General features: G+C 67.1%; 5 protein-coding genes across 5 annotated transcripts; 2 read left to right on the top strand and 3 right to left on the bottom strand.

The window, feature by feature from the left end:
• Positions 1-358: 358 nt before the first annotated feature.
• Positions 359-25,525, bottom strand: AMOTL1 (angiomotin like 1; the record flags this gene model as incomplete). Its single annotated transcript, XM_084248511.1, has 16 exons — positions 359-465; positions 902-1,249; positions 1,501-1,724; positions 2,106-2,228; positions 2,540-2,733; positions 3,120-3,269; positions 5,069-5,214; positions 5,801-5,875; positions 6,290-6,434; positions 6,634-6,937; positions 7,865-8,747; positions 9,347-9,484; positions 10,393-10,542; positions 10,653-10,990; positions 20,399-20,534; positions 25,441-25,525. The coding sequence occupies 16 exons, from the start codon at positions 25,523-25,525 to the stop codon at positions 359-361; spliced, it is 3,546 nt and encodes a 1,181-aa protein (XP_084104637.1).
• Positions 25,526-36,313: 10,788 nt separating this feature from the next.
• PIWIL4 (piwi like RNA-mediated gene silencing 4) lies at positions 36,314-71,764 on the bottom strand (the record flags this gene model as incomplete). Its single annotated transcript, XM_084248512.1, has 23 exons — positions 36,314-36,430; positions 36,612-36,759; positions 36,840-36,965; positions 38,161-38,314; positions 38,800-38,870; positions 39,991-40,202; positions 40,932-41,132; positions 41,826-41,898; positions 42,651-42,835; positions 43,997-44,108; positions 45,583-45,700; positions 46,444-46,567; positions 47,766-47,877; positions 48,628-48,825; positions 49,648-49,728; positions 50,168-50,289; positions 51,732-51,946; positions 53,122-53,250; positions 53,471-53,612; positions 55,223-55,389; positions 65,864-65,986; positions 70,795-70,899; positions 71,635-71,764. The coding sequence occupies 23 exons, from the start codon at positions 71,762-71,764 to the stop codon at positions 36,314-36,316; spliced, it is 3,165 nt and encodes a 1,054-aa protein (XP_084104638.1).
• A 9,831-nt stretch (positions 71,765-81,595) lies between these two features.
• Positions 81,596-83,416, bottom strand: ANKRD49 (ankyrin repeat domain 49; the record flags this gene model as incomplete). Its single annotated transcript, XM_084248513.1, has 2 exons — positions 81,596-82,085; positions 83,159-83,416. The coding sequence occupies 2 exons, from the start codon at positions 83,414-83,416 to the stop codon at positions 81,624-81,626; spliced, it is 720 nt and encodes a 239-aa protein (XP_084104639.1). The 3' UTR covers positions 81,596-81,623.
• Positions 83,417-85,428: 2,012 nt separating this feature from the next.
• On the top strand, positions 85,429-118,414 carry MRE11 (MRE11 homolog, double strand break repair nuclease; the record flags this gene model as incomplete). Its single annotated transcript, XM_084250287.1, has 19 exons — positions 85,429-85,448; positions 87,130-87,262; positions 90,084-90,244; positions 95,494-95,581; positions 96,257-96,398; positions 97,812-97,926; positions 99,659-99,844; positions 100,643-100,814; positions 103,179-103,259; positions 105,636-105,762; positions 108,970-109,067; positions 109,805-109,978; positions 112,870-112,932; positions 113,646-113,853; positions 114,648-114,728; positions 115,814-115,872; positions 116,281-116,348; positions 117,015-117,093; positions 117,826-118,414. 19 exons carry the CDS (start codon positions 85,429-85,431, stop codon positions 117,877-117,879), a joined length of 2,109 nt encoding a protein of 702 aa, XP_084106413.1. The 3' UTR covers positions 117,880-118,414.
• A 7,864-nt stretch (positions 118,415-126,278) lies between these two features.
• GPR83 (G protein-coupled receptor 83) lies at positions 126,279-132,812 on the top strand (the record flags this gene model as incomplete). Its single annotated transcript, XM_084248514.1, has 4 exons — positions 126,279-126,678; positions 128,811-128,936; positions 130,937-131,070; positions 132,188-132,812. The coding sequence occupies exons 1-4, from the start codon at positions 126,313-126,315 to the stop codon at positions 132,810-132,812; spliced, it is 1,251 nt and encodes a 416-aa protein (XP_084104640.1). The 5' UTR covers positions 126,279-126,312.
• Positions 132,813-135,102: the final 2,290 nt, after the last annotated feature.

Below are 135,102 nucleotides of genomic sequence, written 5' to 3' on the forward strand. Positions count from 1 at the left end.
AGGAGCCAGAGGGGGCCCAGAGGGGGCCCGCACGGGCTCCCGCCCTCCCGGAAGACGCCTCTGGGCAGAGGTGAAAGCCCAGGCCTGGGGGGGCAGTGAAGGCCCCCATGGCTACTACCCCCGCCCCCCGGCAGGCCCAGGCGGCGCAGGCGGCTCCCGGTCGAGAGGCCACGCAGGAGGCCACGCTCCGGGACCGGGTCTGCCTGGTGTGAGCGGCGCGGGGCCGGCAGACCCGTCGAGCACCGAATCCTGCCCTCCGCCCCGCCGCGAGGCCTTCCTTTGGTTTCCTTCTAACATCTGTGAAAAGCGTCCTCGGGCCTCCGGCGCCGTCCGTCCGCGACCTGCGGGTCTCCGGCCGCTAGATGAGCACCTCCACCATCTCGCTGTCGGGGAACTCGGCCCGGTGCGGCTGGCTGCCCGCGCGGCCCCGGAGCTCCGGCGGCTTCCCGTGGCCCGGCCCGCTCTCTGCCAACAGAAGGGGGGTCAGCCGGCCCCGGGCGCCCCAGCGGGAGAGCCACACGCCCCCGGCGCCGGACACGACGCAGCAGGAGGGGGGAGAGGACCGGGGCCCACTCCCCGCTCCCACGGGTCCCCGCTTTTCTAGGAAAAGCGCACCCCAAGAGCTACACCCCAACGCGGCACCGCCGCCACACTCGTCTGCTCCGGATGAAGCAGAATCCCCGGGACCCGCTGCCTCTGGCCCGAGCCGCGGCCACCTGCCCCACGGGGACGCCCACGGTGCAGCCGCCCCAGCCCCGACCCCTCCCGCAGGCTTCCCCGCGGCCCCTCTGCCTTCACTCAGCACGGGGCCCGGCGGCCAGCCGCCCCCACCCCCCCACCCCCAGCCAGGCTGGGCATGCTGGGTGCCGGGGCCCCAGCCTCCGCCGGGGTCAGTCCCCACCCCTGGGGCCGTCACACGCAGGCAGGTCAGCAGCGTCCACGTGCTGGAGAACGTGGGTGACCCGGCTGGGGTGACCATGACAGACCCCCCCAGGTCCCTCTCCAGCCAGAGCGCCCGCGGGGGCGGTACCTTTGGTGGGGGGGTGCTTCAGCCCTGGGCTGCTGGCCGGAGGCCCGCTCAGCCGTCCGCGGCCGGGCAGCGAGGCCACGTGGGGCCAGAAGAGCTCGGAGCCCTTGTCAGTCTGCGTGCTGCTGTCCCTGCTGCCCGTCTTGGTGTGGGCGCTGCCGGTGGGCGCGGTGGCGGCGGGCGGGGCGGGCAGTGGGGGGTGCTCCCGCCCCAGCAGCAGCCCTGGGGGCAGAGGAGCAGGTTGGTCTTCCTCGAGCGCAGAAGCGGGGCGCGGGCGGAGGGCTCGCGGGCCCAGGGGCTGGCGCCGGGGGGCTCCGCACCGAGGGCTCTGCTCTCGGTCACCTCCACTTTCCACAGCATCGATGGCGGGGCCCAGGCGGCAGGAGCAGCCGCCGCCGCGGGGACGGGGCGCCCGGAGCCCGTGTCTCACAACGGGCAAGCCCAGCCCCGGGGACACGCCGAGCCGGCCTCACCTGCGCTGCCCTTCCACGGCCGCTCCTCCCGCCGCTCGTCCAGCTGGCCGCCGCTCAGCGAGGCCTGGCGGGAGTGCGTGCCGGCGGCCGCGGCGATGGACGGGACGGAGCGGGCGGGCCGGAGGCTGGCGGCGTCCGCCCGGGCCGCGTCCTTGCGGGACCGCTGCTGGAGGACCTTGATCATGGCGTCCTTCTCGATGATCTTGGCGTGGAGGTTCTTAATTCTGGGCAGCAAGACAGAAGGAACCGCTGGGGGCTCACGAGCCACCCGGGGCGGGTGCCGGGGCGTCCCCGACAGGGCGGGGCGGGGGGGTGCCCAGAAGCCCCACGCAGAAGGCGTCTGCTGAGTCAGGCCCCCCGTTTTCCGAGACTAGTCTTTACAAGATGGACGAGGGCGGAGGACCCCGGGAGGGCAGTGGCCGGCAGGGCGTGGGGCCCACGGGGCCCCGGGCAGTGCTGCCGCGGCCGCCCCCGCTGGCTGGAGCAGACCCCACCGAGCACCGGGCCTCAGGTCCGGACACCTGACGTCTCTGCCCCCCGCGGCCTGCGCCTGGCCTGAAGTGGCCCTGGGGACCCCGGGCAGCCTGGCGAGGGCCAGTGCTCACGTGAACTCCATGTCCTGGCACCGCCGGGCGGCCTGCGCCGCCTCCTCCTCCGGCCAGGCGTGGGCCTCCAGCGAGCTGTCGCCGTCGCTGCCGCTGCGGGAGTGGGCGGCCGGGGCGGTGTCTCTGCGGCGGGACACGGGGTGGCGCCGTGAGCGTCTCGCGCGAGGGCGGAGGGAAAGCAGCGGGGTGGCCCCACGTCCAGAGCTGTCCCCGGCCACGGCCCCCGCAGAGCCCGGGCCGCGCAGCGTCACGGAGGTCCTGGCGCGGGGCAGACGTGCCAGACCGTGGCCGGGCCGGGAGCGCGTCCTCGGAGACGAAGCCCCGGCGCCCGCGAGTCTGTCGTGGGAGGCGCCCCTCGCCCTGCGGCCCGGGACGGAGGGCGGCCCTCGCGCCACCCGCCGGCTCCCGCCCGCTGCCCGGCCTGGGGGACGCACCTCTCGGCGGTGGCGGCGGCCGCGGCGCTCATGGCAAAGTGGCGGATGGCGCTCTCCTCCAGGCACTTCTGCTCCCACCGGGTGGTGTCGGCCTCCAGGGCCAGGATCCGCTCCTCCTTCTCCCTCACCAGCTCCATGAGGGCCGGCGCGCTGCACTCCGCGGGCACGCTGGCCGGCCGGCCGTTCCCGTGCTTCTGGAGACGGGGAGGGCAGGCTGCACCGCGGGGCCGACAGAGCAGCGGGCGCTGGTCACAGCAGACGCCCAGCCCAGCAGGCAGAAGCGACTGACCTCGGCACAGGCCCTGGGTGCAGCCCCGAGGCACGGCGCAGAGGGGCTGCCCCGGGCGAGGGCCCCCAGGGGCGCAGAGACCCCGGGGTCTGAAACAAAGCCCCCCACGCTCGGGGAGCTGCCCGGACTCCCCGACCTTCAGCCAGGCCCACGTCCCCCCCACCCCCTCCCCAACCAGCGTTCATGCCCCGTCCTGTCTGCCGACCCGCAGACCCCGCCCCGGGGAGCCGGTGCCACGGCAGCCGCCGTCCAGGCTCACCGCGAGCCCCGGCCCCGTGGCCGCCGCCTCACCTGCTGGGCCCTGAGCGCCTCCAGCTCCCGCTCCAGCCAGGCGCGCAGCCGCCGCTCCATCTGCTCCCGCTTCTCGCAGGCGGCCTGCAGCTGGGTCAGGGCCTGCTGCAGCTTCTCCACCTTCTCCACGTAGGCCTGCTTCTCCCGGAGCTGCGGGGACGCGGGCGTGGGCTCAGGGCCGAGGGGGCAGAGGCCGCGGCCGACGCGAAGCCCACGGGCAGCCCCGGCCCGGCCAGGAGAGCTGGGCCGGGAGGCTCGGGCAGAGGCAGCCCCTGGCACCAGGTCGGGCACGAGACCCGGCTGCGGGCCCCACCCTCAGCCGGACACCCGCAGGGCCTGAGTCCGCGCCTGGCCTCACGACGCTTAGCAGCTGCGGGCGCGAGAACTCGGAGGGGTGGGACTTGGGGGCACTACGGGCAATGCTTGTTCTACGCCGTTGACTGAAAAAGCCAGAATCGGGTGCGGACAGCAGACCCGGCCGAGGGTCCTGCGCCGCGGGGGCGGGCGGAGCATAGAGCCCGAGGCATGGGGGGGGGGAGCAGGGGGCGACGAGCCTCTGTGCTGCCCTCGCTTCCGTGTTTGCAGCGTCTGCCGCCGTCGCCCCTGCAGAACCCGCGCCCCAGGCGTGAGCGGAGCCGCCCACCTTCCCCTGCAGGCTGCCAGCGTCGCCGGCGGCCGGGGAGCAGGCGGGGAGGGCGGCGGGACTACCGTCCGCCGGGTGCCGGGTCTGCTCGACAGGCCACGACTCCACCGGGGTCCGGCCACATCCGTGACCCCAGGCGCATTCCCCACCTCTGGGCGCCGCCGAGGCGCTCCCTCCCTGGTCTGGGGAGGAGACACTGAGGGCCCAGGGAGCGCGGCCTCGAGGGCGGCCCGCCGTCCCGGCCGGGCTGCGGGACACGCAGGCGGGACCCGCTGACGACTCCCGGCCCCAGCCTGGAAAATGGAGGCGCTTCTGTCCTCTGGGGGCGGCCACGGCACAGCCCCTCGGCGTGCGGCGCGAAGTTGAGCCGCAGCCCCGGCCGCTGGACAGGCCGCCGGTGGGCCCGGGGTCCCGAGCAGGGACAAGAGCCACCACGGCGGCCGGAAACTCGCTCTCGCGGGGCCCCTCGGGCGGCAGGTCTGGTGAGACCCGCAGCCGCCGCTGGCCGGGAGCAGACGGCAGGCGCGGCCCCGGGAACCACCGTCTTTGCTCTTTCCAGGCAGCCGAGGGCCTCACGCCGCAGCTGCCCCGAGGCCGAGGAGACGAGGCCGGGAGCGGGGGACGGAGCGCGCGGTGTCCCTGCGGCGGGCGGCGCCGGAGCCGACGTTGCCCCGTGTCCGAGCGGATCAAACGAGGTGGGGAAACCCTTGGAAAGCGCAAGAGCCGCCACGTGAGAATTTCTCTTCGTGCCACACGCGGGGCGGAAGCGCGCGGGACGCATGCCGGGTGGGGTCCCGGCCTCTCCCTCCAGGGGCTGCGGGCGCAGCGGTGCCCGCGGCGAGTCCTGCCCCCGGCTTCTGGGCCTCGTCTCCCCAGAGCGGCGCCGACTCGAGCTTGAGGCCACCGCAGCCGGGTCGCGGCAGCTGCAGGCGAGCGGGCCCGGCCTGCCCGCGGGCCCCGCGCACACGGGGCTGGGGGCGTCTGCCCCACAGAACCCCACAGGAAGGGCCGATTCACCAGAAACCGCGGACGCAAACGCGAAGGGGCACCTGGCGCGGCCTCCCAGCCTCACTCACTGCAGCCGGGCACCGGCCAGGCGGCGGCGGGCGGGCGGGCGGGCGGGCGGGCGGGCGGCGGGCGGGCTCACGGTGCCCTCAGTCGGCCCGGCTCCGGGTCACACGCCCTCCCTGCCCTGACTTGTCCGTCTGGGAGGCCCCCGCGCCCGGCCCGGCCCGAGTCCTGGGGCTTGGCTCCGGCTGGGGCGTCGGGTTGGGGGGACACGCGCCCGGGGGCCGCCCCGCCTCACCTCCTCCTCCAGCTTGATGACCCGCGCCTGGGCGTTGCTCAGAGCCTGGTCCAGGACCTCGATGTGCCTGCGGTGCTCCTCCCTCGCCGTCCGCACGGCCGCGAGCTCCAGCTCCAGCTTCTCCTTCTCCTTCAGGAATTCTCTGTCTGGAAGGGAGGCCAAGCAGACCCTCTGGGCGGGCCCCGCGGCCCCCGGCCCGTCGGCAGCCGGGAGAAAGGACGAGCAGGCGGGAGGGTGAGGTCGCAGCGGCCGTGGGGGGCTTCTCGGGAGCACAGGGCCCTGCGCTCGGCCTGCTCCTGCCGCAGGTCCCTTCCTCCGGGCCCGGGGAGCCCCAGCCCCCTGCAGCCGTCCTCAGCGGCCTGAGCATCGGGCCCTCGGCGCGGGGCGGGAGGCTCGTGGAAGAGGCCGCCGCTGGGGAGGCGGGTGGGTCCTGAGCTGAAGGAGCCCAGCTCGGCGGCCCAGCTTTGAGGGGGAACTAGGAGCATCCCCCGATTCAGGGCCTGGCAGCCAGGCCACGACACCCCTCAGCGCCTTTAAGCCTGACCCCCAGAACAGCTCCCGCAGGGGCCCCGCTGAGCCGGCCACCGTCCCCGTGCGTCCCGGGTGTCAGCACGGGCTGGAGCCTCGCACAGCAGGTGACCCCGGCTCCTCTGGGGGCCCAGGGCGTGATGGGGAGACAGGGGAGGGCAGGGCCAGCACCACCCACTGCCATGTGCGCGCCCGGGGACTCACTCTGGCACGCGTGCAGCCCCTCCACGGCTCTGTCTTCCTGGCCCGACAGCTGCCTGCTGGCCGTCTCCAGCCGGTCTGCAGGAGAGGACGGTCAGGGACAGTGCGGGAGCCCCACGGGGGGTGGGGGGGTGGGGTACATAGTAGCAGCAGCAGCTCAGCTGGGGCCACGCGCCCCCCCAACTGCGAGGACCCGCAGACCCTGCCCTGCTCCGCCCACCCTTGCGATCGGCTCCCCGCGCCTCCTGCAAACCCGGCCGCGCCTCCCTGCGTTTTAGCCCGACTGGTGTCCCCATTTGGAACCAAAAAAAACCCCACAGCCCCCCACGCCCCAGGAAAATGACGCGCTGACAAGGCGGGCGCTGTCAGTCCACCCGCCCCTCGCCCGCATCCGCCCTCCTACGGCTCTGCGCTGGGCTCTGGCACCCTGTGGGGGGCTGCGGGCACGGGGCAGGGGGGCCTCGTGGGTGGGGCTGGGGCGGCCGCACGTGCCTCGCAGGTCCCTGTTGAAATCGTGGAGCCTCCGGATCTCGCCCTCCAGCCTGTTCCTCATGGCCTTGTCCAGGGACTCCCGCTTGCTGGTGGACTCGACCAGGCTCTCGTAGGCGTCGGAGATGCGCTGCAGCTCCTTCTCAAACTGCGGGCGGCGGCGGCGCGAGTGAGCACCGACAGCGCACTGACCAGCAGGGGCGTGTCCACCACCCAGCCCCCGTAGGGCCCCAGCGCCGGGCAGCGGGCAGGCCGCGGCGTGAGGGCCCGCGGTGGGAGCAGCGTCCGCCCTTCAGCCTGCACGGAAGGGCCCCCCCGGCGCCCCGCCCCTTGTGCAGGGCGCGCACCTTGTGCAGCTTGTCGGCGCTGTCGTAGTGGCCCTGCAGCTCCTGGTGCAGCGCCCGGTTCTCCTCCGTCAGGATCTCCACCATCTGCTGGGCTCGCTCCACGATGGCGAAGGCGTCGGGGCCGAGCTGCGGGCTGGGGGAGGTGGCGGGCGGGGCCGGCGGGGCGCCCAGGGCCACGGGCAGGGGCAGCGGCAGCGGCAGGGAGACGGAATGCAGCGGCCCGCTGACACTGACCGAGGACGCCTGCGAGGACCCGGAGCTGTGCGGCTGCGCCGTGGACGGGAAGGGGAGCTGGCACGGGCGGCTGCAGGGAAGGGGCGCGGTCGGAGCCAGGGAGCCATGCGGCGGGCACCCCAACCTGGGCCGGGGGTCAACCGCGCCAGGCCCCGCCTCACCCCCAGACATCTAGACGAGGAGACGCCCGGATGTGTTCCCTCAGGGGGACAAGCCCATGGCCGCCGGGCCTCCCCCACTGCCCCCATCCTCTCTAGGGGGGAGTCCCCCGAACCGCTGCCTTTTCTACGACCCTGTGTCGGGTGTGTGGGGAGGGGGCCGGCCAGCCTGAGACCCGGGGGCAGCCTGCCCGGGGGGGGGCCTGGGCAGAGCATGGGCCCACCTGCCAGGCCAGGCGCTGGGGCAACCCTCCGGCCTTGACCCCATGCCCGCGGCCTGTCCGCTGGGCCCCTGGGCAAGATGCACCAACCCTCGGGGAGACTTGCATCTCGGGGCCCCGAGGTCAAAGGCCATGCTGCACGGACGACCCTTGCTGCCCCACGGCGGGAGCTGCCGGGTTCCTCAGAAGGCAGCCCAGAGGGATTTCTTGGGGTCGCTGAGTTTTGCTCAACCGGTCGTGGAAACCCGAGTTCTGAAGCTCCGGGCCTGCTGCTGGCTCCAGCCCCTCCAGGCCAGGCCCGGAAAGGGGTTCGGACCCTGCACCGTCCTCCTGCGTCCTGACGTGGGACCCCTGAACGCTCTCCAGGTTGAGGGTGGAGCCCCCTGCCCCTCCCTGACCACTCCCGGGCCAGCCAGTGCCGCCCGAGCACGAGCAGCCTAGGATGCGGCCGGCGAGGCGCCTCGCACACGCACAACCCCCAGCGCCTCCGCCAACCGCTGGGACGCCCCCTCGGCTCTGGCTGCACAACCTGCCCAGCGTGGCTGAGAGCACACGCTCGAGAGCCGTCCCAGGGACGTGGCCCGGGGTGTAGCCCGGCGAGCCGCGGGGCGCACTCACCTGGTCACCCCGTACTCGGGCGGCGGCTGGTAGTGCAGGACGGCCACCTCTGTCCTGGCGGGCTGCGGGCCGGGGTAGGGCTTGCCCATGTCATGCAGCACCCCGGGGTGCTGGTCGGCGAAGAGCAGGCCGTGCTCCTGGGGCTTGTTGACCGGGGACATCAGAGGTTTGGCCTTGAAGGGGTACTCAGGCGGGGGGCCTCGGGGGTCCAGCGCTTTCCCCGCCGGCGGGCCAGGCGTGGGACCAGCTGGGAAGACCTTGCCGCCGGCCGGGAGGAGCTGCTTGGGGCCGCTGCGCTCCAGGGACAGCTGCATGAGCCGCTCGCTCAGGGAGCGCACGTGGCCCTGCTTCAGCTCCTTCAGCGCCTCGTCCTGGTGCGCGTGGCCACTGGGTGCCCGGGCCGCCGCGGGCCTGCCCTCCGTGCGGGCCTTCTGGCCGCCGCCGCCTGCCAGGTAGTAGCCGTGGCCCACGGCGCCAGGCGGTGGCGGCCCCCGGAAAAACTGGGACTGGGCCTTGGCCTCCTCGTAGGTGGGCAGCTCCTCGCCGCTCTGCGGGGGCTGGGTGGCCCGGGCCTGCTTCTCCATGGCCGTGCCGTCCACCTGGTGCTCCTCACCCTGCGGCTCCTGGCGCGCCGACTGCTGGACCATCTGTGGGCCTTCTGGCGGGAGGCTTTCCGTGGAGGGAAGGCCGGAGGCCGGCCGGGCCGGCCCTGCGCTCCCCGAGGCCTGGTGCTGGATGGCCAGCAGGCTCATGTTCTCGGCCGGGGCGCCATAGCGCAGCTGCTCCTGGATCAGGCGCTGCAACACTGTCCCGGCGGCCGCCTCCTCGGGCCCTCTCATCTCCACCTCCGGGGTGCCCGGGAACTCGCACAGCGGGGCCGCCACTGCAAGAGGGACCGAGGGGGCGTGAGGCGGCCGGCCGAGAGCTGGGGCCACGCCGTCCGCCAGGACCCGCCGCCCACCAGGACCCGCCAGGGCGGGTGGTGCTGCGTTCTGGGGGCCACTCGCACGCCCGCCCCCGCTCCGTCACCCGCACATGCCGAGTCTTCCGCATCTCAGCAAAATGCAAGCAGAAACCGAAATCACAGAAAAAGCGGCGGCCGCCCTGCCCTCCCCTGCCGCCCTTCTCGCGCTCCGGCCCCGCCCGCCTCATCCCTGCCCGCCCTCGCTGGGCTGCTGACGGGCTTCCTGCGGCCCCGCCCGGCCACCTCCTGGCCCCGCAGCCTCCCGAGTTCCTTCCTCCGACACCGTCTCCCCGTCACGGGCGCGGGGCGTCGCTGCAGCCAGCGTGGCCCTCTCCGCCCCCCACATCAGGAAGCCACCGCCCAGCAGCTGTGTGTGTGCCAGTGGGAGAGGGGCCCGGAGGCGCCGGGCCCAGGGCGGGAGGGACACGCCACGGCGTCTGTCTGGGGCCGCAGAGACGACCACCCTGTGCTCCTGGGGGTGTTGGTGTCCTGGCCCCTGGTCAAGGGCCAGCGCCCACGCGGCACCCTGGGGGGCTTGTGCATGCTGGCGGCCTCCTCAGAGCACTCTTTGTCCCTTCGGCAACACGCAAGGGCCCTCCGCTTCCCCCGGGGCGTGGAGATGGTCACTCGTGCACCGGGGCCTCCGGGCGTCACTCCTGGGGGCGCGAAGGGCTTTACAGACCCAAGGGCTGGGTCCTAGGCTGCTGCAAATCACCCCGGGGCCCGGGCTTCCTGGGCTCCGGCCGTGCTGCTCTGCTCTGCGAGCCTTCGGCTTCACACCGGCTCAGGGCACGGCCGAAGCGTAATCCCCGGGGTTCCGACCTCCCAAGAACCGCCCGAAGGTCAGCACGAAACACTCCAGGCCGCAGGAGCACAGTCTGCACCCAAGGAGCCGCCAAGTGGCTGTCGCCTGCGGGGAGGCCCAGGGAAGGCCAGGCGGGTGGCCGGCCCCCCACGTCTCTCTGCAAAGACCCCCGGCCGCCCTCGGAGCCCAGCGCCCCAGGCTGCGGGCAGGAGCCCCAGGACACGTCTCACCCCAGGGAACGAGTCTGAGCTGGATGAGCAAATTCAAATAAAAAGCAACCTTCGGGAGAACACTTGAGCACAACCTGAAATAAGGTATTTCCAAATGGAGATTTTGTTCTGGATGAGTAACTGTAACTGCAGGACTGGCCGCCCAGCCACGGCCTCTGCCCGGCCTCTGCCCAGAACGTCCCTAATTGGCTTTAAATGTGCCCTCATGGTTTCAAAAGCCCTCAGAGGAGGCAGGAAGTCTCCACAAAGGAGACAGTTCCCTCCCTCGATGGTTCTGAGCTCCTCATTTATTTGCAAAAAAAGATAAAAAGGAAAGCAGAGAAAGAAAAAAAGGAGGTCAAACAAAGGACTCCAGATCAGAGCCCCACGTGGGCTGGGGGCCCCCAGGGCCTCCGCCGGGAAGAGCCGGCACCGGCCTGGCCACGGCCTGCAGCAGGTAAGACCCGCCGCCAGGCAGGCGCAGGGCAGAGACGCGCGGGCTGTGCAGAAGGGCCTCGGCCCGGCCTCCCCACGCCGCTGCGGGGCTCACCGACTCTGTCCCTGAGGCCGCCGCCCGCCTCCACCGTCAGGGCCGCTGCGTCCTGCCGTCCGGGGTAGAGCTGGAAGCCTGGGAGGCAGCAGCCGGGGTCTTCTAGAACCGGGATGGGCGCCCCGGGGCCGTGGACAGCTGAAGGGGGGCCTGCGGGAAAGCAAAGCGCCCATCAGTGCCGCAAACCCCCACACCCTGTGAGTCAGGGGCCCACGCGCTGCTCCCCGCCACCCGCGGAGGGGGCTCCTGACTCGCCAGACCCGCTTGTGCGCCCAGGGGCAGTGGCCCAGCCGCCCGCCACACGGCCCGGAGGGCCACTGGACCACGGTCAAGACCGGGCGCGAGGGCACAGCCGCTCTGCACGGCCAGTTCTCGACCAGCAGCCAGGCCGGGGCGCCGGCCCAGCCGGGGGTGCTGACGGGCAGGAGCAGGTGCTGCCACTGCGAGGCCCGGCAGTCGGCCCCGGCCCGGCTGGACGGAGCCCCGGGGAGTGGGGCGGGGCGGGGCTGCCGGCCCCTGCTGCCCAAACACTGGCCCGGCCCGGGGGCTCAGCCGCAGGGCAGCCGCACGGGTTCTTGGCGTGGCCCCGCGCTCGGCTCTGTCGGGCAAAAGCAACACCGCTGCCTCCGGAGAGTCACGTCACCTCATTTTACTTTTTCAGCTGACAACTGGCCCGAGAGCTGACTCATCAGAGGGGAAGGTCTTCCAGCGCTGGCCTCGCACTGGCCACCGAGTGTCTGGCTGGGTGTGTCACCGACCCTTCCCCACAAGGCCAGCGCCCGCGGCCGCAGGGGTGTCTGGGGCAGAGGGGAGCCCCCCTCCCCCTCTCTCTCCAGCGCCCGGCTGGTGTGGCTGAGGGGACGAGGGTGCACAAGGTGGAGGCCGCTAACGTGGCCGTGGCTCTCAGCTCAGCCTTCCGTGGCGTGGGCCGGCGGGGTTCCCCGAGAGGGCTGAGAGGACGGTCCAGCCCGTGGCCTGCCGCAGCCTCCTCTGGCCGCCCTGGGGACCCGGCTCCCTCTGGGCCTCGCCCACGACGCTGAGTCTGGCCAGAGCTGGGCACACAGCCGCTGGGGCCAAGGCAAACCTGTGCGGCCGCAGCCATGGGGGTGGACATGCTGGTGGGAAACTGGGAGGAGCAAGACGCCGCCCCGGCCGAGCGTCTGTCTCTCGGATGGAGATCCTGGCGCCTCGCCCACTCGCGGCCTCTGCCGCACGGGAAGGGCCAGGGGCCAAGTCCATCCAGGGGCCAAGTCCATCCCCATAGGTGAGGCTGGGGGCGGGGGGGGAGGGGGGCACTCACTGGGTGGGCACAAGAGCCTCCCTCCTGCAGCCCCACCCACTTGGCCCCGAGGCCCGGCGGGTGGGGCCCCGGGTTACCCAGCGAGGAGGCGGCAGCCATGAGACAAAGCAAGTCTGTCTCTGCACGACCCCAAGTGCACCTTTTCCATCTAACGGGCTCCACCTCGCTTCCGCCCGACGCCTCACACGCTACGCGCTTGAGTTCTGAGGCCCCACGTTCATGTTCCAGGCCATCCCGCCGTCCGCATGGGCCCGAGTCCTACCGCGCATGCCCACGACCCAGCCGCACGGCCCGCAGTGACCAGAGCCCAGAGCCAGGCGGGCCCCGCCCCACTCGGGCAGCCACGGCCGGGAGCACGGAGGGCCCCGTGGCCAGCGCTCGTCTCTGATGGCACCGGACTGGGGGGCGGTGGGCGTCCGCATCGACCCAGGTCCTGGGCGCCCTGAGGGGGCGGCTCTGGCCCTGAACGCACGGGCAGCCCCAGGCTCACGAGAGCCGCAACAGGAGACAGAAAACACCAGGACTGCGGGAGAAGGCTGAGGAGAAAAGCTTTGGGACGCGGGCAAGACCTTCTCTGATGTGACAGCAAACAAGCGCCCTTCCCGAAAGGAAAAAGCATCTTTTACTGAACCGAGATGTAAACGTCCACCCCGCAGGAGCAGCGGCCGAGGGATGGCAGGAACTGGCCCGACGGCGGGGGCCGGGGCGGGAGGGGGGACGGGTTCTGCCCCGAGCAGACCGCGCCGCGGCAAAGCCCCCCACGCTGCACCGAGAGCTCGTCACGCTCAGCAGCGAAAATGGAGACGGCCGGGCCGCAGCCCACGGGCGCCCACGCGGCCTGAGGAGCCGGGGACGTGGGAGCGGCGCTGGGGCCGCCGGAACGAGAAGCGGGCGTGGGCAAGGCGGCTGAGAAGCTGGGGTCCGAGCTCGGCGCTGGGCTCCACCGCTGCGGCCACGCCGGACACGCACGGCCCGGCCGCTCCTCCGATGAGGCGCCTGGGCCTCTATCCCCAGCAACGACGCCCACGTCGCCCAAAGACTGGGCGCGGGGCCCGCGGCGTCGGGAAACAGCCCGTGTCCTTCAGCAGGTGACCGGCCCCAAGCCACAGTCCATCCACCCCCAGCACGGTCACCGCTCGGCAGGAGCAGCCGCGGACGTGTTGCCGGCAGGTGCGTCTCGGGCAGACGCCGGCCTGGGAGGCCACACGCTGCCCGGCTTGTGCCAGGACCACCGGGACTCTCGACGGAGAACAGACCCAGGGCCGGGCTCGGAGAGGGGGGTGTGACTCCCAGGGAGGCACAGGGAGACTCAGAGCCAGGAGCCGCCCTCACCACGCGCCTGGCCCTGGGCTGGGCTCCAGCAAGTGCCCCGGGGCCGGGCCAGGACCTTCCCCCTGTGTGTGCGACCTCCTCTGGGGTACAAATCCCCCAAGAAAAGGCGGTTGTTTTTAAAGTGAACAAGACATAAGGCGCAGAGGAGAACGAGGCTGCCCTGCTTTGTACAAAGCCGGATCCCCCCACTTAGAAGGGGCACAGCCACCTGCTCACGCCTGAGGGCTGACGCGCCTGCTCCTGCCCGGGGGACCCCAGAGCCCGGAGCCCCGCGCCCAGGATGAGCACAGCTCAGGGCTCCGTCGGGCGGGGCGGCAGCAGGGAAGGGGCGGCCTGCGCACAGTGGCCAGCCTGCACCCCCCCCCCCCCCCCCGCCTGACCCCCTGGGGGCACGGCTGCAGGGCACCTTCTGCCAGGACAGAGCAAAGGCGCAGACAGCGCTCCGGCAGCTCGGATCACCCGGCGCGACCTCCCCGCGACGCTGCGCTTGTCCGTCTATCGCCAGGGGGGTTCCGGGACGGAGCCTCCGACCAAAGTTAATGAAAAACGGGAGGAGAACATTCACCGAGGACGCCAGGGATTCCGGGCCCCGCGCAGACAGCCCGGCCGAGGCGCCGCGGGCATCCCGGCTGCAGACGCCGCGCGCGGTTTTATGGGTCTGTTGGCGTTTTACGACTCTCAGCAGCAAATCCCTTGGTTCCCGCGCCACGGCTACAGAAAACAGCCCCCACGCGGGGCAGCTCGTTTCCAGAAAGGGGGGTGGGGGGCAGCTGGGGCCCCAGGGGCTCTGCTTCCTAACAGACCCCCCAGCAGCCCCTCCTCCAGGGACTCGGAGGCAGACGCGGGCCTGTCCAGCAGGGGGGCGGGCGGCAGGAATAGCTCTGCCCACCCAGAGCCAGGCGGCCGGCCAAGGGCGGGCAGCGGTGGGTGGCAGGGCCTCCGCCAGGAGCCCCTCACGCTTCTGCACCCACAGCCCGTGCACTGCCCTGGGACCCGGGTTACGCCCTGACCCCCCGCGTGCCCCGCTGAGCACCCGCTGCCCCGCCCTCCGCGCAGGACCTAGAGACCAACAACTTCTGAGACTTTAAAAGGGGGTGCTGGAGTGCGCCCCTCCCTGCTAAGCACGAAGGGCTTAGCCCTCTCACAAAGCAGAGGTGGCCCCCAAGGAAAGCCTGACCCCACGCCCCAGGGGTGTCGGATGCTCTGCATTCACCCCAGGCCTCTGGTCAGTGCCTGCCGCTCCCCGGGGTCCTGCGGGGCAGGTGGGCCCATGGGTCGCCCCCCCCCACCCAGAGCGTGCTGGGGATGCGGGGCCAGCACCCCCTCGCTGGGGCAAACCTCACTGGGTTCCGGGGGGCCTGCGAGCTGGAGAACCCCATCCTCCCTGGGGCCGAGGAGGGGCTCCCGGGGTGCCGGGGCGGCGGGGAGGGGGCCGGGGAATCTCCGCCCGGCGGCGGAGCCAGGACAGGCCAACGTTTCCCGTCCTGGCTTTTCACTTCCAGAAAAGGAAGGAAATTTTGGGGCAGTTGCTATTAATACCCGACCCGGCGCCCGCGCAGGGCGAGGACAAGTGGGGTGCGCGGTGGGGCCAGAAGGGAGCCCCCCTTCCCCGGCTGCTCTCGAGCGGATCCTGCCCGCGCCGCGGAGCTGTGGGGACAACGCAGCCCCCGCCCGGGCCTGAGGGGCTCGGGAGCCGCGGCCGGAGGGCCCGGACCCCAAATCTTTGGTCCACCCCAGGGGCCGCCAGCCCAGGGCCGGCTCCGGCGCCCCAGGACCCGCGGCCCCTTCCCGGGCACGTGCGGCCGGAGACGCCCCGCGGCGGGGGCAGGACCGGGAGGGCGGACGGCGGGGCCGCCCCGGCAAGGTGGGGGCGCGGGCGGGGCTCGCGGGACCCGAGGCCGCCAGGGCGGGGGGCGCGGGGGGGCGCGGCGGGGAGTGCGCGGGGGGCGCGGCGGGGGGCGCGCGGGGGGCGCGCGGGGGGCGCGCGGGGGGCGCGCGGGGGGCGCGCGGGGGGCGCGGGCTGTCGGGGCGGCCCCGCCCGTCTCCCCCCAGACGCCACGTTCCAGGAGCGCCGGCTCCGCTCGGAAAGTTTCCTCCCCGAACCCGCCTCCCGGCGCCGGCCGCCCCCCGCGGCCGCGAGAACAAAGGGCGCGGGCGCGGGCCGGCCGGGGAGGGGCGCGGGGCGCGCGGGGCGCGGGGGGCGCGGGCCGGCCGGGGAGGGGCGCGCGGGTCGGGGGGGGCGCGGGGCGCGGGGGGCGCGGGGGGTCGGGGAGCGGGGGGGGCGCGGGGGGCGCGGGGGGTCGGGGAGCGGGGGGGGCGCGGGGCGCGGGGTGCGCGGGGGTGGGGGGCCGGGGGCGCGGGGGGCGCGGTTACCTCCGGGCGCCGGCTCGGGTCCGGGGCGGCTGGGCCCGCCGCATGCGCCGGCAGCTCGGCCCGGGCGGGCGGGCGGGCGGGCGGGCGGGGCGCGGGCCGGGCCGGGGCGGGCGGGAGCGGGGCCGGCGGCAGCTCAGCCCGGACGCGGCGCCCCCGCCCCCCGCCCCCCCCCCCCCCGCGCCCCAACCCGCCCCCGCCCGCGCGGTCCGGCCCGGCTCGTAACCCAACACCCGCCCCGCCCCGGGGGTGGTCCCGCCCGCCCGCGCGCCCGCCCTGGGCCCTAGAGCCCGCTGGCGGCCCGGCCCGGCCCGGTTCTGCCGCGGAGGCCGGGTCCCCAGCCCGGGTCGGCCCCACGCCGCGCCGGCTCCGCCCCGATTGGACCCGCCCCCGCCCCGGACTTCTGGGGTCCCGGCCAGGGCAGGGCCGGGAGCGCCGCCAGGTCTGTCCGGCTCCCGGCGGCGCCCCCAGCAAGCCTGAGGGGTCCCCGCGCCCCGACCTCCCAGGTCTCCCGCCGGCCGTCAGCTCTCGCAGGGGGTGCCGCAGCCGCCCCCCTGCCCCCCCGGGGCTGCCGCTGGAGGAGGCGCGGGCAGGCGGGGCTCAGGGCGCCCTGGGGCCGCAGGAGAAGCGGGGGGGGGGGGGGGGGGGGGGCTGCTAGTGGGGCTCGGGACTGCGGGGGACCAGGGCAGAGGAGGGGGGACACTGCCTCTCCTACTGGCCCCCGCACGGATCCCTCAGGCGCGGGGAGCAGCCACGGGCTCCCCGTCAGACAGGCCGAGGGGGCCCAGCCCAGCCCCAACTGCCGGTCCCGGGTCCGACTCCTGCCGCCTCGGTTCTCCGAACCGTCCGCAAGAGGGGGGCAGGGACGGGGCGGCCCGAGGAGGGTGACCTGGGGGCGCCACCCGCCCCTCACCACGCTGAGACCGGCTCGGAGGCCAGAGGGCCTGGCGGGGAGGCAGAGGGCAGTGAGCCTGGTCTGGGGGTGCCTCTCTCCCTCCCCGCGGCTGTCCTGGGGGACAGGAGGCTCAGCCGGCCGCCGGAGCCCAGGTTCCGGGCCGAGCCGGGCCGAGCGGGAGCCTCGGGGCCCAGACCGCGGAGGGAGGCAAGGCCGGAGCACTCGGGGTGCACAGCTCCAGGGGGGACTCTGGCTGCAGGGGGCTGAGCTCCCCTCCGTGTGGGGGGCCTGCTAAGCCGCCGCCCGCCCCCAGAAGTGGGCGCTGGCCCTGAAGCGCACCCTCAGCCCGGGCGGTGAGGACCCGGGCGGCTGGTCGTGGCCGGCGGCTCCCTCCGCCACGAGGGCTTGGGTGAAGTTGCTTCCCCTGACTAGAGCCCGTGTCTCCCCTCGAGACGGCCAGCGGGCACCCAGCGCCCACCCCCAGGCCCGGGACACCCAGCGCGGGGGCTTCAGCTGGGCACACACTCGACGCCGCCCGCCGCCTGCCACGGCCCCTCGCGCCGCGCTCGAGTGTGCAGGACGCGGCTGCCCCGCGCGGCCTGCACCTGGGGTCTGCACTGGAGACCCGGGGACGTGGGGGGCACCGCGGTGAGCCCCTCCCGGTGGGACTCCAGCCCCGCGTCTGTCCAGGGACAGGCAGAGCTGAGGCTGCGTGAGAGCCAGCAGGACGCCCACACGCCCAGCCCAGGGTGCCCGGCGCAGCCCAGGTGCCCGGCCCTGCCCAGGGTGCCCGGCGTCCAGACGCGCGCGGCTCCTGCTCCAAGCTGGGGGGCGGCGGGCACCTGAGCGGCCACGGCAGAGGGACACGAAATGGCGCCCGGAGCTGAGCCCAGGGCCGGGCAGCGCCCACAGCCCGAGTGCAGGGGACGTGGCGCCGGCGCCAGCGGGGATGGCGGGAAGTGGGGGGCGAGCCGGAGCGCTCTGCGGCCACCGCGGCCGTGTCTGGGGCCGGCGGCCAGGAAACAGCCTCGCCGTGGGAGACAGGGAGGGAGGCGCCCCGGGGGGGCGTTCCAGCCCCTCCAGCCCGGAGCCTTTTCGGGTTCCTTTCTGCACGGCGCGGCCCCCACAGGCCCTCTCTGGGGAAACCGCCGGGGAGGCCGCTGCGGGCGGGGAGCTGGGAGCCGGGAACGGGCCGCCCGCCCCGCTCAGGCCAGTTCCCCTCGGGACGGGCACACAGAGGGCGCAGAGCCCGTCCCGCGCCCCTGCCCCCCCCGCCCCGACGGGGTGAGTGTCCGTGGCCCTCCCGGGGCGGCCGCGCGGGGCAGGGCCCGTCCCAGCGCACAGCCCGGCCGGCTGCTGCCCGCTGGCCCGGGGCGTCCTTTTCCTCCTCTTCTGTCGCCGACCTGCCCGCTGCTGGCGGGGGCCGGAGCCCAGCGGAGCCCAGCGGAGCCCAGCGGCCCCGCGGGAGAGGAAGGCGGGCGGAGGGGCCAGGAGAGGCGCATGGGGGGCGGGGGGCAGCGCAGAGGAAGGGAAGGCGCGACGGCACCAGCGGGGCTGTCCAGGCAGAGGGACGTGCCCTGGGCCGGCGGGCCGTGGTCTGGAAGGGGCTCCGGGAAGAGCGTGGCCCCAGCCGGCGCCCCTAGAGTGGGCGGGCGGGCAGCCCCGGCCCCGGTGCACCCCACGGGTGAGGCCGTGGGCTCCGGTCCACGCTGTGCCCAGGGGGCTGCGCTGGCCCGCCCGCTGCCCCGGCCTCCCGCCTGCTCATCCAGTCCCTGACCCCGCGCCCTCCTTCCGGCCGCCAGAGGCTGCAGCCCGGAGGAAGGGGCGGCCGGCCTTCCTGGCCCCCTGCCGGAAGCGGGACCGGCCACAGCGGACAGGACGGCCCGTTCCCTCCCTGCTGCGCCCCCCTCCCCACCGGGCGCCCTGAAATGAAACCACCTCAGGCCACGGGGGCCGGGCAGGGCCGCCTTCCCAGGGAGCCGGGGCGTCCGGCCGGGCTGGGCCGCCGCGGGGCTCAGGGTCCCCCGGGGCGGCCCAGCGGTTTCCTGCTGGCGCTCGAGCCGCGGGGCGGGGGGTGCAGGGGCCGCGGGTCCCGTGCAAGGAGCTCCTGCGGAGGGGGCGCCCACGGATGGGTCCCTGGGGGGCCTCGACGGGGGGGGGGGCTGTGGTGATGGCTATGGAGCCCTGGGGGGCCGCACCCCTGCGCAGGGCGAGGTTTCCTGCACAGGAGGGTGGACTTTCCGCGGTCGACCATCCCGGGGAAAAGTTAAACTGGGCGGGACTCGCAGCAGCCGGCGAGGGCAGGAGGGCAGGACGGAAGGGCTTCTGGGGTGGGGCCTGAGGGGGTGGCCCTGGCCTTTTGGAGACAGCCCAGAGCTAGGGGGGAGCCCCCAGATCCGGCTGTCACAGGGGCCCAGCCGCTCTGCGCGCTGAAAGGGGGGTGACGTCAGCCCTGTGTGGCGGGACTGGGGGTGGCGGCAGGGAAACCAGCCAGGCCAGGCCTGCAGGTTCTGGGGTGAGGGAGAGCCGGGGCCAGCTCAGAGCTGCTGGCCAGGAGAGGGGGCACCTCTGGTCTCTGCAGCTGAGGCCCGTCTGGGCTGAGCCTGGGCAGGCGTGCGAGGGCCCCACCCGAGCCAGGGTCCCGAGACAGCGGGATGGGCTGAGGGTGGCAACGGCCACTGCACGGGCGTCCAGCCGTCCGCCTCGGGAGCCGGACCTTGTGCAAGGGGCTCGCGGCCCCTGCTGGGGGACTGCGGCCAGCACCACAGCGGGCTCCCTGCCCCAGGCCTGAACCCCAAGGAAAGGCCAGCGTAGCCGCCCCTCCTGGCAGTCAGGAAAGAGGCCCCTCGGAGGAGGCCCACGGGAGGCCCCCCAAGCGTGATGGCGGGGCGCAGGGGAAAAAGGGCCGATGAAGACCGCCGTCCCCCCAGGAGAGGAAGCAGCAGGAGGGCGCTTGTCCGAGGCGCTGGGCAGGAGCCGCGGCCTTCAGCCAGGCCGGCGGTTCAGCTGCTCGGACCCCGGGCACAGAGCAGCAGGGCAGAGGGGCCTGGCGAGCCCAGGAAACAGCAGCCCAGGACTTTGCGGGCGAGGAAACCGGCCCCGCGCCTCGGAGCCAGGGAGGGCCGGGGGTGGGGGGGAGGTTGGGGAGCGTGGACCCGCGCCGGGCCCCGGTCTGGGCTCTCAGTCAGGAAGGCGCGGCGCTGCGGCTCGTTAACCCACTGCCAGCCCCTTTCCCCGAGCCCCCCTCCGCCGGCCCCCAGCGTCGGACTCAGGGACCCCGCCCTGCCCACCCCGGCCTCTCAGAGCCAGGTGCGGCCGTGGCTGCGAGCACCCCGATGGAGGTGGCTCCGGCGTCTGCCCCGGCTCCCCTCCCTGTGCACTGGAACGCAGGCGTGATGGCGGATCTGAGGCAGCCCCGGCAACACCAGGAGGCGCCCGGCGCACACTGGCCCGTCGCGCTCCGAGAGACAGAGAAGGGCCCTTGCGGCTCCCGTAAGTCACCGTCCTGCGTCCGGGCCAGCAGCCAGGCAGACACGCGGCCGCCAGCCCCTGAGAGGAGCTGGAGCTGCCTTTACAAGGCCGCTGGTGGGCACACTTGGGAGCCCCTGGCTGCACCCCAGATGCCCACCCTCTCCCCGCGCCTGGCACCCCTGCACCCCAATGGTCCACGGCGCAGAGCCGCAGGATGCACGCAGGGGCTGGAAGACGGCACGGACCCAGGCCGGAGACAGGCCTGAGGCCAGGGCCCGGGGAACTTGTTGGGCAGCTGTGGCTTCAGGCGGGAGGACGGCCGTGTCGCCCGGGGCAGGCAGCAAGCCCCAAGGAGAGGCCACGGCGGCCTCGGGGAGCCTGACACCCCGGTGTCTTCTCCTTCCACAAGAACCCGTGAGGGGCGGGGTCGCAGGGCAGCCTCAAATCCCCAGGTAGACGGACAGGCCGAGGAGGGTGACCGGCCTGTCCCCAGGCAGCCAGGGCTGAAGGAGGAACAGAAGCCCAGGCCGGCCCAGGCCTGAAATGGGCGGCGCTGGACTCAGCCCGCCCCCCCCAGGCCCTGCCCTCACCCGGGCGCACGCACAAGCCCCGCGCCAAGTTCTCAGCACAGCGCGCACCTGGGCGGGTCCTGCGCGGGGCGCCCGCCGGACACCCGGAGACCCCGAGGCCGGGCGGCGCCCCTGTCCAGGCCGGGCGGACCTACCCGGCTCTCCGGGCTGCACTGCGCGCAGGCGGCGTCCCCCGGCGGGCGGCCTGGAGACGCGAGAGCAGAAAGAGGAGGCGTTTGCGACCCCAGGCACGCACGGAGCGCAGGCCCCCGGGACCCCGCGACCTCAGCCACGTGGACGGCCGGACGCCGCGCCCCGAGGTAAGAGATGGCGTGAGAAACTTGGGGGGCGATTCAACCCCACGGCTGAGCGTGGGCCGGGCGCGGGCAGCGGCGCCCCAACCTCCAGGGGGCTCCCCGCGGCGCCTGCGCCCGCAGCGTTGTTGTCCTCCACCCTCAGCCCGGGGCGCGTTGCGGTGTCCCGCGGCCCAGCGCACCAGAGCCCCAAAGTTTCCCGGCAGGTTCCAGAGGTGCGAGGGCGCGGCGGCCCTGAGCTCCCCGCACGCACCGCCCCGCGCAGCCCCGCGCAGCCCCGCCGTTGCGCAGCGACCGCAGCCGTCATGCCGGGTGGCCGTCGGGGCAGGGTGTGCTCCGCCCGCCCCTCTTCAGACCATTTGTTCAACACGCGGCCACCTCCCCAGGACGACGACCCTGCGGTCCCGGCTGGCGCTGCTGGCGCGAGGGCACCTTGCGGGGCGCTTCCCGGGCAGCTGGGGGGGGGCGCTCAGCTTGCCTGGACCTTGCCCGGAGGAGGGCGCCCCCACCCCAACCCTGGTTCTTGAACCCGCAGTCTGTGGGGCCATTTCACAGTCGGGAAGCCGAGGCGGCCACGCAAGGGCTGCGCCCGGGCCTGGGCCGCTGCATCCATCCTCCCCCTCGCCCGGAATCCTGGACCTTGGCACGGGAGGGCAGAGAGAGGTTCTTGTGCTGGGGTGGGGTGCGAGGAAGGAAGCCGCGACCAAGGGCCCCTGACCCACTCAGCCCTTGTCCTCAGAGGGGGGCAGCTGGGAGTGGGCGCAGCCTCCGGCCTGCCACGGGGGCTGGGCAGGGGCTGGGCGCTGCTTGCCAAGGTGGCCGCCCCGGGGCGCTCACGGTGCAGGCACCAGCCTCGCCCCGCTTCCTGCGCTTTGGGCTGCAGGGGGCCCTGGAGGACGGGAGGGAGCCACCTTGGCCAGCTCTGCCCAGGAGAAGTCAGGAAAGGGGGGCTGCCCCCCAGGCGTCCCCCCATTCCCGCCAACCTGAGCTCCAGATCCAACAGGGAACGGGCTGAGGTGACTCGGCTGACTCTCCGGGTGCTCCCCGCTGGCGTCCTCCCTCGGCCGGGGCTCCCGGCCACCCCAGCCAGCCCCGCGTCCTCCGCCTGTCTGAGCATTTCTTTCCGCCTCCACCTCGGAGCGGCACCCGGCCCTCCTGGCGACCACAGGCCCCTTCCCCGCCTGCCCTGCCGGCCGCCCCCAGGGTCTGGGCCTAGTGGGTTCTCCGCTCGGCCACCCCCAGCACAGGACCCTGCGCGGCCCAGCCCCTCGCCGCCTCCAGCCTCCAGCGTGTTCGGGCGTCTTGGTGCATTGACCTCCGGCCCTGGGCAGCCCCGTCACTTACTGGCCCCGGGACAGTTTCTCTCCAACCACGACCGCCTCCTGCATCCGCCTGAGTCCGCCCGAGGCGCCAGCCCTCTCAGACGCACCCCCTGGAGCCCGCGTGTGTCCTTCCTCTCCCTGCGCCCTCCCCGCTCCTCGCTGCTTCTCATGGGGAACCCGCGGCCTGATGCTGTCCACTGTCCACCTTCTGCCCCAGCCCAGCCGCAGGGGAGGCGGCTGCGGAGACGCACCTGGGCCACTAGGCCCCTCCCGCCACCCTCTCTCCAGCCCCACGTGGAGACGCCCCTGGGGCGCGCCCTGGCAGACATTCTTGGAGCTTGATGTGAGTTGCCCGACTGAGCCGGACGCTCAGCAATATGGCTCCCGAGAGGGGCAGTGCCTGGCTCAGGGGCAGTGCCGGCCTTTGGTCCAAGCCCAGGCGTGAGCCCGGGCGACCGTGTCCCAGTCCACAGGCGGCGCAAGCGTAGGAGCCACGAAGGCGTCCTGTGGACTAAAGGACGGCTGGAGTGCACTAGGCGTGGGGAGGGCTCTGCTTCCTCATGCAGAGACCCCCCCCCCCCCCCGCTCGTTGCTCATCGCTACGCTGGACACGCCCTGGGCTCTGAGGTCAGAGGGACTGTCGGCCCCACTCCTGGGCAGGGCAGGGCCCCGGTGCGTCCTGGGTGCCGGAAGCAGCGTTCCTAGCGCGGCCGTCCGCGGCGGCGGGGGCCAGGCCACGGGGCGGGGGTCTGCCTGCAGGCAGGGTCAGAACCCCTGTCCGTCCCCCGATGGCCTCCGGGTCCCCCGAGGGACACAGCCTCTTGGTCAGCAGAGAAGGGGGGACTTGGTGTCCCCCCATGGGGCTCCTCCCCCCAGGGCGTGGGTGAGCGGCTGAACGCCACGTGGAAGTTTTCTCGACCCAAGCGTGTTACAGTTCCGTTTGCTCGAAGGAGCGATGAGCCACAGGGACGTCACGCCCAAGCCGGAGCAGCAGCCAGAGCCGCCCGGACCTGCACCCGCCCGCCCGCCAGCCTCCGGGAGGTCACGGATCTCGAGCGTGAAGGACAGAGCGAAGTGGGCGAGCGGGTCTGCCTCGCGCCTCCTGGCAGCGCCCGCAGCCCCGGCCCCTGGAGGCTGCAGATCTGGGCGCGGGGAGCGGGGACGCCGGCCCCTCCCCCTGCCGCCCTGGAGCCCGCGGGAGGGACGGAGCCCGCGCGACGCCGCCAGCCTGTCTCCGTCTGTCCTCCCAGGCCAGGCTGGCAGAGGACGCCGAGGACAAACGCGTGTCCACAAGGAAGGTTTCGCCAAAAGGAAACGTGCCTGGGGGGTCTCGGCGTCAGCCCGGCCTGAGCTGGCCGAGGGCCTTCGTCCCCCGCTCCTCCCAGCGCACCCCGTGTCTCCCTGCCCCCCGAGAAGGCCGCAGAGCGCAGGCGCTTGATTTCCCTTAACCGAGAACCAAGCTTGGAACAAACGCGTTGCCTGTTGTATAACTCCCGGAAGCCGGAAGTGGGCTCTCGGGGGAGCGGCCGTCGGGTCACCCCAAAACGCCGTTGCCCGCGGCAGAACAAACGCCGGGAGCCGGCACGGTGTTGCCTGACGGGGAGCCCGGCCTCGTGTCGGCTAGTGTGTTCTCTGAGAAAGCCCAGCGCTGCTCACAAAAGTGGGGTGTCCTGTGAAACTGGCTGACCGAGGCCCCGGCCGCCCCGCTACCCGGCAGGGAACAGAGGGGAGACTTGAAAGACCCCTCGCCAGGCGTCCCCCAGGGAGCCCCACCTGGCTGAGCCATGAAGCCACGAAGTGTGTGCACACGCGCGGACGAGGGCGCTTCCAGACGTCCGCAGAGAGCGCGGCCCTGCGGGGGCCCCGCTCAAGCCCAGCTGGGAGCGCTGAGGGAGGGCAGTGCGCCCGCCTGCCCTCGAGGGCCCCGCCGCTGCGGTGGAGTCTGTGTCCCGGGCCTGGCCTGCGAGGGCGCGCTCGCTCTCAGGAGCCGCAAACGGCGCATCTGGCTTCCCGGGAAGGCTGGCCGGCGGCTGGCAGGGGCCGGGCTGGGAGGAGGAGCGGCGGCAGCCCCGACCGCCCGCAGTGCAGGACGAGCGGGTGAAGGGGCCGGGCGGGGGCTGAGCTGCGCTGCCCCCACGTGGGGCCCGCAGTGCTCACAGCTGCCGCAGGCTCCTGGCGCCCTGCAGACCCCCTGCCGCTCCGGGGCTGGGCTTCCTCCTCCCGTTCTCCAGCCAGGATTTGGGTGACGTGGCACCCCACCCCTGGCAGCGCTCAGAGGAGCCGCTCCCCGCCTTCCTGCTGGATGCTAGAACCCCCTGAGCTGGAGAGCGGCTCCTTTCCATTCCACGCCCTCCTGGGCAGCACCCCCAGGTGCTCCCACAGTTGCCCGCAGCCTGCTCCCTGCCTCTCCCGAAGGGCAGTGCGGTCCGGCTGCACCCCAGGAGGAGTGGGGACCCGAGCTCCCGCTTAGCGAGCTCCTCTGCAGCGGAACAGGCGCTCGGACATCACTGCCCAGGGCACTCCCTGCCTAGGCCCGCAGCTCCCCGCAGCAGCCAGAGCCCCGCTCGGCCCCGCTGCATCTGCCGGGCACCAGGCGCCGGCACCGTGGAGGGCGTCCCTGGGAACCGCGTTCCTCATCTTTAAATCAGCCTGAAAAGCCACTGGCCCGACCCTGGAGGGTGTTCGCAGGAGGGTGGGGAGCAGGACTAGCAGAGGGACTTTCCTTCAGGGACTGTCCCCCTGGGCATGCCGGGCCCTCCCACCCGGGGGCACCCGAGCTCTCGGGGACACCCTGGGCGGTGGGGGCGGGCTCACTGGCCTCCAGGCGGCGACTCCCCACTGGGTCTAAGCTCCCTGGGACTGCGAGGCCGGGCCCCTTCACCCCGAGCGGCCGCCCACAGGGGGGTCTGGACACGCTGGCTGGCCCTGCAGCCCCACGCCCAGACACAGCGGGGGTTGGACCGTCCCCCACGTGGCCTTGCGCCTGGCTGGTGCCCTCGCCGCCAGCTGCCCGACGTGGGAGCCCCGGACTCCGCTCAGGGCTGGCTCTCGGGCGGGCGAGTCTGCAGCCTCGGCCACACAGCACAGCCGACAACCCACCGACGACTCTGCCGTCCAGCGCGGGACCCGTTGCAGGGAGGACGTGGCCAGCGGCCCCCAGCGAGGGCCGAGCAGCGCGGGGTGCTGCCTCACTCGCTCGCCAGTGCTCAGACCCAGCCAGCTCGTGGGGTCGCGCGTCCACGGGGCAGTGCGAGGGGCCCAGGTGAGGGCCCGTGGGGGGCCATGCGCCCAGGACGGGCACCGCGTGGGGTCAGCCCACGAGCTCCCGTGTCAGCACGAGGGGCCCCCATTCAGAGTTGGGGTCTATAGCCGGAGAAGACCCCAGAACAGGTGCTCCAAGGTTGAGTGGCCAGGTTGGGGCGCAGCATCTGCACACCCCAGGGGCTGAGGGCATGAGGGTCTGAGCGGGGCCTACCCGCTCTGGTGCCCGCACGGTGGCCGAGTCCGGCGTGGGCCAGCCAGGCGCCTTCGTCCAGAGGCCATTTCTCGCTGAGGTCCATGTCCCCGCGGCTCCCAGATCCAACAGGAACCCCTGAAATAAACAAGGAGCGAGGGGAGGGCGGTGAGCCACTGTCATCCACGCCCCCATTCTTCAGCAGAGTCTGTCCTCAGGCTGGGGCTGGCCTGGTGGGAGGCCCCGGGAGGCGGGCGGTCAGGGACAGCCGTCCCAGGCCAGGTGTGAGCAGGGAACGGAGCATGTCCACGACGGCACGTTCGGTGGACGCTTGAAGTGCGGGGTCGGACGCAGGAGCTGGCCGGGGGCGGCCCTACGCGCGTCACTATGCTAGGGGGCAGCCGGGACCCAACGCGGCAGACAAACGTCCATCGCCACGTCCAGTGGGCAGTGGAGACTGCGACGAGACGGCCTCACGCCCGCGTCATGAGACCTGCAGCGGCCCCAGCGGGTCGGCCGTGGCGCGGTGCGGGAGGTGACCTGGCAGCGCAGACCCTGCACGGCCCGGTGGCCCTCCCGGGCGTCGGCCAGGAAGGCGGCCCCACCGCGGTGCTGCTCAGAGGGCCGGACGCCCGCTGGACGGGCCGAGGACAGGCGGGAGACGGGCCGTCCACACCGGGCGCTGCCCAGCCAGAGGAGGATGCAGAGCACCGGGACGCGGCCCCGAGGGGCGGGAGGGCGCACGCGGGGACAGCACGCGGGGCGGCGCCGAGACGGACTTCGCTTGTCAAACGCCGACAAAATAAAGTACTCTCAGAAATGGGGGGACGTCCGGAAACGCGGGGGGTCTGAGGGGCTGCAAGTGGGGCGAGAGGGAAAAACTAAAGTGCTTCCTTCTCCAAAACGAAGACGTGGGAGCCCCGGACTCCGCTCAGGGCTGGCTCTCGGGCGGGCGAGTCTGCCGCCTCGGCCACGCAGCACAGCCGACAACCCACCGGCGACTCTGCCGTCCAGCGCGGGACCCGTTGCAGGGAGGACGTGGCCAGCGGCCCCCAGCGAGGGCCGAGCAGCGCGGGGTGCTGCCTCACTCGCTCGCCAGTGCCCAGACCCAGCCAGCTCGTGGGGTCGCGCGTCCACGGGGCGGTGCGAGGGGCCCAGGTGAGGGCCCGTGGGGTGGGCGAGACCCAGGGCTTTGGTCCCTAAGATGCGGGAGAAGTGTGGAGCCCCTGGACGGGTCACTTCCACACCAAGGGGCCAATGACGCCTGAACCCCCGAAGCGCCCGCCCCACGGTTGCCTGGCTCCGAGCGGCCGGCGGGCCGAGTGCTCAGGCCTCCCCCCGCCCCCCGCCCGCTGGGCCTCGCACAGGCCCCTGTGTCACGGGTGCCTCCTGCCCCGCGGTGCGCTCTGTGCCCCGGCGGGAGCTGCAGACCCTGAGCTGATCCTCCGGCGTCTTCGCCCCTCCTCGGTGCCGGTGCCTCCTCCGCCCACACCACGCGCAGGCGACCCCTGCACCCGCGCGCCCGGCTCGCGCTGGCCGGAGCTGACACACCTGGTGGGGACGGGGCGGGGGGCCTGGGGCTTTGCCAGCCTGTCTGTGCTGCGGACACTGCTGGCCCCGCCTCTGGCCTTACGCCCAGCCCCACCTTGGGCCACGGGGCCGGGCACCGCCGGGTCGCGTGCCCCCAGCCCCCCCATTCTCCCTGCCTCCTGCTGCGGACGCCGGTGATGCTACAGCCCAACGGGCCGCACGTGCTTCAAGCCCCACCTGCGCGAGCGGCGCTTCCGGGCCTGGGGAGGCAGGAAGTTGCCACGTCTCGTCAGGGCAGAGGCCTCTGAGCCGCCGCAGCCCCGGCGCGTGGTGGGTCTGGCCTGGGCAGCGGGATGGAGAGGCCCCGGGGGTCCTGACAAGCAGAAGCCGCCGCCTGGCGAGGGAGGGGTGGTGCGGGCGCAGCGCACGGCAGACTGGGCACGGCAGACTGGGCACGGCAGACTGGGCACGGCAGACTGGGCACGGCAGACTGGGCACGGCAGCCGGAGAGCAGCCTGGCGGGGTGGGAGCACCACGGGGCCGCGGACAGGCTCCGGCTCGCCCTGGCGGGGGAGGGGCATGAGGCGGCGCAGGCCGGGAATCCGTCCCGGACCACCCACCGCGCGGCTCCGAGCAGGCCAGGGAAGGCCGTGGGTGCCCGACAGTGTCCTGGACGGGGGTGCCCGCAGCGGGCAGCCAGGAAGCCGGGCGTAGAGCGGAACCAGCCTCCATCTCCCGTGCCTGCCTCTCAGGGGGCTCGCGAGCAGGCGTCCAGGCAGGGCAGGGGCCTCCCTCCCTCCCCGCTGCGCCCCCCCAGATGCCCCTTCTCTCCCCGGAAGCAACAGGTCACACCCGGGGGTCTTTCTGGGGCCGCCCAGCCCTCCCGGGGCTGCGTCATCCGGCCAGGGGCAGCCGGGACATGCTGCCGGGCCCCAGGGCCCCAGTTTGGCCACACGCTCGGGACAGGGGAGGCCAGTCTGGGCTCTGCCCGGGGCGGCTCAGCCTGCGAGCTCAGGGTCTCTGCGGCGGCCGGCGGGCTTGGTCCCGCTCCCCGAGCGTGGAGAGGGCTGGGGGCTGCCCTGCTGCCCGGGACGTCCGGGGGGAGCCAGGGGCCTCTCCGAGCACGCACGAGGCTGGGGCTGGGAGGCGGGGGCAGGGCCGCCCGGTCCAGACGAGACTCGGCAGCGGCCCCCTCCCGTGCAAGCTCAGCCACCCCCCCACCCCCGCCCCGCCCCGTCCCCTGCAGGGTCCCCCAGGCAGCTGCCCAGGGCGCCCTCCGCCGGCCCGCTTACCTGGAGGGCGCCCGGGGGGCGCGTGGTGCCCACTTCTGACTGCGGCGGCCGCCTCGCAGGCGCGTCGCTGGCTTCACGGGGGAGAGGCGGCCTCGCCCTGGCGGCGGCGGCGGGCGAGGGTCTGAGGCGCAGGAGGCCTGGCCCCGCGCGCCAGCGATGACTCGGTCCCAATTACAGGCGCTGCCCAGACACGCCGGGAGGCGAGGCGCTGGCATCTGGCCGGCCCTGCTGCCTGCAGAGGCCTCAGCACGCCCCGCCGCCCTGGGCGCCCCCCTGCGCGGGACCCCCGCCCCGTCCTGCCCCTGCCCCACGCCCCGGGCCCGGGAACCAGCCCCGGTCAGCACTTGAGGGCTGAGATTCCTGGGGAGGGAGGCAGGAGCTGAGGGGGCCCGGGGTGGGGGTACCCCCTGGGGGGCCTGAGAGGCAGGGACAGGGGAACGGCCGGGACCTGAGGCCGGTGGCCGCCCGCCCAGGGGAATGCGGGTCAGGCCAGGGGCAAGTCCCAGCGAGACGAGGTGCCAGAACCTTCCTGACGGAGGCAGCGACTTTGGTTTTCTTTTCGCGGCGCAGCGCCCTCTGCGTCCTGTGGCGGGGACGTGCCGGCGCGAACACGCCGTGTTGCACAAGGAGACGCTGCGGGAGGCCCCGTGGGGGCGGCTCCTGCCCGGCCCAGGGCTGGGTCTGCCACATGGTTCCGGCCCCGCTGGGGTCGCCCTGAGCCTCCCTCACGTCCAGGCCTCAGCCCGGCTCTGGTGTCATGGAGGGGCCTCCGGCCCTGAGCCTGTGTCCGGTTTCTGGCTGAGCTATTCGGTGCTTTGGGGGGGGGTCTTCTGTGTCAAGGTTCACGCCGGAGACAGAACAAGGACGAAACCCCGTCAGTCCAGAGAGCGGCACCACGTCCCGGATTAGAAAGGGTTGGGAGGCCTGGGGGCGGGTGGTCAGCGCGGCTCGGGCGGGGGTGGACAATGGCCGGGCACGGAGCAGCAGAGTCTCCTCAGTAAAGAGCCCCCACAGGGACCAGAGCCGACGGCCGTGGGGGCCTGAGACAGCCCGGCCAGGCTCCGGGGCGGCGGGAAGGTGGGGCCCCCGGGGTCACCGCTCGGGCGCGGCCCAGCGGAGGGGCGATGACACCGAGCAGGCTGCCGTCACCCGGCGTTTCTTTCTAGCTCCTTCCATCTTTTCGGATGAAATGTATGGAGAGGCCAGCGGACACCTGCGCTGTCCACACCCATCCAGGGCCCCACCCAGCCGCGCCGCCGAGGGGGTGCCCCTCCCTCCTCCCACTCCTGCCCGAGTCGCCCCGGGCCCCCGGGGCGCCCCCCCGCGTGTGCGCGGCGGCCTCCGTCCCTGCTCTGCTCGTGCTCGTGGCAGTGGCTGGTCTCCGCCCTCGCTGGTGGGGTCTGGACGTCAGGTGGAGAGCCGCCGGCCGCGGGGCCACGGGGACGCCTGGGCACCCCGGCCTCGGGGGGAGGGGCCGCTGGTCTTGGGGCGTGTGCAGCGACGCTGAAGAGGCTCCCAGATCGCGCCGCCCCCTGTCCCGGCCGGCCCCAGCGTGGCGGGCCTTGCTGCGGTCGGTCCGGCTCCCGGACGTTTGCCGCCAGACGCTTTCCGCGCACGGGGGCGCCGAGGGGTGTCTTGTTGTTACCCGCGTCTGCAGCGCTTGGCGCACCAAGGACGCCGACGTCGTCACGTGCAGCTGCCCATGGTGTGTGGCTTCGCGAGGCCCTTCCCTGCGCCACGAGGGGGTCCCCCACCCTGTCTTCCTGGGGCTCACAGCTGGCCCTGCGCCCGCCGAGCGGGGGCTGCGGAGGGCGTGACCTGGCACAATGCTCGCGTGTTCCCCGAGGGCCCGCCGTGACTTCGAGTCTGTTTGTTGAAAAGATTTTCCTCTCCCAGCTGGCTCACGTCACACCTTTGTGGAAAACACGTTACCGGGCCTGTTTCCTGTTTCATCCCGGCAGCCTCGACGTTCCTCCCCTGCTGTTTATTGAGGTTTGGCGTCGGTAAACGTGTCTTCCGCAGCTTGCCACCCCGGCTCCGTTATTTAATCAAGGTCCTCCCGTGTCAGCCCCGCGCCCCCCGGCCCCCGGGCCTGTGTGTGTGTGTGTGTGTGTGTGTGTGTGACTCCTGAGATTGCCGCAAAGGTCTCTGCACACTCCTGAGTGACCGTGGCCGGCGCTTCCCGCAGCCGGCACTCACTGGCTTCTGCTGTCGGCCCCCGGGTGCGGGCGTGTGCACCACGCTCTGTGCTGTCAGTCCCCGTGCGGCCGACTCTGGTGGCAGAGGACACGAGACAGCGGTGCCCCCGGAGACACCACGGAGAAGGCGCCCGGCACTGCACTCCCCGGGGGTGCGAGGGGTTAAGCACAGCGCTGGGAAGCTGTCCGCAGCCTCTGCAGCACGAGTTCAATCCCTGTCCAGGGAGCTACCCACAGGGCGCAGCAGACCCCTCCTGTCTCCCCGCTGCTCCCCCCAGCAGTGGATTTCAGTGGATCTGCCTGTTCTGCTCCCCACTCTGTCTCTGGGAGTCCTCTCACCCCCGCACCTCTGGCCTGTACCCCGGTTCTTGTGTGTATAAATAAATCTTTAAAAAAAAAGTGCCTGGCACTCAGCAAGCGCCTTCCCAACCAGCCCCTGGCCCCTCCCCGACCCTGCCAGTCTGGGCCTCCCAGGGGGCCTGTGGGCAGCCTGGCCCCGGCTGACCCGCTGTGACCATGGCGTCCGCCTGCACTTCAGCCCGAGATGGCATCTGCCTCTGATCCAGCTTCTCAGCCTGACCCGGCTCCTCTTTCCTGCCTTGCGGGTTCCGGGCCGGGGCCCACCACCTGCTCCTGTCGCTCAGCAGTGAGCCCGAGGGCAGCTTCTAAAGGTGACCGTCCTCCTGCTGCTTCCAGGGCAGCACGGGCGCGGCTAATTTTAGACTCATCCTAACCCAGCTTCTGGGCAGCGGCCAGGCAGGGCCAGGCCGCCCCTCCACCGGGGGAGGAGCTTAGAGAGAAAGGTGGGGGCACCCAAGGGCACGTGTCTGCCTTCTGCCGGGCGCCTTCTATGGACGTGGAAGACACGACGCCCTTGGCCGCAGCCCCACTGGATCTGAGCCGCGGGTGCTGCGCTCGGCGGGAGGGAGCGGCCAGGAGGGAGGCAGAGTCTGGAGATGCTGACGCCTGCTCCGGGCTAGGAGGGCTGCCCGCGGTCAGCGCCAGCGCGGACAGGCCCAGGCAGGTGTGGGCAGGAGAGACCCTGCGGGACGAGGCCAGGGAAGGGGACCGCAGGGCGCGGACAGAGCAGTGTGTCCCGGGAGCTGGCCCGGCGGTGCTGGGAGACTGCTGTCGCCTGAGTGTGGGGTGCGAGGCCTCGGGGGGGGGGCTCTGGGGCTGCCTGGGGGTCTCGTGCTGGAGGACGAGCAGTGCCCCAGCGTGCTGGCGCCGCGGCCGCGCCTGGGAGGGCCTCTGTGTGCGGTGGTGGTGGGGGGCCGGGCGCCAGCCCCACGGAGGGAAACAGAGAGACAAACCAGACGGGCTGAGAGGAGAGTGGGGTCTCTGAGCCTGGCACCCCCACCCCCATCGCCGGGCGCTGTGCACCCCTCAGCCAGCCCCACTCTTGGCTGAGCGCTGGGGGCATTTACTCCATCGCGCCTCCCACCCGGAGGGACAGCGTGCGCTCGGTGACGGCAGGAGGCCCGAGGGCTGCAAGGGAGGCAAACAGGGTGGCAGGAGGGAGGGTCCTCCGGACCCAAGGGAAGGCGGCTGTGGGCAGTGTCCAGGGAAGGGGAGCTGGCCCAAGGTGGGCGGGAGCCCCGCGCAGAAGCCTCTAGGCAGCAGGGGGGATCTGAGAGCAGGAGGAGGGCTGGGGGGAGAGAGCAGGGGTGCAGGAGACAGCAGGGGTGGGGGAGCAGGGGTGCGGGGCGACAAGGGAGGTGGGGAGACAGCAAGGGTGGGGGAGATAGCGGGGTGGGGGAGACAGGAGGGGTGCGGGGAGACAAGGGGTGTGGGAGACAGCAGGGATGTGGGCCACGCGGGGCTGCAGGAGTCTGGGCACGAGGCCAGGCTGAGCCGTGTGCCCCAGAGTGGGGAGCGGCGGGGCAGAGTGGGGGCCGCATCTGTGCCAGGGGGTCCTGAGGACACAGCCCAGTTGCCAGGGAGGTCAGCAGGTGGGAACCCCAGTAACAAGGTCACGGTCTCAGCGTTTAGTCTCAGTTAGCCACAATGCGGCGCCGCTCATTCTACGCCTGAGGACGGTTAGGGTGACAAGGGCGTCTCCCCCTCCTCCGGGACGCCCCTCCGCCGGCGGTGGGGGGGGGCAGGTGTGCGCCCCGGCCTCGCTGGACGCCCCTTCTGTAGGCCTGGGGCGGGGCTAGGCCTCGCCGGTGCGCTCTGTGGTGGGCAGGTGGCTCTCGGGCGTGGGCTTGGCTGCGCGGTGGCCTGCGGGGCTGCTGCCCGCGGCGCGGGGAGGACCTGCCTTGGGACGGGCGTCAGACCAGGGTCGCCGCGGCGCTGCGGGAGGGAGGCAGACACGGGCCAGGGCCCGGCTTGGCCCATCTGGCCGGTGTCCCCGGGACGGCACAGCCGCGCCGCTCACCTGCCTGCCCGAGCGCGTGCGGTTCGGGGCCGCGGGGCCGCAGCACCCGCCGGAGGCGCCTCTCCCGCCCCAGCGTCCCTCACGGCCACAGCAGTCGGGTCCCAACTTGCAAACGCGGGGCTCAGAGACCCAGCGCGGGCCCGAGAAGCTGAGGTCCTGCTGGGGTTCGAGCGAGGCTGCTTGGAGCTGGCCTTGGCGCCCTCCCCGCCTCCCCGCTGGCACAGCCGCCGCCCAGTGGCTAGTGTTGTGGGGGCGGGGCACCCCCGCCCGGACCACGGCGGGAGGACTGGCAGCCTCATGCCCCCCTGCGTCTCCCTGCCCGCGGTGGACAGGGAGAGGCTGTGTCCAGCAGTCCCCGCTCTGTCCCCGCAGGGCGGCACCAGGGCCGCAGGCCACCTCCCGACGCCCCCAGGGCCTTCCCCCGGGGCCTCTGGCCCAGACCCCGCAGCGGGTGAGGACACGGACTAGCCCTCCCCGTCACTCAGCAGGACTTCGCCAGCCGCCTGCGTGTGGACGTTGTCCCTGATCTCCGCAGCCGGCCTGTGGGTGGGTGGGTGTCACCACCCCCTTGCTACAGCCCAGGCAGCTGCCGCTGGGACGGGGGCTGGGTGCTGCCCGGGCTTCTGCCGCCTAGCCCGGCCCCTGTGCGGTCCAGTGGTGGAGGCGGAGCCAGGCCCCGGGGAGCAGGGGTGACTCCCGGGCCGCGGAGTGGAGGGGTGAGGCTGCTGGCGTGTGGGTGGAGAGGCGAGGGCTCTTTACTGGGCGCCACGGAGCCCTCCCACCGCCGGAGCCTGGTGCCACCTCCGGAGCTTCCCGGGGCGGCCGGGACCTGCCCGCACCGGTGCCGTCTCTGCAGATTAGGGACCAACAATCGCTGCAGCCGGGGACAGCTCCTGGGCCTCCCCGGGAATGGCTGGCGCCCCAGGCCTCACCGATGCCCCGAGACGGCCTCGCAGAGGACTGGGGGGTCATGCTCAGTGCCGGAGCCCCGCTGCGTGCCGGCCTCTCCTGGGCCGGGCTGTCCCGCAGTTACTTCACTGGAAATTGCTCGTCCCCGGGAAGTAGCATCAACGCTGACTCTTTAAACAAAACGTGTTCGGAGCAGGCGCCAACGTCGGCTCTGCCTGACCTAAAATGAGGTCGGCCCCCCGCCCCCTGCTGTGCTGGCGGCTCCCCGCGGGGCCGGGTCTGGGTGCGGGGCTGGTGGAGCAGGTGAGGCTGGGAGGCGCGCGCCCAGGGAGGGGGCCTCGGCGGGAAGAGCCCGGTGAGAAGCGCAGGCCCCCCACCCGCAGCCTCCACCCAGAGGCCCTCCCCGAGCATCCACCCAGAGGCCCGCGTCCCCGCTGTGAGCTGAGCTGAGGGGGGGGGGCTGAGCGCTTCCCCCTCCCGCCCCCCAAACCAGGAGGGGGTTTTAATATGGGGGCAGAGAAAGGAAGGCTGACCTTGCTTTGCAGGGTGGGCTCCCCGCTGGCCTGCCTCCCGGCCCCTCCTCGCTCCCGAAGCCCCCCTCGGAGTCACGTCCAGGGTGCCCGGGGAGCTGGGCCAGGCTCCTGGAGCCGCGCCGGGTGTCGGGTGGGCCGCGGAGCCCCGGCTGCCGCCGCCTCCGACACCTCAGGGCCCAGCGCCAGGGCGGCCCCGGCCCCAGCAGCCCCGCTTTGCCTTTACTTCAGACTCTCCGACCCCACTCGCCGCCCCCTCGCGGGGCCTCGGGCCTCCTCCAAGGGGTGCAGGTGCCGGCGTCCTGGGGGCCGGGTCAGCAGGGAGCCCCGAGCTGGCCGCGTCAGGTGGACACAGCTGTCTGAGCCCGGGAGTCGTGTGAGAGACCAGGATCGTGCTTGTTCATTCAGGAAACTCGTCCTCGGCAAAGGGTCGGCCCGGGCCCAGCGCCGCGTTGGTGTCCCGGCCGCAGGAGGTCGACCTGTGAGCCCGGGAGGCGGCCGCCCGGCCAGGCGGCATCCGGGCTGGGGAGCCGGGGGGTGGGGGGCAGCGTCAGAGCTGGTCTCTGTCCCAGGTGCCGTCTAAGTGGAGGCCGGCCGCCCTGCCCCCCGCGCCCGCCCCGGCCCCCCAGCTGGCAGGTCACGACCCAGAGGCCCAGCCCGGCGGGGGGCAGGTTGGGGACACACAGCCGCTGCCCCTGCTCTGGCAGCTCGACCCCCACGCCCCTCCGGGGCGCGCCCACCTGGCCAGGGGAGCCTGTGAGCTTCCCCGTCCCCGAGCAGGGCTTTCTGGGTCCGAGGGGCCGAGGAGGGAGGGAGGCTACAGGGACGCGCCGCGGGAACCGCTAACTCAGCGCGGGACGCGGGCGAGTGGATCTCAGACGGGCTCTCGAGACTGCAGGAGCCCTGGAGGGCAGCACGGGTGGCAGAGGGGCTCCGCGCAGGCTGGGGGTGTTCCGGGCCCCGCGTGTCCAAAGTGGCCTGGTCCTGCCTGGGGGGCTGTCAGCGCTGAAGGTCGCCTTCCAGGGCCCGGGGCCCTGCCCACGTGCCTCGCTGCCCAACAGCAAACCCGAGTCCTGCCCCCCGGGCACCCGCAGGGGTGGGCTGCGAGCCTGGGGGAGCACAGAGCTCCCACGGGGGTCCTCGCCCAGCGCCTGTGCCAAGACCGAGCCCCTCAGGGCCGCTGTCTACAAACCCTGCAGCCCCACGCTGCGGGCGGCCCCGGGTCCTCCCAGATGGACGGGGCGGCCCGGAGCGTCCAGTGCCCAGGGTCACCCCAGAGTGGCTCCAAGCGCAGACTCAGGCCATTACCATCCCCCCAGCATTCACCCTCCAGGGCCCGCCCGTCTGTGCATCGCGTGCGAAGGCAGAAGCGCAAACACTGTGGGGCGCCCCGGTGCTCCCGGACCCCCCTCATCTTCCAGAGGCCGACTGGGTGTCGGGAGGGAGGTGGCCGCGTCCCACGTCCTGTGCTCTGCTGTGGGGCCAGGCTCCGGGCTCCCCGCCCCTCCCGCCGCGCCCGGGCCCCCCCCCCCCCCAGCTGGGGACAGCAGCGGCCGCCCCGCGGTCTCGCGCGCCCCCTGGTGGGGAGCGAGCAGGGCTCCTCCGCGCAGCGCCCGTCGCGCCCACAGCTGTTCTGGGGGTGCCCCGCAGGGTGTCCCCGCAGGGATGCCTCCCGGTGCGATGTCGTCAGGTGACCAGGTCTGGGGAAACGCGAGAACCGTCCTGCGCCGCTGCCAGGATCCAGGCCTCAGAGAGCCGCGATGCTCCGCTTGTCTTTATTTCCGAGACCCGTTCCCGCCGCCCCGCACGCGCTGCAACCCCGCAAGGACCCCGGCCGCCCGCCGCCACGTCACACACACACTGATTCCTCAGAGGACGCTGAGTGCTGTGGACTTTCTCACAGACGAGCTCCGTGCCCACCCCACCCGGCGAGACGGCACGCGCTCTCCCCGCCGCCCCCGGTGCCGCCGCCGCGGCTCTTCCCGGAGGACCCGGAGGACGCGCAGGGCGATGCCCTCCCCAGGCGGGCGCCGAGCCGGACCCGCGGCTCCGCCCTCACAGGTAGAAGAGCGAGTTGGCCAGCTCCAGGCTGGGCTCCCGGTGGATGCTCTGCGCCACCAGGAAGGTCAGCTTGTGCGCGTACTGGCAGGGGGCCGGCCGGCCGATCACGCCCTGGGGGGGAGTGGACGGACGGGACGTGGGCTGTGGGCTCAGCCGCGCCGCCCCCAGGCCTCGCGCCGCCCCGCAGCCGCGGCTGCCGCTCCTTAGCGTGTGTCACGGACGCGGTTCTGCGGCCCTGAGGCGGGCTGGGCGCCCACCACCCCCGGGCGGCGGAGCGGGCGCGCGGGCTCACCGGCCAGTTGTAGTACAGGTGGCACAGCTTGAACGTCAGCCTCTGCATGTGGTCGGGCCTCAGGCCGTTGTCGTCGTAGATGACGTTGTAGTGGGTGGGGTTCACCGTGCCCCGGCCGGCCGCCTGGCTGACCAGGTAGAAGTCGTACCTGGGGAGGGACGGCGGGCCGTGAGCCGGGGTGGGGGGCGGCCGGGCGGGGGTGCAGGGCAGGGGCGTCCGGGCACTTGCCAGTCTGGCCGCGTGGCCTCCGTGTCCACGATGGTGCCCAGCGGGGGGTTCCGGACGCTGCGGCCCAGCTCGGCGAAGAAGCGCGGCGCGCTCCTCCTCCTGACCACCACCACCGACAGCCTGGGGCTGGGCCGGGAGGGCGGAGTCAGGCGGGCCCGGGGAGCCGCCCCGCGCTCGCGTTTTAAAAAATGACATAAATTCACTAGAAACATCACACACGGCTGAAGACACACGCGGCCGGCGGCGGCCTCCCCGAGACACGGAGTTCCCGGGATCAGTACTTGACCTCGCCGCCGCCAGGCCGGGAGGCGCTGCTGGCGCGCGGCTGGGGTAGGAAGGGGTGAGGGCGTGGGGGCGGCGCTGCCCAGCGCTCCGGGGGACGACCCCAGGATTTTTGGTGGAGACGAGACTTTTCCTTTTTGGCCACTGGCAACCCCCCGCCCACTTCCTCTCACCCGGAACATCCGGGGAGAGCCCAGGCCCCTCCGTGCCCGGGCCCACCCGCCCTGCAGAGCCAGCCCGGGCGCAGACGCCGATGTGCGGAGCCTCTGGGCGTGACCGATGGCAGGGCCTGCCCCGCAGGGCCACGCCTGGTCATGTGCCACTGTGGGCGGGCCCCCTGGGGGGCGAGGACTGCCACCGTTTCAGCCGAGGATGACTGATGCTGCCGCTCCGCTGCCTGGGAACAGCCTGTTGTGGGGCAGGCGTGGCGGGGCTGGCGCTGCCCCGGCCCCCGTCCTGGAGCCCCGCGCAGGGGAGCTCCATGACCTGCTCCCTGGGGCAGGGCGGGGGGTGGCGCTGGCCACGGGGTTGGGGGGTGAAGGGGCTATCACCCTCCTCCTGGGGTCACGGAGGCCGGCGAGCCCCAGCCTGTCGCTCACCACAGTGACAGTGGACGGTGGGGTGGCCGTCAGCCCTGCAGACGGGGCTGCCCACAGCCTCGGGAAGGTGCTGCCCCGTATCTTAAGCAGCCAGCTGAGAAGGGCCGCCTCCCCCGGCCAGCTCCGACACTGTTCCTGCACTCGCCCCGGGCACGGCCGCTGGGCAAGGGGCGCTGGGCGACGGGGCGGGGCTGGCACCTGCGCGCAGAGGAGGCCCCGCCCCTGGGCCTCACGGTCACGCCACAGCCCCGTCCTCCACGCGCGCGGGGGCCAGAAGCGGCCGCATCGCCAGCTGTCCTGGCTGAGACCCGCCTGTGTGGGTGCCTGCTCCCCGGGCCGTCCACTCCCCCCGTCCCCGCTGACCCCTGGGCCGTCCGGCCTGTGCAGCGATGCTCAGGGACAGCCGTCGTAACGCCGCGGCGGGAGCGGGGACCCGGCACCTGGGGCTCGTGGCCGACGCGGTCACACTGCTCAGCAGCTGCGGCACCTCGTACTCCAGCACCGTCCTCAGCTGGCCGTCCCCCACGCCGTCCCGGTACAGCACGATGCGAGCAGGCGGGCTGTGGTTGCGCTGGTACCAGCTGTTGAGCGCGCCTGCCGGGGGGTGCTGGTCAGCAAGGAAGGCTGTCCTGCCCGAGGCCGCAGTCCCGGGAAGGACCGGGCAGCCCGGGAGGACCAGGCAGCGGGCAGGACCAAGCAGCCCCGGAAGAACAGGGCAGCGAGACATGCCCAGCCTAGAAAGGGGTGGACTTCAGGGGTGTTTCTGCCTCACGGACTCTGGCGGCCCCGGCCTGACAGACTCGCCCCCGGCGCCTCTCTGCTGACATGTCCGTCCAGGCGGCTGAAGCTCAGCCCTGCCGGGGCGTGCAGCGTCCCCGAGGCAAGTGACCCCTGAGCAGTGTCTACAGCGGCTGCCCCTTCCTCCTCTACTGAGGCCCCGGGAAGGCCCAGGCACCCCAAAGCTGCCTGGCACCGTCAGAGGCCCGTCTCCCCTGCGGGAGGCAGCTGGCTGGCCTGAGGCGTGCGGACTTGGGGTGAAGGCGCCGTCCCGGACCCCCATCTCCCCGTGGGCTCGGTACCGCTCATGAGCGCTCTCAGGCAGTCTGCCACGTCGGCCGCTGAGGTCTGGAGGGCGCAGCGGGAGAACCACCTGCAGGGGCCAGGTGGGGGAGAGCTCAGCAGGCGCCGGGGCAGGACCGACGGTCTGAGCAAAGATCACGGATGTCACAGGCCCCACCACGCGTGCCCGCCCCTGCGAAACTCACTGACAAGACACTAACGCATTCTGCTGGCCACGGACATGGCAGGCTCGACCCCACCAGCCACGCTGCCAGGGCCGGCACGAGGGAGCTGGACGGCAGCGGACCCTCACACCGACGCGGCGCCACAGCCGCTGAGGAGGGCCCTGGGCGCCCCTGGGCCTGAGCGCTCACACGAGCCCGGCGCAGACCGGGCGCAGGTGCCCTGCTGAAGTCGCCGGCCAACCGCGGGCATCGGGCAGAGGCAGAGGGAGGTCGCGTCCAACGGTGATGCAGTTCCCAGCAGACTGGCAGCTGCTGCCCACGCGTGCGCCGTCAGCCAAGGCGGCGGGAGCCATCAGTGACGCGACCGCAGCGCGGCAAACGCCTCCGCTGGGGCTGGCGGCGTCTCAGGCCTCGCTCGCCTCACCAGCCCGTCAGTGCCCACGGCGGGGGCGGCGTCATCCCCACCCTGCTCAGCAGTGACCGTCCCGCCACGCCAGGCAGGGCCACCGCAGGCTAAGCGAGGGGCAGGCAGGGGCGAGCCAGGCCTGGCCCGAGCCCAGCGGTCTGGGGGGTGGCCCGCGGCGCCTCCGGGCAGGGGCTCGGAGCACAAGTGCCAGGTGCGCACGTGGGTCGCCCGGGAGCTGCGGGAAGAGCCTCCCGGGGCCACCAGCTCCGGCTCGCCGCTCCCACTCCTACGCTGCGTTAACTGGTGGCCGGGATGGTCATCGTGGGAGAGTTTTAAAGAATACATTTCCCGGGCCTCCCCGGGGGCGCAGCGGTTGAGCGCCGGGCTGTGAAGCTGCCCGCAGCCTCTGCAGCGCCGGTTTGATCCCCGGCCGCCGGGTGAGGGTCCCGCATGGCGCACAGAGCTCTCCTGCCACCCGCTGCTCCCCTCAGCAGTGTACTTCGGTCCTTCTGCCTGCTCTGCTCCCCGCTCTGGCTCTGGTGAATCCTCTCACCCTCCCGCGCTCCTGACTCTACCCAGTACTTGCATTAAAAAAAAAAAAAAAAAAAAAAAAGGACTACGTTCTAGATAACGTCAAAAGAAAGAAACAGAAACGGAGAACAGAGCGCTGCCTGCGGCGGGCGCCGGTGAGGCCGTGCAGGGGCGGAGGCCGGGTGGTGCTGCAGTACCTGGTCACTTGCGGGTTGCTGCTGGCCACGAGTCCAACCACCACCGTCCCCGCGTCGCGCGCGTCCCTGCAGACGTCGACGCCCACCACCATCAGGGAGCGCAGCTGCGGAGCGAGGTCCTTGGTTTAGGGGGGCCGGCATCCTCTCCCTGGCAACGCTTGGCCGTGAAGTGTTGAAAGAGCCGCCCCCGTCACCCAGTTACAGGTGGAGCTCAGGGAGCCCGGCGTGGGGGGAGATGGGGCAGACAGCCCGGAAACCAGAGACCCAGAGGGCGGAAGGACACAGACTTGCCCACTCCACCCCTCCGTTGGGGCGCCAGGGCTGGAGCTGGCCCTGCTCCCTCCCTCCCTCGCCTCTAGGCTGAGGAACTTGCGAGATGAAGTCCACTGGGCCTGGAGACAGCCACGTGAGCACACGCGCCCGGGGACCACGAGGGCCCAGTCAGGCGTCCAGGCGTCCAGGTGGGGGGTAGGGACACTGGCAAGGTCCCTGGCTCCTCCCTCCCTCCCGTGGCCACCATGTCAGGTGCAAACACAGCCTGGAGGCTGGGCTCCTCAGGTGCGAGGCTCTCTCCGAGTCTGTGCCCCCAAAAGCGTTAAAGGGACAGGCCGAGGGCGCAGCTTTCCACAGCAGCTAGGAGGCTCCATGTCCACCCGCCAGAATACATCCACCCGCCGGGGGCCAGGCCCGCGAGGGGCCCACACGGTGACTGCGCCACGGGGCCCTGGCAGGCAGACCCACAAGTAACCCCACGAAGGGCATGGGGTGCGTGAGGCGCTCGCGTGGCCTCGCTGTGCGGCGCGCCGGGGTGACCGCCAACGGAGGGTGCTCACGGGGATCTCCACGGCCCACAGCTCGCCGCCCAGCTTGCAGGTCACCTGCATGGCGACCCTGGTGGCCACGCCTGCCATCACGCCCGGCCTGCCCAGGGTCCGCGCCAGCACACACTGGCTGGGCACGGGGACGTCTGAGCTCAGGTACTTCTTGATGGACTCGTAGTAGCTGCCCCGGCTTGACGGCAGGACACACATCACCTGGGGAGGCGCGAGGTCAGTTCTCTGGGCACAGAAGCAGCTTCTGAAACATGGACGCAAGCGCCCCAGGCGTCCCCCGCTGCGGGAGCCCCAGGCCCACACGCGGCCTGGCCGACCTCGCCCCGAGGCCATCGTGCCTGAGGGGAGCTGGCTGCAGCTGCCCTCCCTCCGCGCCCAGCACTCCCAGTTCCGCTGCACCTTGTGTTGGGTTCTGGGGCCTCCCCACCCCCTGCTCTCTCCAGGCCAGCCCTCCCCGCCGCGGCTCCACCCACCGCCCTCCACAGGGGCACCCACCCAGAAGCCAGATTCAAGCCCCCCTGGTGCCGGGCGAGCAAGTTAAGGGGACTCGCTCTTTGACTTACTTGACTAGAGAGTAGAGGCACGGGGGGGGGGGGTGGCCCCGGGCCTGCTGGGTCCCTGCCCCACCACCACCTCTGTCACCCCCTCCCCCGGCCGGGGTGTCCTCGAGCAAGGGCCTCCCCTCCTGAGCCTCCCTCCCTCCCTCTCCCCCCAGACCCTGCGCTGGGGAAGGGAGGGGGCGCCCAGGGCAGCGGGGGCGTCCCCCCCACAGGCTGGACCACGCTGTCTGCCCGGGCTCACGCGCTGGGAAGGGCCGGCCCCGCACACGGCTGGGTGGGACGAGAAAAGCTGAAAGATCCGCCGAAGCCCCAGAATCCTCCCTCCCACGCTCACCAGCTGGACCTCAGGGGTGACGTGTCTCTGTATCGCGCGCAGGAACGCGGCCGGGTGCTCCTGCACTTTCACGCTGCGTGACAAGATTAATTTTAGACACAAACCCCCCTGGGAGCACGGAGTCACGGCACAGCAAACTCACGAAAAAGGAACTTTCCAGCAGGCTTCTCACTGGGAACAAAATCACTGGACTTTTCCCTTCAGTCTAAACTCGCTTCTCGTCCCAGCCCCCAGGAGGGGAGCTCAGCGCTGGCGTGTGGGAGCCAGAGGCCCAGCAGAGACTGGCCCTTGAGGCTGGCCTGGGAGCGAAGACCCTCGGGAGGTTTGGGGAGGGGGGCTGCGCCCAAGGGGGGGCAGCCAGGCCCTGGAGGCAGCACCACCCCATCCCCCCCGGGCCAGCGGTGAACACTCAGGTGGGAGAAGCCAAACCGTGAGTCTGGGGAGGGTGAGGGGACACTCGGGGAGACGGTGGGGTCAGGCGTGGGCAGGCGGACACACCCCGCCTGCCCCTGGCCCGTGAGGCAGAGCCTGGTCTTCCCCCCACCCCACCCCGCCTCCCCTCCGCACCCTCCGCTCAGTGAGCTGCGGCTGGGGGACCGCGCGGCCCCTCCCTGGGCTGCGGAGACCCCCAGGCGCTGCTCGGAGGGCAGCCCAGAAGCCGCTGCGCCCGGCTCAGGAGCTCAGCGCAAGCTCTGCTCTCGCCGTGCGCCCAGCGGAGGAGCTGGCCCCGGGACCGGGATGCTCTCGAGCCGCGCCAGCCGTTTGCCCGTCTCTAAGCAAGTGGGGCACTTGGGGTGTGCGGGGCGCGTGGGGCGCAGGACTCACACTCTGGGGGGGTCCACGCGGACCCCCATGTCCTCGCCAGCTCTTCTCAGGCAGTGCAGGAAGCCCTGGGCCGCTGCTTCCGCTCGGTCACTGCACACGAACAGCCACTGGCTCAGCGGCCGGGCGCTCAGGGGCCGGCAGGCGCGGATGTCCTTGGACCAGTCGGCCGCGGCCGCGGGGAGGCGCTGGGGGGGAGGCGCGGGTGAGCCGCCGGCTGGGGAGGGCGGCTGGGCGGTCGCTCTGGGGGGCAGACGCGCCTCCTGGGCAGGGATGGGCATGGGGCGCCCTGGCTGCACCCCCAACCGCCCCCGCCCCACCCCGGCTGCTCTGCCTCCTGGACGAGGTCTGGGCAGGCTGCGTCTGGCTGTGCCAAGGGAGCCATTTTTAAATGTGGCTTTGTTTGTTTCCCTAATAAAAATTTTGCAACTTGGAATGTCAAAAAGAAATGAGGAAATAGCCCCCCCCAACCGTTCTGCCAACAGAAACGTGAGCTCGTGAGCTGCTCAGCCACGGGAGCCGAGGCCGTTCCATCAGGCAGAGGCGAGGAAAGTGTCTGAGGTGAAGCACCTCAGCGGGCCCGGGCCGTGGGCAGAGCGGATCTAGGGGACCTGCCGGTGCCCCGGGCAGGGGACGGGGCAGGACGAGGGTCTGCGCTCGCGGGAAGACGAGCCCCGGCAGGTGCCAGCTCGGTGGGGCAGGAGCGTGACGCTGAGGGCAGCCGGAGGAGGGAGACAAACACTCATGGTCTCGCTGAGCCAAGGGTCAGACAAAACTAAATGCAGCAAAGCCAGAAATCTGGCTGTAGAGACCCCAGAGGGAGAAGGAATTTAGGGGGAGCCCAACAGCATACCACGGAGGATTACTGGGTTTCGTGGCAGGCACCACAGGAGCTGTGAGCCGCACCCCTGCATCACACGTGGTGATCGCAACAGAAGATAACCAGAAGAAATCACGGCGGGCCAAGCGAGCCGGAAGTCAAGGCCCAGCTCCTGCAGAAAGCAGGCTGAGGACGCCCCCTCCCGAGGCCCCGGCGACGGGTCCGGGCCCGGGCCGAGGTCCTCGCATCTACGCCCCGTGACCAGCGCTTCGGGGACCAGCCGCTCTGGTGCAGGAACACGGGCCGTGGTGCTGGGCCTCCGCGCTCCCTGGACTGCCTCAGCGAGGGACAGCGGGATGCCGGGCGGGGGGCCGCGGCTGAGCTGCCCACTGGTACTGCGGCCTCACCCCCACACCGGGGCCCCGCTGACCTGGCCTCTCCCACCGGGCGCCCCCGAGCCCCGGGGGTGCTCACGACTGACCAGGGAGACGCATGCGGGCCCGGGCAGGGCCGGAGGGGCAGTGCTCACCGCCTGGTCTCCCACGAGGATCTTCTCTGCGGGCGCCACCCGGCCGGTCAGCGACACCTGGCTCCCCAGACGCAGCCCCCAGGTCTCCAGCTCGAACCGCGCCTCTTTGTTTCTGGGGAAGGCGAGAGCAGAGTCAGCCCAGCCCGGCAGGCACCGGGTGGGACCTCAGCTGGCCGAGCTACCCGGGGCTGACTTTCCTCCGCACAGCTGACTTCATGCCACTCGCGGTCTTTCCTTGGGCCGGCGACGCCGTTTGGGAGGTGGGGGGATGGGCGAGGGCCCCTGGACGTCCCTGGGAGGCCGGCAGAATAGGCTTCCAGCCCACAGACCGGGACGTCCTCCCACGGCCGGTCCTTGGTGTCGTGTGACCCGAGTCCTTGCTCGGCCTCAGGGTGGGGCTGGTGAAGGACCATGACAGCGCACACGGCGCCGCCACGGGGCCAACGCACTGCACTCAGCAAGCAGAGTCGCCCGTCCTGACGACGGATGCATCACTAGAGGAGTATCGCAGAGGCTGGGAGGTGACATCTCGAACACTGGGCTTGTCGCGTGGGAGTGGATGGAGGGTGAAGAAGGGAGTGGGGACTTGCTCTGGAGGTGGGGAGGGCAGGGCACGGGCAGCGGGCGGGGTCCATACCAGCGTGGCACTGCCCTGGCTGCAGACTAGCTGCGTTCCGCCCGGGGCAGCCTCACACTGTGGCGACCTCACCGCTGCACTGGGTGGCCGTGTCAGGTCTGGTCACATGGGAAACTGTTTATTTTGCTCTCTGCTCTCTGCTCAGCAGCAGGCGGGGTGATCACAGGAGCTGGGCGCTGCTGGCCATGGGGCCCTGACAGGCCGGGCGTGACGTGGGCAGGCGGGGGCAGGGCACGGACACAGTCGGGGCAGGACACAAACCCAGGCGGGGCCAAGGCTGTCCCCATGCTGTTGTGGTCACAGGCCAGGTGTGAAGACACGGCAGGGTCGGGGGAGAGACATGCCTGTGTCCAGCACTGACATGGCAACACACTGAGCTGCGCGGCACCGGGCACACGGGCACACATGTGGGCACCCGCACACACACGCACACCACACACTTCCTTTTTGTTTCTGTAAACCTCCAAATCCCTCCAGTTGGTATTACTTAAAAAACACTTAAAAAATTGTTTTGAAGAACAATCAAGAGTGTTCCAGAAGGACGCGTCCAGCAGAAACACAAAGCGAGCCACGGCGGCCATTTAAGATGTTCTGGGGCGTTTAACACGGTGAAGTTATTTTACTCTTCCAAAGGAACTTACTTTTTAAGTCATTTAAACCAACGTGTCCAGAACAGGCGATCAGGCTGTGGCCTACCCGGCGTCCGGGCGGCGCCGTGCTGGGCGGGAGTCCTGGGGGGTGAGGACCCAGGGGACGCTGCCCCCTCAGGCTGCAGCTGTCGGCCGAGGAGCAGCAGGACGCGTGTGGTGCCCCCAGGGGCGTCTGCACCTGGGCGCCAGGGCCTGCTGGCCGAGGTCCACGGTTCTTCGCTCCGCTGTCCACCCTCTTCCTCAGAATCTCGCACGGAACCCACGAGCAAGGGGGCGGGCGAGCCCAGGGCCGGGCTTACCTCTGGAGGTTGTCCGCAAGCCGGGCCAGGCGCTGCTGCCGCTCCAGAGGACTCAGGCGCATCTGCTCGGCCACGGCCTTCATCATGTGGAAGTCGGCGGTGGCCTGGCCGCCCAGCCCTGCCGCGATGGGAAGATGTGGGTGAGCGGCTGGTGGTAGCGGCGCAGCGGGGCCCGGAGTGCGACCTCAGAGGCCACGCGCGCTTGCCTAGTACCGCCTTCTAACCAGCATGCGTGGGGTCGTTTACACGCTCTGTGCCATCCGGAGGGTGGACGTCACCACGGAGAGCGCGTGGAGGACACCGTCTGCTTCCCCAGGCCCCGGACACACACACGCCCGCCTCCCCTGGGTTGCAGCGTCGCCCTCGGGTGCTCACCGAGCGCAGGTGCCGGGGCCGAGAAGCCAGCACCCCAGGGAGTCTCCTCCCTTCGGGGATCACATCCCCATGGGATCTCTCTAGTCGCGGAATCGCTACCGACCAGGGCGGCACCAGAGGGCAGCAGAGCCCCCCACCCCCACCCCAGCCCCCTGGCGAGCACGTGGCGGCCGGGCACCCTCTCGGGCTTCAGTGCAGGAACCGTGACCTGAGGCTCCCGCAGCAGGAAACAGGGTGTGCCTGAGCAAACCCGCGCCAGCCGCCCCGCAGCCTGACACCGGCAGGTGCCGCGAGCAGCCTGGCCGCAGGGAGGCGCTCGGAGCCCAGCCCGCTGCAGCCCAAAGTAACCGATGGGCAGGCGGGGCAGGAGACATGAGACTCCCAGCGCGGCGCTCCCAGGGCTGCTGTGCTCCTGCTGCCTCCACCCCCCACCCCACCCGGGCTCAGGGAGGCTCTGCCGCCCCCCCCCCCCCAGCAGAGCGTCACCTGTCAGGAAGCAGAGCTCAGGCAGCAGGTGGGCCAGGCGGGGCTCCGAGTCCTCGGGCCTCTTGCTTTTCAGCCGACTGACGAGCACGGGCTGATCCAGGTCAGACACCCTGATGTCGTATTGCTGGGGGCGCGGGGGGCAGGGTCAGCCGGCACGGCGGCAGGTGGCACCCTCGCCTGCGAGCAGCCAGGCGCCCCAGGGAACCTGGAAGCCAGTGGCCCCGGCGAGGGGAAGGTCCCCCCGGCTGCCGGCGCGTCTCCCTCCCGAGCCCGCGTGCACAGGGGCCGGCGGGGCACTGGGGTCCCGTGATCACCGGGAAGGGAACAGCCCGTGCGCCACGGCCACGCAACGCGGCCACGCGCCTCCCCGGCCCGGCAGGAGCCGAGCAGCGAGGTGGCACCTTCTCTCCGGCGCGAGAGGCCGGGGGTGTCCTGGGCTGACGGCGCAGTGCTGAGCGCGGCTGCCCAGAGAGGCGGCCCAGGCCGAGAGTCAGCGGGAGGGGCCGGGCGCCCCAGCCGGCCGGAAGGGGAGTCTGAGCCGGGCTCGCGGGCAGGGACAGTGGGTCACCGACATCGAACACGGCCTTGTTCTCACCGGGCTCACTCGAGCCGAGGCTGTGCCCCCCACCTCCCGTCGGCACGGAGGACGCCCGCCAGCACTGGGGCCTCCTCCCTCGCGCTCATAAGGACGCGCCAGACCTGAGGCTCCGGCGGCTCCCGCTCCCCGTCCGTCCCGCTCCGTGGCCACAGTGGGGGGGAGGCTCTCCCAGGAGCAGCGCCTGCACAGCCACCGGCCCGTGCCCCTCGGCGGCCTGCTCAGGGGCGGGGGGGGGCACTTCACGCTGCACCCCAGAGCGTGAGGACAGGAGAAGCGGGAAGGCTCCAGGTCTGTGCGCACGGAGAGCGACTGCCCCGGGTCCCTAGTCTATCTGGGACCTCCCGCCTGCCCGGAAGGCTGGGGTGAGCTGAGCGGTGCGGGGAGCAGGGGAGCACGTCCAGGCTCCCTCGGGCCTGGCTGATGCTGATGGGCGGGGAGAGGGTGGCGACCCGCGGGGGGCCCAGGGTTAGGCCCACGCGGGGCCCCCCCGGGACACAGAAAGGGCCGGCGAGCTCAAGGCGGGCAGTGGCTGACCCGAAAGGGCCTTTGACACCCTCCAGGCGCCTCGCGTTCCCGGGAGATGGAGCCACAGAGTTGCTCGCGGCGGGAGGTGGCTCACGGCCGCCTCGAGGAGGTGGTCAGCCGGGGGGCGGGACGGAGCGGCTGGGCAGCCTGGGCTGGGGACGGGGCGGGCGGGGGCGGGGCGAGGGTGCAGCAGGCCCACCTGCCGGTAGTACTCCACGTAGGACAGCTCGGCGCCGTCCCGCCTCCGGAAGGTGTGCGTGGGCCTCACGGACCAGTCGATGTCGTCCACGCGGTAGGTCCTGTTGTTGTACCTGGAAGGCAGGGGCCGCTCGGCGTCTCCCGCGGCTCGGCAGGGCAGCCGCTACTTGTCCGCACGCCCGCAGCGCTGGGCCCCACGTGGAGGTCGCGAGACCCTGACGCAGGGACAGTCGCTCTCCACACGCGATGGGCTCTCCCCTGCCGAGGGCGCCCAGGATGCTGTGCTGAGCCAGGTCCCCTGCCGCTGACCCAGCACCCCCTCGGGGAGAGACCGAAACGCGCTCAGCCGTCCCCGGCTTCTGGTGTCCTGACCGGAGCTCCCGAGAGTGGCTCTGCCCACACCCTGGGAGAGGCGGCCCAGGGACTGCCCGCTTCTCTCCGGGTCACTGCCCGCGGGCGGAGGGGGAGCGCCCGGCTCTGCCCTGCACCCCGGCCTGCTCTGAGCAGGGCCCGCGGCTTCTGCAGGCCCAGAGTCTGCAGGGTGCGCCCATGCGCCTGGTGCAGGAGCGGGAGGATTAGGCAGGGCATCAGGCGGCCCTCTCCTCCGGGGGCGCAGGGTCCGGCCACCCCCTCTGCTGCGTCACCCAGAAAGCCATGCGGGGAGCCCAAGCCCCCCAAGGAGCACGGGTGGGGACCCCGCCTCGTTGGCTGTGTGCGCCAGGGCAGGTCACGGGCAAGCCTCCGGGCTTGGGGCTCTCAGCTCGAGACACCCCCGGGGAAGAGCAGGTGCAGGCCTGCCTGTCCCGAGGCGCCAGCCGCTGGCCCGGTCAGCCGGCCAGGGGGCCGCGAGCGCAGGCCTGTACCTGGTCAGGACCACCAGCCCCACCAGCTGCCTCTCGCACGCCTGGGTGAAGCCGGACTCGCCCGCGGAGAGGTGGAGGCCGGCCATGGACTCCAGGACCGTCTCGTTCCGCAGGACCTTGTAGCTGACGTCGGCGCTGAGCAGCAGCTGGCTCTCAAACCGCGACACGGAGACGGCGAAGCCGGGCCAGAGGGACAGCCTGAGGACACGGCGGACACGCGGGGGTCAGACCCGCCGCCTAGCCCGGCGGCCTCCCTCACCAGCCCTCCCGGCTCCCGCCGCCGCCGTGACGCCGTCTCTCCTTCCCGCCGGAGGGGCGAGGCCCGTGCCAGGGCACAGCACCACCCTGGGGGCGCCCCCCCGCCCCCCAGTGTCCATGGGTCCTGCTCAGCGTCGCCCCGGGCAGAGGCTCACAGCTGAGGGTCAGCACACGCCCGGCGTGACCTGCCGAGGCGGAGAACCCCGGGGTTCAGAAAAGCTCACGACTGCGGGTGTGGAAGGCGGACGGGCGCCCCTGCCCCCCAGGCTGCACGGGCCAAAGCCTCAAGCAGGAAGAACCGGACGCGGCAGGAGAGACCTTTCCGGAGAGCAGCCCAGGGCACCCTCGGGCCGAGAGCGTGCGGGGGCCCCTCGGGCTCGGCGTGGCACTGCCCACCCACAGCCACCCCAGGACGCGGGGTGGGTGACGGGGACGGCGGGGCCTCACCCGGCCGCGTGACACACCTCCCCGCACGCTTCCCTCACGCCCGACCTCCGCCTTCCTGAGACGGCGCAGACCAGGACGCAACACCCGGTTCTGCTTTCGGTCCCGCCTGCCCGGCAGAACGCGGGGCCCGGATTCCAGGACTCACGGCTGTGACCCGGCCGCGGCAGGAGCGCAGGCCCCCAGCGCCAGCCCACCGCCCCGCGAACACCCGGAGATCAGACGGATCCACGTTCCCCGCCGCGGAAGCTCCGTGGGGGCACGAGACGGCAGCGCCGCGTCGCCCGCCACGGCCCGCGTCACGACAGCGTCACCTACTTGTGCTGGGGAATGTCCACGGGCTCCGAGGGGTCGTAGAAGTTCCGTCCGATCTGGTACAGGGACAGCTTTTTCAAGATCCTGAAAACACATTGGAGAGTCTTCGGCGAACGTGTCCGCGGCCGGAGCCCCTCGGCCTGTGCGCGCCGAGCGTGACGAGGCCTGTCCAGAGCGCGGACTCCCCCGCACGGCCCCGGACGGCAGGTCCCGCACCCAGCGAGGGAGGCGCGCTCGGCCGTCTGGCCGGGGCAGAGGCCGTGACGTCCTCCCACAGGCCCTGGCCAGCCCCCTCGGCGCTCTCCGGGGCTCCCTCAGGCCCCTGGCCTCGGGCCCCTCCGTGCAGGGTGGCCGTGTGCACCCAGCGGCGCCATCCTCAACCCACAGTGGGACCCGGGGCGCCAGGCTGTGGCCCTCACGTGCCCAGTGCGCCCTGGGACGCTGCTGCCCGCTCGGGTCTCCAGACCCCACTCCCGAGACTGCCCGGGGGCCCGGAGCGGCGCCTCCCGCCCGCCGCCCGTACTTCCTGAAGATGACGCCGAGGACCTGCAGGCAGGCGGGCAAGTGCGCGGGCAGCGTCCCGGTCAGCGTGACCGTCATCTTCACGGTCTCGCCTCTCTGCGTGAGGCTGGTCAGCTCCGTGACCTGGGGACAAAGGCGGCAAGTAGCACGGGACGGCGCCCCAGTGTGCCGGGGGGGCGGGGGGGGGGCTGGGCCGAGGCGCGGCCGTCGCTCCCCACCCGGAGCCGGGCAGGCGGGGCAGGTCCAGGCGTGCGGACAGCGCTGACCCTCGGTGCCCACGTCTGAGGGAACCGTCAGCCCAGAGTTGAAGACCCTGAGCCGCCCAGAGCGGCGGACTCTGCCCGGCTGCCGGGGCCGCGGGTTTCACGGAGTCCCTTCCCAACACTCGGAGGAGAGGCGCCACGGCCGAGGGAGGGGAGCGGGGGAAACGTGGGGAGGCGGGCGGCGCGGCCGGCCGGGGCAGGAAGGGCTCGGGGCTGGACACCGGAGGAGCCGGGCCTCCCGGGGCGGGTCTTGGCGGAGGGAATTTCTCCTGCACGCGAAGCTGCACGGAATCCCTCGGCGCGCTGCCGGCACCCCCTCAGACAGCAGGCGGGGTGCGGGGACGGCCAGGGCCCCACCTCATGGGGGGTGGTGTTCTTGGTCACGCCCTGTGCTCTGCCCAGGCTCCCCGCAACACTGTTAACCCCCCACCCCTCCCACCGTGAAGTCGGGGCGTCGGAACAGCCGCCGGGTGACCCAGCTCCGGGAGCTCCCTCTCGAGGCCCCGGGGTCGCAGGACGGGCCTTGTCCTTAGCCGGGGTCTCCACTGCCCCCGCCGAGCCCACCCAGCTGGCGCCCCTGAAGTGTGGCCCCGTGTGTGCTGCCAGCCCTTCTGGCCAGACTCCCGCGCCCGTCTCCCTCCCCGACCAGTCCTTCCCAGAGGAGCAGCCCGTTGCCAGCCCCTGGACTGGAGGGCCGGGCCAGGGCAGGGGGCATCACTGGGCAAGACGAGTAAGCGCCCCCAGCCCCTCCGGCTGCCGGCCCTGCCTGAGCTGGGCGAAGCCAGACAGCGGGCGCGGGATAATTGACTTCACATCCCGGAGACATTTTTGCTCGTGACTGCGCCCCGGCTGTCCTGCCTCCTCCACGGCGGCCACCTGCGCGTCACTCCGGGACGGACCGTGTTGCGGGCAGACGACGGGCAAAGGAGTCAGAAGCGGGCATGGGCCGCGGCCAGAGGTCACGCTCTCGCAAGCTGCCCGGGACGGCCGCTGGGACGCAGGCCGTGCAGGAAGCGGTGAGGACGCGGCAGCTCTCAGGCCGGCATGACCCGCCCCACCACAGGCAACACCGGGGGCCAAGAGAGGCCGTTCCTCCACGGTTCCCAGCACGGGCCCCGGCTGCGGGCTGCGGGCCAGCTTGCGCCTTCCAGCGCCAGGCCGTCGGCTGGACTGGAAAACGCTTGCTGCCAAGGCCTTTGTCGGGGCGCCCCTGTGCTCGGGCCTGGGGACGGGAGGGCCCTGTCCACCCGCCGGGAGGTCCTGCGTGGGGACAGGGGCCCCCAGGAGATCAGCCTGCGCTACCTTGTCTTGGAGCTTCTGTGACAGGAAGAGGGTGGCCCCGTCGAAGGCCTTGGCCTTGCCCGAGAGCGCGCTGTGGCCGTAGAGCAGGGCGGTCCGCAGCCTGCGGGAGTCCAGGGCCGGGCTGTAGGCCACGTGGTACTGGTACAGCTGCCAGTCCTGCGGCAGGTCCAGGCTGAAGAGGTTGGTGGCCAGTCTCACGGGGATCCCACTGGACCCTGGGGGCGCCCACGTGTCGTCTTACAAATGCAGAGGGGAGGCACAGCACGCGGGTGGCGCCGCCCCTCGCACAGCAGACGCAGCCACCCCAGGTCAGCTCCCGTGGACTCGGGGCGACAGCCTCGGGGGCCCGCCGCAGAGAGAAGCGCCTCGTGAGCCGAGGGACACAGCCCCGCTCCTCCCGGCCTCGGCCCCCGCCGGCCTTCTGGCTCAGCCTCCGAAGCCCGGCCCCGGCGGCTGCTCTGGAGCGCGGCCTCCAAGGCGAGGACACTGTTCTCTCTGCCCAGAGTGCGGCCCCCTGGGCTGTGGGCGGCATCATCTCAGGATTCCGTGCCCGGCCGAGTCAGTCTGTGAGGCAGACTCAGGGGTGCTGGCCCTGCGCGGGAGGCCCGGGAGGCCGCCCAGGACCCTTGCCTCCCTGCAGAGCCCAGCGACTGTCTCCAGGGAGGGCGCCCCCCCAGGGCCCTGCCCGGGGCGCTCTGCCCGGGGCAGGGCAGCCGCAAACAAGAGGCTTCCTCCGCCCAGCGCGGCAGGGACAGGGAAAGCTTTCTCATGGTCCCAGGCCCCGAACAACGGCCTCCCCTTGAGGTGCCGGACGGGCTAGAGACTGCCGTGTCCGTGCGGGCAGGGCCCCGGGGCCCCAGCAGAGCTCTGGGCCTGGAGGAGGGACACGGTGAGGCGAGCTGGCTGTGGGGTGAGGGCAGGCAGCGGGCCCTGCCCTGCTTGGGAGGCCCCCCGGGGTGCCCCGCAGCAGTCACGGGACGCTACAGCTGCTGCCTGCACCTGCGCGTCTTCACGGGGGACACCTGGCCTGAGGATCGGTGAGGACACACCCGCTTCCGCAGCCCCCGGTCTGGTGCCGGCTCAGGAGCAGCCTGGCCTCTAGACACAGGAACCTGGAAACAGGCCCCCTCGTCCCACTGACCGCCGCCGCCCAGAGGGAGCAGCACCCCACGCGGGACCAGGGTGGGAGAGACGAGCATGTGTTTTGCCCCAGCCTGGGCACGGGAGAGCCGCTCCCCGTGTGACATCTTTTTGGAAATGGCCTCGCACTGAAAGGAAGCCGCGGGCATGAAAACCCGGCTCCTAGATGACGCCGGGCGCAAGCAGCTGGCGCCGCCCAGTCTCTGCCTGTGTTTCAGGCCAGGCGAACCCTGGGGCGCGGGGGGCGCACCTCTCTTGCAGGCCCTCACGTGGGGCATCTTCTCCTGGGTACAGATGCCCGCGAGCTCGTCAGGGCTGGCGTTTCCACCTCTGTCCAGGGAGGGACGTCCGGCCTCCCCCGGGGAAACGCCTCCTTCAGCTGCAGTGAACGGGAGAGCGATGACCAGACCCGCAGCCGAAATCCCGGCCCCCAAGGCCAGAGTGTGGGGTGACGCTCACCCCAGCTGGAGGGAGCGGGTGGGCATGCCCCGGGGGAGCGGGGGGCTCCCGCCCCTGCGCCCAAGAATGTGGGGAGCCGTCCCCAAGGGCGCTGGATGGCACCTGAGGGGCGAGGGTGCGGGAACCCGGGGGGCACAGACCTGCGTCGCCCACCCAGCCCGGCGGTGCGGGGACCAGCCCCCCCAGGGGCAGGAGGCAGAGGCAGCACTCACCCCGCGGGCTCGCTCCCCCGAAGCCGCTGCCCGGCGGTGCCTCTCTGTCCCCCGGGGCCAGGGCTGTCGGCTTGAAATGGGCAGAAAGGTCGGATTTAAGATGTAAAGTCTTGACCCAGAAGGGCGAGAAAGGGGGCGCAGCACCCCGGGCTCCCTGAGCTGGATGCCCCCGGGGCCAGGCTCCTCCCCAGACAGGCCCGCAGGGTCGGGCGCAGCTTCTGCGCTTTCCCCGAGGTTTTCCCTCTTTGGGGGGCAGGGGAAGGCGTGGGGAACCAGGCGGCAGGAGCCCTCAGGCCGGGGCTCCCTCCAGGGGGCGCCCTGCGGGTCTGCGGGCCTTTGGGGGCCACCCCCCCCCACTCCAGTCTGAGCTTCAAGCCACCCGCGCTCCGTCTCCCACCCCGGCCGGCGCGGGGAGGCCGCGCCCCAGCCCAGGGCCCCGGCGGGCTCACCTCGCAGGAGGGCGCTGTGCCCCCCGACGGCGTGGCCCGGGGGCGCCCCACCTCCGCCTCCCCGGCGTCCGCACTGCGCCCCCAGCCTCGCGCCCGCGCGCGGGCCCGTCCGCTCATGGCTCCGGCCGGGCAGCCTCCAGCGCAGCCGGGCGTTGTCCGAGGGGTGTGGGGGGGGGGGGGGGGGGGCGCCGCCAGCGGAAGAGGCCCCCAGGGGCGCGCTGGAGGGGGCGGGGCGTGTGGGGGCGGGGGGCGGGGCTGGGCGCCCCTAGGGGGGGCGTGGGCGGCAAGGAAGGGGTGCGTGGGCGGAGGGGGTGCTGGGCGGCGGGAGTGTGGGGGTGAGGCGAGCACCGGGCCGCCCCCCGCCCCTCCCCACCCCCCAGCCCCATCCCTCCCCGCCCCTCCCCACCCCCACCCCCATCCCTCCCCGCCCCTCCCCACCCCCCACCCCCTACCCCCCATCCCTCCCCGCCCCTCCCCACCCCCCATCCCTCCTCACCCCCCCACCCCCCCACCCCCCCACCCCCCCACCCCCCCACCCCCCATTTGCGAGCGCGGGCGGGCGCGGGGGGCGGGAGCGTGAGCTGCACCCGAGGGCGTCACCGCGGGGTTCTCCTGTCTCCCTCTGCGGTTTAAGGGCGCGTCTGTTTCTAGGTCGGGGTACCCCGGCCGCGTCAGTTCTCGGTGTGACGTCCGCCCGCCCGCCCCCCGCTGTCCGTGTTCTGCGGTTCGTGCGTCTGGGTCTCGCCGGGAGAACCTCCCTGCCCGAGTGGACCAGGCGGTCCCGGGGCGCTGCTTCTGTTAGGGGGAGCAGGAGGTCCCAAAGCTGATCCCGCACAGGCTTCGTGGACGCCACCCCCGCCCCAGGCCAAAGCCACTGGGAACCCCAAATCCCATCCCCACCCAAGGGAAGGGGGCTGGGGCCTGAGGGTGGGGTTCAGCAGCCAGGTGGGGATAAAGGCAGACACGTGGGCTTTGGGGGGTCCCCCATGTTGGCTCCCCGCCAGCTCGCCGCGTCCGGCCAGCTCGGAGAGCGCCTTTGGGTTTCCAGGTGGGCGGATCGGGTGGGACGCATGAGACTTGATTTCCCTGTTTCTCCCTGCGTTGTCCCTTTTCCTTCTTTCCTTGTCCCTTGTCAATAAACCTTTATGAACCTTCTGTGTGCGCCTGCCGTGGAGTGTTCGTAAGTCCTTGTAAGCGCGCGGTGAGGACCCGCAGCCAGGCACCCGCTCACTGTCGGGGCTGCCCTGTAGCGCTTCCCTGAGGCGCTGCTGACCGCCTGGCCGGCGTCTGGCCGGGCGTGGACGGCGAGGCCGAGGGCGCGGCCCGCGGCGGGCGCAGCGCCTGGACGGCGTAGGCGGGAAGGGCCGAGCCGCCGCTGCTCCACCGCCGCGGGGGGACCTGCGGGGCCAGGGGTCGCCGTGCCCAGGGCGACAGCGGCCCCGGCCACCCGAGCGCGGAGGGGAGGCGCGCGGGGCTGTGCGGAGGGTGCGGGCGCAGGGCACCGCGGCCGTGGCCGGGCGGGCCTGACCGGGTCTGCTGCGGCCCCGCCGGGGGTCACAGCCCGCGCGGGGTGGGGGCGGGCGGCGTGGCCAGCCCTCGCCCTCCGGAGGCCACCGCGGGGTGCGCTCTGCGGCCTCACCAGCGCCAGGGGGGGGGCCACTGGGGCGGCTGGGGGAGCGCCTGCTGCCCTCCCGCCTCTGCACTGCCCGCGCTGTGCCCCCAGAGGCTCCGCCCGCAGCAGCCCTGACCCGGGTGTGGCGGCCCAGGCGCGCAGAGCCCAGTGAGGGGATGAACTTCCCCCGCGTTCCACGTCTGCTTTCACCGCGAGGGAAGGCGCAGGGAAACACCCAAGTCGCCCCGCGAGTCGGCTGAGAGGTCTTTTCCCGGTTAGTCAGTCCTGGGGCGACGATTTTTTTTTTTTAAGATTTATGTATGCACACACGAGCTGGGGTGCCGGCCAGAGGTGGGGGGTGCGAGGACTCCCCAGAAACAGAGCGGGGAGCAGAACAGGCAGATCCACTGAAACCCACTGCTGAGGGAGCGGCGGGGAGACGGGAGGGGTCTGCCGCGCCGTGTGGGTAGCTCCCTGGCCGGGGATGCATCTCTCGCTGCAGAGGCTGCCACAGCCTCACAGCGCGGCGTCCGAGCCCCCCGTGCTGCCAGGGAGCCCCTGCCGACGACTTAAATGACGTCACGCAGACCCTGGGTGACACGCGGGAGGCGCAGACACGCGGGGAGCGGCCCCTGCGGGGCCAGGCCGGCTCCCGCGCGCACCGGGGGGCGCACGGAGGCCGCGAGCTGCTGGCTGGGCCGCCTCGGGTCTTGCGGATTGAGGCTGGACAGGCTCCGTTTTCAGCCTTTGTTTTGGGGCGCCCCCCCTTCCAGAAACGTGCGGACAGCGCTGTCCCCGCGTCCTCGGGCGCCAGGGGGCGCTGGGCTGACGGAGCACGGGGGCCCAGCCAGCGCCCCCAGAAGCTCTCACCTGCCTCCCTTCTCCCCCGCCTCCCGGGCCCTGTGCCGCCCCGGGGCGCGGCTTCTCCCTGCTGCCCAGCGACCGCCCTTTCCTGGCCCCTCGCTTTCCAGATCCGCAAGTAAGTGAGCGCGGATGCGCGTGTGCAGACCAGTGTGCAGACGTGGGCGCGTGTGCAGACCAGTGTGCAGACGTGTGTGCAGACCAGTGTGCAGACGTGTGTGCAGACCAGTGTGCAGACGTGTGTGCAGACGGGCGCGCGTGCAGACGGGGGCGGGCGTGCGGGGGGGCGCGCTCAGCGCAGGTGGGAGGCGCCGTCGGGACGTGCCGTTTGCTGCGGGAACGCGCAGCGCCCCCCTCCCAACGCGCCCCGGGGCCTGGCCGGCTCCTCCCGCGCTCGCCCCGCGCCGTCCGCGCGTCCTGCCCCCGGGGATGTGTCGTCCGCGGGCCCCGCAGCCCCAGCGGCCACCAGCTCCGGCCGCCCGGCTCGGGCGCGCTGCAGGCCGAGGGAGGACGCGCTGGACGCTGGCCCGAGCCCCGGGCGCGGCCGCCCAGCATGGGGGTGAGTGGCGCGGACACGCCAGGAGATGAGCCGTCCAAGCCCCCGCTTCGCGGCTCGCAGAAGGGGCCGGACGGGCTCTGCGCGGGTCAGCGCGGGCCGGCCAGGCCGCCCCCGTGGGCGCCCCCTGAGCGCCGTGCGCTGCCCCGCCGTGCGCGTCGTAGCTCGTTGTCCGGCACCTCCGCGGGCGCCGCGTGGAGAGATGCCCGCGCGGAGAGATGCCCGCGTGGAGAGATGCCCGCGTGGAGAGATGCCCGCGCGGAGAGCTGCCCGCGCGGAGAGCTGCGTCAGCCGCCCCGCAGGACAGGGAGGCCGCCGGCCTCTCACATCCTTCAACTCCTGGTCTTGGCGGCCTCTCTGAGGGTCTGGAGCGGAGTGGACAGGCCGCCCCCGGGGCCAGACGCGGCTCCCCACGGCCCCTCCTGCAGGCCTGCAGCGCGCCCTTTCTGACCGGTGCGGGCGCAGCCCCAGCCGCTGCAGAGCCGGGTGTCTGCGGTCGGACTCTGGCGGACAAGGCGGGAGCGCGGGCAGCGTCAGGCCGCCCGGCCTGCATCCTGCTTTGTGGGGCTCCTGCTGACTCGGGAGTACGTCTTGCCCCGAGGGTTCAGCCACCCACGCCAGGTGAAGCCACCTGTCCCCGCAGAATTCTTGACCTGGGGAGCTTCACCCCCAAGACCCCACGGGCAAGGCCCCCTGTCTTCCTGATGCGACATCCCTGCAGGTGCCCGCAGGTAGCTAAGTCATCCGCACTGGCCACAGCCAGTCTGTAGCCACGTGACAGGGAAGCTTGTGCCTCAAAGGGAGGGAATGACAATGACAGGGAACATTCTGAAACCAATACAAGGCATTTAAATGCACCTTTATATTAATATATGTGACCTTTTAATCTGCTCAGTTTGGAATATAAAATGACACCTGTCACCTTTCTCTGGGGCTTTGATGAGATCAGCCTAATATTGTTTGTTCTGGTCCCCAAATATGCCCGTAAATAAAAACGCAACCCCTTCTCGTGCTGACTGTTCCATAAATACGTGGCAAGTTTCTAATCAATTTAAGACCAAGACCAGCATTTGTAAAACGCTAGAAACCTGTTAAATACGTAACTAAAGAAAAAAAGGTGCAGCTCCCCTGTCACCCAGAGAGTCAAGTTCAGTCTAAGTGAAGTCACGGGGTCAGCTTTGGGGCTGTCAGCTGTGCTCTGCCACGGCTCCTGGGGGTTACTGGGGGGCCTTGTGCCATGGCTGCAGGGGAGGGGGAGCCTGGAGGTTTCTCCCGCCCCGCCCCCCCCACCTGAGAGCTGGACCGCAGCCTCGCTCCCCCTGAAAGGCTCAGCTCCTCCAGGCAGAGGAGGAAGCCGAGGCTCAGGTCCCACTTGGCCCCTGGGGCCGCAGGTGCTCAGATCCAACCCGCTCCCTGCAGACCCCCAGGCCCTCTCCCGTCCCACCCACGCAGGCTCCAGATAACCCCACGGCCGCCCAGATCTCAGGCTAGTTTTAAGACAAGAGGGCCCCTCTTCCTTACTCGGTTGCTGCTGCGTAATGCTGCCCCACTACAGTATTTTACTGAGGACACTTTATCCAAAGGTCTGAATTTCTCTTTTGAAGGAAAAGAGAGACTTGAAGAGGCCGGGTCTTCGCCTGTCCAGCGGGTCTGCAACAGGCGCAGGTGAAACTCACCGATGAGCAGCCAGTTGCACTAACCAAATGCAAAATGGCTGTGAGCAGTACCTGCATAAACCCAGTTCCCTGTGAGCCCCGCGCCACCCTGAGCCCCGCTACAGAAATCCGCCAGTGCAGGTCCTTCCGGCGGAGGAGGAAGAGACCGTGTTTTCAGGCTGTAAGTCCGCTGGTCTTTGTCACTACACTCTTAAACAAATAGGGTGTACCCATGAATTAGTCCAAGCGCAGTGTTTCCTTTTGAAGGGTGGGGGGCTGAGGAGCCCTTGAAGGGCCTCCTGAGCGCCCCCCACAGCACAGCCCAGGCCCACGCAGCAGGCACAGGGCATGGACCAAGCGCTGCTGGCCACACCTCCCAGAGTCAGTGCACGTTTTCAAAGTCCAGGGGCGCCGTGTGGGGGCTTGCAGGTGGGCAGACACGCTTGTCACCCGCGGGCAGGGCGGGAGGCGCCCGCTGGTCTCTGGAGGCTGTGGCCACGAGCAAAGTCCAAAGTTTATGCCTCGCACTCACGGGGCTCCGCTGCGGAGCGCGGAGACAGGAAACAGGAGCTAAGAGCCAACTGGTCCACACAAAACTGCCAGGAGCACACACGGGGGTGTAGCTGGGGGGTGAATTTTTTTAATGAATCAGGTCCCAGGAGCAGCACAGACACAGCCTGGATCTACCTGTGGACCGTGACCTGCAGCTTCCCCGTCTTCTGCAAGCACGTCTCTGTGATTGTAGTTTAGCAAAATGCAGGTTATGGAAAAACACAGGCGCAGAGGAAACAGATTCGGAGATGCTCATTCACCTTGTGCAGGGATTCCCCACACAGCCAGGGCCCTGAATTTCGCGTTTGACTGGCGAGGCGCTGGGCATGGGGGGTCGAGGGGGGCCTCACTCCCAGGTGTGCCTCGCCCTTCTCCCGGCCGGCTGCCCCCCCCCCCCCGCCGCGCGCCCAGGCTGGCGAGGGCTGCGAGGTCCCCGCACCGCGGACGGCTGACCAGCGTGTCCAGCCCGGGCGGTCTCCTTCCTTCCCGCGAGCGCACCGGGGGCTGGAGCGCAGCCCGCGGTCGGGGTTCCGGGAGCCCCGCGGCGGGCGGGGCTGCGGGGCTGCGGGGCTGCGGGGCTGCGGGGCTGCGGGGCTGCGGGGCTGCGGGCGGCCTCAGCGCCAGAACCAGCGCGCCAGGTCCCGGACGCTGCGGGGCTGGGCGCGCCGCCGGCCTCGGACAGCGGGTCGGGCGGGCGGGCCTGGCCCCGCCCCGGGCCCCGCCCCCCGGGTCCACCCCCGCCCCGGGACTCCCTGGGGCGCCCGCTGGCCCCGCGCGCCTCGCCGGCCCGCCTGGTGCCGCCAGAACCAGGGCCCCGCGCGGGCCGGTCGGGGGGCGCCGGGGGCTGCGTGCGAATCTGGCAGCCACGCTCTGGGGCGCAGCGGTGGCCCCGATGTGCAGCCCGAGTCCTCCTGTGTGTCCCCGAGGCCGCGGCTCTCCCCGGGCCTGGCAGCTGCGGGGCTCCCCTCCCGCTCTCGCGGGGGGCTCGGGGTGCGGGGGGGGGGCGGCCCTGAGCGTCGGAGGGGGCTGGGGGGCCGCGCGGGCCGGGCCGGTGCGTGCTGGGCGCGGCCACGACCCGGGCCAGGGGCTCAGGCGGTCCCGGGGTGCGCCCTGCGTGGGTCAGGCTTTGGGGTCTAAGCGGAGCCCGACCCTGTCTGCGCCCAGCGCTGCGCCTGGAAGACCCCGCGTGGGGCGCAGGGCCAGCCTGCGGGGCGCGCCTCTCTCCCAGCACGTCCCCAGGCTGCGGATCGCTGCCCCCCCACACCTGCTTCTTGTTCTGCTCCCAGCCCCCCCCCCCCCCCCCCCCGCACTGCGCGGTGCCTCAGTTTTTGCGGTGACTGCCCAGAGCAGGCTGTGCGGCAAGGCCTGCCCAGGCCTGGCCGCCCCGCAGACGCTCCCCAGGACGAGGGCCCGAGGCCAGGGCCCGTGACCAGCAGGACCCACAGGCGCAGACACCCGAAGAAGAGCTTCTCGTGCCCTGCCTCCGAGGTGGGCCTTGCAAAGGTTAACATTTATTTTTTATATTTTTTTTAAGATTTATTTCTTTATGCATACAAGAGCTGGGGCGCAGGCCTGAGGTGCAGGGGTGAGAGGACTCCCCAGAGACAGAGTGGGGAGCAGAGCGGGCAGATCCGCTGAGATCCACTGCTGAGGGGAGCAGTGGGGAGACAGGAGAGTCTGCCGCGCCCTATGGGTAGCTCCCTGGCCGGGGATGGAACTCGTGCTGCAGCGGCTACGGACAGCCTCATAGTCTGAGATGTATCCCCTGGTGCCCCCAGGGAGCCCCAAAGGTTAAGATTCAGATGTGTAAGAACAGGGGCTGCTTTGCCCACTTCCACGAGGACAGTGTCGATGACAGCCCTTGGGTTGTAGCCGCTGGCCCCTGGCGTGGTCAGTGTGGTGCCGGGAACTTGCGGGCGTGGCCGGCAGAGCCAGCCGCCGGGCAGGGGGAGCAGCAGGGGCAGCAGTCAGGGGAGCAACAGGCCCGTGTCGCCCTCCTCTGCACACAGCTGGCCTCAGCATTTCTTTAGGGCAAAATAACTGAGGACCAGATGCCCCGTCGAGAAGGACTGACCTTAACGTCCGGGACTTGCCGCCCTGCCCATGTACACGAGCCTCAACCTTGTGCTGGTGGGCTGTGGCCTGGGCTCCAGGCCTCTCGTGGGCTGCCCAGTGAACTCCTGGGCGGGCTGTCCCCGAGACCGGCTCTTCGGGCGACTCTGGCAACGCCGCGCTCCCTGGACTCGCTGTGGCCGGAGCTGGGCAGCGCCTGGGACTCTCCCAGGGTGTTTTGACTAAATGGAAATTTTTACATAAAATCTGGAAAAGTCTGGAGCTGGACTCAAGGGAATATTGACTGTGTCAATATTTTCCAGTAAGGAAGGGATGTGCCCAGCCCACAGCCCCCCGCTGACCCGCCTTACCCCATCATGCTGAGACCCCGGTGGGAGCTTGAAGCCCAGCTGAGGGTGGCCGCGGAGGGGGAAGGCGTGAGACCATCACACCGGGCGAAAGGGCTTTTCCCGAGGGGTCGGTAAATCACAAGTGATGTATAAAATATAAAACCGGACAAATCCAAACAGCCACAAAATAGAAACAAATACAAAATTTTAGTACAAACATAGAAAGATATTTATGTCCTGATTTATTTATTTTTTTTAATTTTCTAGAGGCATGTCTTATTTATTTATCTATTTGTTTGTTTGTTTTATACAGGCACTGGGTACAGTCAGAAGCGCGGGAGAGTGAGAGAATTCAGAGCCAGAGCGGGGAGCAGAGCAGGCAGAAGGACCGAAGGACACTGCTGAGGGGAGCAGCGGGCGGCAGGAGAGGTCTGCGCGCCATGTGGGACCCTCGCCTTGGCCGGGGAGCAGCCGGGGATCGAACCGGCGCCGCAGAGGCTGCGGGCAGCTTCGCAACCCAGCGCTCAGCCGCTGCGCCACCGGGGAGGCCCTATTTATGTCCTGATTTAACGTTGTATTTTATCGAGATGCTGGATGGTTTCATTTGTAGGAGGAATTAGAGGATCCAAATAAGGGATCAGGGAAAAAAGTTATTATGATAAAGTAAAAATCAAAATCAATAAGCGACTGTACACCAGAGACATTCTGCAGGGCGGAGAAGGGAGCAGGATGAGAACAGGGGTGGGAAGAGCCCAGGGGACTGTGGGGGGTTCACGGGCGAGTGGGTGGTGGGGATTTCACGGGGACGATAATCGAGAGGAAAATGCATACCTTGTCCAGAGATGAGCGATGTGAAATATATATATATATATATATAAAGTTGTATGTTATCAAGTGGGAAATAGCATTGTTGCGAAGAGTCAGGGATAGACAGAGTTTGTGAAATCATCAAAGAGGGTTGGACCCCCCAAACCACCCCTCGGATCTTACTCTGAGAGCGGTTCCAGCCACGCACGGGTATGTGAGTAGGAGCGTGCGTTGGCCACGTCAGAAATGTCATTGTTCTCGGGCCTCCCTGGTGGCGCAGCGGGTTGAGCGCAGCTGTGGAGCTGTCCGCAGCCTCTGCAGCCCCGGTTCGATTCCTGGCCAGCCAGGGAGATTCCCACATGGCGCGCAGACCCCTCCTGTCTCCCCGCTGCGCCCCTCAGCAGTGTCTTTGGTCCGTCTGCCTGCTCTGCTCCCTGCTCTGGCTCTGGTGAATCCTCTCACCCTCCCATGCCTCTGACCTGTATCCCAGCTCTTGTATAAATAAATAAAATCTTTAAAAAACAAATGTCAGGGCCTCCCCGGTGGCGCAGCGGTTGAGCGCTGGGTTGTGAAGCTGCCCGCGGCCTCTGCGGCGCTGGTTCGATCCCCGGCTGCTCCCCGGCCACCAGAGGAGGGTCCCGCATGGCGCGCAGACCTCTCCTGCCACCCGCTGCTCCCCTCAGCAGTGTCCTTCGGTCCTTCTGCCTGCTCTGCTCCCCGCTCTGGCTCTGGTGAATTCTCTCACCCTCCCGCATTTCTGACTGTACCCAGTGCCTGTATAAACAAAAAAACAAACAAACAAGCATGCCTCTATAAAAAAAAACCAAAAAAAAAAAACAAAAAAAAAACAAATGTCATTATTCTCCACGGGGGCCCTGGTGTTTGTCTGTGGGTTTAGCTCTCCCATTTCCTAGTGTATCTAGAAGTGTCTGTGGGTGCCTGGCTTGCGAGAGCCGCAGTGCCTGGGGAGATGCAGGGCTGGGCCGCAGGCTGAGGCTTCCACAGCCGGCCCGGAGGCCACTGTCGGGGTTCAGAGGTCCCACGTGGCTGTGTCCACAGGACAGGCCTCTCAGGGGCTTCGCTCTCCTCCCCCCGGGACCCGGGAGGGTGTCCAGGACGCTCACAGGATGAGGCCGTGTTGAAGGGGTAATAAATGGGCATAATATATGGTATGATGTCAGACACGTCTGGTAAAACACGCACAGGGAACAGGCGTAGAAATACAGCAACACGGTAGCCGTAGGTTCTGGAAATGAAATCATAGGTGACCTTTTAAAAGGACATTTTCCACCAGTTTCCTGGCCCCGTGCCATCGGCCAGCGCGTCTGAGAGACAGGAGCTTGGTCGGCGCCGGCGGGCAGCGCCTGCCCCTGCGTCCGAGCCCTCCCTTCTGCGTCCTCCACTTGCTGACTGTTCTGGCGCATTTCTTGTTGTTTTTAAGCGAGCGTAATTCTGCTGCCGGAAGAGCTAAGGTGAATAATGTTTACTTTGGGGTAAAGACCCAGCACCCGTGTCTGTGTTTCCTGCCGTGCATTTAACAGAAGCTGAATGAGGAGCCCAGGGCACCCCTCGGGGGCGGCTAAAGATAAGAGCAGTGTCTTCCCCGCGGGCATTGGGCGCTTAGCAAGCTTCACCAAAAGGCTTTCTTTACTTTAATTTATAGACAGAAATGAATACCAATAACATGAATTACAAACTAATGGACTTTTTTTACACTCCTTAAACACAGGCGTGCGTCTCTGTTTTTCAGGCACCAAGAGGAGTTTCCCTCCGATGGGAAAACGCAGCGTCTTACCCTGGAGGAAAGAAAGACCGAGCTGGTGAGGGAGCGTGTCCCGGGCGCCCGCCGCCCCGCCCGCGGCACCTGACCTCGCCCAGCACCTGCTCTGGCACCGGGGGTGGCTGAGAACTGCAGACTCGGGCCCCCCAACAGCTGCGGATTCAGCACCCCCGTTTTAATGAGATGCTCTGTGACTTGTGGGCACCCAGAAGCTGGAGTGTTCGCTTGTCAGGGGCCACGGAAGCAGAAGGCGATGACAACTCGCGTGTGGGAGGGAGGCCCGGGCGCCGGCGGTGCACCGGACCGTGGTCAAACCTAGAGGGTCGCGCGCTCCGCCTGGGCCTCAGGTGACGTGCGGCGCCACAGGAGCCGCAGCTGCTTGGCCGGTGTTGTTCGTGGAAAGGGGAAAGCACAGTGAGTGGGCTGAGGTGGCGGTGAGGAGGGCCCAGCTATGCGGCTGGAGTCCCTCTAGCGGGGAGGTCCCTGAATCAGTGAAATCCCAGAAAACCCCTCCTGGGCAGGGTCCAGGCAGGGGCAGGTTCGAGGGCCGCTGGCGTCCCCGCTGTGGTGGCAGTCTCGCGCCCAGCCCGAGCAGGGACACCGGCGCTTGTGGGGAGCCGGGGGCCATCTAGCCGATCCGGGACAGTGGCAGCCGCCCACAGCCCTCCCGCTGCGCGGGCTTCACTCCCCGGCACAGCCGTCGGCCCGCCAGGCCTCCTGAGTCCACACACAGGCTCGGTGGGAGACACGGCCCCGCTCCTTGGGGCTTCTGAGTGCGACGGAGGGTTTCTGAAAGGCATCTGCGGTGCTGTGCCCTGGGATCTGCCGCCTGCCCCCGCTCCCCCGGGCGAGCTGTGTCGCCAGCGGTCCGGGCGGGCACGGTGGGCTGGCTTCCCAGTGGCGTCTGCGGGGTGAGCTAGAACAGGGACAGTTACTAGGGTGACACCCAGTGGGGGGGGGTGCGGGGCCATGCTGAGCGGTGGGAGAAGGCAAGGCCTTGGTGGCCAGAACCTGCGTGTTGTGTCATCTGCTCCCTGCGAGGGGGGGAGGAACCCGGTGCCCTGTGTCTTCCAACACAGGTCCTTCGCTCTTCCCGTGGGCCTTACGGCCGTGAGAAGCCCGTGTGTCCAAGGGGTGGCTTCGTGAGTGTTCTGGGCGAGAGACTGACCGTTATAGATGGGACGTGGCAGATCGGGTGGAGAGCTGAGGTCAACAGCTCCGACGGGCAAGAGGCCCGGGTTGGCTGGGGCGACCGTGCCGTGAGGACACTGGGTCTCCGTGGCCTGGTGCAGGGTCCTGGCCGGCTCCCAGCCCTGCCACCCCCACGCCGGCCCCGCCCGCCCATGATGGCTTCTGTGCCATCGGCCAGCTAAGGGCCGGGTCTGGAAGTCCAGTGGCCACAAGCCTGACGCTCTGGCGCACGACCTCCCGGCGAGAGTCTCTCTGCCTCAGGGCCTGACCGCGGGGCGCTGCTGTGAGTGGGGCGTGTCCAGGGGCCTGCCGGGCGCCTCTGACCTCCAGTAGGGCCAGGCGGAGCTGCCGCCGTCTTGCCCCTCGGCCCCTCCTCCCGTTCCCACCGGGGAGCCAGGACGACCCCTCCGGAAGCCACCCAGCTCCCCCCAGTCTCCCGCGGGGGGAGGTTCTTACTTCTCAGGCCTCCGTGCCGCGAGTAGAACTTGGCCTGCGGCAGCAGGCTGTTCCGGCCCGGCGCGGGCTTCAGGCCGCCGGCGGGCAGGTCCCTCTTGAAGCTCCAGATCCCGTCCAGGGCCACTGTCAACCAGTCCAGAACAAGCCCGCGTCACCGGCTGGCGCCGTCAGCCCGGGGCGCACCTTCCCCGTTTACTCAGAGCTTATTTTTCAGCCACGAGGGTAGAGGCCGGCTCTGATTTATCAAACCTCCCACGATCCTTTTATTCATTTATTCATTCATTTGTTCTATGCAATTAAACGTCACAGTGCTGGCCCTTTACCCTGCCCCGCAGAGAGAGATGAGAAGTCTATATAGGGGGGGCCTCCCTGGGGGGGGCAAGGGATTGAGCACCGCACTATGAAGCTGTCCGCAGCCTCTGCAGCACGAGTTCAATCCCCAGCCAGGGAGCTACCCACATGGCGCAGCAGACCTCTCCTGTCTCCCTGCTGCTCCTGTCAGCAGTGGATTTCAGTGGGTCTGCCTGTTCTGCTCCCCACTCTGTTTCTGGGGAGTCCGCTCACCCCCACACCTCTGGCCTGCACCCAGCTCTTATATGCATAAATAAATAAATCTTAAAAAAAAATAAAAGAAAGAAATATCAAACTTCCTGGAAAAAACACCACGAAATATCCAGAGCGTGATGTCCCCCCAGGGGCCCGAGGGGCATGACCGGGTCCTGGCTTGGGCTCGCCGCGGGGCTGGCATCTTCACCAGCTGTGCAGGCCTCAGGGGTCAGCCACACGCTAGGAGGGGTGTCTCCACACAGGAAGGTGCCACACAAGCGAGGGCGGCAGAGGAGCCCTCACCCCGGGGCTGCGGGACCTGAGCCAGCTGTCCTGCCCGCCGGCCCGCCCTAGGAGCCCATGCCAAGGAGGTTAGGGGCATCTTTGGGGCCAGACATAGGCGTCGGGCGCTCCCCATGTGGGCCTGTGGACTTGGGGGAGCTGTGACCCAGGACATGGGGTGGTGTCATCTGCCTGAGGTCTGTGCACGGCAAGCGTGTGTGGACAGTGCGTGTGGACGCGCACAGAGCGCCTGTGTGTCCTCACAGCAGCCCTGCCCTGCGGCCCTGGGGCTGTGGCCTGGATGGGGCAGTGCTTTCCTGGGCGAGTGGGGACCCCACCCACTGCCAGAGGCACTGCCAGCGGCTCCCCAGGCCCCTCCAGTCTTAACCTTTGGGGACACCACAGTCCCCTGTCAGGGCCTGACAGTGCAAGCTGCCCCTCGGGTCTAACCCGGGTCTCTCGCCTGGCCCGGCCTGTGTCCACTCCTGTCCCATCCGAGGAGAGCTGAGGCCGCCCGCCCTAGGCGACAGGCGGACTTCTGGGGCCCAGGGTGGGGACCCTTCTGCAGGGCACCCTGGGGAGCCGGGAGTGGGCTGCGCCGTGTGGCGCTCGGCTACAGGAAAGCGGTTCCGAGCAGAGGCCTCTTGGGACGGGCCCCATGTGGCTGCCGTGTCCCCGCAGCCCCTGAGAGCGGAGACGGGCCGGGAGGGCTCAGCAAGCAGAGGCGCGTGGGGTGCCGTGCGCGCGAGGCTGCTGGGAGCAAGCCCAGGCTGGGTGGGGGTGGCCAGAGGGACTACAGGCCCCCCCCTCCCTGCGGAGGGGCTGCTGCTCTGGGAGATGCCCCTGCTGCGCCACGTGGCTCTGGATGAGGGCGTGGGGGGACGTGGGGTGCTGGCCAGACACCTCAGCCCTGCGCGAGCCCACAGGGAAAGGGCAGCGGCACAGGGGAGCAGCCAGCCGCGCCCCCGTCCTCGGAGCCCGCGTCTCCAGAGGCTCGTGTCTCTCCGCAGCCTCAGCCTCGCGGCACGTTCTCACCCCACGTTGTGAGCACCTGGACCCGGGGCTCCGCGCGGCGGCCCCGCCAGCACCCGGCCGGCCTTCGGGAAGGTGCGTCCCTTGAAAAATATTTTTGTCCCTTTCAGTCTCCCCTGAACGTGAGTGTAGACCCGAGAGCTGGAAAGGCCAGTTTACAAGCCAAGACCCGTCCCTCCTGCTCAGCCGGCCTCGCCCTGCCGCGGAGGCCTCATTTCAGTGTCTGCTGTGTCTGGGGGCCCGGCTGTGTCTGGGGGCCCGGGGCTGTGTCTGGGGTCCTGGGGCTGTGTCTGGGGCCCCAGCTGTGTCTGGGGGCCCGGGGCTGTGTCTGGGGTCCCGGCTGTGTCCGGGGGCCCGGGGCTGTGTCTGGGGGCCCGGGGCTGTGTCTGGGGTCCCGGCTGTGTCTGGGGGCCCGGGGCTGTTGGCTGGGGGCTGCGCGGGTTGCCCAGCACACTGCACGACCACAGGCATCTCTGCCGAGTGGACTGAGGAGCAGGACGCACCCCCTCACTCACAGAGCAGCACCTCACACTTTCTAGTTTTGGACTCAACCCGGTGACCGAGCCAGGCTCCCGGTTTTTGTCACACAGAGGGCGCCGAGGGAGACGTCAGGGCTGGCGCCCGCTCGGGGCCCCCGGGGAAGCGCGAGAGGCCAGCGCAGGCCGCCTCCATCCATCTGTGGACCCTGCAGGTCCCACCGGGAGGCTCGAAGCCCACGCGGCCGGACCCGCGGCGGCACACGGATCTGCAGAGTCCTCCTCGGGGGCCGCAGGGGCAGCGTGGACGGGGTCCAGCGATCGCACGCAGCCTCCCAGGCCCTCCTCCAGACGGGCTGCTCCCGCTCCCCGCGCCCGGCCACAGCTGCAGTGAGGGGCGGGGGCAGGGACTGGGGAGGCCCTTTGTCAAGACCCGTGTCCGGGTACGCCCAGGTGACGCTGGCCCCGCTGGCCCTCCCCCGTGGACAGTCTGCCCCGGCACCCAGGGCTCTCGCCGGCCCTCTCCTGTCTGCATTGGGGCTCTGGAGGGTGGAAGCCTAAGGAGGGTTCACTGAGGCGGCTCCTGGCCCTGCCTCTCAGCACAGGTGAGTGCGCCTCACGGCCACAAGGATGGGCACACACCCCCCTGCCCAGGACCCCTGGGCCGAGCAGCTCTTTCTCCTGAGCCTAGTGCTGCCCAGTGTCCTGCCGGCGCTGTCTCTCAGGCCCACGCGGCTCGGCCTGGGCGTCACTGCCTCAGCCTGGGAGGACTTTTGCTCCTGCCAACTGCATGCAGCCTGAGAAGGGCGAAGCCCCACGTGACTGTCCCCGCCCTGGCCGACTCCGCACTGGTCACACACAAACGAGGCAGGCAGGGTCGAAGTCGGGGCTCCAGGACAAACCTGGAGGGCATGGGCCACCTGGTCCTGCTGGAGGGACTCTCACGCCTCACCTGCCAGCGGAGGCTGTGGCCCGAGGGGTGTGGAATCCACTGTGTACACACTCACACCCAGCCGCACCTGCTCCCGCACCTGCCGGGCAGCTGTGTGCCGGCCCTGCCTGCACTGGGGGTGGGGGGGTCTGAGACAAGAGACTGGGGGGGTATCTGAGAGAAGAGACTGGGGGCCGGGGTGTCTGAGCTTATCCGCAGTCACCAGTCACTGCTGCAGAGGGGAGGGGCGTGCAGCGGGGCCCGTAGGAGCCACGACTCTGCCTCCCTCTCTCAGGGGCCCTCCCAGCGCCTGGCAGGGTGGGGGTGCGGCTGTGGCTCCAAGCGGCTACGCTGTGGTCTCCCTTTCTCCCACCCCTGCGCCCAGGAAATACTGAAAGCTCAATTTGTATGTTAAAATAAAGCTCCTGGGCCTCCCCTGGTGGCGCAGCGGTTGAGCACTGGGTTGCGAGGCTGCCCGCAGCCTCCTCAGCGCCTGTTCGTTCCCCGGCCACGGGCGAGGGTCCCACAAAAATAAATAAATAAATAAAAGCTCCTGATTTTTGAAGCGTTGACGACTGGCTGGCTCCTGCACGTGACAGATCCAGCACAGACCCGTGGACGTGTCTGCACGTCCACTCACGCCTGGCACGGGGCCGGCGGTTTGCATGAAGTGGGGCCCAGAGCCTGGCGGGTGCCTGGCGCAGCTGCAGGGCCTCCTCTGGCCTGAGCCGAGCGCCTGCCCGGGGGTGCAGCGGGGCTCTGGAGGCCGTGGCGGGCTGGCCACCCCTGCTGGTTTTCAGCCACCCTCAGAAGACAAGCAAGCATCTCCCGTTGCTCCTTCAGGGAGCTGGAACCCTGAGGGTACAGTCAGAACCCGTGACTTGAACCGGAGATGCGCTGCAGAGATGCCGCTGCAGCCCCTCGGGGGTCGGAGACGGCAGGGCCCTCACATCTCCCCTGAGGGCCTCACTGGGCCTCCAGACAGGCCTTCCCTCAGTGAGCGCCAGGCAGCCAGCAGCGGGGGCTTGTGCACTGTGGGGGGTTGAATCTTGGGGCGACCTGACCTATGTAAGTGACGGTGGATCTTCTGTCAGTGATTTGCAAAGTGGAGCCCCTGGACTGGGGAGAAATGCAGGTTCTTGCCCCCCCCCCCCGGCCCATGCTCTGTCTCTGGGGCTGCAGCCCAGTGAAGTCTGATGGGATGGACACTTGGGGCACCACCGTTATTGTCACCCTGACACTATCGGGGCCGAAGGGGTCATCGTGCTTCCCGGAAGCTTGGAAAACACTTTAGTCGCTCGTTATGAAATAGAAGCAGCCCCGTGGCAGCGCGGACAGCAGGGAGGCGGCACCACCTCCCCGCTCCCCACGGCACCACCTCCCCGCTCCCCACGGCACCACCTCCCCGCGTCTCCTGCACGGGACGGCTTGTGCGGGTGAGTAACTGTCAAGCCAGCGAGAACCGCCGAGCCCACGCTTCCCGTGGCGGCGTGCGGTCGGGGCACACGGCGGCGCCGCCCGGCCAGCACGGCCCCAGCAAGCCTGTCCCTCCACAGCCCTCTGCCCGCTGGCGTCCGGCAATGCCCTTTCTTCCCCTCCGCTGTGTGAGGAGCCGCCCCTTCGGGCAAGACGCAGAGAGCACAGCGAGCCCCGGCCGGCGGTACCTGCGGGCGGGCGTGTGACGTGGCGGTCGTCCCTCTTCATGGAGAGCTCCTCCTCCCGCACCTCCTTGATCCTCTTGTGGGGCTCGCAGTACAGAAACTTCTTCCCTGGGAGGCACGAGGGGAACTGTGATCCCCGGCGGCCGCCCGCCCAGCCTCAGCCTGGCAGCGCTGCGGGCCGGCGGCCGGGCCACCGAGGGGGTGCGTGACTCAGGGCCGGCCTGCCGGGGCCCCAGGGTGCAGGGGGCGGTGGCGGCTCTGGACGCTGACGAGGCCCCGGGGAGCAGGCGCTGAGGCGGGTCCCCCAACGCTCCCTCCCGAGACCCGGCTGCCCCGAGGAGCCAATCACGGAGGCCAGGAGCGGCTCCCCAGCCAGCCTGGGCGCCGGGGAGGTGGCGGAGGAGCGTCCCTGGGGAGAGGGGTGAGGGCGGGCTGCCCCCCGCAGCCAGGGCCCCCGCCTGGCCTCTCTCAGGAGGGCCACCGGGCCAGGACGATGCGGGGAGCAATCTGCGTCCAGCACCCCCCCAGCGGCTGCCACCCTCTCCGCCCCGGGTCTGTGCGAGGTGCCCGCGAGCGGGTGTGACTGTCCCGGGCAGCGCTTGCCGCAGGCGTGTCTTACACGCCGGGGCGCGGGCGCGCGTGAGTGTGCGAGTGGCCGCCGCCCTGGCCGCGGGAGTCTGAGTCTCCGCAGCCGCGCACTGTCCAGGCCCCCCGGCACTTGGCTGTTCTGTTCCCCCCCAGCCTCGGGGCGGGGGGGCTCCCCGGGTCCCGGCCTGGGAAGGCGCCGGGAGAGGGCCCCCCACCCCGCCGGGGGCCGCCCCCCCACCCCCGCCCCGCACTCACACGGCCTGCGCGCCTCGGGCGGGCCCGGCTCCCCGCGCGCCCCGCACCCCGGGCCGGGCTGCCGCGGCTGCTCCGTGTCGCGGGCGGGGTCGGACGCCCCCGCGGGCCCCGCAGCCTCCGCGCGCCCCATGCTCAGTCGCTCGGTCGCCGCCCGGCGTCCCCCGTTGCCGTGGCGACCGCGGCCCCGCCCCCAGCCCGCCCCGCCTGCCCGGACGCGCCGGGGACCTGGGGGCGGGCTCGGGCTCGCTCGGGCGGGCGGGCGGGGCCCCTGGACCCGCGGCCCCTGGACGGGCCGGGCGCGCTGACCCGCGGGGGAGCCCGGCCGGCAGGAGGGGGGGCGCCCCCCCCCCGAGGCGGCCACGGGTGCCGCGCCCAGGTGCGGCGGGCAGGTGAGCGCGGGCAGGTGAGCGCGGGCAGGTGAGCGCGGGCAGGTGAGCGCGGGCAGGTGAGCGCGGGCAGGTGAGCATCCTGCTGCGGGGCCCAGAAGCTGCGGGGTGGGGGGGTGAGGCGGGGATGGGGGGGTGGGGGGGCACTCCACGGCTCTGGGCTGGGGGCGTCGACGACACGTTTGTGGGCTGCAGGCAGAGTGGCCGCGCCCCCCACTCAGGGCGGCGGAGCTGATGCAGCGGCCGAGCGGTCAGCTCGGGAGCTGGTCGGGGCAGCGGACAGGCTCGGCTGCTTGGGCTGTGACGTTGCCTTTCTCCGGTTCTGCAGCGTCCAGCCAGCGCCATCCCCGCGCGGCGCGCCGTCTAGGGGGGTTACCAGCTCTTCTGTGGGCCGCGGCCGCAGGCGCTGACGGTGCGGGCACCGCCGGCCCCCACCTCACCCAGAGCAGCCACGTCCACCTCCGTGGCTGATGACCTGGCGCTGACACCCACGGCCGAGGCCTTGCTCTGCTGCTTCCGTGGCCCCGTGGCCCCCGTGGCCGAGGGCGATGTCCGGGGGGAGGCGCAGGGCTGGCTCTTTCTCAGGCCCAGCCCCACGTGGACGGCCCCAGACCCTTACCACAGAGGCCTGAGTTCGGCTGGAGCATCCCTATGGCCACCCAAGGTCCAGGCTGGGTGATGGCCCGGGGCCAGCCGCGTGTTCTTTCTGCTCAGCCGCTTAATCAACAGGGAGTTTGCAGTTGCCCCCCCGGAAAGCAGTGCTTGTGTGTGCGCTTGTGCTGCTGGGCTTCCGTGTCCCTCTCACCGGGGAAGCCCCAGCCCCAGCTCTCGGTCAGTCTCTCACGTGTTCGTGCTGGAGAAGTGGGCCCACTCCTTTTGGGGAGTCCCTCCCCCGGGGCCTCTCTCCCTGCCTGGTGCTGTCTAGAGGGCTTCTTCCCGGGGCTCTCTCCCGTGTTAATCTGTGGCCCCACCTTTTCCTCTGCCCCCAGCATTTGCTCTGGGGTGGAGTCCCCAGCAGTGACTGAGAAGCGGTGCGTGGGGGATGCACGTCCCTCCGGCCCTCCTCAGCTCCGGCCTCTCTCGTCTGCTCTCGTCCAGAGCGTGGGCTTGGCTGGGTAGAGAACGCTAGACTGGAAATCAATTTGCCTCAGAATTTTGGAGTCACCGCCCCATTATCCCGGGCTGCCAGGGTGGCGGGGAGAATCCTGCGCCTGTCCCCTCCTGCCCCTTCGCGTGAGGTCCGAGCTTCTCTCCCTGGACATGTGGGGCTCTTCCCTCGGTTCTCATTGCTCTGGAATATCGGCGGACGCGCCTTGATGTGGGCGCTGGCCCCGCCACCTGTGCTGGGCCCTCCCCATGGCTGCAGCCTGGAGCCCCGTGGCCTTGCCTTGCAGTTTCTCTCCTCTGGACCCTCTGCAGTTGCGTGCTGGCTCTGCGTGCCTGTCCTCCAGTTTTCTGACCCTTGTCTATGTTTTTGCCTCTTTTCTGGGGATTTCCTCAACATTGTTTTCTAAACATTCTGTATCTCTGCTCTGCTGTCGTTTTTAATTTATCAGAGTCTCTGAATATTGCTTCTGGCCGCGTATCACAGGTGCAGTGTCTTCTCTCTCTGGGGATATTACTATTTCATTTCCAGTTTCATTTTCTTAATTGCTGCGTCCTCCAGGCTACCTATTCCTGTTCATGCTGTCTGGTGGCCCCTCAGCCCTCGGGGGCCCCTGCCTTCTCGCCTGGTCTGGCAGTGGAGTCTGTGTGTCTACGTGCGTGCACACGTGTGTACATACATACATACATGCCCACTTTGATTATTCGTCTGTGATAGACATTGGGGTTGTTTCTGCCTTTGGACGGCTGCAGACAGGTGGCAGTGGACGTTGGTGGGTGGGTGTCTGAACTGCTTTCAGTTCCTTTGAAGGACCCGGATCGTGCAGTCATTCTTTGTTTAGGGTTTTGAGGGACCAGGAGACTCTCAAGGGGCCAAGGCACTGACATCCCCGCCCGCCACCAGGTCCTGTCTGCATCCTTGCTCACGCTGGCTCTTTCCTTGAACACACAAAGAGCCCACAAGCGGGTGAAGTGGTTTTGACTTGCATTTCCCGGCGCCAGGTGGAGCATCCCCTTGGGGCTGCAGGGCGCATGTGTGTGTGTGTGTGTGTGTGTGTGTGTGTCTCCTCTGCAGCATCTCTATCCAAACATCTTGTTCATTTTCGAATCGGGGTTTTGTTGGTGCGCATCTGACTTCTTTATATTCTTTGGATAATGTCTTTTCAGATGCATGATGTGTAAATGTTTTCTCCTGTGCCCTGGGCTGCCTTTTCACCTTGTTGATAGTTCCCTTTGATTAAAAAAGCTTTAATTTGACTTATTCCTGTTTACCTAATTTTTCTTTTGATGCCTATGCATTTAGTGTCACATCTAAGGAAATCATTGCCAAACGCAACACCATGCAGACCCCCACCCACGCTTCCCTGGCAGCTTTGTAGTTGTAGCTGTTACATTTAGGTCTGGGTCATCTTTTTTTTTTTTTTTAAGAAGTATTTATGCACACAAGAGCTGGGGTGCAGGCCAGAGGTATGGGAGTGAGAGGATTCACCAGGGACAGAGTGAGGAACAGAACAGGCAGAATGACCAAAATCTACTGCTGAGGGGAGCAGCGGGGAGACAGGAGAGGTCTGCTGCGCCATGTGGGTTGCTCTCTGGCTGGGGACCGACCTCGTGCTGCAGTAGGTGCTGATTGCTTCATAGTGCTGATGCTTAGCTCTTTGCGTCACCAGGGGGGCCCTAGGTATGGATCATCTTGAGTGGACGCCCCACGGACACCGTGGGGTGGTGCAGGCCCCAGCTCGTCCTTTGGCACGGGCACACCCAGCTTCCTCAGCACCGTTTGTTGTAAGGGAATTTTTCCTTCCGTTGAACTGTCTCAAGGCCCTGTCAAAAGCCAGTGCTCCACAACAGGGTGGGGTTCATCTGGACTCGCGGTTCTGTCCCGATGGGGCACTTCTGTCCTGGTGCCGGCGCCACCTCCTAATTCCCAGCTTCCCGGTAAGCATGGGAGATCTGAGGTCTCCAGTCTTTAAGGGCTTTGGCTCTTCTGGGTCCCTTGGCTGTCCCCATTAATTCCGAAATAAGCTTGGCAATTCTGGTAAAAAAGCACGCTGGGGTTTTCATGGAGATTGTGCTGAATCTATAGATCAAAAGGGCAGTCCCGCCATCTTAGCAGCCGTGAGTGTTTCATCTGTGAACAGGGAATCTCTTTCATTTATTCAGTGTTTCTGTAACGTCTGCCAGCAGTTTTTACAGATCATTTGGCATTTCTTTTGTTAAATTTAATTCCAAAGTATTTTTCCTCTTTGATGAGTTGCAAATGATCTTCATTTAATTTCCAGCTTGCTCGCTGATATTATATAAAAATACAATTGGCTTTTTGCTATGGCTCCTGTACTGCGAATGGCAGTAACTATTAACTTAGGTGGTTTATTTCCTCCTCCTCCATGGCTTTAATTTTCTATTTCTAGTCATTGTATGTGCGTCTCTGAAGTCGTGTTCTGGAGGTGCTGGCCTCGGAGAGTGGGTCCCGGGGTTCACTTCGGGAACGGTGTCCCTGCCGCGGACCAGCCCAGCGGCGGCAGGAGATCGAGACAGTCTCCGGGATTGAGTGAGAACGAGCGAAAGGTGGTCGAAGGAATTAGGGCGAGGGACAAGAAAGAATGACACACGGACACACTCAAGGGAAAGTGAAAATCTGAGTGCAATTTATTGAAAGTATCATGCTCCTTTTACACATCTTCATAGACATTGCACAAGGTTGCTTTTGTACATTATGTGGTTAATCATACACCAGACCACCAAATCATTACATGCAGTGAAACATAACGAAGACAATGTGCACTAAATCTAGCTTCTGATCATGCACAGGCGTCGATGAATCAGGTACACACCGAGACCTCTGCAAGAGGGCGCCTTTTTCTCTACGCTATTCATGACCTCTAGGTTTTTGGTAATTAACCCTAGCTTGAGTTAACTACTCAGAATTCTCTTGTACTTAGGATCTATGTTGACCTACATATTTTTGTTACTACTGTGACTGTTTATACAGCACAACCTAATTCTAGGCTCCCCACACCCACCAGATTCCTAGTGCATTTTCCTTAAGCAGTCAAACTAGTTTTACAGTCAAGGTGTGACCTCAGCAAATTGAGCAGGTTATTGAAACTCAATGCTTTTGTCTTTTAGCAGTTATTTTCCATAGAGTTAAAAAAGGGGGGACACTTATAAATCCCCTCGGGAACTGCGCCTGTCTTAGGTTGTCAGGAGTCACAAACCGAAGGTCTGTTCCTGATCTTACCCGTCATTGGCTGACCAGTCCAGCGCACAGGGGAAGAGGGTCTTACGTCCTCTATTTGTGAGCATCCACAGTACAGCCACTCTTTATTTCATCCAATTACTGGCGAGCAATGGTGGCAACAGTGGTATTGCCAGCCATGGAGGCAGGAGCCGCCACAGTCCCCAGAGCTGCCCTCTCAGCGGCACCGGCGGGTTCCCAGCCGGGTCTCCCCGCGACACAGGGACGCGGGCTGCATCCAGAGGGCGGGTTTCCTGTGAAGAAGGGAGCGGGAATGAGGACACTGGCCTGGACGCCAGCGGGCGGAGGGGCTGCCCCGGAGGGACGGGTTTCCAGGGAGCTGCCCCTGCCGAGGGGGTCGGTGCAGAGAACCTGGCTTGCCACGGGTCAGGGGCGGGAGGGATGCCGCTGCCCCGTCTGGTCTCCTCTGCGGGAGGGCCCCCTCCTCCGGGGTGTTAGCTCTCGTGAGCCTGACCACTCCAGGGTGCGGCAAGGCCTACGGTAAGGCAGGGGATCTCCACAGCTCCTCCCCCTCCCGCCTCTGGCCTGGGGTACGCTGCAGCACCGGGCACTTGCGGGAGCTGGTGGCGCCTGAGGATGCCCCCCTCCCAGAGCCGGCTGGAGGACGGGCCCTGGCTCTGCCGCACTGGCAGCCCCGCCTGCCCGGCCGGGCCTCTGCTCTCAGCGCCTCCTTCCCAGCTTCTCTCTCAGCCTCCATCAAACAGCTGTGTTACCTCAGACTTTCCGGCGGCCACTTCTTGATAAAACGAGCTTACGTTTACTGCTTTATCTTGGAACAGTGGTTGCCCTTCTGTCCTTTTTCACTCCAAAGAACTAAACGTGAACCAACCAGCACCACCCCGGGGCGCCGGCAGCTGCGTGCAGAGCACCCGCGCGCCCCCCAGGTGGCAGCAGCCCCCGCGGAAACCGTCCCTTCCTTGGCGTCGGTACCAGACCTGCGCCGCCGGGAGCTGGTGCGCTCGGCCTCCGACGCCGCGTTACTCCCCAGCGCAGGCGGGGCGGTGGGGGGGCGGGGGCAGCCCTGCAGCCGTGTGTGGTCCCAGGTGCCCGCGTCTCCTGCAGCTCCTCAGCCTCCCCCGCTGGGCCGGCCCGGAGCCGGCTCGTCACCTGCCTTTGCGGGGAAGCGACCCTGCCAGCGCCGTCCAGGCTCTGCCCGGCCCCCTGCGCCCCGGACAGCCGGGCAGGGTCCTCTCCTGGCTGCCGTGCCGCGTCTGCAGACTTGCCCGCTCCATCTGCTGCCGAACGGCGCCTTCACGGGCCACCGCCTCGCGGCTGCTGTCGCCTGCAAGGGACTCCGGGTCCGGTGACCGCCGGGACCTGCCTGGACTCGGCCCTCAGAGGTGGCCGGGAGGCCCTCACAGGGCCTGGCTCGTGACGGGAGTAACAAAAGGAAGAAGTGAGTTCTCTCTGGACGCCTCCTTTTGAAAATCACCTTTACTGACGTTGGAGTCAGGTGGGGAAGCGGCCCCCGCGGAAAGCCGGCTGTGTCACCTGCCAAACGGCCACCGCCTTCAAGAGGGAGAACGAGTCCCCTCCCCGACCCCAGCGGCCAGGTTCCAGCCGGGCAGCCGCTGCGCGGCTGTCCACACACGGCTCTCAGCGGGCCCAGTGCTCTCCCGCCCGAGCGTCCCGCTGAAGCCCTTGCCCGTCACGGACCAGCTGGCCGGTGGGTGCGGCTGCTGTGGACTCGCGGCCCTGGGGCCTGCCCTCACCCGCCAAGGCCACACCTTCCTGACCAGCCCGAGGCCGGGCTGGACCCCTGCCCCACTGCCCCAGCTTTTTCTTTTTAAAAATCGCTTAGGGGCCTCCCTGGTGGCACAAGGGGTTAAGCACCGCACTATGAAGCGCTCCACGGCCTCTGCAGGCGGGTTCTATTCCCAGCGGCCGGGGAGCTACCCACAGGGCGAGCAGACCTCTCCTGTTTCGCCAGCTGCTCCCCTCAGCAGTGGATTTCACTCAGCCTGCCTATTCTGTCCCCACTCTGTCTCTGGTGAACCCTGTCACCCCCCGCATGTCTGGCCTGTGCCCCAGCTCTTGTGTGCATAAATAGATACATCTTTAAAAAAAATCGCTTAGGCTCTTAGGATGTAATGGAATTTTGATTATTTATGCCATAGAATGCCACTTACTCCTAATAATGGTGATTTTCACGTCCTCCAACACTGCTGTACATAAAGTACATGAAAACAGAATTAAGAAAAATGGGGCTTTAGTTGTTAAGGGTATTGGAGAGACGGAAGGCGGCACCTGGATGTCAGCAGTGGACAAGCTCAGTGAGCTGAGCTCTCTGGAAACTGAAGTCCCGGCGCTGGCAATGGCTTTGCCCTCCACCTGCCGGGTTCCCTCCCTGGTACAGGCAGCCCTGGCAGGTTCTCAGGGGTCAGGGGAGATACCCAAGTGGTGCATGGCCACCTGGCACTGCCCAGAAGCTTGCCCCTGAGCTCAGGTCAGCCACAGCTCGGAGAGCTGACTGTCCCCAGAAAAATCTGCTCACTTGCGCATGCCTGGTGAGGGGAAGGCTGACAAACAGGCGTGGGCTTTTTATTTATGCACACAAGAGCTGGGGTACAGGCCAGAGATGAAGGGGGGAGAAGATTCACCAGAGACAGAGTGGGGAGCAGAGCAGGGGGATCCACTGAAACACACTGCTGAGGGAGCAGCGGGGAGACAGGAGAGGTCTGCCGCGCCCTGTGGGTAGCTCCCTGGCGGTGAGGGGGGGGGTTCACACTCAGGCACAGTGGCTGGCGATAGGTTGATAGCGCTGAGACTTAGCCCCGGCGCCACCAGGGAGGCCCCTCATTGGAATTTTAATGGGGATTGCACTGAATCTCTAGGTCACATTAGGGGAATGATCGTTTTGATTACATTGATTCTCCCCGTCCATGAGCATGGGGTATCTGTCCATCTCTTCGTGTTATGATCTACATCCTTTCCTGTTTTGTGGTTTTCAGTATACGAGTCCTTTACCCCCTTCGTTAGTTTCTAGGTATCTGATTCTTTTTGAAGCGATCGTGAATGGGATTCATTTCTGTCCCACTTTATTGCTTGTATATAAAAATGGCAGTGGTTTTCTGTACGACGGTGAAACCTGCCCCTTTGCTGTGTTGTTTATAGTTTCTAATAGCTTTCTGCGGACTCTTTTGGGTTTTCTGCATGTTACACCTGCAAATCGTGCGTTTCACTTCTCTTCCAACTCAGATTCCTTTTGTTTCCTGTTTCCTGAGCGTTCTACCGCCTCTCACACTAACCAGAGCTGGTGACTTGGGCCCCTTGCCTTGTTCCTGATGTTACCGGGAGAACTTTCGATTTTTCATCACTAAGCACAGAGCTGGTTACAGGTGTGTGACATATGCCCCTTTGATGTGAGCGTGGGCCCTCTCTTATCCCCATCTTGTTAAGAGTCTTTATCAAAATGGGTGCTGTGTGCTTTCTCTTCATCTATTATACGCCTTGATTTTGCTGATATGGTACAATAAGTTTACTGATTTGCATATATTAAATAGTGGCAATTAATTTTTAAAGCGAAAATATTGCCAGGATAAATTATACCATCACTTCAAGAATTCTAGATTGTAGCAACACTCAGAGATTATCTTCTGCTCCCAGCCTGGCCCCTGCCGACGCCCTCTTCCTTCTATTTCTGTTCTTCTGGAAGCAAGAAGCACACGTATCAGCAATGTGATAAGCGCTTACATCTACTACAAATCAGGCTGTGATTACCATCCGCGTGAACACCCAGCAGAACCTTTTCTCTACAATATACTCATGTTGCCTACAGGATCATTTCTTGGAGGCCTAACCTGGGAGTTGCTTTAAAGGGTGCTCAGGATTTAAGTCTTCTTTGTCTAATTGTGTGGTTTTTTTTTAAAAGGTGTGTGGGAGGGCGAGAGGCCTCACCAGAGACAGAGGGGGGAACAGAACAGGCAGACGGATGCTGAGGGGAGCAGCAGGGAGACAGGAGAGGTCTGCTGCGCCATGCGGGAATCTCCCAGGCCGCCAGGGATCGAACCTGCACCGCGGACAGCCCCACAGCACGGCGCCAACCGCCTGCGCCACCTGCCTGTCTAATTGTGTTTTAGTTTTGAATGTGATTAAATGGCCTCATTAACAAGATACTTAGCACTTAAAGTCATAGCGGTGATTTTCTAGTTTATGAGTGTGCACCGGTGACTATTCAGCTTAAGGGGTGCCCGTGGAATCAAGTGGAGCGGGACGTGAACACCTGGGCTTGTCAGGTTATGGGGTCTCCCGCCTGGGAGTCTAGTGACGCCTGGCGGGACACTTTCCCGGCACAGCCTGGGGGGCCGGGAGCGCGGTGCCCCTCAGTGCGCAGGCACTGCCATAAGGCGTCGGGCAACAGCCCTGACCTGGCCTTCCCAGTGGACTCGCGGCCGCTGCCTCAGGGCACAGCCTGAAACCGGGGCATGGATGAGGCCCCCAGCCGGGAGAGGTGGCCAGGTCCCGCGGCCGCCCCCCACCGCCTGCCATGTCGCACACGAGTCGGGCCAGACTCGATAAAGTGGCCTCGCTCTTTGCCACCCCCCCACCCCGCGTCACGGTGGCCAGAGCCCGCGCCGCTCCCCGCCAGAGCCCAGGGTAGCTGACCTCCCCTGGCCCCAAGGGCCCACGCCACAGCTTCAGCCGGGGGTCATCCCCCTCCCGACCAGACCCAACCCGATGCCGGCCCAACCTGCCGCGGGCACGCGTCTGTGCGAGCAGCGTAGCTACTTCATCTAGGGGGGCTGGGTCCCGTGGGCTGACTCGAGGCAAATTCTGGGGGACACTTAAAAACAGCACCGAAGGGCGCTGCCTTAGTCCCTTCCCTCTGTGAGTACCTGTGTCGAGACCCCCCTCGGGGGACGGGGTGCAGGCCCACTTGTTGTAGAGCCTGTAGTTCTTATGTCAAAACGAAAGCCAGGGGACCCCAGGAGCCTCGGACGCGGAACTCCCGAGTCACCCCCGTAGGCGTTGGCGTGCTTCACCCATCAAAGACCCAGAGTGACCAATCCCCGAGACACCCTCCTCGGGGTGAACGCCAGAGGCAGCCTGTTTTCTCACAGCCTGTGACCAGTTTTCCAGGCAGGTGCGTCACGGTTCTTTCTGATAAAATCGCCAACGCCATGGAAATCACTGAATCATTTACCGCAACAACTACAACATGCCACACCCCCAGCCCCCGTCCCGAGAGGCCCCTGGCTCCCGGTCCCTGGGGGCAGCAGGACGTGGGCGGCGCGGGCCTGCTAAGGCTGGGCGCTGGAGTTCGTGCAGCCGTCCGCAATCTCGAAGAGGTAGTGGTGGGCGCCGGCCCTCCTGGCCACGTCGCGCGCCGTCTCCTCCAGGGCGCTCCGCAGGCCGGGCTTCACGTAGCGGTTCATGAGGAGCAGCTCCAGGGTGTCCCTGGCGTCCCTGTTCCCCGCGGCCAGGTGCAAGGGGGTCAGGAGGCCCTTCGTCTGGGCGTTGACGTCCGCGTCGTGCTGCAGCAGGAAGGAGGCCACCCTGGTGTTGTTCCACTTGCAGGCACTGTGCAGGGGCGTCCAGCCGTCCAGGGTCACGGCGTGGACGTCCGCACCCTGGGCGACCAGCTCGCGGACGGCGTCCAGGTGCCCACCGTAGGCCGCGCGGTGCAGAGGCGTGTATGCGTCCTCGTCCCTCGTGTTCACGAGCCCCGCCCTGTCGGAAAGCAGCCTCCGCAGCGTGGAGAGCTGAGGAGAAAGGCAGATGCTTTAAAGACCCCTGCCACTGAGCCGGGGCCAACGGCGCCCCCGGGCAGTGCTCGGCTTGCTGGGGACACTCAGCACGTGCCTCTGAAACCGAAGGGGACGTAAGGCGCTGCACGGAGGGCAGGCCCCAAGCTGTCAGCGCAGACAAGCCAGCGTGAGCCCTGCCCTGCGGCTCGGGGGCTGTGATCTCTGAGCAGAGCCACAGAGACAGAGGGGTCAGCCTTGGAGGAGCGATACCGGCTGGCACTGTTTTGTGTGGCCGACACCACCTGTAAAGAGGACACACGGGTGATTCTCCCGCGGAAGGCCCGGCACACCAACAGACGTGGTGCAGAGGCCCGACACGCCGGACTTCTCATCGGAGAGCGGCGGCGACAGGGCACCTCAGGACTGAGCGCTGACCGCTCGGGAGCATGCTTTCTGGGGCACCTTTCAGTCTGGACTCCGGTAAGGTGTGTGTGCTCCTGGCGTAGTCACCCCCACGCAAGCCTTTTTCATTATTAGTTTACTTACATGGGCGTGGCAAAGGGAGGAAGGCGTGTCTAAGGGGGAGGGACAGGCCTTCAGATGCTAGTTCTACGTGGACAACAGGGGCAAGTCATATTCCTGAATCTCCATTTCCTAGTCTTACAGAGGAGGGTTTGTGGGGCTGCTGGACGCAGGAGAATGAAGCAGCGGTCAGGGGCAGGCAGAGCTGGACCAATGGGTTTTGATTCCGGCCCCTCCCCCCACGCTTGTCCACAGCACGGGCCTAATGACTTCTTGCCAGTGGCCACAGAGGGGCCGAGGCCTTTAGTTGCCCCAAGTCAGACGCAATGTGACACTTGCAGCCTCCTACACGCTTTCCTGGACTTCCCCTCACTCAGCCCTCAAAACCCTGTGTGAAAGACGGGGAGTTTGCCAGGCGAGAAAACAGAGGCTTGGGAATGACAGGATCTGCCCAGAGTTATAAGCAAACAGCGGCCCGGGACAGGTCTCTGGCCCCACATCAGCGCGTTCCCTACTACATTGTGATTTTCTCTTTAACTGGTTTTTATGTTAAAAAATTTTTTTACCCGATTTTTTTCAGCAGCCCAAAGAAGCAATTTGCTTGGGTCTTTTTCCATTTTTCTTTCTTGCAGTAGATACCACTCTTCGGTTTTTTCCTCCTGCTCCTCATCTTCATCGGAGTCCCCTGCCCAGAGGCTCCGGGAGCCCGTGGGAATAAGGTGTCCGTGGGTCTCCAGCAGCTCGAGCTGGTTAAACTGCTCGGAGAAGTCTGAGGTGGTCTCGGGGTGCCGCTGCTGGTCGTCAGATACCGTCTGTCTTTGCATTTTTACTAGTGTTTTCTAATACAAAGCATTTCAAGTTCCAGCTATAAACAATCTTTCGAGAGATGAATTATGTCTCCTTTGCCTTCTTCATCAAGATCTGAAAAGACAAACAAAAATTATTAACAGAGCAGTCACCGAGTTGGTCCACGGCATGGGTGTCACCAACGAGCAGAAATAAACCACGTAACCCGTCAGTGTTCACCGGAGTCCTCTGCAGTCACTGAATGCTGGAGCTGATAGATTCCAACTATCTGCATCTTCAATGATGAAATACTGATTTTGTTTTGTTTTCTTCTAAGTCAGTGATTACAACTATATTATTTTGAATCGGTGGGTTTACAGATCTGTATTTCTGATGCTGAATATGCTTTTTTTTTTCTTTAAGGCACCAGTTATAACTATTACTTTGGACCTACTGGTTTAAGTACTATTGTATTATGCTAAAAGTGATAAATGCTGAAGATTTTATTTTTATTATTTTTATTTTTTAAGATTTATTTATTTACACAAGCACTGGGTACAGTCAGCAGCGCGGGAGGGTGAGAGGAGTCCCCAGAGCCAGAGCGGGGAGCAGAGCAGGCAGAAGGACCAAGGACACTGCCGAGGGGAGCAGCGGGCGGCAGGGGAGGTCTGCGGCCATCTGGGACCCTCTCGGCGGCGGCCGGGGATCGAATCGGCGCCGCAGAGGCCGCGGCCCAGCGCTCACCCGCTGCCCCAGGGCCTCCTGCTCTTTATAAACTAGACGCGGAGGAGAAACGAGAACCTTCAGCGCCTAAAACGCTCCAGCGAGGCCGAGGCCGGGATTCCTAAGAGGGGGGCGAGCCCCAGGGCCAGCGGCCCCGTCTCCCCCCAGGGGCTTTCTCGCGCCGCCTGGGGTCCCCGCCCCTCCCGGCCCCCACCGTTCCGGGCTTGGGACGCGCGCTGCTTTGAAAAACAGCCGCCCCCGGGGCCTCCCGCGGCGCAGGGCCAGGCGCCGACCGGGCGCTGTGAGTTCGGCCCCCGGCCAGGGCCGCCCGCCCCGCCTCCTCCCGCAGACGCCGGCTCCGCGCCCCGCGCCCCCGGAGACCGCCTCGCCCGCCCGCCCTCCGGCCGGGCCCCCCGCCCGCCCCGCGCCCCCCCGGTGCGGCCCGAAGCCGAATCCGGCTGCCGCGACCCCTTCGGCCCGGCCGGCCCCGGGGAGGCGGGGCTCCGCCGGCGGGTCGCCCCGGGCAGGGCCGGGCGGGCCCGGGGCTGGGCGGGCCGAGGCGCCCGGGCCGCCCCGCCGGACCCCGCCCCCGCGCCGCCCCCCGCGCCGCGCGCTCACCGCCAGGCCGCCCCCGACGCGCTCCGGGCCCGCGGAGACGGGGCGCTTCCGGGCCGGCGCGTCGGCGGCTCCCGTTGGCCCCGCGCGGGGGCGGGGCCTCGCCCGTTCTTCCGGCTCTCGCGGCACCCGGCGGCCAATGAGCGCCGAGCAGGGCCGGCGTGGGGGCGGGGCGCACGCCCGCGAGTCTCGCGAGAGAAAGCGCGGCTTCCCCCTCCCGCCAAGTCCGGCTCATGGCGGCGCCCGTGTGCGCGCTGCCGCCCCGCCGCTCCGACCCGGGTACCAGGCGCGGGGTCCCGCGGGGGCTGCGGCGGCCCGAGCGAGGGGGGCCGGGCGTCGCCCCGTGTCCCGCCGGGCGGGGGCGGGGGCCGGGCAGGGCGCTGGGAGCCCCGCCGCCGCCCCCAGCGCCCGGCCGGGAGGGAGGCGTCGCCCCGCCGCCGCCCGGGCCCTCCGCGCGCCCCGAGTTGCCCCCGCCGCCCGGCACCCCGCGGGCGTCGGGCCCCGCCGGGCACGGGGGGCTGCCCGGGTGACCCCGCGGCGGCTCCCCCCGGCCCGGGGCTGAGGGACCCCGGGCTGCTGCTTCAGACTCTGCCTCGCGCTGACGCGCTTCTGCTTTCAGGGCTCGGACCCGCCTGACCTTCCCGCGTGACCTTCCCCCGCGCCTGGCGCGGGACCCCGGGCGCTCGCGAGCACCGGAGGAGCCGCCGCAGACATGGGCCCCGCCGACGCGCTGTGAGCACCTGCCCGCGCCCCTGCCCGCTGCCCTAAAGCCCGCGGGTTCGGTCACCGTCCAGGGACACGCGTCCAGGGCGGAGCTGAAGGACTTGGGCCGAGGGCAGAGGTGTTGGTCTCCACGGAGATGCTGGGAGTGATGACAAATTCACACTCTGCAGATTCACTGAAGTGGGCCGGGGGAGGTGGCGCTCCCCGACGCGGTCTCTTGCTGTAGTGTGTAAATTTACATTCTCAGGTTTTGTTTTAAGCGAATGAAGCTATAAATATCCTTGCACTTTCATGCGAAGGCTTAATAGACAGCAGAAGTTGAGTTTTGGAGGAGTAAATTGTTCTACTATTGAGTAATCTGGAAATAAATTTGAGGAAAAATGAAAAGGAACTAGAAAAGTTAGGTAGAAACAGCTTACTTTGGGGTCTTTCACCCTGGCAAGCTGTGTAGCCTTGGGGTAAGTTAGCAATTCTCTGAATCTTGCCTCAGTTTCTTCCTGCGTGTAGTTGACTCCTTTCCAGACTAATCTTCACGTTTAAGTGAGAGCTCACAGCTCACTGGGCTGTGACAGGGTGGGAAAGCGTTCAGGCCTCTCGGGCATGTAGCAGCCAGTGTGCACATAGCGTTTTTGAAGTTTCTGAATAGAAGTGTTTCCTGAAAAAATCATGTATGTAAGGAGTTGAATTTTTTTTTTAAAGATTTTTATTTATTTATTTATTTATACAAGCACTGGGTACAGTCAGAAGCGCAGGAGAGTGAGAGAATTCACCAGAGCCAGAGCAGGGAGCAGAGCAGGCAGAAGGACCGAGGTACACTGCTGAGGGGAGCAGCGGGCGGCAGGAGAGGTCTGCGCGCCATGCGGGACCCTCCTCCGGTGGCCCGGGAGCAGCCGGGGATTGAACCGGCGCCGCAGAAGCGGCGGGCAGCTTCGCAACCCAGCGCTCAACCGCTGCGCCACCAGGAAGGCCCAGGAGTTGAATTTTTGAGAGCTAAGTAAAGGCATTTTTCTCAAGTTTAGTGAAAATAGCCTGAGTTTTAATCCTGGATCCCATTTAGTCTTCATTTTTTAGATTTAATGATCTGTTGCTCTTTGTGTAGTACCTCTGTACATACAGGAAATAACTATTTCAAGTGAGGCTTGATAGTAACGTCTGCATACTGCTGAATTTAAATGCAGTTATAACCTTGTTTTATTACTATTTCGCCAAACTTGAAAATAAAAAACTAACTGTGAAGGCAGAGTCAAGGGAGCATCTGGTGCAGGGGCGCTGCATGAAGTCACCAGCTCATTAGGGTTGCATCTAGTTAAAAAGTAATGGGGTCTTTTAAAGTTTCCCAGTTACCTTTAGTTTTTTTGGAAAAGTACTAAGTAGATAAATAGGTTCAGATACAGTTGTTAAGCCTTGAATCTTTGTTATGGAATAGAATAGGAAACAAGCAAGCTTGCAGGTCAGGGTAAGCTGTAATAAAGTTCTGATTTTCGGAAGCAAGCAGAGAACCTTTAAACAATTAATGTGTTCTGTGTTGAATTAATGGCAGGAAAACTGATGTTAGAAATCTCTAGGTACCTCAGATTTTCAGACCTAATTTAAAGCTAGAAAATTGATTTTAGTAACTGCTGTTTTTTATTTATAAATTTAGGGCTTGAACATTCTTTTGATTATATCAAAACATTTCTTTTTTCAATAGTGACGATGAAAACACTTTTAAAATCTTACTTGCAACGGATATTCATCTGGGATTTATGGAGAAAGATGCAGTCAGAGGAAATGATACGTTTGTCACCTTTGATGAAATTTTAAGACTTGCCCAGGAAAATGAAGTGAGTTTGGTTTACATTTTTGCGGGGTCTACTATGTTTCCTCCCCTTGCTGGGTCTTTTACCTTCTTAAAGGTGGAGGTTTCGTTTCCCCACCTGTCCTAGAAGCCCAGAGCAGACATTTTTGGGCTTTGTTCTTAATTCAAGTAGAAGTAACTCTTGTAGACAGCCTGAAAAAAGTTACAGGTATTTACAGCTGTTTACTGAATGCAGGGTCCTGCAAGAATTGCTATTTGAAATGTAAAGGTAACTGAGTTTCCACTTTCAGGGGACACGTAGCAAACCAGTATGTGAGATAAGACAGGTGCCCAGGAGCCCAGAAGCAGGGCTGTGTGTTACCAGCCATAGGAAAGTTGGAAATGGAGTTTCCTGGGCGTGTAGAGGTGGGAGAGATGGCGCTTACGTGGGTGATGAACCAGATGAGGTGGTGCTGAACTTGGGTTTTGGGCGAGTCCGCGTGGAGAATGTCCACTTCCTGGGAAGCGGGTCGGCGCGGAGGTGAGTCAGGTGTCTGGGGCTGGCAGGCGCGTGCCAGAAAGTGGCGAGACCAGGAGTGTGGTCTGAGCTGCACTCAGAAGGGCTGCAAATGCCAGAGTGAGGAGTTTGGTCCCAGAAACATAGCCAAGCCCTTCGCGGCTTCCTGCTGAGTATTTATGGACACCCCCCCCGCCCCCCCTCCGGCCTGCTTTCTGTGTCCGGCCTGTAAACTTCGTCTGTGTGGCCTTGTCCTGCCAGACGCAGGTGCTCGCTCCCTGCCGGTCTTATCTCCGTTCTTTCCCGACATCCTTGAGCATCGCAGCCGGAGTGCCTTGTGAGATGGTGGGACCTTGTCGCCGGACGCTGAGCCTGCAGGTGGCTCCGGTGGAACGCAGAGCAGTCAGCTGCAGGGCCCGGCGGGTCTGGCACCCCCTTCGGTTCTGCTCTCGCGTGGCCCCCTTTAGGCCGCTGCTCCTGGCCCTCCAGTCCTTGCCCCGTCACTCTCCACAGCTGTGGAGCTGTGCGGGATGGGGCGCCCCAGCGTTCTCGAGTCCGCGGGCCCAGCGCGTCTCCAGTGACAGTGGGTGCTGTGGGGCAGCCTGTGTCTCCGCAGGGCCAGCGCCTGTGAAAACAGGCTGAGCTGGATGAATACTTGGGTTGAATGGGGTGTGCCTCCCATGGGTTGTGCTCAGCCCCCAGCTTTAACTATTCTTGAATAGTTAGAGAAATGGGGTCTCCCGGGGCCATCTGCCATGACATGCTGGCGCCGGCCTCTGCTGTCTTCTCCCGGGAAGGTAATCCCCCAGAGAGTGAAGCGTCTGCCGCCGAGTGTGCCGCATCGGGGTGCGCCCAGGTGCCGTGTGTCCCACGCGAGGTGGTGTCCCCTCCCTGGGCGGAGGACGCTGCAGCTTGCGAGGTCTGTCCTGCCAGAGCCTGTGTCTGTTCTGACCCTCAGGCCCCCCCTTCCTCCCTCCCCTGGTGCTCTCCCCACTTCGCGCGCTCCTCGCTGTGCTCCCGGCGCCCGTGGGTCCCAGCGCCTCTGAGTTGCGTTTTGTGTCGCCTCGTTCAGTGTGAATCCTCCCGCCCCCCAAGGGCCCTGCGCCCTCACTTCTGCGTCTACATTCCTTGTGGCCTTTTCAACTTTTAGTCACACCAGCCTTACAGAAACGCCGCAAGATTCGTACAGACTCTCGTACCCGCCCCTCCCCCAGGGCTCCCAGGGTCTACCACGTGTGTGTTGTCCTTCCTCGCCCCGTTTTCTCTGACCCAGTCGTGAGTTTCATGCAGGCCTGGGTGCTCTTGGCGCCCTGCCGGGCCGAGTCCTGCTGTGGGCCGGGCGCCTGGGCCTCCCGGTCTCACGGGCCCTGACACTCCAGGCGCGGGCTACTCCGGTCGGGCCTCCGGGCAGCCGGGTCTGCCTTCCTGGTGGTCTCGTCCCGCTTGCACGGGGCCAGGCACGTCCTTCCTTTGGCTGGACTCGCACATCAATTTTGAAAAATATTAAAATGAATGAAACTTTGCCGTTGGTGTGACGTCCCCTGACTCGAGGCCGCCGCCCTGGCCCTGGCGAGGGTGCGCTGGAGTCGCGCCCGCCCCCTGCCGTCGGGGACCCGGCCACAGAGCTGCTTTCATCTGTGCAGCCGCTGGGACAGAAGCGTCTGTCCAGCGGGGCCTGCCCAGCGCTTGGGAGCGCCGAGAGCCTCGCCCGGTGCTTCCCTTGTGCTCTGCCTGCCGGGGTTGCCCCAAGGCCGTCCCGACCCCCGTGCACCGTGAGGTTCCAGGCCACGTGTCGGCACGTGCTCCCAGCAGCCTCAGACGTCCTAGAGGGACATCCTGCCTGCGGACTCCGCTCGCAGACCCTCCCCGCGCCAGGCCGCACTCCCTGCTCTGCAGCTGTCTCTGCCTCGAGCTGTGGAGCTGTGCGGGATGGGGCGCCCCAGTGTTCTCGAGTCCGCGGGCCCAGCGCGTCTCCAGTGGCAGTGGGTGCTGTGGGGCAGCCTGTGTCTCCGCAGGGCCAGCACCTGTGAAAACGGGCTGAGCTGGATGAATACTTGGGTTGAATGGGGTGTGCCTCCCATGGGTTGTGCTCAGCCCCCAGCTTTAACTATTCTTGAATAGTTAAAGAGAGAAATGGGGTCTCCCGGGGCGCATGAGTCAGACGTGGTGTGGTCATCTGAAGGGGCGCAGGCCAGTCACCACACTGGAGGACCCTTTGAATGAGCGAAGCATGGAGTGATGGTGTGTTATCCACGGTGTCTTTGTGAGGCTCTTCACCGTCTTTCGTCTGTAGTTTGGAAATTGTTGCCTGTAAAGCCTACTAATTTTCACGCTGTTTTCTGTTGGCTAGGTGGATTTTATTTTGTTGGGCGGTGATCTTTTTCATGAAAATAAGCCCTCCAGAAGAACATTACACACCTGCCTGGAGCTACTGAGAAAATACTGCATGGGCGACCGCCCTGTACAGTTTGACATCCTCAGCGACCAGTCTGTCAACTTCGGGGCTAGTAAGTAAGTGTCCGTGCCCACGGAAACGCCCGCACGCGCCGGTGTGTTCTGTGGAAGATGCACAAGCGTCACGGTGGCCATGTCTCCTTCCTCGGCAGCGCTGCTCCGTGCCCGCAGGCCTTATGCTTTCCTGCATGGCGGTGTGTCCGTCAAGCTTCCCTCGCAGTGACTGAGCGTTGTCTCTGGCTTTTATTGTACATTTCGGTGTCTTCTTCTGTCCCTGTCCTGTGCCCATTGTAAAAGTCAGGCTTTTTGTGTTTCTCTGTGGACTCTGCAGGAGTGATTTCCATATGTAGACACTCGGCCTTTTTTCCAATCAGCAACTTGTCTGTGGACTTTATTGGGTCTTTTTTGGGCAGAAATGTTTAATTTTGATGTAATGAAATACGTGATTCTTTTTCTTGAAAAATTGTACTTTAGGATTTGTTACACGATTCCCCCTAGAAAGCCAGGTCATAAAAATGCATTCTGGGTAATTTACCCTATTGTTCATTAGTTCATATAGAAAAACAGACAAAATTAATAAAAGAGAGATAGGGAAACTGAGAAAGAAGACAACCAAGGAGTGACTGCGTCAACTAGATTATAAAGGATAGTGTGCCGCATTAACAAAACGAGGAATAAAATTCACATTGTTATAAAAGCAGAAAAGGTATTTGGCAAAATTCAGTGCCCTTTCATGGAAAAAAACCCTCAGCAAGTTGGTGTAGAGGAAATGCCCTCGTGTGATCAAGGTCCTGAGTGACAAGCCCGCAGCGCACAGACACACTGGAGAGACGCCGAACAAGACGGGGAGGCCGCTCCCCACTCCTGCCAGTGCTGCACTCGGTGTCCTCCGCAGAGCAGTTTGGCAAGGAAAAGGAAAGCACCCATATCTGGAAGGAAGAAGTGAAACTGGTTATTTGCAGATGCTGTGATCTTGTCCCTGCCTGTGTATATGGGACGTAATTAGAAAAGGGTGAAGAAAAAAGCTCCAGCAGCAAAGAGCTTCTGCCCAGCAGAGTAAACCACCAGCAAGTGCAAAGACAGCCTGCAGGGTGGGGAAAATGCTTGTGATCACGTCTGATAAGGAGTTAGTACCCAAAATACTCTAGAAAATACGTATAGCTCAGTAGCACGAAAGCTTCTTGCTTTACAAACAGATGAGCTAGAAAGACATTCATCCAAACAAGACATGCAGGTGGCAGATGGCCAGCGTGTCCACGAGAAAGCGGTTAACACACTGATTGTCAGACCAAGTCAGGTCGCGGTGCGAGCCTGCCTCCCTTAGGTGGGAGCGGGGGCGGACCCCTTGGTTGGGAAGGTAAACCCAGGCAGCCACTTGGAAATCAGGGAGGAGGTTCCTCGAGAAGTTGCAGATCAGACTACCCTGTGATCCAGCAGCTCCTCTCGGAGGTGCGTATTCACAGGGCTCAGAGGGGGCCCCGCACCCCCTGCTCACTGGGCGTTGCTCCAGCGCAAGACTCACTGGTGGGGAATGGATCGAGGAGGCTGGGTTGTACCCCGCAGCACATGTCCAGTTACGAGAAGAAAGAGTCTTGCCGTTGGCAACAACGTGGGTGGACATTGAGGGCATTGCGCTAAGTGAGATCCGGCAGTGAGGAGGACAGGAGCTGCGGGTGACCTGTGTGTGGGGTCTACAAAACCATGCTCAGCGCTGGAGCGGGTGGTAGTTAGCAGGGGCTGGGAGCAGAGGGAGCCGTGGTCAGGGGTGTAACTTCTAGCTAGCTGTGAGGTGATGAAGTGCCAAGAATCTGCTTTATAGTTTATTGATTATAATTGCTATATTTCATATTTGAAAGTCACTAAAATGTTCTTATAAGATGTTCCAATTAGATGTTCTTGTCACAGCAGGGACCAGTAATTAAGAGCCAGGATGCAGGCGGGCCCCTCAGCAGGTGTAATTATGTTGTAATGTATCACGTCAGCACGTGACACAGCTCAGAGTTGCTCAACGTGTTTGTGAGTCACACCACAGCAAAGAGAAGTGATAATGCTGTGATCATTTAAAATGGTACAACATCGGGCCTCCCCGGTGGCCCAGGCGAGTTGAGCGCAGCGCTGTGAAGCTGCCTGCAGCCTCTGCAGCAGGGGTGCGATCCCAGCTGGCCGGGGAGATGCCCACATGGCGTGGCAGTGAGAGGACTGCCTCGCCCACTGCCCCCCTCAGCAGTGTATCTCAGTGGATCTGCCTGTTCTGTTCCCCACTCTGTGTCTGGTGAGTCCTCTCACCCTCTCGCGCATCTGACCTGTACCCCAGTTCTTGTATATATAAATTTTTTAAAGATTTCTTTCTTTTTTTTTTTTTTTTACAATTTTTTTTTAATAGAGGCATGTTTTATTTATTTATTTGTTTGTTTGTTTTTTTGTTTATACAAGCACTGGGTACAGTCAGAAGCGCGGGAGGGTGGGGCCTCCCCGGTGGCGCAGCGGTTGAGTGCTGGGTTGCGAAGCTGCCTGCAGCCTCTGCAGCACCAGTTTGATCCCCGGCTGCTCCCCGGCCACCTGAGGAGGGTCCCACATGGCGCGCAGACCTCTCCTGCCGCCCGCTGCTCCCCTCAGCAGTGTCCTTCGGTCCTTCTGCCTGCTCTGCTCCCCGCTCTGGCTCTGGTGAATTCTCTCACCCTCCCGCGCTTCTGACTGTACCCAGTGCTTGTATGTATAAATAAATAAATAAATAAATAAATCTTTAAAAAAAAAAAAGAAGCGCGGGAGGGTGAGAGAATTCACCAGAGCCAGAGCGGGGAGCAGAACAGGCAGAAGGACCGAAGGACACTGCTGAGGGGAGCAGCGGGCGGCAGGAGAGGTCTGCGCGCCATGTGGGACCCTCCTCAGGTGGCCGGGGAGCAGCCGGGGATCGAACCGGCACCGGAGAGGCCCAAGATTTATTTCTTTATACAAGAACCGGGGTACAGGCCAGATGCGCGAGAGGGTGAGAGGACTCGCCAGAGACAGTGGGGAACAGAACAGGCAGACTGGTTGAAATACACCGCTGAGGGGAGCAGCGGGCGAGACAGGAGAGGTCTGTGCGCCATGTGGGATTCTCGCTGGCTGACCGGGATTGAACCTGTGCTGCAGAGGCTGCCAACAGCTTCGCAGTGTGGCGCTCAACCGCCTGCGCTACCAGGGAGGCCCATATATAAATCTTTTTTAAAAAAATGAATAAAATGGTATGACATGGTAGAAAAGCGAAAGGGTGAAGGGACTCCAGAAATAGCCTCACGTTCACGTAGGAATTGCAGAGTTGATGAGTCATAGCTACGGGAAAATACAGATTACTCAAAAAAAGCTCTGGAAGAAACATATTTTTTAAAAAAAAAAAAACTACTTGTAGAAAAGGCTTTTCTAAGTGCACAAACCCAGACATCAGGAAAGATTCATGATTGTATAAGTAAATTTCTGCTTTGCGAAGACTTCCTTAAGTTGAATGTCTGAGTCCTGGCCAGGAAGGATATTTGCAACTCATCAGAATTGGGTTTTATTTCCTCAGTAAATAGTTATTTTATTTTTTTAAAGATTTATTTATGCAGGGCCTCCCCTGGTGACGCAGTGGTTGAGCACTGGGCTGCGAAGCTGCCTGCGGCCTCTGCAGCTCCGGTTCGATCACCAGCCACCGGTGAGGGTCCCACATGGCGCGCAGACCTCTCCTGTCTCGCCCGCTGCTCCCCTCAGCAGTGGACTTCGGTCCTTCTGCCTGCTCTGCTCCCCGCTCTGGCTCTGGTGCATTCTCTCACCCTCTCGCGCTTCTGACTGTACCCAGTGCTTATATAAATAAATGAATAATTTTTTTTGGTGGGACCCTCGCTGGTGGCCGGGGATCGAACCAGCGCTGCAGAGGCTGCAGGCAGCCTCGCAGCCCAGTGCTTAACTGCTGCACCACCAGGGGAGGCCCTGAATAAATCTTTAAAAAAAAAAAAGATTTGTTTATGCATACAAGAACTGAGGTACAGGCCAGAAGTGCAGGGGTGAGAGGATTCACCAGAGACAGAACGGGGAGCAGAACAGGCAGACTGACTGAAATCCATGGCTGAGGGGAGCAGCGGGCAGGGCGGGATGGTCTGCTGCCCCATGTGGGTAGCTCCCTGTCCGGCGATCGAACCTGTGCTGCAGAGGCCGCGGATAGCTTCACAGTGTTGTGCTTATTCCCTTGCGCCACCAGGGAGGCCCTAAATAGCTATTTTAAATCAAGAATAAGACCCCGCAGTAAATTAGAAACAGGCTGAGAATGTGGACTCCGTTCACAGAACGTGAAATAAAATCATTCAGACGTCAAGAAGGGTTCCACCTTATTCATAAGAAAGGAAAACGAAGCTTTACACACGTACACACACACACACACACACACACACACACGTGTGCGCGCAGCTTGCTTCAGTGCTGCCGGTGGGTGCGTCTCAATGCTGCGTGCACATCGCGGTCACCAGGCGTCAGGCCCTGGGCCAGTCCGTCTGGGTGTGGCATTTCTTAGCAGCTGGGGTCCAGAGCCTCCGATGCAGGCTTCAAAGCCTTCAAGTGCCTTACGCCCGAGTGAGGGCCGCCCTCCCACACGCTGCCTGGTCCTGTGTGAATGGCTCCACCTTCCTGGAGGGCGGCAGTCACCACGCCGCCCAGCGTGGCACTCTGGCCTCTTCCTTGCCGAGGGCGGCCACACCCCCCCGCTGTGAAGCCTGAGCTGGAGCGTGCTGGGAGCAGCCACTTAAGCGAGGCCGAGGAGAGCCGGGGAGGAGAGCTGGGGTGGCGCTTCCTGTGCTGAGAGGACGCGTGAAAGCGGGGCACGGAAACCCGCTGTGCTTCCATTTGTGCCTGAAGGAAGCTGCGCTCAGCTGGGTGCAGATGTTTCTGCAAAGACACAGTAGAAATTGCTGACCTCGGTGGCCTCCGAGGAGACAAGGAGACGCCAGGGATGCCTGCACCAGCGGTGACAGCGGGGGTGATGGGAGTTCAGATTCTAGGGCCGCGTTCCCTGCCCAGCCCCCACTGCAGATGCCAGCCCGGGGAGAGGAGGGGCTGCCCGTGGGTTCCCTTTGACCGGGGCCGGGTTTCCGCAGGGCGGGTGCCAGAGAGTGTCTCGGGCGCGGGCTGCCATACACGGTTGCTCTGACCGTCCTTTGAAAACGCGAGCAGGTGGTCACTTGCAGCCTTGGGTCGTCCTGTGCCTGGGGGCTGCTCGCTTTCTGGGAGGAACCGGAGGGAAGCAGCTTCTGTCTCGTACAGACACTTGAGTGAACTGTGAACTTTGCTTTTTTGGGTAGGTTTCCGTGGGTGAACTACCAGGATGGCAACCTCAACATCTCCATCCCCGTCTTCAGCATCCACGGCAATCACGACGACCCCACCGGGGTAATGCCTGGGCGCCCCTGCTCAGCTCCTTGCAGCCAGTCTAGCGGGTGGGGTGCACTCCCCTCTGCCCAGCCTCTGCACAGTCAGGTTGCACCAGAAAGCCAAATTGGCTTTTTATCATTCCCAGAAGCTTTTATGCTGCCTTTGAAGCTGATTTCCTAACTGGGATAATAACTGGCGCGTGGGGCGTGCTCTTATCTCACCAGTGCTGGGCTGGCGCTCAGCGCGGGATTCGGACAGGACTGGCCTGCGGGAGACGGTCGTGTCTGGGGCGGGTTGAATCAGAATTTCCCGGTCGGCTCACCAGCTCCAGCTGTGCGCGGTGGAAGTCAGGAGGCCTGATCCCCAGATACCTTTTTGTTTTGTCCCTGGTTGCTCAGTCCTTTGCCCACACCTCACGGGGTCTGTGTAGAAATAGAAAATATCCGTTTTGCGGCCAGTCTTTGTTTTCCAGTGGCCGAGACTTGAGAGGTTCTGACGCACGTTCGCTCCGCGTCGGGTAGCCCAGTGGGTCACTTCCAGGTGGAAGGAGAGGTAGTGGACACCGACCGCTGAGTCTCGTTTGGAGACGGCGCCGCCCTGCCTGGCGTCCCGGTGCCAGGGCGCGGCGGGTGCTGGTGGCTGTGCCCCCTGGCGGGCCGCTGGCACTGACCTTCCCCGCTCGTGCTTGGGCAGGCGGACGCGCTCTGCGCCCTGGATGTGCTGAGCTGCGCCGGGCTCGTGAACCACTTCGGCCGCGCGCCGTCCGTGGAGAAGATCGACATCAGCCCCGTGTTGCTGCAGAAAGGGGGCACGAGACTCGCCCTCTACGGCCTAGGTGAGGCTTCATGTCGCCACTTGTGTTAATAAAGATTTAGTTCTTGAAGCAACTGGGGGATCAAATTCTGGAGCTCGCTTGTTGCCGTCGGGAAGAAAGCTCTAGGTGTTCCTCCCGGTGGCTCCAGAGCCCTGAGGGCGGTTTGGGCACAGGGTGGTTAGTTCACCCGAGACTCGTTTGCCATTAAAAGTTTTAAACACGATACTTGTTTTAACGGTGGCTGCGATGAAACGTCTTCCTTTAGCTTGCACGTAGTTTTCCTCTTGGGCTGGTGTCAGAGGCCTGGGTGCTGGAGCCAGAGGGACGTGGAAAACCGTGGGGTGTCTCAGTCGCCCCACACCAGCCCCGCGGCCCTGGCGCTGCCTGTGTGGCCGGTCGGATGGCCGCGCCCGAGTCCAGCACGCCCCGGAGGTCCTAGCTCGGAAAGACACCAGCGCCCTGCTAGCGCACTGGGTGCAGTAAAGGCTGAAGTTAGTTTGCCCCGTTTACTGTCTTCGCGCGGCCACCAGGAAATCTGAAGTCACGTCTCTGGCCTGCACTGGGGTCCGCGGCGCTGGCCTCGAGCCCGCGGTGCTCTGGACCTTGCTCAGCAGCCCTGAGGTTGCCATGGCCTCCACGTGCCTGCACACACGCTGCCCCCGGAGCCGGGCCGTTGGCCCGACAGCCCCCCCTTCCCCTGCCGCCTGCCTCCGCGGGCCCAGTGCTCTGGGGCTCCGCACCCCGCAGGCAGGCTCATTCCCCACGCGGTGGGCCTGCCTGGCCCCTCCGTGACCAGTGCCCTGGCCTCGCCCTGCCCATTCCGCGAGCCAGACCCCTAGCGGCTGCCGCTCGTGTGGCGGTGACGTTCTTCCAAGGGGTCCCGAGTCACCGTGTGAAGCAGCACCCCTATTCCCGTCTCAGCATCCTGCCTTGGAAGGATTATCCCCTTATAACACTCAAAATTAGCCAGGTGTTGGGTTTGTTTCCTGGTTTTTATCAGTCTCCAGCACTAAATTAAGGTCATCCTTTGGCATACTTGAGGAATTACTTGAAAATCATTAATTATTAAAACAAACTCTGGAAACAATACGAGAATATCAGTTTTAACGTATCCCTTTGAGAAGTCTTCCCGTGTGTTTTCTAATCTATGCTTCAGATCAAAGCTACGTGTATAAAGAACAAATAAAAAGTAAAAATCCGTTCTGCTAGGAGCGACAGCAGGGGTGTAAATGTAGGGGTGCAGATGCCCCTTCCATGCCGCCCGCAGTCCCTCACTGAGCATAGGGGTGCTCGGCCCCCGGGGAGCTGACGCTGCCCCTCCAGGCGCGCTTGAGCAGGAGGGCAAGTGCCTGGAGAAGCGCCCAGCTGAGAACATTCTCACGTTTTGAAGCCAAAGTGAGGAAACTGTTCTCAGGCAATATGGTGTCGTTGCAGGGTCCATCCCGGACGAGAGGCTCTACCGGATGTTCGTCAATAAGAAAGTGACGATGCTGAGACCTAAAGAGGACGAGAGCTCCTGGTTTAACTTGTTTGTGATCCACCAGAACAGGTGAGCGCTTTCCGGCGACCTCCAGCCCGGTGTTGAGCTTCCCCGGTTTTCCTGTTTCCTGTTGCAGTGGCCTGTCCTTACTCGGGGCTTGTCAGTGCGGGGCTCACCTGTGCAGGCGCCCTGTGCCACCCTCAACCGACGGCCGTGCCCGTGCGTGTGGATGAGGTGTGGTGGGGACCAGAGGGGGGCACTCCCGGCTCCAGCCAGGCGGGGCTCGCTGACCCCTCTGTCCACGTGCCGCTGAGGGAGGGCCTGTCTCCAGGCCCGCACGAGTCGCGGCTGACGTCTGCGGACAGTCTGTCTCGCCCTGGCGTGCCGGGGCCTGCTGCTGTCTGCGGCTGCCTTGCTCTGCGCGACATAAGGCGCCGAGACCCCCCGCGCTGGCGCTGGGAAGTGTGAATCTCCCGCCGAGCGTGCATCTGTTGTGGGGGTGTTGTGCGGCCTTTCCGGGCCTTTGCATGTCCTTTTAGCGACGGACATTCTAACACGTGAGTTTTGGTGCCTGCATGCGGGGCTTTTTCCAGAACAATGGTGGTTGCCCGACCAGCTTTCCTCTGCAGTGGTGTGAAGGGCTGCGGGTTGGCTGGAGGGAGGGACGTGAAGGAGCCAGATCAGGCTGTCACGAGGGGAAAGCGCGGGGTGGTGACAGTCATGCAGTGAAACACGGAAGGGCAGGCTGAGGCTTGTCCAGGAAGAGCCGTGGGGGGTCTGGTCCCGGTTACGTGAGCGTCGTGTGCCAAGCGTTCACTGACTGCCGGGCGACCTGGGCCCCGCGGGTGGAGCTGAAGGGGTCGGCCGCGCTGCTCTGGGCCCTCTTGAAGAGGCAGAGCAGGCCGCGGTCCCGGACACAGGCGCCACGCGACTGCCCCACTGGAAGTTTCTTCCTTCTGCTCGGGGCTTCCCCATCCTGTGCTTTCCCAGAGCAGGTCAGTCAGGAGGGGCGATCCCGGCTGAATCCGGTCATGTCAGCCGGAACATGGGTGGACTGAGGGGAGAGGTGAGGGGTGTGTCCTGGCAACGCCAGCCTCATCACCGGCGAGGGTGTCTCCGCATGAAGCTCCCGTCACCCCCTCAGCCTCCGCAGACACCCCGCTCCTCCCTGACCATGCCCCACTCCTTAGCATCCGTCCTTGGGCCTCTTCCCTCTGTGCTGTGGCTTGAACCTGTGGGTGCCACGGGCGCTCCAGGCCCTCCTTTCGCATCCCTGCACTGGCCCTCCCCCCTCTCTGCAGAGCCGCTGCCTACCGGACAGCGCCGCCTGCGCAAGCCTGCACGTTTGTGAGCCTGACTAGGCCCAGCCCTCAGGGTTGGTCACTTACTCGCGACCTCATCCCCCAGTCGGAAGCCTGGGGCTCTTGCCTGCCACATGCTGACGCGGTCTTGAGTCCTGGCTTATGAAGCAGGGCTGCCGAATTGCTGACCCCGCCTGTGGGGACACACGCTACGTGGCTCGCTGTTGGCTCTTTGCCGTCTAGTCAGATCAGTTTCGGGTTTCACCGTGGACAGAGCTCGTGCTGCCCGGCCGGCCCCCGGCCCCTTCCTCGGCGCCGGCTGCTCCTCTGTGTCTGCTCCTGGGCCAGCGTCGAGACCCGTCCTGAGCGTGTCCACTGACGGCGGTGGCTGGCAATAGGCGGGGTTTGAGGAGGAGAGAAGGGTCCGGATAGGCTTAATTAGTAGGAAGTTTTCCTGCGTTTCTGGACATTTACGTCTTTCACTCCCACGCTCGGTGCAGGAGCAAGCACGGCAACACCAACTTCATCCCGGAGCAGTTCCTGGACGACTTCCTGGACCTGGTCGTGTGGGGCCACGAGCACGAGTGCAGAATCGCCCCCACCAAGAACGAGCAGCAGCTCTTCTACGTGTCGCAGCCCGGGAGCTCCGTGGTCACGTCCCTGTCCCCGGGGGAGGCCGTGCAGAAGTGAGTGGTGCCGCCGCCTGGGGCCCGCGGGGTCTCTAGCCAGGACACGAAGGTCGATTGTTCGGCGGCGTCCGTTTCCCAGATGCTCGGCCGCCTTCGAAAGGCGAGCGGCCCGGGTGCGAGTGGTTTCGCTGCTTCCGTGCCCAGTGAAAAGCGGACGTTTTTATTTATTACAAGTTAGCGCCGAAGGTGATGATTCATGGCACGTTCCCTTATAAGCAGAGTCACCGAAGCCACAGCTGCGTCCTCTGGGGCCCGTGTGCAGCCTGGCGGCCGGCTCGGCTCTCAGGCCGCTCGGGGATCCCGTGACAAAGCACGTGGTGATTAAACGCAGCGCGGCTTCGTAGCGGTCTTTACCCTTTGGGTCCACTCGGGTCCTGCTGGTTGTGACGATGGCGCGAGTGTCAGGGAAAGGACTGTGGCTGTTCGTTTGTCAGTGTCCTCTGTGACCGCTGTTGGTTCTCCACGGTTCGGCTGCTGATCTCTGGGGGATGTGGGGGGGTGAGCGTGCGTATGTGCAGCACGCGTGGGAGGTGTGCACACTGCTGTCTTCCTGCATACGGTGGGTTTGGTCCCGTCCACCTCCCTAGGCTGCGGGTTAAGTCTCTCCCGCCCCTCAGTTGTGCGCCCAGACAGGAGAGCCGAGAGGAGCACGGACTCCAGGCTTTCTTCCCTGACAGGACGTAAGATGAAGTTGAAAAGCAAAGATAGCTCTGCGAGGGTGTGGTTTTGCAGAGAAGCCTTCTGTGCACCTCACGACGCGCGGCGGGTGTGTGTGTGTGACCGCCCCTCCTGCAGGCACGTGGGCTTGCTGCGCGTGAAGGGCCGGAAGATGAACCTGCAGAAGATCCCGCTGCGCACCGCGCGCCAGTTCTTCCTGGAGGACGTGGTTCTGGCGGAGCACCCTGACATTTTCAGCCCAGACGACCCTAAAGTCACCCTCGCCATTCAGAGCTTCTGCTTCGAGAAGGTAGCTCCGAGCCTGGTGCCCCCTGCAGCCCTCTGGCAGGGTGGGGTCGGGAGGGAGGTGCCGCAGAGTCTGGGTGTGGCTGTGCCGGGTCTGAGCCATGGGGCACCTGTCGAGGGCATGCCAGGCAGCGCCTCCCCGAGGGCGTGGGCGTGCTCCTTCCCCTCTTCCAGACGGAATATGGGCTCGCGGCCGTGGTTCATCGGGAAGTGGGGACGTGTGCGGTAACCTCTAACGATGTCCAGCTGCACCCCTTCCCTGGAGAGCCCCCCACGTGGACTCCTCACGTGTGTCTGCTGTGCCCCTGTGGCTTCAGCTCCTGCCTCATGGGAGCCCGTTCGGGAGCCCCGTGCCGCTCCCTCATGGGCTTGAGACTCCAGCCACAGCCAAGTCGGCGAGCGCAGTGGGCGGTGGGCCCAGCAGATAGCGGGCCTCCGACACGTCGCCGGCTGCGCTCGGGCCCCTCTGTCGGCCCGCCAGCCCGGTGCTCTGTCCTCACACTTGGGCGGCCAGCGCTCCTGCTGGCCCGGGCTGACCACCCTGCCCAGTGGGCACGGTGGTGGCTTGAGGTTTCTGCACTCCGTGCTGTGGGCGGGTAGAAAGCCCTGAGCCTGCCGGGGACCTGGCCCCGCAGTGCATGCTGCTGCTCGGGCTGCGTGCTGTGCCATGGTCCAGACCTGGGTGGCCATGGCGGGCTTCTCCGTCCCTGGGCCACCGTCTTTGATGGTCTCTGCCTCTGGGGACTGCGTGGTGCCTGTGCACCGCACACACCTGTCCGCTGGAGGGCCGCGTGGTCGTTCCTCACTGCCTCGAGCCCGGGTGGGCCTGGCTGGGGCCTCGCAGTCCTGGCACAGCTGACACTTTACTCGAGCCCATCTGGTGGTGGGAGGTGGTTCTGGCACAGAGTACGTTTGTCAGTGTCCTCTGTGACCGCTGCCTGCTATGTGCCGCAGCACCTTCCCCGGGTGGGGTCATCAAAAATAGCAAGTCCGCAGCGGGCGGTCCCATGGCCGAGAGCTGCTGCTGTGGGGCCGTGTGAATCTCGGGACCCTGTGTGGTGGCGTGCATCCAGAGAGGTGGGGGTTGGGGGTGTGAAAGTGACCATCTGTGCCAACCCAGTGTGCTTGGCCCTGCTGGCCCCTTGCTCCACATGCCTGTGACCGCGCTCTGGCTAAGGCGCAGCGTCACGTGCTCTTTGAGGGCGAGCCTGGGTCTGTCTGAGCGTGGCCTGCCTGTGGCCTGCCGGAAAATGGGTGCTCTGCTCACAACTGTGGACCAAGAACAACCGTGGGCTCGTCCTTCCTGGCCAGGGCTGCCTGACTGGGCGGCACAGCCCTGCGACCACTCGCACGACATCCATTCACCCCTTCCCTGCTGGCCACACTTCGGGAGCTGTGCCCACCTGCTAGCGGCCGCCCCCATGAGCTCAGCAGGGAAGGATGCACCCGGGGTCTTGTGCATCTCTGGTAGGCGAGGGCAGAGCCCATCTGAGGAGAGCAGCGAGAAGAGAGAGGAGCAGGTTGGGTCTTAGCCAGTGCAAAGCGCCTCGGGCTGGAGCAGGCCACCCCGCCCCGTGGCTCTCCTCCCTCAGGACCAACAGCCAGGCCCATCCCTCAGCGGAGGCGACCTCACGTACGTGAGCTCACTCCCCTTGATTATTTATTTTAAAGATTTATTTATTTTTATACAAGAACCGGGGCACAGGCCAGATGCGCGGGAGGGTGAGAGGACGCACCAGAGACAGAGCGGGGAGCAGAACAGGCAGACTGACGAAGTACACTCTTGAGGGGAGCAGCGGGCGAGACAGGAGAGGTCTGCGCGCCATGTGGTACCCTTGCCGGCCGGCCAGGATCGAACTGGCGCTGCAGAGGCTGCGGGCAGCTTCACAGTGCGGCACTCGACCCCCTGCGCCACCAGGGGAGGCCCTCTTCTCGGTTCTTTAAACTTGAACACTTCCAAAGAAAATGGACCTGAAACCTTTGTAACTGTCAAATGCTCCATCCCGTCTTGCAGGGATGGCTGAAAAAGTTAAGTTCCTTGGTTCGTTGCTTTGCTGTAAGCTGAGGGGAGCCATTTTGGAACACAGGCGGAAAGCAGAGCAGGAGTCGTGCTCCAGGTTCTTCTCAGAAACATGCTGTGGAAACAGGGGCCTTCCTGACGCAGGCCTCTCGTGCAGAGGCGCGTGATGGCGTGGGCCTGGCGGGAGCAGAGGGACAGTATCTCCTGGGGGCGCCCGAGTGGGTGGCAGGCAGAGGTGGGCCTGTGGCTCATGGGTCCCTGCGGCGAGCGTGCCTGCTGCCGGCACGCTGAGTGACCGGGACTGGAATGAAGGTCTTGGTTTTCATCTTCGCGCGCTTTTCTCCCGAGGTCGAGGGCATGCTGGAGAACGCCGAGCGGGAGCGTCTGGGGAATGCCCGGCAGCCGGAGAAGCCGCTCATCCGCCTGCGAGTGAGTCCTTCTGGCGATTCCAGGGCCCCTCATTTCGGCGTGGGGGTGCTCTTGGGGGTACCCTGAGGAGGTGTGACAGGCCCCTGCGGTGCGGGCATCCCTGGGGTGGGGCGTGCTCACAGGATTTGCTGCACCATGGGCGGATTCTCAGAACTTGGGTTCTTTCCCTCGTTTTCCTCACTTTTCATCTAGTGCTGTTGTTCTTGGGAGGTGACCGAGAGCTCCCCCAGCTCCCTCCACCCCGCCTCTGCAGCCTCATACTACCCCTGAAGACACCCCTTTACTCATCTGCCTGGGCCCCACGGCCACCCTGCCCGCCCGCCGCGGTTGGCTTGTTGTGGGGCCTCCTCCATGGTGTGTCCAAAGATTCCTGAACAGCTCCTGGCGCTTAGCAAGGCTTGTCAGCTGCGTTGAGGGGGCTGAGTTTGTGGGCGTCGGAGGCTCTGAGGAGCTGAGGTGTCTCCCGTGCCTGTCCCTCCTGCTTCTCCTGTCCGTCATTACAGCCAATAACAGCGGGCACCTTGTCTTCCTCTAGCCCCTCCTCTGTGGTCTTACTCTCTGCCCAGCCCTCGGAGAGTCGCCTCTCCCATCCTCCTGCTCTGTTCTGCACCTGCTGCGGCCATCTCGGGGAGGTGACCGTCGCTGTCACGGGTGGGCACCCCTGCCCTCCTGGTGCCCGTGGGCGCTGTGGCTCGGCCCTCTGGCCAGCCCAGGTCCGTGACTGCGCTGACCGCTGTGAGGGGCTGCCAGGCCTACCCTCCAGGTGACACACCTTGTTGAGGTCTGGGGTCCCTGAAAGCCTGGTGCTGAGGGAATGTGGGCCTCAGACTAGCAGCACTGACCTCTCCGGGAGTTCTGAAAAATGCAGAACCCCAGGCTCCACTGAATTGATTTCCTCATGACCCCCACATTTTGTGAATGCTTGAGAAGCCCTGGGATAAGAACGTGGAGAAGAGTCTGGAGCCCACGGCCAGGCTTGGGTCCTGGCTCTGCCGCCAGCTGAGCAGTCTCGAGCAGCTGGACCCTCCATTGCTCCTACCGGGGGGGGGGAGGGGGGGGCAGCGCCCAGCGTGCTGCTCTCCGCTGCTTTCTCGCGGCTGTGGCTGAGCCCGACTCCTGTGATTCCCGCCTGACGCCCTGTCTTGGGCAGAGGTCCCCTCTGCACTGAAGGCGGCCGGCCCAGGAGGGCCTCAGGAGACCTGCTTGTGACAGTCCTGTGGCTCTGGAGCAGGAGGGCCCCATGGAGCCGGGCTGGCACCTGATGGCAGCGCGCGCCCACGGACCTCCCTTTGCAAAGCCGCCGCAGCCCCTCTCCTGCCCGCTCGTGTCTGTGTGAGCGTCTCCCCCTCCCTTCCTCCTGGACAGCGAACCCGCCCTGTTCAGTGTCAGGAGAGCCGTCTGAGGAGTGCGGGGACACGGCAGCATCCGTGTTTTCTGCTCTCCGCACGGCGGCTGTGTGATGGTCTGGGGGATGCAGACACGCTTGCTTTGGGGGTCACATGGTTCCTCTTTGTCAGTGCAGGAGACCCCACGGTCCTTGTGTCCGCCTGCCTGACACGCTGGAGACCCCGGACCTGGGGGACCGCCGGCATGCTGTGTCGTCGTCTGTGAGGCGCGGGAGCAGGTCTCCGTCTCACGCGGATGCGCGGTGGCCTGCAGGGCGGGCTCCAGTAGGGGCGCTGACGGAGCCCCTCCCTGGCCTGCTGGCGCATGGTGGTCCCCAGCAGGGGGTCCCGATGGGTGGAGGTCTGGGAGGAGACAAACGTGGCAGTGACCGCGGGGGCGGGGCGGGCGGGCAGGTGGGGCCCTGCGGTGCACGCTCATCAACATCAGGTGTGGGGGGGGGGGGACGACGCCCCTTAGGGAGACACAGTGAAGGTCTGCGGGCCCCCGCAGCCGTGTGCTCCTCGGCTGGGTCTCAGCATGTGTCCTGAGCTCGAGGGGAGCCATTGCCCATGCCTCTCAGGCTTGAGTCTCCTCCGCGGGCTGCCCAGCTCTGGTCCTGTCTGGTGTGGCAGCGTCTCCGTGAGGACAGGCCCGCGCCTGGGCCTGGCATTTTGTGGAGGAGCATTTTCTTTCTGTTGGGAAGTTTAAAGAGGCGTTGAGGAATTCCACGTCCGCGGCGGTGCCTGGCCCGGCCCGGCCCGGCCCGGCCCGGCAACTCTCACCTTTCCAGCCTCGGGACGGCTGCCCATCTCCGTTCTGTTGCGCAAAGTGTTTTGCATGAGCTCAGAAACTCTTGCAACTTTATTTTCTCAGTCAGTGGTGAAGTGGAGCAGCGCTTCAGAGTCTCCCCCGAGCTCCGTGCTCGCCATCGCGAGCTTGAAAACGAAGCGCAGCGATGACTCCTTCCTCTGACCGCCGGGTGCATTGCAGGTGGACTACAGCGGGGGATTCGAGCCTTTCAACGTTCTTCGCTTCAGCCAGAAGTTTGTGGACCGCGTGGCTAATCCGAAGGATGTGATCCATTTTTTCAGGCGCAGAGAACAGAAGGAAAAAACGGGTAAGCGGGTTACTTTTTACAAGTTAAAAAATGCTCTTCAAGGGTTCACCCGAACCAGTCTTGACTGAACTAAACGTCCAGTGATGGGACGCGGTCGGGTGTCGTCCTGTAATTAGACACGCTGGCTGTTGGCGGAATGTCTGTCCTCTAAAGCTCAGTCACTTCTCAGACCAGCTGTCAAATGCACACACGGCGTGCCCTGCTGACGTCGCTCTGCGCACACGCGGCTGAGGTGACAGCGTGCAGCACCTTCGGGGTTTACTGCTCAGAACCTTCCTGTGTGCACTCCCCGTCTTGGCGCTGTCTGTCACGCTGGCTTGTGCGGCGACGCGGGGAGATCCCCGTCCTGTGACACAGACACCCGCCAGAGACGGAGTGGGGGTTCCTGATGATCGTTGACTAACTCCCATTGCCCTCCCCGCAGCGTCCACCCCGGCGCGTCCCGGGCGTGGGAGCACAGCTCTCCGGAGAGCGCTGGCCGCGGCTGGCAGAGCGTGTTCTGAGAGCCGCTGGGCCCCAGGGGTCCCCCAGCACACCCGGCCTGTGTGTCTCCTGGGCGCCTCGGCCCGCCCTGGTGGGCGCGTGCTCGCGGTGTGGTCAGCCCGTGTCTCCTGCTGCCCCTGCAGCCCGAGCCAGTTTGGCTATTTAAGCGGAGCTCAGGGAATGCGGTTTAGGGCGCAAATACCAGAGGATGATGTTTTGCCTGCGAATTTTGTTTCCGATTTTACTGGCCTGCCGATTGTTTACACAACTACACAGTTGTGGGAGCTGCACCGAGTCTCCCCGAGCTCAGTGCCAAGCCCAGTCACCTTCCCTCCGTCCCTTCCTCTGCCCCCCCGGGGCGTCTGCCTTATGTCATTCGAGGAGTCCAGGCTTCCTGTCGGCCTGGCCCGGCCTGTGTTTCTCTGGTTATTTACATTCCACACACGCGCGAAACCACCTGGGGCCTGTTTGCACTTTCTGACATTTTGAAACGGGCGGAGAGTGGCCTCGTTCCACTGAAACGGGCAGGGAGGCCATGAGAGGCCACAAGGTCTCTGAGACCAGAGCGCCCCCCAAAGCCCCCAAAGGCCAAAAAGGCCAAAAGCCAGAGGACAGGCCCGATGAGAGGACAGTCTCCGTCGGGGTCTCACCCGTGCGCACGGCTGCGAGACCTCAGGCTCAGGAGCCACCACCCGGGGTTTCTTCACAGCCAGGAGTAACGAGCTCGCTGCGCCCACACGTGGCGGCTGCTCACCTGGCACCAGCCACAAACAAGCTCTTAGAGGCGCCAGGCCGGGGCCTCCGGGGCTCCTCAGGCGACGTCGGAGCAGGCCCGAGACCCGTCTGTGACCAGGTCCTCGGCTCCTCCCCTCCTCGGGCGGCCGCTGGACGCTGCTGCTCCCTTTCTTCAGAGGCCGGAACCGTCTTCCTCTCTTCAGGGGCTGGAGTCGTCTCTCCCTCTTCGGGGGCCCCGGGTCGTCTCCTTTTCTGGGGGCTCCTTATCTCCCTCCAACCTGGCTTATCTCCTCTGTCACCCACATGTCTGATTGGACTGTTGAGCACCGGTCAGCTCACAGCTCACACCTGAGCGTCCATCACGAAGGGCAGTTACGCGCTCTGAGCAGCCACTGCCACCACTGACGGCGGCGGGCAGCAGGGTGAGAGGACGCCCCGTCCCGCTGGTTTCGGTGACGCGCGCCCTCAGCAGCATCTCCTCAGGGCCCAAGCCTCTGTCCTGGGGAGCGCTGTTCTGCCTTTAGAGAGCTGTGGTGGTCCCCGAGCCTCTCCCCGCTGCTGCTGGCGCCTGGGGTGGGTCCTTGCTTGGCTGAGCGTGAGCCCAGGAATTAGGCTGCGAACTTGAGTGAGTTGCCGAGCCACAGTGGTTTGCTTTAACTGAATTCCCTGGGCACCGCCAAGCTGGCAGAGCACAGAGCCGGCGCCCTTCGCTCACCTGAGTGTCACCTGCGGTCAGCTTTGTTGCAGCGAGTCCCTTTCTGCTTGAGCATGATCTGCTTGGGGCAGGCGTGACCCTCTGGAGTGTCTCCTGGTCAGCTGCCCGGGGCGTGGCCCACTTGGGTGCGCTCCGCGGGGCCCCTGGTGTGCGGGGCGGGACGGCGGCTGTGCGGCCTGATGGGCTCCTTGTGGGGCTCGCACGCCGGCGTTGTGGGCTGTCCCACCTCCTCCCCCGCAGCCCGAGGCCGCAGGCGGCTGTGCTTGGCTGTCCCAGGCGGTTCCCCGAGGTCCTGCATCTCTCCTCGGCGCGGGGCCTCTGTCCTAGCCCTGACCGCCTCACTGGCAGACATGGTGCTGGGGCGGGAGTCCTGCCTTCCCATCCTGCCTGCACCCTGTGAGCCGCACGGCCTGACGCGGCCTGCCCAAGCTGGCCCGCGAGGCGGCAGGTGCTGGACCCGCTCGCCATCCTGCCAGGGCCCTCTGGCCTCGCTCCCGGGACCACCGTCCTGCGTGGGGCGCGCGAGGGTGCTTTACGCACCTGTCTCAGTAATAGACGGTAGTCGGGCCTGAGGTTTCACCACATCGACGGCTTTTACGCTTTCACGGAGGACGTTGTTTTAGACTCTTCTGCATTTTTAAGTAATTTTGTATTTAAAAAAAGCACCAATCTGCGAAGCGGCGGCATGAGATGAAACACCTTCTCTTGAGCAGCATTCAGGGTGATGCGTGTGCTCCAGTGTCTCCGGCCTGAAGGCAAAGATCAGCCCGTGCCGCCCGTCACCTCGAGGGGCTGTGCCACGGCGGGGGCCGCCGGCGCCTCCCTGCAGCCTCGCCCCCTCGGCAGAGCCGTCTTCCGCTTCCCTGTCGGCGTGGCTTCCAGAGCTCTAGCCCGCCAGCCCCTGGCCATGTGCGCGCGCGTGTGTGCGTGCGTGTGTGGCAGCTGCGAGCGTCCTGGGCCCCCCAGCAGGCGTCCTCACGCGCTTCCTTCTCTGTGTGCGTGTCCGAGGCTCGCAGCCCCGCGCGGCCCAGGGCGTCCTCGAGCTGCTGTTTGCCTCTGAGCCGTTGCCGCTGGCGGGCCTTGGGGAGCCCTGACCCGCCGCCCGGAGCGGTGCTGCCGACCCCGTCACGGAGGAGCCGGCGTCTCCCCTGCCCAGCCCAGAGCGGGAGGTGGCCGGCGCCTTTGTCTTCCTGTGGTGCCGCGGGACCCCGGCAGGAGGCCCGGGGTGGGCTCGCCGTAGGCAAAAGCTGTTTTTCGGGGCCTCTGTCTTCCAGAAGAGGTCAACCTCGGGAAGCTCGTCACCAGGCCTGCGGAGGGCATGACCCTGAGGGTGGAAGACCTCGTCAAGCAGTACTTTGAGACCGCAGAGAAGGTAGCTCTGGGTGCCAGGGCAGCGGGAGGACGTGTGTGGGTGCGCCCATGCGCAGCGGGCCCGGTGCCCCCGGGGCGAGGGGTGTAGCTGCGGCAGGGGTGCACGTGGCTGCGGCAGGGCTGTGGTCCCGCGGCGCCACCGTCCCCGTGGGCACCCTGTCCTCTGTCCCCGCGTCGGAGTCCCGGCCAGCACTGCGGCAGCGCCTGCCCCCTGGCCCCTGCTCGGGCCCGTCTCCTGTTGCTGAGAGAAACCCCCGCAGCCCAGCGTCCCGGGGCGCTGGGGCGGGGCCTGCACTGACTCGTGGGTCGGAAAGCAGGTGTCGGCAGGGCCCTGTCCTTCTGGAGGCGCCGGGGCAGGCTCCGTGTCCTGACCCCCCTGGCTTGAGAGGCCGCGCGTTTCGTGCTCCTTCGCCCTTAGAATCAGCCCCTCGGGTTGGCTGCTTTTCCCCGGTCACCTCGCGCTGCCTCCCTCTGGTTCCTCTGTCCCACCGGGACGGCCCCCGTCACCTCCCACTTTACAGTCAGCTGCTCGGCGACCTCAGCCCCGTTTCATGGGGATTGTCCTCACCACGCAGCGCAGAGGGTGGGGCGCCCCGAGGCCCTGCCTGCCATGCTGGCCGGCCTGGCCGTCAGCGCCCACTTACGTGCCCTTGCCCAGCCCGCCCTGCGCTCCTGCCCCGGGGTCCGTGCCTGGCTGCGGTGCCGGCACTTTCCCGCCCCCGTGTCTCCCTCCCACAGAACGTGCAGCTCTCGCTTCTGACGGAGAGGGGCATGGGGGAGGCCGTCCAGGAGTTTGTGGACAAGGAGGAGAAAGATGCCATCGAGGAGCTGGTAAAGTACCAGCTGGAGAAGACGCAGCGCTTCCTCAAGGAGCGCCACATCGACGCCCTGGAGGATAGAATCGACGAGGAGGTGAGTCCCGGCCGCGGTGTCTGCGGGCGTCTCCCCGGGAGCTCCTCGAGCTGCGCTGGGCAAGCCCGAGTCGCCTTCTTGGTGTTTCCGTTCCTCCCCCGTGATGCTGAGGTCACGCGCTAAGGGTGAAATTCGACAGTGTCTGGGCAGCGCCTAGAACAGCCTTCACGTGAGGGCCTCTGGCGCGTCGGGTGCTTCCCACAAACCACGTCTGCTCTTGGCGATCCCGAAAGTGCCCAAGTGGCCCTTGTGGGCTGGTAGTTTCTGCCATTCCAGTGCTGGGTAAGATTTGGTTGAGAGTTTGGGTTTCCTCCGGAAGCCGCAGTGGAAGAATCACAGAGGGAAGCTCTTTAGCTGCAGCTCCCTGAGGCATTTGAATGTTTGATACCAGATCCCCAAGGAACAAAATTGGAGGTTCTTGGTGTGGAGAAAATAATTGCACCTTTCCAGAAAAAAGCTTCATGTTCTTAGTGGCAAGACTCTATAAACCCTAAGGAAATGCTGGATATTGCAACACAAAGAAGAATAAAGGGCATGAACGTGGCAGTGAGCCTAGAACAGCAAAGCGCTCGGACACGGGAGGTATCAAGGTGGCGGCGCCCGGGGAGGCGCTGCCAGCTGCGGGCCGGCGGGGTGGGGCGGGGGCCTGGCGGGCGTGTTGGGAGCAGCTCGCCCTGGAGTACGGGGAAGTTGGCTTGGGGCGCCACGGGGTCGAGGTTCTTGTGTGGGTGACGCATCTCAGCCATTCTCTGGGGAAGAGCTGGAAGCATCTGCAGGACAGAGAGGGCCCTGCAGCCCTCGGGAACTGCCCTTCCGCAGGGCAGTCTGCAGCAACGCCGCGAGTGCTTCCTAGGAAACACTGCCCGAGGAGAAGGCTCGCGAGGCCCCTCCGCTCAGCCGTGTGCGCTCAGCCCTCCAGACGCGGCATCAGCCGTGCTCCGGTGAGGGGATTACAGGAGATGGAGTGTGTTTTCCAGATGCCCTCCCAGGAGAGCAAGCAGCATTACTTTCGAAGCGGCCGCTCCCTGACTCCCGCCGCCAGGCCGATGCACGTGCTGACCCGCTGTCGTTAGCAGGGGCGCTTCCCAGCTTAGCGCCCGCTCCCCGAAATGTGGAGGCGTGACCTTCGCGCTCCTAGAAGCTGAAATGGGAGCAAGCCAGGCGGCTGTGCAGCGCCATTTCAGGCCGTGCCGACGCCAGGGTCTGTGGGGAAAAAGCGCTGCCCTGGGCCCAACTGAAGGAGAAGCTGCTCCACAAAAGCCGCCGTCTAGAGTGAGAAGGTGGCTCAGACTGGGCCTGGGGCACGTTGACAAGACTGGGGCCCGGGGGCTCTGGCAGCTCGAGGGGAGAATTCACCCTCTTTAGCAATGGACCAAGCTCTGACACTCGCCCAGCACAGACACGCAGGCGAGCACATGGGGCCACGGCCTGCGCTCAGGACACGCAGGGGATGACGGCCCCCACGGCCACCAGCCTGGCGGAACAGACTCGGTACCTGACCCGATCTCCTTCCCCGGCACCTGCGGAGGGCGTCCGTGCGAGGCCTGCATGTGTGCACCACAGCGGGGCTGCGCGGGGTGGCACTGGAAGCAGCCACCACACGCTGCCAGGGTTGCTGAGTGGCGTGCGGGCAGGGCCGTGGTGCATTGCCTCTTGAGCCTGGACTTGGCGGGTGCTGATGGCTGCACGTGGCTGGGTCGGAGAAACCAGCCTGGAAGGTTCCTCCGCACAGTTCCAACCCCAGGACATTCTGGAAAGGGCAGAAACTGGGGATTGGGAAAACGAGGGGTCGTCCGGGATGGGGCCGGGCAGCACCGCCTGTTGGGAGTGACTTGCCCAATTCCCTGCAGGACTCCTTCCCACTGTTGCTGCCCTGGCTCTTGTCCAGCCTTCCCGCTGGCGCCTCCGTGGCAGCCGCATGCCCGCCAGCTGCCTGCCTCAGCTGTGCTTTCCGCGGCAGGAGCTCACCGTCTGCAGAGGTGGCACAGGTGCAGGTTCTGGAAAGGACCCATGAGCCCCGGGTGCACCAGGGCTCGCTGCCAGGCCGGTGGCATAGCGATGGCAGGCACTGGCCGCCCCCAGGTCCTTCTTTGCACACTGCACTGGGCCCCAGGCTCTTTGCATTAGTTCCCAGGGGCTCTCTTCGCCCTTCTGGCCATATAACCCTTGTATGTAACTCACAGTGCAGGCTGAGCAGGGCAGGAAAGGCCTTGGCCTGGGCAGAGGCGCCTCGCCCTCCTGGCCCAGCTGGGGGTGTCACCTGATGCTGCAGGCCTGCTGAGATGCACGTCACCTGTCCTGTCCACTGACCGCACGCGCACGTACAGTGGGGCTGCGAGGGCACCGTCTGGCTGCTGGTCCGCCGTGCGTTCTCAGCGCCTGCAGTGACCGGCCTCAGTGGGGTCGGTGCACCTGTGCTGCGTGGGTCCCGACTGACTGGGCGCTGGCGCTGAGAGCCTGGCCCGGTGTGGGGGTGGTGGATGGCAAGTGCAGGCTCTCTGGGCCCGCTGCTCATGGAGCGGCCCTCAGGCCTGCCCCGGGATGTCCTCGCGGAGCCTGCCAGGCCACAGGGTAGCCAAGAGCGCTGTGAGGTGATGCAGACCCCTGAGGGAGAGGCTTTCGGGCCTGACTTGCTGGCGTGGGACACCCACAGGGTTGCCAAGCGTCCCTCTGCAGCCCGAGACCTCGTTCCCATGACTTGGGGCGCTGGCACGGATGGCGGTGTCTGCTGGGGCGCTGCTGGCGGTGGGTTTCTGAGCGTGTGCGCCGCTGGGAGATGGGACTGATCCGTCGTCGTGAGATGGAGTGTGCTTTGTTGTCCGTTGCGGTGGAGATGCCACGTGGGTGGCCCTCTGCCGCGGTGAGCAGCGCCTGCCTTGCTCTGCCACCAGGTCCGTCTCTTCAGAGAGAGCAGGCGGCAGAACGCCAGCGAGGAAGATGACGAGGTCCGCGAGGTAAGCCTTCTGCTTGAAATGCTCCGGCTGGCGGGGGGGCGGTGAGGGCGAGTGTTGGGGTCAGGCTGCGGGCAGGGCCTGGTGCGGGCCCCGCAGGCCACGTGCTCACCCTCTCTGCGTCTGGGGCTCAGGTCTGTCACGACAGACCCTGCCAGCCAACCAGGCCCGGCCACTACGGGGTGAAACCTCCCCCCACTGAGAAGATGGCTTTGGGCAAAGAAACAGTGGCGTGTGCAGGTGGATGCCCATGTGTGCCTTCCTGGCACACTTGGCCTTCCTGGCACACCCCGTCACGCGATGCTGCACGTGGGTTTCAGGTTATGAAGGTGATATTTTAGGAACAGTACATTGAAGAACATTGGTGGTGTTCAAGAATAAAAAGAAAAGCACCCTAAAATTTCATTTTTTGTTTCTCGTTTCCCAAGCCTGTCGCACTGGGTGGGTTACAGCGAGTTTCGGGGTGGTGGCGCTGCGCGCGGGCCGAGTGTCCTGCTGCTCCCGATCTGAAGCTTTAGTGTCTGAAGTTTGTTTCTCAGAAGGTCTCGTTTTACAGGCCGCGTCACCTATCAAGGGGTGCTGAGCCGCGGGCACCGGGTGCATGGATGGAGGACTCGGTGGTCACAGCTGGCAGCACCGTTAGAGCGCAGCGGGTCCGCCTGACCAGGCGCACCCCCGCCCGGCACCGTCGCCACCTGTTCCCTCTGCCCCTGCAGGCCATGACCAGGGCGCGAGCCCTGCGGTCTCAGTCGGAGGACCCCGCCTTCAGCGCCGACGACCTCCTGAGCATAGAGAGGGCGGAGCAGCTGGCCGAGGACTCCGACGACAGCTCTGCGCCAGCGCCCACGGGCCGGGGCCGGGGCCGGGGCCGAAGAGGCCGGGGCCAGGCCGCCTCGTCCAGAGGAGGGTCTCAGCGCGGAAGGGGTGAGAGCTGGCTGGCAGACGGGAGGTGCCCCATTGTCAGAGCTGAGCCTCCCGCCCCGGGCCTGCCCGCCGGGGTCAGGGTTGCCCAGGGTGCGTGTTCCCTTCTGCTGGGGTGCCTCGCGCCAAGGGTTTGGCGGCTCTTGAGGGTCTTTCTAGAGAACGTCACTATCTGTCTCATACTTTTCAGTGCATTTAACATCATGTTTGCTCCCATGTGTTCAAAGTAGTTGTGAGGCCGGTGCGGGCGGGGCAGGAGAACGGCCGGTACTGGCTGTCGGCAGCGGGAAGGGACTCCGGGTGGTGGGAGTTGCCGTTTCTGTTACTGTCGCGAGATAGAGGCCCGCGTTCCTGCAGAGGGCGTCACGCATCTGTCCAGAAACAAGTCAGAAAATTCGGTCGTCTAAAGTGATCGCTGGCGTCGCGGTCCTGTTCCCTGGAATGTGCTGCCGCTGGCGCCTGCGGTGCCCTGAGCCCACCCGCTGGGTGTTCCCCGCGGGGGTTGACGCCGGGGAGGCGCAGAGCATGTAGAGATGTCTGGCCAGAGGCGGCCTCGTCTTCTGTGGGTGACTGCTTTCCTCCGTCTTACATTCACGAAACATTTACTGAAGTGTTTATTTTTGAACTGCGAGCCCAGTGTGGCCTGTGGGTCTCTGAGCCTCGGCTGCCCAGACGCGACGTCTCTCTCGAGGTCCGAGCTGTCTGGAGTGACTGTGGGGATTTCATCTTGGCGTTGGCTTCAGAGCAGCCGCGCCTGCCGCCAGGGCCGCTGCTGACCCCCGTTCCTCTCGCAGCAGGCCCCGGCCTGGAGACGACCACTCGCGGCAGGAGCTCGAGGGGCGCCCCGTCGGTGCCCAGAAGCATGTCTGTTCTGGACGGTGAGTGCGGCGGCCGGGCGGCGGTGCCGGGTCCAGGCAGGGAGGCCAGAGTGGCCCGTGCGCCTCACTGGCTGGTGTGGCCGCCCGGAGTCGGCTGCAGGGCAGCAGAGCAGACGGCCTTTGCAAGGTCTTTGCCTTTCACTTGAGCCCCTGGAAAGAGTGAACATGAAAGTTACGCTTCACAGTTTCTTACTTTAGACAGGCGTCACCGTTTCCTGCAGGGGCAGCTCCGAGCTCAGAGGAGCCCACGGCCGTGCCTCCCCGGGAGGCGTCGGGAGAGAAGGGCAGGGCGGGGCGCGCCATGGGCTTCTGCCCGGGGCGTCTGCTGTTGGGCGGGGCAGCGCTCCGCTGTGTGCAGTGAGAGTGTGTTAGGGCGCTTGGACGTGGGTGTGAAAGCTGGCCTCCAGCTTTGGGGGCCCGTTTAGAAACTATTCCTAATGGTTTATGGGATCTGCCTAAATTGTTCGCCAGATTTATGAAAACAGTCAGTGTAGGTTATTCTGGACGCCTCACTCACGTCGCGTCACTTGAGGTTAGCTATTGAGTCGCGTGTGGCCAGGACTGACGCCTGACAGCCCGGACCGTCGGACTCCGTCTCCCAGGGGAGTCTATCGGGAGGCACGAGCAGCGTTCCCGTCCTCAGGGTCAGCGGCCCCCGCCAGCGTGAGGCAGGCGCGGTGCCGAGAGCGTGTGTGATTGGCCTGCTCGCAGCAGGAAGGCCCCCTGTGCCCCGGCTTGGCCGCGGAGGGCCGCTCGTCCGTGGAGCTGTTTTCCGCGAAGGGAGTGATCACGCGAGAGATGACGCGGCGTGAAGGGTGGTGGAGGAACTTAGGGGCCGGCTGGGGAGCATCCGGGTCTCCCAGGAATTACGTCCTTCCCGTGAAGCATCAGGAGCTTTGGGCAGCAGAGGCCCGGGGGTCCCCTCGGGGCGTGTGCAGGTGTAGGGAGAGCACCCGCCTCCAGGCTTTACGAAGATGCAGGTGGTGCTGTAATTAGGTGGGACCTTGAAAGCCGTTGCTTCAAGATGGGTGAGGTTTTCTCAGTTGTCTTAATAACTGAGTGGGTGTTTCGTCCTTTCATTACAGCCTTTAAGCCCACCCGACAGCAGCCCTCCCGGAGTGCTGCCGCGAAGAGCTACTCAGAGGTGAGGACAAGCGGAGTCAGGGCGTGCCTCGACACCTGTATTTCCCGCCCCCCGAGCTGTCGGCTCTTTCATCTGCAGAGCGAATAGAGAAGGCGAAGAGTGGGGTGTCCCCTGGCCCGAGACGGGGTGTCTGGGATTTTAAAATCTCGTTTTGAACCCGGACCCAGCCTGGACGCTGCCCTGAGGGCGGGGGGTGGGGGGCAGAGGTCTCTGCTCCTGGGCCTGACGGCTGAGGTGGCTCCAGATGAGGGCGGCGGCGTCTCGGGGCCTCAGCTCGGACTGCAGCCCCCACCCCAGTGGGGCAGAGCACGTCTCCCTGGCCGCCCTGCGCCCGCGCCCAGCAGCAGGTCGTTCTCCGGCTCCGTGTGGTCCCCTTCCCACAAAGCGCCCCGCTGTCCTGTCCCCCAGGAGATCGTGGTGGATGACTCGGACGAGGAAGAAGACGTCTCCCCCACCACGTCAAAGGCAGGCCCCAGGTAGGCGCAGGCGCCCGCCAGGCGCGTCTGAGGAGCAGGATGTCGAGTTCCCCTCGGACGTCTGTCCGGGCCGCGGCGCTCTGGCGGGCTGCTCCTCGGCCTCTCGGGGTGGGCGGGTGTAAGGGACAGACCGAGGCTGCTCGCAGCGCCGACGTGTCCCAAGTGTCACTGAGAGATTTTAATGACCCGTTTCTCACTTTGTCTTCCCGCCCTGCCTGGGTGCGCACATCGGGGGGCACAGTGCCGCCCGGCCTCAGAAGGGCAGGGCCTACTTCAGAAAATGATCAGCCGGGTTTCCAATCCTTAGTTTCAGTGTGAACGTGCTGTTGGGTCTGGCGGGGAGGGATGCGCCCTGTACTGTGGCCGCACCCCATTCCGCCCCCGCTGCCACTGATGTTGCTCCAGCATCCCTGTCACCTCAGCCTTTTCATCACCTCAGGAGGAGAATTAGGTCTGGCTTGAGAGGAGATGAGTTTCCTCGCTCCCGAACCACTGGGGCTGGCACTGGGGTGACGTGGCTGCGGTCCTCGCCTGGGCTGGGGCACGGGCCACACCGGCCTTGGGCCTTCCCACTGCGCCGGAGGCCCTCGAGTGGGACTGTAGCCAGGACGCAGCCCTCGCGGGTTCTGCACGTCACCCTCCCGTGTCTCCATGTCTCTGCCGCAGGTGGCCGGGCTCGGTGGCCTCCAGCAGGTGTGGGTCCCAGGGCCGGGCGGCCAGAGGAGTGGACTTCGAGTCAGACGAGGTGAGTGGTACGTGTGCTGGCGCCTCCCTGGACGGTGCCTCGGGGCCTGTGAGGCTGGGCCGTGCCTGGCGGCACCCGCCGGACCTAGGAGGCTCTGCTGGTGCTTCTCTTTCTTAAGTCCTCAGGCCATGCGGGCTGGTCTCCTCATGCGTGGCGCTGCGCCAGCCTCGTGGGCTCTGAGCGGAGACCCCTCCTTCCGCTGTTCCTCTCGGAAACACCTGAAAGAGTGCTCGCTCGGGGGCCCCTTGCATCAGTCTGAGAGCAGCGCCTAGCTCTAGCCCTGAGCGGTGGTGGGGGTGAGAGTTAGGGGTACTGAGTAGTGTCACTGCCCTCTTGGCTGCTTCCAGAACGTCGTATGTACCAGAGACACAGTAAGCAGGCGAGCCCGTCCCCGGGCAGAGAGCGCAGCCAGGCGCACTGGTGTTTCCGGCTGATCCCACCTCTCCTGGCTGCGAGGTGTGCGGGGAGCCCCGTGTGGCCTCCGCACGCGCCCGGGACAGGCTCTCACGTCTGACGCGCGCTGAGAGTTTAGCTGCATTTATTTATTTCAATGGTGGAGTGACGGCCGAGGACGGCAGGCAGAGGAGGACAGGTGACCGCCTGCTCGTGTTTATTCGGGTAGAAAAGCCGGCGTCTGCCGTGAGGGAGGAGGGCGACCCCGTGCAGCGGCGCCTCCGGCGTGTCCGCCTGCCCGGCCGCGGGGGCCCAGGTGACGCCCGCGTGTCGTTGCAGGACGACGACGACCCCTTCGCGAGGATGAGCTCTGCGCGGGGAACCCGGAGATGACCGAGCCTCTGGGGGGCCCTGGCAGCCGCCGAGGCCCGGAGGGGCGGATGTGCTGCGAGCAGGCGCTGCGGTGGGAGACCTTGCGGGTGTTGCTGTGGACGGAGGCCCGGAGGAGGCGCTGCTGTGTGGTGGCGGCCCCTGTGGGTTCCTCGGCCCGGCTCCTGACTGGAAGGGCGATGGCCCGGCCTCTCCCGGCCTCCTCTGGCCTCTCCGGGCCTCCCCGGACTCCCTCCTGGCTGGTGGCCTGGCCCGGCGCGCTCTGGGACTCAGGGTGTGTGTCTGCGGCAGAGGAACTCGTGCTCACGCCGTAAGAGACAAGCGTCTACTCCACAGCAGAGGCCGCGTTCAGCCAGTCAGGAGAGGGGCTCTCGGGGTCTGCTTCGGCCCCCGGCGTGACCCTGCGCCGAGCCCGCTGCCCGCCTGCGTCCTCTCCGGGCCCCGGTGCCACCCTGAGCCACCCCCGGCCAGACGTACCCGGCGCTTTGCGGAGTTAGACACGCTCGTGCCCACACAGCCAGCCTCAGGGTCCTCAGGTTGTGATTCTCTTAGCAAAACTTTCAAAAGATTTCGTTCCCGCCGGTGACGGTGGCCTTGTCTGTTCCCCGTGACTGCCGCTTTCCTCTTTCTGAAATGGGGGCTGCACCTTCCTGCCGTCCCAGGGGTCCTGCGGGCCTCCTGAGCCTCCGGGTCGGCCGCGCCTGTGGTTGCAGCGCACGGAGATGCTGGCGCGGGCTCCCCAGCTCGCTGTGCAGCCCCCAGCACGGCCGCCCCGACGTGCTGCTGAGGCAGCAGGGCCACGTCCGTGTCCTCTCCCATGTCCAGGGACGGGCTCCCCGGGAGGCGGGCGAGGAGGGTGGGGTGCAGAGCAGGGCCGAGTGCCGGCTGGTCACCGCGAGGCGGCCGGGGGCCCAGCCTCTGCTCAGGCCTCGCTCTGCCTCCTGGACGGTTCCTGGAGGACGTCCTCAGGGCCTTGCAGCGAGGGGGTCTCAGCAGGTGGCGGGGCCAGGGCTTCGTCTCAGGGAACCTCCTCGGCGCGTCTGCCCGTCTCCTGTCCTGGCGTCTGCTGGATGGGGTGGACGCCACAGGAGCGGTGCTCCCGTCGTGGGGAGGAGGGGGTCAGGATCTCAGGTGGGCTGGGTCTTAGGCCAGCAGGGCCTGCGGGGGTCAGGGAGCCTGCACCTCTGGAGGAGCCGGTCTCAGGTGAGGACGCACAGCCCATGTGACCCGTAGGCAACTCGGCACAGTGACCTCCGGCTGCCGGGCGGGCAGTGTGGCCAGCCCCGAACGGGGGTTCACAGGAGGGAAGCCTTAAAAGGGAGCGCTGCTGCCCCCCACTTGCACCAATGCCGTGAAATCTGGGACCGGGTCAGGTGGGGGCGTCGCCCACCAGAGCACACGTCTGGGACTGGTCTCCCCTGAAAGCCCGGGGGGGGAGGGGGGCTGTGTTGGGGTCACAGCAAGTCGGGGAGTCCCTGGTGCTCAGAGAACCACCCTTCACTCGGGCCTCATCCCGTACGAGCCAAACAGGCTTCTCGACTTGTGAAATCACCAAGTGCAGTAAGTACAGAAAGTCACTTCAGTCACGGGGTGGCCTCCGTGCCTTCGCTGTCCCCGCCTCTGGGTCTCTGTGACGGGCAGGGAGCCTGGGGCCTGTGCCGTGACCCCGCCCTGCGCGTTGACGCGCCCGTCGCTGCGCGCTCCCCTGGCTCAGCCCATTAGCCAAGAAATTGCTGGTTTGATAAATTCTACATGCCGAGGGCTCCAGAAGGAAATGTTCTGTGTTCTAACAGAGAGGAAAACAACCCTTTATGGGGAAAATGGACGTCTCCCATGGAGACTGTTTCTGCCGAGATTACCATATTAAAGACAGCTCCCCGGGGGGCGCGGGTGTCCTTGTTTGTGTTTCCTGCACGGGCAGATGGCAGGGGCGGCCTGGCGAGGTCGCTGCCGGTGCCGGCCTTCCCTCCTGTGACAGCTCTGATCGCCCTGTCTGGGGGGCCTGGAGCCCGGGGCCGGGGTGGCGCTGTGAGGCTGTAGGGCGCGCTCACCGCCTGGGGTTCCACGTGGAGCGCGTCTCTCCAGGCAGCTCTCGGTGGGTTTCTCCCCGTTCTGTTTTTTTGGCGTAACTGACAAAACTGCTGCACTCGCAACAGAGGCCCGAGGGGCTGCCTGTGTTTGTTTTTTTTAAGATTATGCATACAAGGGCCGGGGGCGCAGCGAGTGAGTGCTGGGTGGCGAAGCTGCCCGTGGCCTCTGCGGCATTGGCTCGATCCCCGGCTGCTCCCCGGCCACCGGGGAGGGTCCCTCAGCAGTGTCCTTCGGTCCTTCTGCCTGCTCTGCTCCCCGCTCTGGCTCTAGTGGATTCTCTCACCCTCCCGCGCTTCTGACGGTACCCAGTGCTTGTGTAAATGGATGAATCTTAAAAAAAAAAAGATAATGCATACAAGAGCTGGGGTACGGGTCAGAGGTGCGGGGGGTGAGAGGATTCCCCAGAGACAGAGTGGGGAGCAGAACAGGCAGACTGATGAAATCCACTGCTGAGGGGAGCAGCAGGCACGGCAGGAGAGGTCTGCTGCGCCCTGTGGGTCACTCCCTGGCCGGGGATCGAACTCGTGCTGCAGAGGCTGCAGGCAGCTGAGACTGGCCCCTGCGCCCCCAGGGAGGCCCAGCGCTGCCTGTTGAATCCCCGTGTCACGGAGCGGGCTCCCCAGCGCGCGTCCTGACGCCCTGACCTCTCCACATCTGTTTTGCCCTCTCATTTAGGCCATCCTGGTCTGTCCTGAGGTTGCAGCGCATTCTGGTGCGTCCAGTCAATGTTGCTGCTCAATTTGGAGCCAATGAAAGAATGTTTAATCTGTGCCTTGACGTCAGCGTGGCCGAGTGATTTTCGCAGGCTCTCGGCTGTGATTGCACATAATAGCCGGTTAGCTGTGGGGAGCGCGGGCCCGAGGCTGCAGAAGCACAGGCCAGGGGCTGTGGGGAGCGCGGGCCGAGGCTGCGGGGCGCCCTTGACTCCCCAGCCTGTGTGCCTGCGCGGCTCGTGTTTGTCACTGTGGGAAACGCGGTTTCTCTCCGCCGCGGGCTGGGAGCCGGGATGCCCGTGTGGCCGGCTGGGGCTGGCCCTGACTGGGCGCTGTGCGGGGCCTCAGCAAACCCTGCTGCTTCCGAGAGCGAGCGGCACAGCTGCGTTGCCGTTGTCCTTTGACGTCCTGGGCACAGGACCTGGGCCGCGAGGGCCTCGTCTCCCTCTAAATGCCGCTGCGTGGACGCTGCGCCGGCCCCCCCTCCGCGTGGCCGGCAGTGCTCAGAGCCAGCCCGTCCCTGTCGGTTTTTAAAGTAGAATGAGTACCGAATCCAGGGAAAATCTACCAGAGTAATAGAGAACTTCTTACTTTCTCAGAGTCTCCAGGTTTAAACATTTTGTCATTAAAAATCGCCCTCCACGCGTGTCCTGCACAGGCACGACGTGACTACCCGGTCACTCGCCCGTCATTTTTTTCAGTCCTAAGAGGTGGTTTCCAGTGAAGACGCGCCTGCCCTCAACGCTGTGCGCCCGGGCGCAGGTGCCCTTCCGCACACACCTGTCAGCTGCGGACCCGGCTGGCCTCTACGCTGCCCCCCGTCCGTGCCGCCCGCTCTCCCGGGGCCGTCCTTCCAGGGGGCTCCCTCTGGCCGGGGTTTCGCTGTCTGTGGGGCATTCACTTGCTGCCACACACATGAGCTGTCCAAAGCGCGTGCGCCTTCTCCCTCCCTCCATCCTGCCCCGCACACCGTGGGCAGGCAGTTCTGCTCTTGGGTAGCTTTTCTGTATCTCTTTTTGCTAAAAGAAGCAAGTTTGTGGGCCTCCCTGGTGGCACAGTGGGTTGAGCACCGCACTGTGAAGCTGCCCGCAGCCTCTGCAGTGCAGGTTCAATCCCCGGCTGGTGAGGGTCCCACATGGCGCGCAGACCTCTCCTGCCGCCCGCGGCTCCCCTCAGCAGTGTCCTTCGGTCCTTCTGCCTGCTCTGCTCCCCGCTCTGGCTCTGGTGAGTTCTCTCACCCTCCTGTGCATCTGGCCTGTACCCCAGCTCTTGTATAAAAACAAATAAATTTTTAAAAAAAAAAAACAAGTTTGTGTTTTTCAGTTTCCCCCTTTCTTGCACAGAATGGTGTATGATCCACACTTTTTCCTCTCGGAACGATACTTCTGGAAATACCACATGATAAAGGTCGTCCTCACTTTTCACAGCTGCATAGTATTCCATCGAGTTTCAAACCTATCGCTTATGCTCCTGCATCTGGGTGTTTCAATACTCCAGATACTTCCAGTTACACAAATAACACGGCGCTGCTCGTGCGGGCTTTGGCCCTCTTCATGCTTTTGAACGTGTGTCTTCAGAGCAGATTCCCAGGAGCTGGGCTTGCTGGGCCCAGGGTCGATGCCCGCGTAGCCTTGGTGGGTACTTGGTTTCCTGCCAAGCCTCCCTCCATGGCTCCGCCCCGCCTGTCAGGCAGGAACAGCGAGGCCCCGGGTGTCTGCCGAGTGCCTCGGGGCGGCCTCACTGTGCTGCTGTTACTCTGAGGAAGTCGGGCTTGTACAAGCAACTTGGGCCATTTTATATCATTTTTGCTGTATTTTGTTCATGTGTTTGCTCCATCTTTCTCGGGTTTTTGCACCTCTTCCTTCCCCGCAAGGACACGTGACACTGGGGGCATCGGCCCTTGTCTGCAGCGCTAGCCCGCGGAGCTTGTTTTCAGCCTGTGACTTGCGCTGGCGTGTGCGTGTAGGCAGCTTCCCCTTATTTTTGTTGTGCTCTGGTCTATTTTTAATGTCAAATTACTGCCTTTCTTGCCATCTGGACTTAGTCCTCCTCCCCCGGCTGCCGGGGATGGCTCGTGCTCTCTCAGCTTCCTCTGCCTTTCCACCTCGGCCCGTAGGCGTGAGGCGCGGCCTGGGGTGTGCCGCTCGCGGTTGCGCGTCTGTCTCCTCCCAGAGCCCGGCCCGGCTCTGTGTCCTCCCAGCCTGGAGGCCCCGCCGCCCCTCGCGCCCGCCAGCCCTCCCCGCGAGCTCACTGGGTCCCCTGCGGCAGCACCCGCAGCGCCTCCCGGGTTGTCGCTGGAGCCGCCCCGCGTCCAGGCGCGGAGAGGGCGGCGCCTCGCAGAGCGGCCTCGGGCCGGGCACCCCGTCTGCCACGCGGGCCGGAGGGTCGGCGAGCTCCCGGGGCTGCGGACGCTTGAGCTTTACCCATCAGTGTTTGTCTCCGTGTTGCTCTCATGATCCGTTTTCCTCCCCCTCGGGCCTCCGTGGCAGAGGGCCGGGCCTGCTGTTGCCCGCCGCTTTGCGTCCTGGTTCCTTAAGCTCCTTCTGCCTTCGATGGCCCGGGGGCCCCCGGGGAGCGCGCTCCTGCTCGCCGCCTCCTCCCGGGGCGCCGGCCTCCGCACGGTGAGGGCGTCAGAGCCAGCCTGGCACGGAGGGGGCGTCGCCCCTGCATGGGGGGGGAGGCGGGGGGCTGCGGAGCCAGCCCACGGGAGCAGCTCTGCGGGCCCTGCGCCTCAGGCGGCTGCGGTCAGCCGGCAGGACGGGGCCGCGCGGCGGTGGACGCGGGCCAGGCCCTTCCACGATGGCCGTGCGCTGCTGTCACCAGACTGCGGGCAGACGGCGCGTTCCCCCGGGGCGCAAGTCTCCCTCGCTCTGAGGATTAATGACGCCGAAGAACGCGTTTCCAGCAGTTTCACTGTCCTCGCGAGCGAGTGTGTGTGCTGAGTCTGCCGCCGGCCTCTGCCCTCACTGGCTCTGGGCAGTGGGCTGTGTGAGCGTGGGGTGCGTGTGTTTGGGGGGTGAGCGTGGGTGTGTCTGGGGGGGTGAGCGAGGGGTGTGTGTGTTTGGGGGGTGAGCGAGGGGTGCATGTGTTTGGGGGGTGAGCGTGGGTGTGTGTGTCGGGGGGTGAGCGAGGGGTGCGTGTGTTTGGGGGGTGAGCGAGGGGTGCGTGTGTCTGGGGGGGTGAGCGAGGGGTGCGTGTGTTTGGGGGGTGAGCGAGGGGTGCGTGTGTCTGGGGGGGTGAGCGTGGGGTGCGTGTGTCTGGGGGGGTGAGCGAGGGGTGTGTGCACACACAGTCTGTGCAGAGTCAGTGGTACGGTGGCTCTGATTTGCTCCCCAGCCGTGGTGTGGGGGAGGAAACGGGCTGAGGCTGTGACGGGTGCACGGAAGCTTGCTGACCCCCCACGCGCGTTTCCCCCTGGAAAGTGATTTCTGTGGAAGGCCGCGCTGCTGCAGCGAGGACCCCGCCGTGCCGTGGTTTTCCATGGGACAAAACTGGCAGCCACTGAAAAGAAACTTGAAGAAAATGTCAGTAATGTGGAAAATGCTCTCGGACACAACACGGACAAGATTTCCCTTCAGTGACCCCAGGAGACCAGACGGAAACGCTGGTGTTGCCGGCGGGTCGTGGCTGTAGCCCGTTCTCCTCACCGGGGAGGGAGGGGCCCCCCACTGAGGGCCGTGGTGTCTGTGGCGGTCAAGGTCGGTCAAGGTCGTGGGTCTGGGGAGCTGAGCCAGGCCCAGGTGCAGCCTCAGTCCTGTGTGGGGAGAGCCCGGAAGGGCGCGGGCGGGGTGGGTGCTGCGCCAGGTCGGACCACGGCCGCCCGTGGGGTGTCCAGGGGCCGCCTGCCTGGCAGTGGGGCTTCGGGAGCCCGTGGCTCTCCACAGCGCCCGGCCCGGAGCCCGCCACCGGGTCACGCGGGCGCGCACCAAGCCCTGGCGGCTCCCCGCGGGCGGCGTCTGCCACGGACCCCGCGCCCGCCCGCTGCGCTGCGGCGTGACTGCAGCCGTGGTTGCTGGGATCTGTCCTCATCACGAGCCCCGCGCCACAGAGGCGAGCGCGAGATGATGCGGGGACAGAACCATTGTTTCCGCGCCCGGCGCCAGGAGTCTGCGGTGCGGATTCCCAAGCCCGCTCACGAGAGCGTTTTCCAGAGCGCCGCTGCCTTCCGCCCTGTGGGGCTGCGCTCAGGCCCCGAGAGCTGTCTGGAAACGTCTGTAGCGGGATTTTATTTGGTGCCGTTTAAAAAACAAGCCATCGCCCCCTGTAAGGCCAGCGTGAGCCCGACGGCTGGACATCCTGCCGACCGCCTCCCTTCTCGGGGCCTGAGGGGCAGCAAAGTGCCGCAGAAGCACAGGCGGAGGAGCAGACAGCAGCGAGGCAACCGCAGCGCTTGGGCCGAGAGGTAGGGCCCTGCTGCAGGGCTCCGGGCACCCCGAAGCCCGTCTAGGCTCTGCGCTGCGGGGGCCGAGGGCCCCTCAGGCCCGGGGAGGAAGCCCTCCTTTGAGCTGCCGCCAGCGGCGGGACCAGCAGGTACAGCTCATTCCACGGGAGGCAGGATCTGCCCGGAGTCGGCACGCGGACGGGGCTTACACGCTCGGCGAGTTTGCCTGCTGGACAGATGCACCCCCGTGCCCTCCCCCCGCCCAGGCAGACGCGCCCCCAGGCCCTCCCCCTCGGAAGGGAGCGCTGAGCAGAGGGGCTGGCGCAGGCTGCGGGCGGCTGGCGTTGGGGTTCCCTGTCCCCAAGGTGAGAGGCGGCTGCTGGGGACCGGCACCTGCCTCCAGAGAGCAGTGTGGAGGCTCCCCCCACCCCCGCCAGCCTCCAGAAACCCCACGGGGCGCAGAGCTTCCCACCAGGCCACAAAGGTTTCGTGAGTCCAGGATTGCCCAGCGAGACAGGGACTGGCTGTGTGGGGCGGGCAGGGGTCCCGGGAGAGAACTCCGGGGTGGGGGGGTGAGCGGACCTGAAGGTTTCCTGGAGGGCTGGGCGGCCCCGACAGAGGATGGGCAGTCGCAGTCGCCTGCGGGGAGAGCTCAGTGCCCCAGGCCGCGGCCCGGCTCCTGGGCTCCTGGGTCCGGCTCCTGCCAGCAGTTTCCTGCTTTGAAGCTTCCCGGGGGAGCCGAGTCCCCGCCTTAGGTCTTTGCAAACGGAACTGCCCCGGCACCGCAGCCGGTCTGCACGTGGCCCCAGCAGCCGAGCGCCCCCCAGAACCCACTTCCTGCCCCGCCGGCCCGGCGGGGTCTGGCCCTGCCCGCGCCCCCTGCGAGACCAGGGGCCAAGCCCTGACCCAGCGGCCCCGTGCGGACCCGCATGCGGAGCCGAGGGCTTCTGGGCGGCCCGGGCTGGGCTGGGCTGGCTGCGGAGCCGCGCGTCACGGGCGCCGCCAGAGACGCCGCGGCCCGATAGGCGGAGGCGCGGGCGGGCAGCCGGGAGCGGGGGCATAAAAGTGCGGAGACCGGGCCGGAGCCGCTGGCGAGTGCGGGTCCTCCTGACGGCGGCGCCTCCCTCCCGAGCCCCTCCCGCCCTCGGCCGAGCCCCGCGCCCGGCTGCCACCCGCCCCCCCTCTATGCGCCCGCTCCCCGCTCCCCGCTCCCCGTGCTGCTCGCCGCGTGGCCCCGCAGGGCGCTGCAAGATGCTCCTGCCCCTGGCGCTGCTCTTGCTCGGGCCCCTGGCGCGGGCGGCCGAGCACCCCGAGGGGGCGCGGGAGGCGCCCTCCCTGCCCAACGGCTCGCACTTCTTCTGGAGCAACTACACCTTCTCCGACTGGCAGAACTTCGTGGGCCGGCGGCGCTACGGGGCCGAGTCCCAGAACCCCGCGGTGAAGGCGCTGCTGACCGTGGCCTACGCCCTCATCATCGTCTGCTCCGTCTTCGGCAACGCGCTGGTCTGTCATGTCATCGGCAAGAGCCGGCGCCTGCACTCGGCCACCAGCCTCTTCATCGTCAACCTGGCCGTGGCCGACATCCTCATCACCCTGCTCAACACGCCCTTCACCCTGGTGAGCCCCTGCCCTGCCCCCTCCCGCCCCGCCCCCCCCCCCCCCCGCGGCCCGCCTCCTCCCCCCTCTGCCCCGCCTCGGGCCCTTCCCGCTCCGCCCAGCCCGGAGCCCTCCGGTCTCCACTCTGCCCTCTGGGTTTCGGCCCCAGGCCTCCCGACAGCCCGACAGCCTGTGTCTGCCTGTGTCTGGGTCTCCCCCCATCCCGACACCCCCCCAGCCCCCCACCCCTGGCCCCAGAGGTTTGTTTTTCTGTGATCCTGCCTCTCCGCTCCCCCCTGCCCGGCTCTGGGCGCGGCCCGGGGCCAGGGTGCAGGGAAGTGGCTCTGGACGGGGCTCTTGCACATGGAGCAGGAAGTGGGAGCCCTTGAGACGCCAGTGGAGGCGGCCGCGGCTCAAGTGCAGCCCCCCCCCCCGCCCCCGCGCCGCAGCTGGCACGCCAAGCGTTCCTGCCGGATGGGCCCTTCGGCGCCTCTCCACCCCGTCCTGGTCCTGCCCCCCTGCGCCGGGGCCGGGGGCTAGATGTGTGACGCGGGCTGGGCAGGCCGGGGCGGTGGGACCTCCGTCTCAGGAGGGGCCGTGGTGCTGGTTCCTGTCCCTCTGGACGGGACGGTGGGTGCGCCGGGGCCTGGGCCCCCGAGGGCTGACTCAGCTCGCAGTGACAGCTGCTCCCGTGGCTGCCTCTGGGTTGCATTTCTTCAATTTATGGACTAACCTCGTTGTTTGAGTCCCAGTGCAGTGTCTGTCTCGGGCCTCCTTGCGCACACTCTCGCGCACACTCGCACACTCTCGCACACACTCGCGCACACACACTCAGAAGGAGGGGTGCAGCCCCCCAGCTCCCTGGTGCGCACCTGTCCCCTCACCTTCAAAACGCCCCGTTGTCCTTCCTCCCGGGAGCGTCACTCACTTCTTGCAGCATCCGGGTCCCCGAGAGGCCGTCCCTTGCGCGGGCCCTCGCTGGTGGCCACGGCCAGGATGGGAATCCCTCATGCCCAGAGGTCTGCCCGCCAAGCCCCCGGGGCAGTGGGGAGTGGGGCGTGTTTGACCCACGCTGGGCCTCATGGCTCCATGCCACGGTGCCTCTCTCCCCCAGCGCCCGTCCAGACGGTTCTGGGATGTGCAGGAAGCTCCAGGCTCGGGCACAGGGCCCCAAACACTGCTCTGCCGCCTTGCAGCCCTGGAGGCCTCTCCGGCGCCCCGCCCCGCCCCGCCTCCTTCCTAACCTTGGCCCGGCCACTCGGCGCGGAGCCGGAAGACGTGGCGTCTGATGCTCAGGAGCAGACACGGGCGGGCGGTGAGGAGGGCCCCAGCCCCGGGCTGCAGGGAGCATGGCGACCCCCGCCCTAGAGGACGCCTCACGGTGCCAAGAGCCCAGCCCCCGCTTCATGACAGTCCAGAGCAGCCGAAGTTGTCAGCGCTTCCAAGGGGCCAGCCACGGGGGAGGGGCCGGGACAGCAGCGGGCAGGGGGCAGAGCCCCGTGATGGGGGCTCGGCTGGGGCTGCGCTCGGCCACACTGCCCCCAGGCCTGGCTTCTCTGCCTCCCACCCTGGCCCTGCCCTCGCCTCTCTGGGCCTCCCCAGCACCCACAGGTGCCAGCGCCACCCACACGCCATGTTGTGACTTTTCAGTGTCTCTCCCCCGTTAGACTGAAATCCCACTGGCCACAAATGACTTTTATTTGCATGAAAATAGCTACTCCATTTCCAGTAATATCTCCAGCAACCTGCCAGACGTATTTCACCCTCTGGATACTTTAAAAAATGTAATCTTTACAATAAGCCTACAAGGCCGGGGTTTTTAAGCCGTTGTTTCTTTCACAATTGAGAAAACAGGTTCAGAGCGTTTACGCAGCTTGCCCAAGGCCGCACAGCTTGAAAATACCAGCCACGGGAAGTTGCCTCTACAGCCCCCCACGCTGCCGGCACCTCCAGGCGCTGCCACGGCAGATCAGGGCCGTGAGCTGAGTCGCGGCAAACACGTCCTGCTGGGCACAAGCACATGTGGCCCCGTTGGCGGCGCCGAGGGGAGAGGGTGAGGCTGAAGGAGGCCTCTGGGGTCTCCCCAGACGGCGCAGGTGGGGAGAGATGGGGCCGAGCCTCACGGTCTCCTGAGCCCTGCGGGTCGCCCGCAGGTCCGCTTTGTGAACAGCACCTGGGTGTTTGGGAAGGCCATGTGCCACGTCAGCCGCTTCGCCCAGTACTGCTCCCTGCACGTCTCGGCGCTGACCCTGACGGCCATCGCTGTGGACCGCCACCAGGTGAGGCCTCCCGCCCTCCCCTCCGCCTTGGCCTTCCCTGGGCGGGGCGCCGGCGGGGCCTGCTGCAGGCCGCGGGCAGTGAGCGGAGGGTCCGCTCGCGCGGACCGGGGGTCGGCCGCTGTCCGTGGTGCTGAAGCCTCCGTGCCGGACGCTGTCCAGGGTGCTGGAGCCGCCGGGCCGGCCTCTGTCCAGGGTGCCGAAACCGTTCTCCGTTTGAGCCCCTGAAGACTCACCCCGGCATTTGTCTGGGAATTTACCGTGTGTGTTTGCGGGGGGCGCCTGGAAAGTCAGAGGTGCAGCGTGTGGCAGCTACTGGGGCTGGAGCCCAGCATCTTGTTTGGGGCACTGGTTCCCTGGCCCTGGTGGGGGCCCAATTGGGGCAGGGTACACGGCACACTTGGAGGAGGTGTACGTGTGGGCTCAGGGTGGATGTGCTGGAGGGTGTCCTTCTGGAAAGGCCAGCACCCTTGGGGCCAGCCCGTGCTGCCCAGGCACTCAGGCAGCTGTTGAAGCTAGGGGCAGCGCGCAGGGGCCTACCTCCACCATGGTCGCTGGGTCACGCCGCTGGTCACCAGGCCTCCTACTCTGGGAAGACCCCGGGGCTCCCACAAGGCCATGGTCATTCGCGGAAAAGAGAGAAGAATTTATTCTGAGCAGCTCCCAGGGGAGCACTGAGGACCAAGGCGAGGGAGCAGCAGGAGGAAGGTGGGCAGGCACTGTCAGGTCTCCAGCCAGAGCAGGTCTGGATGATACCATAATGGGGATGTTCAGGGGAGACACATGCATCTGGGGTGCCCTGGACTCACACACATGGGGCTTCTTTACCCTGAAAGGCCTCCACTGGGACACTGAGGCCGCGGTGCCTTGGTGCAGAGTGCAGTCGGCCTGCAGGTGTTTCCTGCCTTCCTTAACTTCCCCCCACTTCAACACGAGGGGCCCTGGGCTGCTTCTCCCAGGCAGGGCTGACCCCCATTTACCAGCTAACAGAGCTGACCCTGGGCAGAGCGGGTCTGGGGAACGGCAGGAGTTTGCCCGTGGCGATGGGGGCTGTGACGTGTGCCAGGCGAGGGCCTGTCCCCAGCAGCGGGGTTCTGAGTGACGTGCGGCACCTCCGACCCAGGCTTCCCCTCTCTCAGCATCCGAACAAAGGAGGCACAGGAGGGGCGCAGACGGCTGTAGTGGGGAGGCCAGGCACAAGGCGGGCAGCAGGGAGGCTCGGGAGGCAACCAGAGCGCTTTCTCTGGGCTCGCTCGTGGCCTTGCCTCTTCTTTAGCCCCTCACCCTCTGGTCGCCACTGTCCATCTCTGAGCGCCGCCGCCCTAGGGCCTCAGGCTCAGGCTCAGGCTCAGGCGTGCACACTCACGCACGTCCACCCACCTCCAGGTGTCCGCCATCGGGCACCCGCATCAGCGCCACCGAGGCCGCAGGTGATGGCCGCGGAGGCCAGAGCTCAGAAGCCTGATTACGTCGCTTTCCCTGCAGCGGCTTGTCCAGAGCGGAGCACCTGCTTCCAGAGCCCAGTCTCTGCCTCCCACCTGCAGAGACACAGTCCGGGAGCAGCCAGGGAGCCCTTGTGTCCCGGGAGGGTCCTGGGCTCTCAGGACCTCTGCCCCCCACGCTGCACTCTGCTGTCCCGAAGGCCTGTCCCAGAAATAATGACCCTAGTTCACACAGGAGGAGGCTGTGAGGTGCCCGCCCTCCGTGCAGGCGAGGCGGCCTGATTGACATGCTGCAGCCGTGCCGCGGGGCCTGCAGCCCAGAGCCTCCCCGCGGCTGCATCGCAGGTGTGGGGGCTGGTGCAGTGCAGCATCTCGGCGGCTTCCTAAGCAGGAAGGGCCCCCTGGGACCAACAGACGCTGGCGTGGGCGGGGGTGGGCCGTGGCTGGGCCCTCAGCTGCTGGCGCGCCCCGGGGCCAGTGTGCACGGGGAGGACCCGCCTGCCTTACCCTCCTGCGCCCGCCTCCCCCGCGCTCCGGCCGGGCCCGGGGCCTGTCTTCCAGGTCATCATGCACCCGCTGCGGCCCCGCATCTCCATCACGAAGGGCCTCGTCTGCGTGGCGGTCATCTGGGCCATGGCCACGTTCTTCTCGCTGCCTCACGCCATCTGCCAGAAGCTGTTTACCTTCAAGTACAGGTGAGCTGAGCCGGGAGCCTGGTCTCGGGGCCCCGGGTGGTCCCTGCCCCACACCGCCCAGCCACTCGGCCTCGGGCGCCCGCAGTGCACCTGCGTTCCATCTGTGAGAGCCTCGGCGCCCTCCTTGTCCTCTGTCCAGTTGGTCTGCAAGGTCGCGGCAGCGACTTGTCCCCACGGCACGTGCTCGTGCAGCCGAGACTGGACCACCTGGACGTGCCTGCAGTGCTGCTGGCGAGGGTCTCCCCAGACCCGGCCTCCCCACGCAGAGCGCTGCTGGGTCTCGGCGGGAGAGTCTCTCAGGGCTGCACTGGGTTTTGAGCATGGAGCCCTCCGTGTGCCACAGTCGCCTTCAAGGCAACTCCCCCGTGGCTCTGTAGGGTGAGAGCTGCCGGCGTCCAAGGCAGCCGGGCCGCGGGTGCCACTGACCCTCACGGCAGGGCGGGGCCAGGAGCCTCACGTTCTTGGCTGGTAGAGGACCCGGGTGCCCGGAGGCGCGGCGGCGTGTCCTGCGCAGATGCCCTGTCTCACACACCCTGGATGCCCTGACCACTCAGGGTCCCTTAGCAGCGCCAGGCTGTGGGATGGGTCAGGCCCCTGCCTGCCTCCGCGCACGGGAGACCCGTCCTTCCTGCCAACAGACGCAGAGAGCCGCCCCCGCTCGTGGCCACAGCACATGTCACCCAGGCAGCACACCGTGTGGGGTCCCCAGCGAGCTTGAGGGGCACTGGGGGCGCCCTGGAGAATACACACGGCTCTGAGCAGCCGAAGGTGTGTCCGTGGGCCACTCAGCCTCGGGCCACCCCTGCGCCACCCCGCGGCCACCTGGGATGGGCACAGTCGCTCGCCCAGGGGAGCCTCCCAGATCCCCCGGGGACGAGTTCGCGCTCAGACCAGCTCGCCAGGGCCTGCACGTTCTCCAGCTGCTGCTGATCGGGGCTCTGCCTGGGGTTGGGGAAGCCACGGGCTGGGGGCGCAGGGCCCGGCTGTATTCCGTGTCCTCATAGAGCTCCCAGCGGGGCCGGGCCCGAAACGCGGGCGGCAGCTGGAGAACACGCGGCGGGAGCCCAGGGAGGCCGGGCTGGAGCGCGCACTCACCCCCCCCCCCCGTCCCTGCCAGCGAGGACGTCGTCCGCTCCCTGTGCCTGCCCGACTTCCCCGAGCCCGCCGACCTCTTCCGGAAGTACCTGGACCTGGCCACCTTCGTCCTGCTCTACCTCCTGCCCCTGCTGGTCATCTCCGTGGCCTACGCCCGGGTGGCCAAGAAGCTGTGGCTGTGCAACGCCATCGGCGACGTGACCACGGCGCAGTACCTGGCCCTGCGGCGCAGGAGGAAGACCACCGTCAAGATGCTGGTGCTGGTGGTGGTGCTCTTCGCCCTCTGCTGGTTCCCCCTCAACTGCTACGTCCTGCTGCTGTCCAGCCGGGCCATCCGCACCAACAACGCCCTCTACTTCGCCTTCCACTGGCTCGCCATGAGCAGCACCTGCTACAACCCCTTCATCTACTGCTGGCTCAACGAGAGCTTCCGGGGGGAGCTCAAGGCGCTGCTGAGCGTGTGCCAGAGGCCGCCCAGCCCCTGCAGGGAGCCGCCGCCCGCCCCCGGCCCCTCCTTCAGGGTGGCCTGGCCCGAGAAGAGCCGCAGCCGCGGGGCCCCGCTGGCCGACCAGCTCCTGCCCGCAGCCCACGCCCAGTCCGGGAAGACGGACTTGTCAGCCGTGGAGCCGGTCGTGACCATGGACTAGGGGCTGCGTCCAGCGGAGCCAGGTGTGGGGACAGAAAGGCCGCCCCAGCTCCCGTGAGGGCCCCCGAGGGTGCGGGCCTGGGACAGAGCAGCCCTGGTGGGTGCACGGTCACCCCCACCCCGGCAGCTGCCCTGTCCCCAGCCTGCCGCCGTGCCCCCCTAAAGGGGCTGCAGCCAGACTGAGTGTCAGGGGCTCCGTGCTGAGGAGGCCGCGCGCATGGGAGCCCGCCCAGCCCGCGCCGTCTCCGGCCTCCTCCGGACATCCCTGGCCAGGGCCTGGGTGTGCAGACGTCGGGTCCTCCCAGCAGAGCGAGGCTCCTGAGCACGGGGACAGCGCCAGGCTTTCAGGGAAGCACACCCGGGAAGAGCCCCCCGCCCCCGCCTCCATCCCCAGCTGTCAGGACACCCTCGTCTGCGCCTGGGCTCTCACGCCGTTGCTGGCGCGCCTCCCCGTGGTGGTCGGCCGGACTCGGGGCGCGGACGACCCGGCAGCAGGCCCCTCCCGCAGCCAGGCGAGCCCTGCTGGAGATGGGCAGCTGTCCACATGCGGGCGTGACCGCGTCCCCCGCCCCCGTTGCCCGGACGAGGCGCTCTTCACCCTCGCGGAGCCACGAGGCTCCTCCCGCCGGGCTGGAGGACATGGCTGGCCGGGGCTGGTCCCCAGTGAGCGGGGACTACAGGTGCGGGGCAGGACGGGGCAGAGCGCTGGCCGCCCTGGGTGCTCGCACCTCAGCACCGGGTGGGCCTGAAAGCCGGGGTGGGGGCGGGGGCGGTGCTCAGGGGCCGCGTGGGAAGCAGAGGAGCCTGGGGGGCTCTCGCTGTTGGCCCCAACCTTGGTGGCGTCCTCCGCTCCCCTCTCGGGAACCTTGGGGTTCACGCCTTCCTGCTGACGCTGGCCGGCGCGGGTGGCTGGCAGTTCTGAAGCCGTCCTCTCAGCGGGGAAGGCAGGCAGCGGCCCAGCGGAACAGGGCCGGGGGCCCGGGGCCTTCAGGCCAGACGGCTCCGTGCGGGGCTGAGGTCGGGGCTCCCAGGGGTCGCCCAGGCCCCCTCCGCGCTGCAGACTCGCGTGGGCCAGCGGAGATGGGCAGCCGGCCCCCTCTGGAACGGCGGCCTGGGGGGGGCGTCCCGCTGCCCCGCGCTGAGGCCGTCTGGAAGGGCCCAGCGCCTGGAGCCGCCCCCGCCCCCGGGCCGGCCGCCCCGCCCAGCCCCGTCCGCCCCACCGTCCTCGCACGCAGCCTGCTTCGTGGCCGTGGCGTGTGGCGCGCGGGTCTCCGGGCTGCTGTGAACGTGACTGTCAATAAAGCCCAGGTGCGCGTGTGGCCTGCGCCAGGGCCGTGATGGTGCCGCCGGGAGACCCAGGGGCAGGGGAGCGGCTGCCCCCGCCGCGGTGCCCCCCAGGGGGACTGCCTGGTGCTGTGGCCAGCCCCGTCTGCCCCCTGCTGGCTCAGGAGCAGGCAAGGGCGGCTCCCCCAGGCAGCGGGGCCCTTCCCGGGTTGGGGGGTGGCCCCTGGGGGTTGGGGTCCCCTGCTGCGGGGGCAGCTGGGCGGAGCCCTCGCTGCGCTCATTACCGGGCCAGCGCCCGGAGCCGGAGCTGGGCTTCAGATGAGAAGCTCGGCTGCGCAGAGCAGAGGCCGCGAGCAGGGCGCTGAGCTGCGGGGGGTGTGGAAGGAACATGGGGGGCTCGCAGGCGCCGGTGGCCGCTGTGGCCTCTGCACGGCTGCGGGGGGAAGCCAGGGCTGGGGCTGGGGTGCCAGGGGCCTCCCACCCCGAGAGCCCCGCCCCGCCCCTGCCTGCACCCCTCCTCTCACCCGCGGCAGCCTGGAGGGCGGGGAGCCGCCTGGGCCGGGCAGGGCTGGGTCTCCTCAGCACCCCGCACGGCGCCCCTTTCAAGGGCGGCGCAGACGAGGCGGCTGGCAGAAGCACCCAGGTGCCGCGTGTGAGGCGCCGGGGCTGTGTCCTCTCGGGGGTGCTGCTCCCCGGGCCCAGCTTGTCCTGCAGCTGCTCCTCTCCTGCCCGTTGCCCGTCTGGGGGCGCTCGCGGCTGCGCGTGTGTTTGGGGCTCAGCCTCAGCGGGAGGCGGCAGGCTCGGGCCTGTCTCAGGTGGGGCGGGGGTGCTGGCGGCCGGGGCCGGGCCGGCGGGCAGGCGCAGGGCCCCGGCTCCTGGTGGGGCAGTGGGTTCAAAGTGCTGTGCGGTCCAGAGCCCCCCGCCCCCGCGGAGCCTGCGGCGTACGGGAGGCGCCCCCCCGCGTCCAGCCGCGCGTCTGCCGTGGGCCTGACTGAGCGCGTCCCGCC

Source organism: Talpa europaea (assembly GCF_964194135.1).
Source record: "Talpa europaea genome assembly, chromosome: 12".
Lineage (NCBI taxonomy): Eukaryota > Metazoa > Chordata > Mammalia > Eulipotyphla > Talpidae > Talpa > Talpa europaea.